Source organism: Oncorhynchus mykiss, chromosome 25 (genome assembly GCF_057628025.1).
Source record: "Oncorhynchus mykiss isolate SJ-2025 chromosome 25, ASM5762802v1, whole genome shotgun sequence".
Classification (NCBI taxonomy): domain Eukaryota; kingdom Metazoa; phylum Chordata; class Actinopteri; order Salmoniformes; family Salmonidae; genus Oncorhynchus; species Oncorhynchus mykiss.
The window spans coordinates 79,601,600-79,745,778 of record NC_143046.1 but is presented as its reverse complement, the minus strand read 5'-3'; the positions used below and the strand labels follow the sequence as shown (position 1 = coordinate 79,745,778).

The window sequence follows — 144,179 nt, the reverse complement described above, 5'->3', positions numbered from 1 at the left end:
CACACACACACACACACACACACACACACACACACACACACACACACACACACACACACACACACACACACACACACACACACACACACACACACACACACACACACACACACAGAGAGAGAACAGGGTTTAGCAGAAGGTCAACAGAACTAAACAGACTTGAGATTCGAGTGGGTCCAGAAGCAGCGTGACATAATATTTCATAATACCGCCCAACCGAAACGCTACAGTAAGGCTCTCTGCAGAGGACCTTCCTTTTTGGCCCAGAGTATGTTATTCCTAGAGCGGAGCAGTATTTTGGATCATGTACCTGGAAAATTAGATCAACAGTGAGTTATGGATGGCCATGGTTATTAAAGTTTCAGTGTGTTTTATTTCACTAGCCTGTCATGACATGGGTGTTTTCAAAAAGTGGCTAATTGACACAAATCACTGTCCTCATCAGAGAGGAGGTGTACATAATGTACTGTGTATTACTGTGAATAACACAGTGTATCACAGTGTCACACAAGCAGCTGAACAAGTATCAATTACACAGCACTTTATCTATGAGCTCGACTTGTTCTTAGGCTATGAGCTCATCATGTTCTTGGGCTATGAGCTCATCATGTTCTTGGGCTATGAGCTCATCATGTTCTTGGGCTATGAGCTCATCATGTTCTTAGGCTATGAGCAAATAGGATACAATATAATAAAACAGTCTGATAGAATGTAAACATCAGTTTATGATGATTAATAGTCTTATATGCTTAGTGTGACACTACAAACAGAAATACATGAAGAGCTCAGTGTTAATTACTAAGCTTTCTTATGTAATCTCCTGGGGGTTCTTTCCTCCTGCCTGCAACCGATTCTCTTTCCCAGAGCAAGAGCAGGAGCCTGCTTTTACTGCAGTGTGACTGTGTGTGTGTGTGTGTGTCTCCCCTTCTCTCTGTTTCTGCATGTCTCTGTCTGAACGTGTGTGTGTTGTGTCTCCGAGTGTGTCTATGTGTGTGTGTGTGTGTGTGTGTGTGTGTGTGTGTGTGTGTGTGTGTGTGTGTGTGTGTGTGTGTGTGTGTGTGTGTGTGTGTGTGTGTGTTACCGTCTGTGTGTGTATAGTGCATGTCTCTATAATGAATGGGCCATTTCCCAACGTTCCACCACTCCCAGTGCCAGCAACCAGACGGAAACCAGCCAACAACCGGCCGCAAACCAGCCAGCAACCTTAAAGACACAAAGAGCCTGGCTGGTCTGGGCCAGGGGCTAGGGCTGGTCTGGGGCTTGGCGACAGCTTGGAGCACTCAGCTGTGACAGAGAGTGAGAGAGAGTACAGAGAGTGTGTTGGGGGGAGCAGAGGCTTAGAGTGAGGCCTACTCAGGGTCCAGTGATAGCAGCAGAAGGAACCGTGTCTAAAATCCAGATGAAACTTTGTTTGGAGATTAGGACCAGCAGTACTCTGGGTCAGCTGCTTATGTTTGGCTCAATGCGGTGAAGTCGTGAAAGAGCTCTTACTTGTGTGAACAAATGCCTATTTTTACAACAAACTCACACCAGAGGAAGGAAGAGATCACCCCATGTGAGAATTGCCTGGTGGATGGCCAGGGAAAATGAGGTTGTCATGAACATAAATGGTATTTTGGGAATGAAAAAGGATGATTTCATTGGCTGCTGGCAATTTTTGGTTTGTTGATGTAGCACATTATTCTAGCCTGGGTCAGTCTGTTTCTGCTCTCTAAAACTCCTTACGGAGTTGTGTTTGGCTTGACAATGGCAGTGGAGTAGGCAGGAGCACGGACAGATCTGGGACCAGGTCTAAAGTAGTGCACTGTATAGGGAATAGGGTGCCATTTGGGACGCACTGTAGTCTAGCAGTAGAGGCTGTTGTCTTACATGAGTCGTCAGTATTGATGCTGCTAGTCTCTTCTCTTTATTCCCATTTTTCTCCACAGACACCATGTTCACTTCTTCCTCTGCATTTCTGTTGTTTTTCTATTTCAGTTGAAAGAGAGGTCGTTCAGAAGAGGACCTTCACACGATGGATGAATCTGCATTTGGAGAAGGTAAGTCAGTCTACAGATCAGGATTTGGATCAATTGCGTTTCAATTGAAACGAAAATGTCCTACAATGCTTCTTTGTGAGAAATAATTGTAATTGTAATTTCGGGTTAACTTCCTGAATTGACTGAATTGAAATGGAATTGACCCCAACCCTGCTACATGTAAAATAACCCTAGGTTCAGGAAATAGTCTGCGTACTTCAGTTTGTGGTGAGATAAACTTCATTTTAGGGATTTCTCTTTCAACAACAACGAAATCCCTATAATTAAGTATATCTCATCACAAACAGGAGTACACAGACTAATTCCTGAACCTAGGGTTATTTAAGGTGTCAGAAGCACCTCATTTGTATTTTACTGCCTTCTCTCTGACAACACTTTGAGTCTATCCCTCACACAAACAAATAGTTGTTGCCTCTCCCTCTGCCGTATAAATGATAGATGGATGCAGAGGAACTGCTAGTGCAAAGAAAGACAACATAACAAATGAATTAGTCAGTAAATGCTAATCTGATGGAACGTGTAGATGCTATCTGTCTGTAATAGAGTGGATTTACTTCCCCCTGATGCTGTACAGGTGGTACTGTGGCTGCATCTCAAAATGGCAACCTTTTCCTTATATAGGGTCCATAGGGCTCTGGTCAAAAGTAGGGCACTATAAAGGGAATAGGGTGCCGCAGACATCAGTCATCAGACATCAGTCATCAGACATCAGTCATCAGTCATCAGACATCAGTCATCAGTCATCAGACATCAGTCATCAGACATCAGTCATCATACATCAGACATCAGACATCAGTCATCAGACATCAGTCATCAGACATCAGTCATCATACATCAGACATCAGTCATCAGTCATCAGACATCAGTCATCAGACATCAGTCATCATACATCAGTCATCAGACATCAGTCATCAGACATCAGTCATCAGACATCAGTCATCAGTCATCATACATCAGTCATCAGACATCAGTCATCAGACATCAGTCATCAGACATCATACATCAGACATCAGTCATCAGTCATCAGTCATCAGACATCAGTCATCATACATCAGACATCAGTCATCAGTCATCAGACATCAGTCATCAGACATCAGTCATCAGACATCATACATCAGACATCAGTCATCAGTCATCAGACATCAGTCATCAGACATCAGTCATCATACATCAGACATCAGTCATCAGTCATCAGACATCAGTCATCAGACATCAGTCATCATACATCAGACATCAGTCATCAGTCATCAGACATCAGTCATCAGACATCAGTCATCATACATCAGTCATCAGACATCAGTCATCAGACATCAGTCATCAGACATCAGTCATCAGTCATCATACATCAGTCATCAGACATCAGTCATCAGACATCAGTCATCAGACATCATACATCAGACATCAGTCATCAGTCATCAGACATCAGTCATCAGACATCAGTCATCATACATCAGACATCAGTCATCAGTCATCAGACATCAGTCATCAGACATCAGTCATCATACATCAGACATCAGTCATCAGTCATCAGACATCATACATCAGTCATCAGTCATCATACATCAGACATCAGTCATCAGTCATCAGACATCATACATCAGTCATCAGACATTAGTCATCATACATCATACATCAGACATCAGTCAGTCATCAGACATCATACATCAGTCATCAGTCATCAGTCATCATACATCAGTCATCATACATCATACATCAGACATCAGTCATCAGTCATCAGACATCAGTCATCAGTCATCAGTCATCAGTCATCATACATCATACATCATACATCAGTCATCAGACATCATACATCAGACATCAGTCATCAGACATCAGTCATCATGCATCATACATCAGTCATCAGATATCATACATCATACATCAGTCATCAGACATCAGTCATCAGATATCATACATCATACATCAGTCATCATACATCAGACGTCAGTCATCATACATCAGTCATCAGACATCATACATCAGTCATCATACATCAGTAATCAGTCTTCATATATCATACATCAGTCGTCATACATCAGACGTCAGACATCATACATCAGCCATCATACATCATACATCAGTCATCATACATCAGTATTCATACATCAGACATCAGTCATCAGTCATCAGTCTTCATATATCATACATCAGTCGTCATACATCAGACGTCAGACATCAGACATCAGACATCAGACAAACTCACTTTAGCTGTTGAGCATCATCAAAGGAAGACTGAAATGTGTTTACATTTTTACATCATCAAGGCTGTTGAAAGATGAATCTCCTCTCCTCTCCTCAGTGCACTCCTCCAATGGAGGTGAATGACCTGTTCAGAGATATCCAGGATGGAAGGATACTCATGGCCCTGCTGGAGGAACTGTCTGGATGCAAGCTGGTGAGATTTCCCTTTTAAACAATATTACACCATCCACAGTGTATTCAGATGTTAGTGGTGGTTTGTTGATTCATGTGCATGCATTCCAAATGGCACCCTATTCCCTATGGGCACTATGTAGGGAGGTAGTGCTGATTAATGACTGGTGTGTGTCACAAATTGCACCCTATTACCCTATTACCTAACCAAAGCCCTGGGGGCCCTGGTTAAAAGTAGTGCACTATATATGGAATAGGGTGCAATTTGTGAGGCAAGCCATGGATATGCTAGATATGGAGAAGTCGTGTGTTAAAGATTGTGTTTGAGTTTGTTATCAGTAGCTAACAAGACACATGTTGATCATTGTATGGTTGATGTCCTCCACCAGCTTCATGGATGGAAGCAGTCCTCACATCGTATCTTCAGACTGAACAACATCGCTAAGGTCCTTACCTTCCTGGAGGAGAGAAATGTGAGTATCACAGCCAATCACCTATGAATATCACAAGACAATTTTTGAAATCTTGCTTAAAGCACTAGCCAGTCCCACCAGAATTTCGCAGGGATTTTTGTGATATTTGTGGGTAATAATGCTTGATATTGCTGCGGCAGTTCTGACATTTTGCATGGCAATATGAAATGGTTTTGTCCAATTTGTCGCGACAATGCGCTGACGAGTAAAAAGGTTGCGACGGTGATGGGTTAATTTTATGCGATAATATTGTGATGATTTTACTGTTTTATGCAGAAACATTGCGGTGATAGGTAAAATTTGCAGGCCCTCTCATAATATGCAGGAATTGTTGATTTTCCCCAAAAATGTGCAATCGCAAAATTGCGAAATCCCGAAAGGACTGACTAGCATACCACAACTGTCTAAACCTCCAGTTGATTGGTTGTATTGTTTACCTGGGTGTGTTTACCTGCACAGGTGAAGCTGGTCAGTATTGACGCTGCAGATGTTGCCGATGGCAACTCTTCCATCGTTCTTGGACTCATCTGGAATATCATCCTGTTTTTCCAGGTAAACTCTCTCTCTCTCTTTCCTTCTCTTTCTCTTGCTCTTCTTACCTCTTGTCTTTCCACTGCTCGCTCTCTCGCCCTCTCTCTAGAAGATATTCAAATCATGAAATAAGGGCCTCCTCTGTCTCTCAGATCAAGGAGCTGACAGGGAACATTAAGAGTCAGTTCCCCTCGTCCTCTAGCCTCTCCTCGCTCCCCACCAGCTCAGACTCCGACACCTCCCACTCCAGCACGCCCTCCTTCGAGAGACCGCGCTCCATCGCCATGAGGGATCATGGGAAGCCCATCAAGACGCTCCTGCAGTGGGTCCAGAGACGAACCCGGAAGTGAGTGGTGATTGGACAGCAATCATATATCAATTTCATAAGAGATGATCTCACAAATTGGATAGTTTATTTGATTAGCCTGAAAAGCCAGTACAGGCAACAGTAAATACAGTAATATACATACACACAAGTTTGAAAGTTTGATTGCAATGCAGTTTTTCCAGACATCGTGTTTAAGTGTTGTCAGTTGTTGCTGACTTGCTGAGTCCTCTCTCTCTGTCTGTCTGTCTGTCTGTCTGTCTGTCTGTCTGTCTGTCTGTCTGTCTGTCTGTCTGTCTGTCTGTCTGTCTGTCTGTCTGTCTGTCTGTCTGTCTGTCTGTCTGTCTGTCAGGTATGGTGTGGCGGTGCAGGACTTTGGGAAGAGCTGGACCAGTGGGCTGGCCTTCCTGGCTGTCATTAAGTCTATAGACCCCAGCCTGGTGGACATGAGGAGAGCTCTGCTGAGGACAGCCAGGGAGAACCTAGAGGAGGCCTTCAGGACAGCCCACTACAGCCTGGGCATACCCAGACTACTGGATCCAGAGGGTAAACTATTCAATTCCAACTCAGTTCAATTAAATAAGACTTTATTCATTCCCACAAGGGGCAAATATTCTAGCCTGGCCTCAGATCAGTTTGTGCTGTATAGTTAACTCCTATGGCTGTTGTCATGCCAAACTGTTTGACATGACAGTGGTCATAGATATCAGTTGACAAGACAGCACAAGCAGATCTGGATCCGGGCTACAATTATGCTGGACAAGCAGTGTACATTTTCCACTAGTCTGTTGTCCTTCTGTTATAATTCTCACTTTAATATTTGCATAGACGTGACCATCAACCCTCCAGACGAGCAGTCCATCATGACCTATGTGTCCCAGTTCCTCGAGCACTTTCCTGGGATGGAGGAGGTGAGAGAGGCTGCATAGAGTGCATAGGGGTCTGGCCAAAAGTAGTGCACCATATAGGGATATGTAGTATAAACAAACCATAGGTGACACTCTCTCTCTCTCTCTCTCTCTCTCTCTCTCTCTCTCTCTCTCTCTCTCTCTCTCTCTCTCTCTCTCTCTCTCTCTCTCTCTCTCTCTCTCTCTCTCTCTCTCTCTCTCTCTCTCTCTCTCTCTCTCTCTCTCTCTCTCTCTCTCTCTCTCTCTCTCTCTCTCTCTCTCTCTCTCTCTCTCTCTCTCTCTCTCTCTCTCTCTCTCTCTCTCTCTCTCTCTCTCTCTCTCTCTCTCTCTCTCTCTCTCTCTCAGCCCCAGGAAAATGCATCTGATGTGATACAGAGGAGTGTGTCGTCGGGCAGACTCAGCTGTCGTGTCAACGACTCCTCCCACGACCTGAGGAACGGCGTCCACCGGAGCCGGGACAGAGAGAGGCCCTACGTGGTCCGGAGAGACTGGGTCCAGCCTCCGCCCAAAATCTTAATCTCCTCCGTCTCTGAGGATCTCAAGTCTCCTACTTCCCCGGTCGCAGTGGAGCGCTCCTGGGTCAACGAGGGCTCGTCGGTTGGGTCCACCCCCAGCCCTGTCTTCACTGTCTCCACCTCCAGCTCCCCGCAGCCCTCCTTCGTCGACTCGGTCATCGGCTCTGTGTCTTGCGACTCACCAATCAGTGACTCTGTCATCAGTTCACCAGACTCCTGCTGGGAGGGCCATCCAAACGAGGCAGTGACTCCAGACAGGTTTGTGGAGAGCCGTAGCGATGGGTCGCTATGCGACAGCGGGCTATCCTGGGACATGAGCATCCCTCCCTCTACCCCCCACGGGGTCACGCCTGACCTGGAGGAACCGTTGCCCTCGGTTATGGGGCTGACAGGGAAACCCCAGGATGGGGAGATGTTTGTTGACGAGGCAAACTACTCTCTAAACTCGTTGGTGAGCGCACAGGACAGATCCAGAACACGCCCAGAGAAAGAGGAGGACGAGGGGGAGAAAGAGGAGGACGGGGGGGAGAGAGAGGAGGACGAGGGGGAGAAAGAGGAGGACAAGGGGGAGAAAGAGGAGGACAAGGGGGAGAAAGAGGAGGATGGGGGGGAGAAAGAGGAGGACGGGGGGGAGAAAGAGGAGGAGGAGTATAACTACATTCTGGACCTGAGTGAGGACAAGGCAGCCAAGCAGGAGCCTGATCAAAGAGAAGGAAATAACAAGTACAGGTCAAGTACAGGTCAGAGTAACAGCGTTAACAAGGAGCAGGGGTGGCCATCTTTAGAGCTCTCTGACGAGCCTCAGGAAACTGACTCTGACCAGAAGGGGGAGAGTGTGTGTGAGGGTGAGAGTGTGTGTGAGGGTGAGAGTGTGTGTGGGGGTGAGAGTGTGCGTGAGGGTGAGAGAGGAGGAGCTGTGTGTTCTCCACAACATGAGAAAATCAGCCAATCAAAGCAGGGCTCTGACATCACACATCAGGAGACCCCCGACCTGCATGAAGAGCCCAATCAACGGGACACTGTCCTGGAGACAACAGACAGGACATCAGAATGTGCCAAGAAGGAAACGGCGGAACCATCTAGAGATTCCAGGAAGGCTGGAAACCCTGAGGAAGAGTTAGCTAAGGAACGTTCTGATAAATCAGAGGGTCAAAGTGATGTGACTGACAGAGTGGAGACGGAATACAGACAGACTACTTCTCTGACAGAGAGGGACAGCGATGGGGAGCGGTCCCTGGAGGAGTCAGAGGAAAGGCACAAGCAGGTCACAGAAGAGTATGAAACACAAGAGAAGATAACAGATGTTCAGAACAGCCACGTAGAGTCACAGGAGAACACTACGACACAGGTTGATGATGTCACAGAGTCAACGCATCCACAACCGTATATGGAAATGGACCAGAGTCGGACCATCCTGGGGGGCACCTCAGAACAATGTCAGGACCCGGTGGAGCAGAGCCATACTGGGACAACTCCTGCCTGCACAGATGGTGGGCAGAGTTCCACACTCCTAACAGAGGCCGGTAAGGAAGGGATCCTGAGCCCAGAGATAGAAGCGGAGGCTGGGGATGAAGACATGTGTGGGCACCCTGGAGGTTGCTTGGTTGAGAGGACTGGAAAGTGTGAGAGAGCCTCTTGTGTTGGAGATGCTGACGTGAATGTAGTAGCTCCTGAGGAGAAGAGAGTCGCAGAAAAGGAACATGACTGGGTGGATGGGTCTGGGACCACAGACAACACAGAGACCGTAGTGGACGTCCCCCATCAGTGCACGCCAGTTTCCATTATACCCCTTGACATGGTGTACTACCCCCACTATGACGTCCCCATCTCCCAGGTGATTGAGGCTTTTGTGGAGCCTAACCCTGGATCGGTCATCACTGGGCTGGTTCCTCAGTCTCCTCTCTTTGACACAAACACCCAGAGCCAGGCTGTACTGCATAGCCAGGAGGAGAGAGACTCAGATAAGGACACAGGGGATCATATTGATGGCGGTCATAGTGAGACAGAGGCCTCTGCTGTTGAAGAGACAGGGGACAAAATGGCCGACACAGAACAGAGTGAAACCAAGCCTGTGAATATGACCTATACAGACACTGAGAGGAGAAGTGCTTGGGAGTCTGAAAGTGAACCAATGGACTTGTTCTATACAGACAGTGATGCTGACGACAGTTCTAGATGGGCCCTTGAGGAGCCAATGACAGTGAGCGACACTCTGGAGCCAATGGATCTGTTCTACCCGGATACAGATGATTGTGGCCCTGTAGAGGAAGCAGAGAACGACGTGGAGACCTCGCCGTGGTCCTCCTCCTTCAGCAAGTCAGTAGAGACCTGGCCCTCAACCTTCAGTGTGGCAGCGCTACAACCAGCACCGTCCTCAGAACCAGAACCACTGCTAGAGACACACACACAGACACACACAGACTCACACACACACAACACGCTGTATCAAGAGGAACTCTGCGAGGTGTCAACCACACAGGAGCAGGATAAGGTAATCCAGTTTTTATGGAAGGCAAGGACAGATCTGTGTGTGTGTGTGTGTGTGTGTGTGTGTGTGTGTGTGTGTGTGTGTGTGTGTGTGTGTGTGTGTGTGCGTGCGTGCGTGCGTGCGTGCGTGCGTGCTTGCGTCTTTGTGCAGTGACCTGACCTTGTGTATGTACATGGTGATCCAAGCAACACCAGACAACATCAAAACGCTGTGACATTTCTCACATACACAGTAGGTCAGGTCACTGTCTCCATGTAATTCCATTGTGATAGTCTGTCTCAGATTCCATATATGGTGAACTACTTCCATCTGAGACGCAGAGAGATTATGACGTATGGGGCCCGGGTCAAAAGTAGTCCACTATAAAGGGAACTGGATGCTATTTGGGATGTATCCCTGTGTCTGCACTTATTATCGTTATTACCATGTCATCTAGTTTTTCTGGGAGTTTGATAATGTATGTCGTGTTTGTTGCTGTATGTTCTGACCCAGATGACAACCACCATGAATGATTGATAGGCCAGAGGAGCAGAGGAAGATAGATGGTGTATTTAGAGAGCGCTGCGCCGTGATATACCCTCTGAATCTAGATCACACCATCTGCATACCAAGCTCATATATTTATCAGTAATTTTGTACGCTTGGGCCAGTGAATCAATCATTAGAACGTGATCAGTGAGTTAACGACTTATAGAGTAGTTAGGTGTTAGAGAATTAGTGATATTTTTATGCTACTCTACTCTACAAGTCTCCTTTATCCCAACACCATCCACATTACCAGGTGGTGAGAGGGGGCTCTGGTGGATCAGACCCCCAGGAACGGTGCTCCATGCTGGGTGAGCAGACGGCGGGAGACGGTGCTGTGGTGGAGGTGGAGACCCACCGTGGGCCTGCTGAGAGCAGTGATCTCAACATGACTGACAAGGAGAGGCCTGGCTCTGCTGGTACTGCTGCCAGAGAAAGCAACGAGACCGTGAGGTAGGAGGCTATTCTTAGCCCCCCTGGTTCAGAAGAGGCTTCGTCCCAAACGGCACCCTACTCCCTCTTATAGTGTACTACTTTTGACCAAGGCTCTGCACAAAACTAGTGCACTGTGATAAAAATACAGTAGGTTTCATTTGGGGCACAGCCTGAGAAACTCAACAAAATTACAGCAGTGAAGGACATGACTGTTAGAGCAAATTGCCTTAAAAGTACTCTGGCTGCTCATAGAAATCAGTAGAGGCTCCAAGCAATTCAAGCAATGACTGATTCTGAAATGTTTTATAATAACACTCAAGGGTCTTTTTCCTCTTGGCTTTAATGAGGGAAATGTACTGTATGTTACTTACTGCATGTCGTTGCGCAAACAATAGCTGTAGAAACATGATGTTGTCTTTGTTCTGAATGAGAGCGTTCATACATTTTTAATCTAGCAGAAACATAAACATAGAATAAACTCTCTGTCACTCTCTCTCTCTGTCACTCTCTCTCGCTCGCTCTCTTTCACTCTCTTTCTCTCACTTTCTGAACAGAAGGAACGCTGACAGTGATGGAACCCTAGATGATCAGTGTTCTATGTGTTTTACTCCTCTCCACAAGAGGAAGAACAATGGCTCCAATGAGGTTTGTGGCAAAACATCTCAGATATTTTGTAAGGTAATAGAATTGTTACCTGTATAATTATTTTACCATTCGAGGAGTTACCTGTTATTTTATCATCGTTACTCATGTGTTATGGATTGTAATACTCAACCCTCTGTCCCATAGAACGACAATCAGAAAAGTTTGGCATCCAGCCGAACTCACTGTACCAAGTCTGACACCAGGTATGAATAAGTCAGTAGGTCTCTAGCCCTGAAGGGCTGGGTGGTGCATGGCAGTTATAGGCTCTTCACTGCAAAACAGCGGTTTGTTGCACGAACCGTTGCCCTCTTCCTCTTTTGTCACTGGGTGGGGTGTGGCTCGTCATCTAGTTGTTGCCATGACAACCCTCTTGTGTGAGTGTTGAGGCATCACAGGAGTCTGAGGGTGTTTTCAAATATAGTCCTCTTTAAAATAACTGATCTCAGTCCTCTTTAAAGTGAACTCTGGGGTAAAAAAAAAGTGAAAGAACTCAGTTCTCTTTGTATTCACACTGCCCTTGAGGACTCAACTCTTTTGCCAGTTCACTTCACCTATTTTGTGATCCGAGTCATCTTTGCAATCACATTGCTATGTTTAGAAAGGAAACAAGATCTTTTCCCAACATTCACTCAGTGCACTCTGGGTTTTAACCATGTGCAGGACAAGCCATTCCATTAGAATGTGTTATCAGACAGCTAGATATACACTATATATGCAAAATGATGTGGACACCCCTTCAAATGAGTGGATTTGGCTCTTTCAGCCACACCAGCTGCCCCAGTCAACTGTAAGGGCTGTTATTTTGACGTGGAAACGTCTAAGAGCAACAACGGCTCAGCCGCAAAGTGTAAAGCCACACAAGCTCACAGAACGGGACTGCCGAGGACTGAAGAGTATAAAAATCGTCTGTCCTCAGTTGCAACACTTACTATCGACTTCCAAACTGCCTCTGGAAGCAAGGTCATCACAATAACTGTTTGTCGGGAGCTTCATGAAATGGGTTTCCATGGCCGAGCAGCCGCACACAAGCCTAAGACCACCATGCGCAATGCCAAGCTGCAGCTGGGTGACCACATACTTTTGGTCATGTAGTGTACCTACTGACATTTTGGAAGCTGATAGATTATGTTTAGTTAAAATATGAGACAATAGTTGTAATCAGAAGATACTATTAACATGTAAATATTATTGGTTACAGAATAAATAAGAATAAATAACTGCAGATTAAATAATGCTGTAATTGACAATTGTACACCGAATTTAGGCTACTGGCCCTTTAAGAGCTAGAATAGATGTTGTACCCTATGTTGTGGTTCTCACCAGATATATTGTCTTCTCACACTATTCAACCCCCAATAAAATAAACAGCTTCTGAAGTGCTCTCAGCCTATAGATCACATATTGCACACAAATAATCTGAACTAAAAACTCCACACATATTTAGGAATTTCTGTGCATCCTTGACAATCGCTAATCAATGTAAAAAAAAACAGCACACATTTTATTCTGCACATCATCTTTTCTCTTTTGTGGCACCAATGGAAACAGTGTTGCAGTAGTCTAGTGTGAGGGGTTATAGCAGGGGAAACAGTGTTGCAGTAGTCTAGTGTGAGGGGTTATGGCAGTAGTCTAGTGTGAGGGGTTATAGCAGGGGAAACAGTGTTGCAGTAGTCTAGTGTGAGGGGTTATAGCAGGGGAAACAGTGTTGCAGTAGTCTAGTGTGAGGGGTTATGGCAGTAGTCTAGTGTGAGGGGTTATAGCAGGGGAAACGGTGTTGCAGTAGTCTAGTGTGAGGGGTTATAGCAGGGGAAACAGTGTTGCAGTAGTCTAGTGTGAGGGGTTATAGCAGGGGAAACAGTGTTGCAGTAGTCTAGTGTGAGGGGTTATAGCAGGGGAAACAGTGTTGCAGTAGTCTAGTGTGAGGGGTTATAGCAGGGGAAACAGTGTTGCAGTAGTCTAGTGTGAGGGGTTATAGCAGGGGAAACGGTGTTGCAGTAGTCTAGTGTGAGGGGTTATGGCAGTAGTCTAGTGTGAGGGGTTATGACAGTAGTCTAGTGTGAGGCGTTATGTCAGTAGTCTAGTGTGAGGGGTTATAGCAGGGGAAACAGTGTTGCAGTAGTCTAGTGTGAGGGGTTATGTCAGTAGTCTAGTGTGAGGGGTTATAGCAGGGGAAACAGTGTTGCAGTAGTCTAGTGTGAGGGGTTATGACAGGGGAAACAGTGTTGCAGTAGTCTAGTGTGAGGGGTTATAGCAAGGGAAACAGTGTTGCAGTAGTCTAGTGTGAGGGGTTATGACAGGGGAAACAGTGTTACAGTAGTCTAGTGTGAGGGGTTATGACAGGGGAAACAGTGTTGCAGTAGTCTAGTGTGAGGGGTTATAGCAGGGGAAACAGTGTTGCAGTAGTCTAGTGTGAGGGGTTATAGCAGGGGAAACAGTGTTGCAGTAGTCTAGTGTGAGGGGTTATAGCAGTAGTCTAGTGTGAGGGGTTATGACAGGGGAAACAGTGTTGCAGTAGTCTAGTGTGAGGGGTTATGACAGGGGAAACAGTGTTGCAGTAGTCTAGTGTGAGGGGTTATGTCAGTAGTCTAGTGTGAGGGGTTATAGCAGGGGAAACAGTTTTGCAGTAGTCTAGTGTGAGGGGTTATAGCAAGGGAAACAGTGTTGCAGTAGTCTAGTGTGAGGGGTTATGACAGAGGAAACAGTGTTGCAGTAGTCTAGTGTGAGGGGTTATGTCAGTAGTCTAGTGTGAGGGGTTATAGCAGGGGAAACAGTGTTGCAGTAGTCTAGTGTGAGGGGTTATGACAGAGGAAACAGTGTTGCAGTAGTCTAGTGTGAAGGGTTATGTCAGTAGTCTAGTGTGAGGGGTTATAGCAGGGGAAACAGTGTTGCAGTAGTCTAGTGGGAGGGGTTATGACAGTAGTCTAGTGGGAGGGGTTATGACAGTAGTCTAGTGTGAGGGTTTATGTCAGTAGTTTAGTGTGAGGGTTTATAACAGTAGTCTAGTGTGAGGGTTTATGTCAGTAGTCTAGTGTGAGGGTTTATGACAGTAGTCTAGTGTGAGGGTTTATGACAGTAGTCTAGTGTGAGGGGTTATAGCAGGGGAAACAGTGTTGCAGTAGTCTAGTGGGAGGGGTTATGACAGTAGTCTAGTGTGAGGGTTTATGACAGTAGTCTAGTGTGAGGGGTTATGTCAGTAGTCTAGTGTGAGGGGTTATAGCAGGGGAAACAGTGTTGCAGTAGTCTAGTGGGAGGGGTTATGACAGTAGTCTAGTGTGGGGGTTTATGACAGTAGTCTAGTGTGAGGGTTTATGTCAGTAGTCTAGTGTGAGGGGTTATGTCAGTAGTCTAGTGTGAGGGGTTATAGCAGGGGAAACAGTGTTGCAGTAGTCTAGTGTGAGGGTTTATGACAGTAGTCTAGTGTGAGGGTTTATGTCAGTAGTCTAGTGTGAGGGGTTATGTCAGTAGTCTAGTGTGAGGGGTTATAGCAGGGGAAACAGTGTTGCAGTAGTCTAGTGTGAGGGTTTATGTCAGTAGTCTAGTGTGAGGGGTTATGACAGGGGAAACGGTGTTGCAGTAGTCTAGTGTGAGGGGTTATGACAGTAGTCTAGTGTGAGGGGTTATGACAGGGGAAACGGTGTTGCAGTAGTCTAGTGTGAGGGTTCATGTCAGTAGTCTAGTGTGAGGGGTTATAGCAGGGGAAACAGTGTTGCAGTAGTCTAGTGGGAGGGGTTATGACAGTAGTCTAGTGTGGGGGTTTATGACAGTAGTCTAGTGTGAGGGTTTATGTCAGTAGTCTAGTGTGAGGGGTTATGTCAGTAGTCTGGTGTGAGGGGTTATAGCAGGGGAAACAGTGTTGCAGTAGTCTAGTGTGAGGGTTTATGACAGTAGTCTAGTGTGAGGGTTTATGTCAGTAGTCTAGTGTGAGGGGTTATGTCAGTAGTCTAGTGTGAGGGGTTATAGCAGGGGAAACAGTGTTGCAGTAGTCTAGTGTGAGGGTTTATGTCAGTAGTCTAGTGTGAGGGGTTATAGCAGGGGAAACAGTGTTGCAGTAGTCTAGTGTGAGGGTTTATGACAGTAGTCTAGTATGAGTGGTTATGACAGGGGAAACAGTGTTGCAGTAGTCTAGTGTGAGGGTTTATGTCAGTAGTCTAGTGTGAGGGTTTATGACAGTAGTCTAGTGTGAGGGGTTATGGCAGTAGTCTAGTGTGAGGGGTTATAGCAGGGGAAACGGTGTTACAGTAGTCTAGTGTGAGGGGTTATAGCAGGGGAAACAGGGTTGCAGTAGTCTAGTGTGAGGGGTTATGGCAGTAGTCTAGTGTGAGGGTTTATGACAGTAGTCTAGTGTGAGGGTTTATGACAGTAGTCTAGTGTGAGGGTTTATGACAGTAGTCTAGTGTGAGGGTTTATGACAGTAGTCTAGTGTGAGGGTTTATGACAGTAGTCTAGTGTGAGGGGTTATAGCAGGGGAAACAGTGTTGCAGTAGTCTAGTGGGAGGGGTTATGACAGTAGTCTAGTGTGAGGGGTTATGACAGTAGTCTAGTGTGAGGGTTTATGACAGTAGTCTAGTGTGAGGGTTTATGACAGTAGTCTAGTGTGAGGGTTTATGACAGTAGTCTAGTGTGAGGGTTTATGACAGTAGTCTAGTGTGAGGGTTTATGACAGGGGAAACGGTGTTGCAGTAGTCTAGTGTGAGGGTTTATGTCAGTAGTCTATTGTGAGGGGTTATAGCAGGGAAACAGTGTTGCAGTAGTCTAGTGTGAGGGGTTATAGCAGGGGAAACGGTGTTACAGTAGTCTAGTGTGAGGGGTTATAGCAGTAGTCTAGTGTGAGGGGTTATAGCAGGGGAAACAGTGTTGCAGTAGTCTAGTGTGAGGGGTTATGACAGGGGAAACAGAGTTGCAGTTGTCTAGTGTGAGGGGTTATGTCAGTAGTCTAGTGTGAGGGGTTATAGCAGGGGAAACAGTGTTGCAGTAGTCTAGTGGGAGGGGTTATGACAGTAGTCTAGTGGGAGGGGTTATGACAGTAGTCTAGTGTGAGGGTTTATGTCAGTAGTTTAGTGTGAGGGTTTATGACAGTAGTCTAGTGTGAGGGTTTATGTCAGTAGTCTAGTGTGAGGGTTTATGACAGTAGTCTAGTGTGAGGGGTTATGGCAGTAGTCTAGTGTGAGGGGTTATAGCAGGGGAAACGGTGTTACAGTAGTCTAGTGTGAGGGGTTATAGAAGGGGAAACAGGGTTGCAGTAGTCTAGTGGGAGGGGTTATAGCAGGAGTCTAGTGTGAGGGTTTATGACAGTAGTCTAGTGTGAGGGTTTATGTCAGTAGTCTAGTGTGAGGGTTTATGACAGTAGTCTAGTGTGAGGGTTTATGACAGTAGTCTAGTGTGAGGGTTTATGACAGTAGTCTAGTGTGAGGGTTTATGTCAGTAGTCTAGTGTGAGGGTTTATGACAGGGGAAACGGTGTTGCAGTAGTCTAGTGTGAGGGTTCATGTCAGTAGTCTAGTGTGAGGGGTTATAGCAGGGGAAACAGTGTTGCAGTAGTCTAGTGTGAGGGGTTATAGCAGGGGAAACGGTGTTACAGTAGTCTAGTGTGAGGGGTTATAGCAGTAGTCTAGTGTGAGGGGTTATAGCAGGGGAAACAGTGTTGCAGTAGTCTAGTGTGAGGGGTTATGACAGGGGAAACAGTGTTGCAGTTGTCTAGTGTGAGGGGTTATGACAGGGGAAACAGTGTTGCAGTTGTCTAGTGTGAGGGGTTATAGCAGGGGAAACGGTGTTGCAGTAGTCTAGTGTGAGGGTTTATGTCAGTAGTCTAGTGTGAGGGGTTATGTCAGTAGTCTAGTGTGAGGGGTTATAGCAGGGGAAACAGTGTTGCAGTAGTCTAGTGTGAGGGTTTATGACAGGGGAAACGGTGTTGCAGTAGTCTAGTGTGAGGGGTTATGACAGGGGAAACAGTGTTGCAGTAGTCTAGTGTGAGGGGTTATGACAGGGGAAACAGTGTTGCAGTTGTCTAGTGTGAGGGGTTATGTCAGTAGTCTAGTGTGAGGGGTTATAGCAGGGGAAACGGTGTTGCAGTAGTCTAGTGTGAGGGTTTATGTCAGTAGTCTAGTGTGAGGGGTTATGTCAGTAGTCTAGTGTGAGGGGTTATAGCAGGGGAAACAGTGTTGCAGTAGTCTAGTGTGAGGGTTTATGACAGGGGAAACGGTGTTGCAGTAGTCTAGTGTGAGGGTTTATGACAGGGGAAACGGTGTTGCAGTAGTCTAGTGTGAGGGGTTATAGCAGGGGAAACAGTGTTGCAGTAGTCTAGTGTGAGGGGTTATAGCAGGGGAAACAGTGTTGCAGTAGTCTAGTGTGAGGGGTTATGACAGGGGAAACAGTGTTGCAGTAGTCTAGTGTGAGGGGTTATGTCAGTAGTCTAGTGTGAGGGGTTATAGCAGGGGAAACAGTGTTGCAGTAGTCTAGTGTGAGGGGTTATAGCAGGGGAAACGGTGTTACAGTAGTCTAGTGTGAGGGGTTATAGCAGGGGAAACAGTGTTGCAGTAGTCTAGTGGGAGGGGTTATGACAGTAGTCTAGTGGGAGGGGTTATGACAGTAGTCTAGTGTGAGGGGTTATAGCAGGGGAAACGGTGTTACAGTAGTCTAGTGTGAGGGGTTATAGCAGTAGTCTAGTGTGAGGGGTTATAGCAGGGGAAACAGTGTTGCAGTAGTCTAGTGTGAGGGGTTATGACAGGGGAAACAGAGTTGCAGTTGTCTAGTGTGAGGGGTTATGTCAGTAGTCTAGTGTGAGGGGTTATAGCAGGGGAAACAGTGTTGCAGTAGTCTAGTGGGAGGGGTTATGACAGTAGTCTAGTGGGAGGGGTTATGACAGTAGTCTAGTGTGAGGGTTTATGTCAGTAGTTTAGTGTGAGGGTTTATGACAGTAGTCTAGTGTGAGGGTTTATGTCAGTAGTCTAGTGTGAGGGTTTATGACAGTAGTCTAGTGTGAGGGGTTATGGCAGTAGTCTAGTGTGAGGGGTTATAGCAGGGGAAACAGGGTTGCAGTAGTCTAGTGGGAGGGGTTATAGCAGTAGTCTAGTGTGAGGGTTTATGACAGTAGTCTAGTGTGAGGGTTTATGTCAGTAGTCTAGTGTGAGGGTTTATGACAGTAGTCTAGTGTGAGGGTTTATGACAGTAGTCTAGTGTGAGGGTTTATGACAGTAGTCTAGTGTGAGGGTTTATGTCAGTAGTCTAGTGTGAGGGTTTATGACAGGGGAAACGGTGTTGCAGTAGTCTAGTGTGAGGGTTCATGTCAGTAGTCTAGTGTGAGGGGTTATAGCAGGGGAAACAGTGTTGCAGTAGTCTAGTGTGAGGGGTTATAGCAGGGGAAACGGTGTTACAGTAGTCTAGTGTGAGGGGTTATAGCAGTAGTCTAGTGTGAGGGGTTATAGCAGGGGAAACAGTGTTGCAGTAGTCTAGTGTGAGGGGTTATGACAGGGGAAACAGTGTTGCAGTTGTCTAGTGTGAGGGGTTATGACAGGGGAAACAGTGTTGCAGTTGTCTAGTGTGAGGGGTTATAGCAGGGGAAACGGTGTTGCAGTAGTCTAGTGTGAGGGTTTATGTCAGTAGTCTAGTGTGAGGGGTTATGTCAGTAGTCTAGTGTGAGGGGTTATAGCAGGGGAAACAGTGTTGCAGTAGTCTAGTGTGAGGGTTTATGACAGGGGAAACGGTGTTGCAGTAGTCTAGTGTGAGGGGTTATAGCAGTAGTCTAGTGTGAGGGGTTATAGCAGGGGAAACAGTGTTGCAGTAGTCTAGTGTGAGGGGTTATGACAGGGGAAACAGAGTTGCAGTTGTCTAGTGTGAGGGGTTATGTCAGTAGTCTAGTGTGAGGGGTTATAGCAGGGGAAACAGTGTTGCAGTAGTCTAGTGGGAGGGGTTATGACAGTAGTCTAGTGGGAGGGGTTATGACAGTAGTCTAGTGTGAGGGTTTATGTCAGTAGTTTAGTGTGAGGGTTTATGACAGTAGTCTAGTGTGAGGGTTTATGTCAGTAGTCTAGTGTGAGGGTTTATGACAGTAGTCTAGTGTGAGGGGTTATGGCAGTAGTCTAGTGTGAGGGGTTATAGCAGGGGAAACGGTGTTACAGTAGTCTAGTGTGAGGGGTTATAGAAGGGGAAACAGGGTTGCAGTAGTCTAGTGGGAGGGGTTATAGCAGGAGTCTAGTGTGAGGGTTTATGACAGTAGTCTAGTGTGAGGGTTTATGTCAGTAGTCTAGTGTGAGGGTTTATGACAGTAGTCTAGTGTGAGGGTTTATGACAGTAGTCTAGTGTGAGGGTTTATGACAGTAGTCTAGTGTGAGGGTTTATGTCAGTAGTCTAGTGTGAGGGTTTATGACAGGGGAAACGGTGTTGCAGTAGTCTAGTGTGAGGGGTTATAGCAGGGGAAACAGTGTTGCAGTAGTCTAGTGTGAGGGGTTATAGCAGGGGAAACGGTGTTACAGTAGTCTAGTGTGAGGGGTTATAGCAGTAGTCTAGTGTGAGGGGTTATAGCAGGGGAAACAGTGTTGCAGTAGTCTAGTGTGAGGGGTTATGACAGGGGAAACAGTGTTGCAGTTGTCTAGTGTGAGGGGTTATGACAGGGGAAACAGTGTTGCAGTTGTCTAGTGTGAGGGGTTATAGCAGGGGAAACGGTGTTGCAGTAGTCTAGTGTGAGGGTTTATGTCAGTAGTCTAGTGTGAGGGGTTATGTCAGTAGTCTAGTGTGAGGGGTTATAGCAGGGGAAACAGTGTTGCAGTAGTCTAGTGTGAGGGTTTATGACAGGGGAAACGGTGTTGCAGTAGTCTAGTGTGAGGGGTTATGACAGGGGAAACAGTGTTGCAGTAGTCTAGTGTGAGGGGTTATGACAGGGGAAACAGTGTTGCAGTTGTCTAGTGTGAGGGGTTATGTCAGTAGTCTAGTGTGAGGGGTTATAGCAGGGGAAACGGTGTTGCAGTAGTCTAGTGTGAGGGTTTATGTCAGTAGTCTAGTGTGAGGGGTTATGTCAGTAGTCTAGTGTGAGGGGTTATAGCAGGGGAAACAGTGTTGCAGTAGTCTAGTGTGAGGGTTTATGACAGGGGAAACGGTGTTGCAGTAGTCTAGTGTGAGGGTTTATGACAGGGGAAACGGTGTTGCAGTAGTCTAGTGTGAGGGGTTATAGCAGGGGAAACAGTGTTGCAGTAGTCTAGTGTGAGGGGTTATAGCAGGGGAAACAGTGTTGCAGTAGTCTAGTGTGAGGGGTTATGACAGGGGAAACAGTGTTGCAGTAGTCTAGTGTGAGGGGTTATGTCAGTAGTCTAGTGTGAGGGGTTATAGCAGGGGAAACAGTGTTGCAGTAGTCTAGTGTGAGGGGTTATAGCAGGGGAAACGGTGTTACAGTAGTCTAGTGTGAGGGGTTATAGCAGGGGAAACAGTGTTGCAGTAGTCTAGTGGGAGGGGTTATGACAGTAGTCTAGTGGGAGGGGTTATGACAGTAGTCTAGTGTGAGGGGTTATAGCAGGGGAAACGGTGTTACAGTAGTCTAGTGTGAGGGGTTATAGCAGTAGTCTAGTGTGAGGGGTTATAGCAGGGGAAACAGTGTTGCAGTAGTCTAGTGTGAGGGGTTATGACAGGGGAAACAGAGTTGCAGTTGTCTAGTGTGAGGGGTTATGTCAGTAGTCTAGTGTGAGGGGTTATAGCAGGGGAAACAGTGTTGCAGTAGTCTAGTGGGAGTGGTTATGACAGTAGTCTAGTGGGAGGGGTTATGACAGTAGTCTAGTGTGAGGGTTTATGTCAGTAGTTTAGTGTGAGGGTTTATGACAGTAGTCTAGTGTGAGGGTTTATGTCAGTAGTCTAGTGTGAGGGTTTATGACAGTAGTCTAGTGTGAGGGGTTATGGCAGTAGTCTAGTGTGAGGGGTTATAGCAGGGGAAACAGGGTTGCAGTAGTCTAGTGGGAGGGGTTATAGCAGTAGTCTAGTGTGAGGGTTTATGACAGTAGTCTAGTGTGAGGGTTTATGTCAGTAGTCTAGTGTGAGGGTTTATGACAGTAGTCTAGTGTGAGGGTTTATGACAGTAGTCTAGTGTGAGGGTTTATGACAGTAGTCTAGTGTGAGGGTTTATGTCAGTAGTCTAGTGTGAGGGTTTATGACAGGGGAAACGGTGTTGCAGTAGTCTAGTGTGAGGGTTCATGTCAGTAGTCTAGTGTGAGGGGTTATAGCAGGGGAAACAGTGTTGCAGTAGTCTAGTGTGAGGGGTTATAGCAGGGGAAACGGTGTTACAGTAGTCTAGTGTGAGGGGTTATAGCAGTAGTCTAGTGTGAGGGGTTATAGCAGGGGAAACAGTGTTGCAGTAGTCTAGTGTGAGGGGTTATGACAGGGGAAACAGTGTTGCAGTTGTCTAGTGTGAGGGGTTATGACAGGGGAAACAGTGTTGCAGTTGTCTAGTGTGAGGGGTTATAGCAGGGGAAACGGTGTTGCAGTAGTCTAGTGTGAGGGTTTATGTCAGTAGTCTAGTGTGAGGGGTTATGTCAGTAGTCTAGTGTGAGGGGTTATAGCAGGGGAAACAGTGTTGCAGTAGTCTAGTGTGAGGGTTTATGACAGGGGAAACGGTGTTGCAGTAGTCTAGTGTGAGGGGTTATGACAGGGGAAACAGTGTTGCAGTAGTCTAGTGTGAGGGGTTATGACAGGGGAAACAGTGTTGCAGTTGTCTAGTGTGAGGGGTTATGTCAGTAGTCTAGTGTGAGGGGTTATAGCAGGGGAAACGGTGTTGCAGTAGTCTAGTGTGAGGGTTTATGTCAGTAGTCTAGTGTGAGGGGTTATGTCAGTAGTCTAGTGTGAGGGGTTATAGCAGGGGAAACAGTGTTGCAGTAGTCTAGTGTGAGGGTTTATGACAGGGGAAACGGTGTTGCAGTAGTCTAGTGTGAGGGTTTATGACAGGGGAAACGGTGTTGCAGTAGTCTAGTGTGAGGGGTTATAGCAGGGGAAACAGTGTTGCAGTAGTCTAGTGTGAGGGGTTATAGCAGGGGAAACAGTGTTGCAGTAGTCTAGTGTGAGGGGTTATGACAGGGGAAACAGTGTTGCAGTAGTCTAGTGTGAGGGGTTATGTCAGTAGTCTAGTGTGAGGGGTTATAGCAGGGGAAACAGTGTTGCAGTAGTCTAGTGTGAGGGGTTATAGCAGGGAAAACAGTGTTGCAGTTGTCTAGTGTGTGGTGCAGGAATATTGACAAGGGAACCTGGGGAACTTTGTGTTCACATTGCCCTAACACTCCTTTGGAGTGTTCACACTGCCCTAACACTCCTTTGGAGTGTTCACACTGCCCTAACACTCCTTTGGAGTGTTCACACTGCACAAAAAAAGGTGGGAAACACTGTGATATTCGACTGATATCATCCCTCCTGTTGTAATAGTGTGAAACGTTTAAATCATTAAATAATCTACAGCCCTCTGGGGAGGGAGATGCCAGACAGATAGTTTGTGTCCCAAATGGCACCCTATTCCTTTTGTAGTGCTCTACTTTTGACCAAGGCCCATAGGGCTCAGCATAGGGAACAGGGTCCCATTTAAGATTCAGCTATAGGGGTATCTGGTATCTGGTGCTCAGGAACAAAGGTGTTATGTTAGTAGTTATTAGGAGGAGCCAGGAGTTTTTCCTTAATATGTGACCTGACTATAGAAACCATCAGGTCCTAGTTATAGCTATGTAGTTTATAACTAGGGCCCATAGTTTTTCCTAGTAATATCCAAACATCCGGACAAATGTATATTATTAATATCAGACAGCTGGGTAACATGAACAACACTTCAAGGAAAATGTTACGGACAGCTGTTCTACGGGCTGGATAAATGAAATCCATCATGGGCTTTTGTTTTGGTATCATTAAAGAAGCCGAGCAGCTTTTTATATTCTAAACCCTTTTTATTTAACCTCTGACCCCTTTTACTACCATGAATAGTAGCTCTGCTGTTGATGTTGACATAAAGAGATAAACTCTCAAGTCTGTTTAGTTCTGTTGACCTTCTGCTAAACCCTGTTCTGTGTGTGTGTGTGTGTGTGTGTGTGTGTGTGTGTGTGTGTGTGTGTGTGTGTGTGTGTGTGTGTGTGTGTGTGTGTGTGTGTGTGTGTGTGTGTGTGTGTGTGTGTGTGTGTGTGTGTGTGTAGCTGGAAGAAGATACAGATTCCAACGTCATTGACAGAGTACTACGTTCTCCTGCTGCTGTGGCTGGTCCTCTACTGTCTGTTGGTGCTGCCACAGATTCACTACAGAGACCTGCCACGCCTTCTGCTCAACCTGGGCAAATGAACACACACACACACACACACACACACAGACAGATACACATGTCATGTACATGTCACACACACGACACATACACAAGCACGTACACACATACACACACTCATTCTCACAGGCATGCATACACACACACACACTCATTCTCACAGGCATGCACACACACACACACTCATTCTCACAGGCATACACACACACACACACTCATTCTCACAGGCATACACACACACACACACTCATTCTCACAGGCATGCACACACACACACACACTTTGCTATCTTCTCCAGTCAACATTGTCCCTCATTCATATCGGCCCTAACCCTTTTCCTTTCAACACATTTCATATCGACAGCAAATTAAGGCTTTTTTTTATTCCAGAATCATTTAAAGGTTTTTAAAGATTCTGCTCTTTGGCTTTTAATGTGGCTTGAACTGATATGCTTACATTGTAAAGACAAAGCTATAACTCTGTATGTTTCTCTGAGTTTATTGATGTACAAAGAGAGAAGTCTTGTAAGAGTCTGTAGGATTGTACAGAACACATTATTTAAAATGTTTTGTTTTCTGCAAAGAGTTTGAATACAGTTTATGAAGCTTTGCAGTGGGCCCATGTATGTAAATGTTGTGGGAAAACATGTTTCAGATTCATCCCTTTATGTCATTTTAGAATTTACACACCGTTTCATAAGAAAAAGTTAGAAAATGTGTGGTATTTCACAGACGCACAAATATCACATCCAAGACATGCTAACCTCTCACCATTACAATAGCAAGGTAGGTTACGATTTTCTATCGTACCTCCAAGACATGCTAACCTCTCACCATTACAATAGCAAGGTAGGTTACAATTTTCTATCGTACCTCCAAGACATGCTAACCTCTCACCATTACAATAGCAAGGTAGGTTAGCATTTTCTATCGTACCTCCAAGACATGCTAACCTCTCACCATTACAATAGCAAGGTAGGTTAGCATTTTCTATCATACCTCCAAGACATGCTAACCTCTCACCATTTCAATAGCAAGGTAGGTTACGGTTTTCTATCGTACCTCCAAGACATGCTAACCTCTCACCATTACAATAGCAAGGTAGGTTAGCATTTTCCATCATACCTCCAAGACATGCTAACCTCTCACCATTTCAATAGCAGGGTAGGTTAGCATTTTCTATCATACCTCCAAGACATGCTAACCTCTCACCATTACAATAGCAAGGTAGGTTAACATTTTCTCATACCTCCAAGACATGCTAACCTCTCACCATTACAAAAGCAAGGTAGGTTAGCATTTTCTATCATTCCTCCAAGACATGCTAACCTCTCACCATTACAATAGCAAGGTAGGTTAGCATTTTTGGGGGGGTATGATATTTGTGCGTCTGTAACTTTCTCACTCATCATTACTCACAATTAATTCAGGACTATCTGTAATCATGGTAGCATCCACATTAATGTAGAAGTGTTTAGAAACATATTCTGTAATTATTTACAATAAAAGTGACTCCAAATGACACAACACATTATTTACCATTAATTTCTGTTGGGTGCAAAGTAATCTGAAACACAACCAAATCAAACAGAAAATGCTTGATGTAATCACTGTGTGCTAGGAAAATGGGACCAAATACTAAACTTTTGACTACTTTAATACACATATAAATCAATTTGTCCCAATACTTTTGGTCCCCTAAAATGGGGGTACTATGTAAAAAAAAAAAGTGCTGTAATTTCTAAACGGTTCACCCAGTATGGATAAAAATGCTCAAATTAAAGCTGACAGTCTGCACCTTAACCTCATAGTCAATGTATCATTTCCAATCCAAAGTGCTGGACTACAGAGCCAAAACAACATCAAAAAATGTCACTGTCCCAATACTTTTGGAGCTCACTGTATTTACACATTTGAGATAAAGCACACATTTCATTGGGCGATGAACCTCTAGAAGGTACTACTTGTCTTACAATAATCTCTCAGTGGATTCTGCAGAGGCTTGAGACGGTGTCAGTTGTGAGGCTTGGAGGGTGTCAGTTGCGAGGCTTGGAGGGTGTCAGTTGTGAGGCTTAGAGGGTGTCAGTTGTGAGGCTTGGAGGGTGTCAGTTGTGAGGCTTGGAGGTTGTCAGTTGTGAGGCTTGGAGGGTGTCAGCTGAGAGGCTTGGAGGGTGTCAGTTGTGAGGCTTGGAGGGTGTCAGTTGAGAGTCTTGGATACGTTGGAAGTACAGTATATTAAGGCATTTTTTAAGTTTAACGATTCATTCTGTTAAATAGTTATGTTTGTATGCCTGTGGGTTGTTTTTTAAACTGCTGTGATTGATTCAGCTGTGCTTGAGCTTGTAAAAGTCCTTTTAATAAAAAGAGAATGGTTTATGAAATGTTTCTTTAGAAATGTTTTTTTAACAATGTCTGTAATTAAGTAATGTACTATGATAAACATTTTATTTAAATCTGCTTTTGTTTTTACAGCCACCTGAATCTTCAAAATAATTCCTCCAACTAGCACAGAATTCCTATGAAATAAGATTGTATTTGTCACATGCGCCGAATACAACAGGTGTAGACTATACCATGAAATGCTTATTTACGATCCCTTTCCCAACAATGCAGAGTTAAAAAGTACCAAAAAATGTGCTAAATAAAAAAAGGAAATAGTAACACAATAAAATAATAATAACAAGACTATAAACAAGAACTTACCGGTACCGAGTCAATATGCAGGGATACGAGGTAATTGAGGTAATTATGCACATGTAGGTAAGGGTAAAAGTGACAAGGCAATCAGGATAGATAATAAACAGAGTAGCAGCAATGTATGCAAAGAGTGAAAGTGTGAGTGTGTGTGCGGTGTCAATATGTGTGAGTGTGTGTGCGGTGTCAGTGTGTGTGTGTGCATGCGTGCGTGCGTTGGTGTCAGTGTAGTTGTGTGAGTGTGTAGGAACTTTCACCAACAGAATGGTGAATTTATAACATGTGTGTAGGCTATGTGTAAAAGCCACATGATACATATAGGACTTCCTGTACAAAAGGGGATTTTAACAGCCTTATATGTGCATTTTGATTAAATAGGTTGCCTATACAGACATTGCATGTCTTAGTGAGATCTAGATGGGTTGTGTGGAGGTCTGCATGATCAAGGGACACAATACATGCTTCCTTGTGAATGAAGTGACCTGGGAAGAACTCAGAGAGGGCGTCGTACTTTTGTATCGGAACCCAGTCTGTCAAGTGCAATAAAGGACGTCTTGCCCTTTTGTCTGTTGTGTGATTTATTTGATCAAGATGTTTTTAATGCGTAACGCATGAGTAGAAGCCACAGCTCACAGCATTTCATTGTAGCTTATGGCGTGTATTCGCATGTTCAGATATACGTTGGAAGTGTGTTTGGGAACATTCTAGTCACTGCCCCTGAACTTAAAAAGGCCTGCAGTGCCTTTTGCCTTCCCTTGAAGCCGATTGCGAACCTCCTGCTGTCAGATAAGTCCTTTTTGTAATTCAATTTAATCAGAGTAAATCTAGGATGAGGTGTCAATAATTTTCGGTTCATACTAATGTAATAACATAAATTGCCATCGGTTGCAAGAAATTATCTGGGTTCGTGTGTATCACGTCTCATAGTAGGACTGCTGATTTATGATCAGTTTAGCCTTTTAGATCACAATGAATAGGATTACATGGACAGGGGTGAACTGATCCCAGGCCTCAGTAACCTTGTGTATTCTGCCATCTAGAGGACAGCATAATCAGATGATTTGACACAAACAGAATGCATTTCACTAAGCCTATATTTTTGGTGTACATGTACAGTGAGGTCCAAAAGTAATTTCACAGTGACACATTTGTTGTTGTTCTGGCTTGGATTGGTGCTTTAATTTGAGGGTGTTTTCATCCATTTCGGGTGAACCGTTTAGAAATTACAGCACTTTTTGTATATAGTCCGTTCATTTTAGGGAACCAAAAGTATTTGGACAATTTCACTTATATGTGAACTAAAGTAGTCAAAAGTTTAGTATTTGGTCCTATATTCCGAGCACAAAATGACTACATCAAGCTTGTGACTCTACAAACTTGTTGGATGCATTTGCAGTTTGTTTTGGTTGTGTTTCAGATTATTTTGTGCCTAATAGAAATTAATAGTAAATAATATATTGTGTCATTTTGGAGTCACTATTATTGTAAATAAGAATAGAATATACACTGTGTACCAAACATTAGGAACCCCTTGCACCCCTACAAGGTGTTCACAGGGATGCTGGCCCATGTTGACTGCAATGCTTCCCACAGTAAAGTTGGATGGATGTCCTTTGGAAAACCGGGCAGCATTGCAGTTCTTGACACAAACCGGTGTGCCCAGAACTTACTACCATACCCTGTTCAAAGGCACTTCAATATTTTGTCTTGCCCATTCACCCTCTGAATGGCACACATACACAATCCATGTCTCAATTATCTACACTGATTGAAGTGGATTTAACAAGTGACATCAATAAGGGCTCATCGCTTTCACCTGGATTCACCTGGTCAGTCTACGTCATGGAAAGACAGACTGACAGGATCGGTGGGTTCCCCGTGGTACGGTTGAGCTAAGGTAGGCTAATGCGATTAGCGTGAGGTTGTAAGTAACATGAACATTTCCTAGGACATAGACATATCTGATATTGGCAGAAAGCGTAAATTCTTGTTAATCTAACTGCACTGTCCAATTTACAGTAGCTATTACAGTGAATGAATACCATGCTATTGTATGAGGAGAGTGCACAGTAATGAACTTGAAAAGTTATTAATAAACCAATTAGGCACATTTGAGCAGTCTTGATTCAACATTTTGAACAGAAATGCAATGGTTCATTGGATCAGTCTAAAACTTTGCACATCCATCCATTATGGCCTTTCTCTTGCATTTCAAAGATGATGGTACAGAATTTTTTATTTTTTTTAATCATGTTTTTTCTTTGTATTATCTTTTACCAGATCTAATGCACTACATTCTCCTACAATAATTTCACATTTCCACAAACTTCAAAGTTTCCTTTCAAATGGTATCAATAATATGCATATCCTTGCTTCAGGTCCTGATCTACAGGCAGTTAGATTTGGGTATGTCATTTTAGGTGAAAGTTGGAAAAAAGCTTCCGGTTTAATAATGTTTTGTATATTCAGTGTATTTCTGATAATACTTCTACATTAATGTGGATGCTTCCATGATTACGGATAATCCTGAAAGAATCGTGAATCATTATGAGTGAGAAAGTTAGATGCACAAAGATCATACCTGCAAGACATGCTAACCTCTCACCATTACCAATAACATGGGAGGTTAGCGGGGTTTTTTGAGGCGGGGAGGGGGTATGATAGTTTAGTACAGAACCAAATCAACAAAACATTAGTTAATGTATAAATACTTTACTTTTGGACCTCACTGACACTTTGCTGATTACATCTTATTTTTGTATTGCTTATAGAGGCATCAGAATGTCCCTTCTGAAACCATCAGAAAGGTAGACAGGACAGGAGTCACAAATGTGGTATTTTATTAGGATCCCCATTAGCTGTTATGAAAGCCGCAGCTACTCTTCCTGGGGTCCACACAAAAGTCTTTGAATTATGCTTTACTGAAATATAAGAAGAATGCAAGGAATTCAATGTCTCTGATGACAGACTAACACATTGTGTCCAGTGGATGGTGGCATAGTCAATGTCAAAATGAACTCTCTCAAACTAAACAGATGAATTATTGTCAATCCACACTGTCACAAGAGAAAAAACAGGGTGGTCTACTGGTCACAATCTTAGTGAAAGGGGGACATATTTTCTAAATTATAAAGTACATTAGAAATAATCAAAGTTTCAATCAAATGCTTTGTCTATTTTTGTCTTCTAAGTCGTATTGTTGACAACCTTCCATTATCAACAACACCACGGGAATTAGCAATGGTAGGCTATCTTTGAAGTTGTCAATATGCAACAAGTTGAATAGTTTTTACCCTACCAGAGTTGGGTAGAGGTGCCAGTTTCATTTCCAATTTTTTCAGACATGTAATTGTATTTTTATGGTTTATAACCTTGCCTTTATTTAACTGTTTGGAATAGAAATGGGATTGACACCAATTCTGCAGAGGAAAGTTTTTCACATGAGAGGGCAGATGGAACGACCTGCGATTCCACACTGGTTGTACCTTCTAGCAATGAGGAGATAACAAAACAGACTTCAATTACAACACAATGAAGCTACCCGATAATCAGCTGAATAGTATTTGCTTGTCACTGATTTTACTTCATGGAATTTCTTGTAAAAAAATAAAACACAAATTTAACATAACGTTTCCATCATGCTATACCTGTCTCTGATACTAATGTCATGACAACAAACTTCACCCTGACAACATGACAAAACGTGTATAGAATTTGCATTAAATGATTTATGACATTTTGATGACTGACCTGTTCTTCACAATCCAGTGGTCCATGTTGCGTCTGCCATACCCAACACCCAAAGGCACACACAGTGGATGACCACATGTTGTAGTGCATGTGTCAATCTTCAATTCCCTCTCATCTTTAAAGCTAGAGCAAATAAAGGGGATGGAGTCTTGGAAGGTTACCCTTTTAAGATATATAAAGGAAGTATTGCGAGTCCGTGAAGATGAGATGAAGAAAATATGTGTTCTTCTAACCTAGTTCTTCATGTTTGTCACATATCTGTGTGTACGCCAGTCTCATGGTGATGTGACTTTGGCAGTCGCGTTCCACTCAGAGGGGGATCTCCTCAAAGCCGCGCTGATTCTCAGCCACAACAGGCAGCATGGCATTGTACTCTCTGTGTGTCTAAATGTGTGGGAGAGAAAACAAAGTACTATCAAATAATAACTATGAAATTATTATTATCCAACCAATTTTTTGCAGGAGCCTGTTTGTAATATAGCCTACAATTATGTAATAATTTCAAATAAGTCCCACTCTATATTGTGGCACTAATACATGTAATATCTGAGTATTTACATGGTAATCAATGCAGTACTTACAGTGTAACAACCTAAGTACATACAGTACCAGTCAAAAGTTTGGACACACCTACTCATTCAAGGGTTTTTCTTTATTTTTACTATTTTCTAATAATGAAGACATCAAAACTATGAAATCATGCAGTAACCAAAAAAGTCTTCAAAGTAGCCACCCTTTGCCTCGATGACAGCTTTGCACGCTCTTGGCATTCTCTCAACCAGCTTCTCCTGGAATGCTTCCCCAACAGTCTTGAAGGAGATCCCAAAAATGCTTAGCACTTTTTGGATGCTTTTCCTCAATTCTCCAAGGTCCAACTCATTCCAAACCATCTCAATTGGGTTGAGGTCAGGTGATTGTGGAGGCCAGGTCATCTGATGCAGCACTCCATCACTCTCCTTCTTGGTCAAATAGCCCTTACACAGCCTGGAGGTGTGTTGGACCATTGTCCTGTTGAAAAACAAATGATAGTCCCACTAAGTGCAAATCAGATTGGATTTTAGTATCGCTGCAGAATGCTGTGGTAGCCATGCTGGTTAAGTGTGCCTTGAATTCTAACTAAATCACAGACAGTGTCACAAGCAAGGCTCCCCCACACCATCACACCTCCTCCTCCATGCTTCACGGTGGGAACCACGCATGTGGAGATCATTCGTTCACCTACTCTGCATCTCACAAAGACACGGCAGTTGGAACTAAAAATCTCATCAGACCAACGGACAGATTTTCACTGGTCTAATGTCAATTTGTTGTGTTTCTTGGCCCAACCAAGTCTTTTCTTCTTATTGGTGTCCTTTAGTAGTGTTATTTTGCAGCAATTTGACCATGACGGATTCACGCAGTCTCCTCTGAACAGTTGATGTTGAGATGTGAGATGTGTTACTTGATGTTACGTTCCCCAATTTCTGTGATGTTTTGGGTTTGTATGTGTGTATTTCAGGAAATGGCTTCTTGGATTCTAAACAGCCGATTGGTCGGTCCCATTGCAGATTGGAGCTTTGACCCCACCCTCTCGTCAGGGATTACAGCTGTTTGCAATTACCTACTCCTTCTGCAGCTTGAAAAGCCAGTGTTCCTTTGTTAGGAGAGAGCTTCTTTGTGTGTTGGTTTGTTGTAAAGTATTTTGTAGCTAGTCCTGCAGAGGTATGTTTATTTCAGAAGGACTGTTTTTGATTATTGAAATTGTTCACTTTATGTTAGTAGTTATTCTGTTTTTGTTCCCAGGGGGGAAGGCACCTTGGGAGTGTTTAGGCAAGATACCTGTAGTATGTACTCTGCCTATGCACATTAGGTTAGACCTGGGCGGTTCACCCCCTGTACTTTGGTTGGCGCGCCAGGTAGTAAGAATAGATAAGTAGTACTCTGAAGCATTTATTTGTGCTGCAATTTGAGGTTGGTAACTAATTTATCCTCTGCAGAGGTAACTCTGGGTCTTCCTTTCTTGTGGAACACCTCATGAGAGCCAGTTACATCATAGCACTTGGTTTCTGTGACTGCACTTGAAGAAACTTTCAAAGTTCTTAATTTTCTGAATTGACTGACCTTCATGTCTTAAGTTAATGGACTGCCATTTTATCTTTCCTTATTTGAGCTTTTCTTGCCATATTATGGACTTGGTCTTTTACCAAATAGGGATATTTTCTCTACCACCCCTACCTTGTCATAACTGATTGGCTCAAATGGATAATTTGTGGCTCACCTGTCAAGGCACACCTGGTAATTGAAATGCATTCCAGGTGACTACCTCATGAAGCTGGTTGAGAGCATGTCAAGGCAAAAAGTGGGAATTTTGAAGAATCTCAAATATATTGATTTGTGGAACACTTACTACATGATTCCATATGTGATATTTCATAGCTTTGTCTTCAATAAAGAAACCCTGGAATGAGTAGCTGTTAACTTAACTGGTACTGTAAATGGTATCCTATTTCCTACGTAGTGCCCTACTTTTGACTAAGGCTCCGGTCAGTCAAACGTAGAGTACAACAAAGGAAATAAGTTGCCATAACCATGGTTACAGGACATACCATGTCTTCAAGATGGATTATTATTCTGTAGAAGCACAGTGGCTAGGAAAAACTCAATAGAAAGGCCAAATCCTAGAGAGGAACCAGGCTATGAGGGGTGGTCAGTCTTCTTCTGGCTGTGCTGGGTGGAGATTATAACATAACTTTTTTCTTATCAGGACATGTAAGGGTCTGAGTTACCTTGGCACACTGTTTGCCAAGTTGGGTTTTCCAGTCCTCCCAGACACCATTCGTCTCAGAACTCACTGGTTTGTTCAGAGCTCGATTAGGGGCTGTCAGCAACAGTCACCTTCAACATGCAGTGTGCATACAGATACATACACAGCAGTGGAGGCTATTGAGGGGAGGACAGCTTATAATAATGGCTGTAGCGACTGGAATTGCAAATGCATGGAAACCGTATGTTTGATATATTTGATACCATTCCGCTCCATCCATTATCACAAGCTCGTCTTCCCCAATGAAGATGTCATCTACCTCCTGTGATACACAGTAAATGGCTAAATAACAATGAGCATATTAATCAGGTAAGAAGAACAGCTACTAAATGGTCATTATTGTGAGTTTCTGTAAGTGAAAACAACCTGGTGAATACTTGGTGAACAAAAACTAAATATTTTAAATAAAAAAAATAATCAAGTACCTGTCTGTTTCAATAAGCCAGTCCCCGTATGCTGAGTAATGGGACAAGACCAGATCTATCAATCACACCACTCAATGAAAATATATTAAATGTGCATTGGAACTTCTGCTTTTGAGAGGTGGACCACACAGGAGGCTGTGGTTGTACTCAGGATACCTACAATCAGTAGTGCAACTTTCACTGTGGGTGGGGGGGGGACACCCCACATTCTGAAATGAGATGTTTGTCAGGTTTATACTTGGAATGTGATGCAAAACGAGGCAATGGTGTGGTTTAGGATCATGTGGACGCCTCCGAGCGGCAGGTAGGCTGTTTGGAGTGTTTGTCCGGAAAAAATAATACTTCTAATACCAACGTTGCACTCCTGTCTCCAATCAACACCTTAACACAACACAATGAGACTTGATAGATAACTGTGAATGCACACTGCTATTGGTGTGGGACTATGGAGACAGCAGGAGCTCTGTCCTGTCTCTCCATCTCCTGGCTGGAGAATTAACCACCATGGCAGTGGAAACAGGTAGATGTGTGGTGCATTATCCAGAGCGACACCTATTAATTCAAATGGACCAATCAGCTCATATTGTACAACCGCATGGCTACCATAAATAATATCATTCATTTAATAGATGCACCTTTACCCTGTTACACTACCTATTTCAGGGACTGGCATACTCATACAGTATAGGTGTAAAAATGGGGATTTATACTGATACTCAGTTGATGGATATATTTAAATTGTTTAAGAAATAACAAGTCAGTTCCTCTTCAAGCCTTGATGGTCACACATCTCATCTTGTCAAACCACTGATACAGTTATAATGTATATAGTGCTATTTCTATTGCTATTTTTTATTACTATTTTCATGATTTTATTTCACTCTGTCCTGAATTATTTTCACTGTACCATGCAATCACAACTGCAACCCTGTATATGTGACTATTAAACACTGAATCTCCAAATGTCCCTAGGTGGAACACTGCTGTTGCCCTTTTGCTTAAAAACATTTGTTTGAAGCAGGCTACAAAGTTGCGGAAACAAAATAACACGAATAAAGTTGGACAGCTCTTACAGTTTCAGTCAATGTTATAGCTATTTTCCCTGTTTCTTTGTTATGCACAAATCAGAACTTGACATTTACTTACTTTAACATGAGGGGCCAATGTTGGGAGTGGGGAGGGTCGTTTTATTTGCGTAGTTACTCTTTGGTTTTGAGGGGATTTGTATTCTCGACCACCACTCGCATGTCATCCAGGCTATGAAAAATACATTTTTTTACGTAGCTAGCTACTTTACGCAAAAGTGTTGCATTTCGAAGGCCCAGGTGGAAGGAAGTCTTGACGGTGGTGGATTAGTTCCTGACAGCAGCAGCAGGAGGGAATGGTGGAAAGGGGTATCAGACGAAATAACAGGACCATTTCCTATCAAGACGGCCCAATAAAAATATTTTATAGGTGAGGAAGTTTAACCGAAACACACTGAATGCATGCTATTCCTTACTGGTGGCTATGTGCATGCCTTGTCACATCCAACTATATTAACTAGCAAGCTAAGCTAGTCAATAATGTTAGCAAACTAGCTAGTTAGCATGGCTAACTTTGTTTCCACATGATTATTGCAACTTTGCATGTAGCCATCTCCATTAGACGTGTCAGACAAAACAATTGTATACACTTATCTGTACTGTATCTATATTGATTATATCTAGTCAATCAGACAGTTACTAGCTACTTCGCTAGCCTGTGTCAAGTTCGGTAGCAAAGTTAGCTAGCTGCACGCGTGGGATTTTGACGTTTTGTTTGACTAGAACGCCATTGCATCAGCTATCAACTCCTTTACTAGTTATCAAACGATCAAATAATAAACATATTGTATGATTTGTCATGTATTTAGACATTTCCCAATGTATACACGTGTTCTCGTGGACGTGGTTGTTTGCCACCAGCTTGTTGTAGCTAGCTAGTTAGCCAGTAGCCACCTGTGCTTAGCTAGCTTGCTAAATGCTACTGCAACAGACAGTTTTGTTATCATTCACTCGCCAGTTAGCTATTTCCTTTCAATGAAAGGCCAAGGTCGCCTTGAGGCCTAATTTAGAATAGCTCGTTCGCTAGTGTTTTTCCAAATTATTTCCCTAATTTCTAGTCGTAGTTTGGAATGTGTTGGTAGATGATTCTAAACGAAAGTCGTCAGTTGCTAGTTAATTGTGTATAAATGTAGCTAACTATGTGCTATGTACACATATGTTGATCAGTTAACTTTTGGAAAATCAGTGGACTGGTTATGATGGCTCATTCATTGATAAAAATGTCCCCAGTCATATTGCCACAGTATGACTAGCTGGGGTTGTGGCATTGAGTAACACCGAATCAAGTCGTTTCACCACAGAGCTAGTTACCAGTATATTTGGTTTCACTGTCTGATCAAAGAGTCCAGTTGCTCATGTGAATTTGACTTGTTTTTTAAAGTCAAATTTATATACCACAGGCCTATACCCACCCACCCCTGCTCAGTTTCAATATTAGCCCATGTTCCCGAATGTGAAAGCGGGTTTTGAGGTGGAGGGGGTTGTCACGTCACCATTTCCCCACATGTGCTTAGCAAATGTTTCTTCACACAAAACTGTTCTCTCTGTCACTAACCCCAAATGTGAGTTTCGGCAGAGTAAGCATTAATACATTATTTTGATGTATTTTTATTTTGTCATCCCGAGTGGCACTTTATTCCCTGCTATGTAGTGCACAACTTTTGACCAGGCCCCATTAGGTAGGGATGAGCTTTCCCAGGGTACTTAGGTACCAATACCATATGTTGGTAGTTGCCATATGGCCAAAACAAAAGTGAAAAAATAATTTCCTCTAAAATTAAAGTGAAAACACAACAAACTACATTTAGTCACAAACTGTCTAAACAATTCAAAATGTTACATGGCCACCTTCAATTTAGAATTTATATCAAATTTAATGAACCATTTCATATATTAGAGCCTTGAATTTGGCCTCTGGTGTGACACAACAATTGTTAATATCAAGTTTTAATGATTCCCAAATAGACTAGATAATTATTTTTACACATTATTTAGTTATGTCGTTTATATCATTAATTATATTCTTGCATTTAAAATGAAAAAATATTTAATTGGATAATAATGATGATAACCAAGTGTCTCACAATTACATTATGGCTAAGATTCACTGGCATTAAACTAAACCTCGATAAAAAACAATTATCATACTTGTGTATTATGTTACCTGCCCCATGCTTAACAATAATTAATGACACTTTCAGAAGTTTCTGACCACTGTAAAAATGCTTCTAAACATCTGTAATGGAGCCTCATTAAATCATTTGAAGTGTACTCATTCAAATTTAGGGCTGGCCCCGAGAAGAAGAAAAAATCAGGTCTTCTATTCTTTCGACCAATCGAAACAGGTGCTGTTAGATTACAATATAATTTTTATGACTGTTTGGGACAATGTAAACAACACCAAATCAATTATAAGTGTACCAGAGTCTGTTGTAATGTTTTTTTGTTAAGCCTTTATTACAACAAAGACTAAAAACAGTCACATTCATTTGTGAATGGAATTACATAATGGAACGGTTTATTTATTGTGTAAGCTAATTATTCAAGACTCGCTTTATTTTAAAACATAATGCTTGATTGCATTTCAAATCATGAATGACTATTAGGCTGTGTGATTACATAAACAAATGATTGATACAGTAGCCTATATAAGTATTGAAATATAGGCCTAAGTTACGGTATTAAGACTAAACAGGATGCACTCTTAGGCCTAAAGCTCAATGGTGATTATACTAGGCTGCTATACGAAGCCGATTTAATGATAATGACATGTACTATTATAATGAACAAAATAATTTATGTAATAACAATAAGTAGATCAATAAAAAGGAGGGTTATTATCATAAATATAATTCGTATATATATATTATATATTTTTAAATGACACGGAATCAGTAAGCTATTAAACACACACTCAAACAGGCCACAGAAGCGGGATCTGTCTTATGTCTGTGTAAAAATTCCCTGTCTTAGGTCAATTAGGATCACCACTTTATTTTAAGAATGTGAAATGTCAGAATAATAGTAGAGTGATTTATTTCAGCTTTTATTTCTTTCATCATATTCCCAGTGGGTCAGAAGTTTACATACACTCAATCAGTATTTGGTAGCATTGCCTTTAAATTGTTTAACTTGGGTCAAACGTGTTGGGTAGCCTTCCCACAATAAGTTGGGTGTATTGTGGCCCATTCCTCCTGACAGAGCTGGTGTAACTGAGTCAGGCCTCCTTGCTCGCACACGCTTTTTCAGTTCTGCCCACACATTTTTTCTATGGGATTGAGGTCAGGGCTTTGCGATGGCCACTCCAATACCTCGACTTTGTTGTCCTTAAGCCATTTTTCCACTACTTTGGAAGTATGCTTGGGGTCATTGTCCATTTGGAAGACCCATTTGCGACCAAGCTTTAACTTCCTGACTGATGTCTTGAGATGCTTCAATTTAGCAACATAATTTTCCTTCTCATGAAGCCATCTATTTTGTGAAGTGCACAAGTCCCTCCTGCAGCAAGGCGCTGCCACCCCCGTGCTTCACGGTTGAGATGGTGTTCTTCAGCTTGCAAGCCTCCCCCTTTTTCCTCCAAACATAACGATGGTCATTATAGCCAAACAGTTCTATTTTTGTTTCATCAGACCAGAGGATATTTCTCCAAAAAGCACAGTCTTTGTCCCCACGTGCAGTTGCAAACTGTAACCTGGCTTTTTTTATGGCAGTTTTGGAGCAGTAGCTTCTTCCTTGCTGAGCGGCCTTTCAAGTTATGTTGATATAGTAGGACTTGTTGTACCCTGGATATAGATACATTTGTACCTGTTTCCTCCATCTTCACAAGGTCCTTTGCTGTTGTTCTGGGATTAATTTGCACTTTTCACACCAATGTACACTCATTTCTAGGAGACAGAACAGATCTCCTTCCTGAGTGGTATGATTGCTGTGTGGTCCCGTGGGGTTTACACTTGCGGTGTGGTATCTTCAGGTGTTTGAAAATTGCTCCCAAGGATGAACCAGAGGAGGACTACTTTTTTTTCTTCTGAGGTCTTGGCTGATTTCTTTTGATTTTCACCTGATGTCAAGCAAAGAGGCACTGAGTTTGAAGGGAGGCCTTGAAAGACATCCACAGCTACACCTCCAATTGACTCAAATGATGTCAATTAGCCTATCAGAAGCTTCTAAAGCCATGACATAATTTTCTGGAATTTTCGACCCACTGGAATTGTGATACAGTGAATTATAAGCGAAATAATCTGCTTGTAAACAATTGTTGGAAAAATGACTTGTGTCATGCACAAAGTAGATGTCTGAACCGACTTGCCAAAACTAGAGTTTGTTAACAAGACATTTGTGGGGTGGTTGAAAAATAAGTGTTAATGACTCCAACCTAAGTGTATGTAAACTTCAGACTTCAACTATTTATGTGGTTGATTTCTAAAGCCAGATACATTTAACAGTTAGGCTATTGATTAGACTTAAGTTGGGGTTTTCTCTCCTCAATTTTCTTAGACAATAAGACAAGGTCTCCTTATTCTGCTGCTATCTCCGCCGCATTGTTCTCAACAATATGCTGGTTAACTTTGTTATTATGCACATAGCAACATGGTCTGGGAAAAGGCGTCAATTCAACAGCGCACTGATGTGTTTCAGAACCTCGGACAGTGACTGCTATCCAATGCGGGAGAAAGCGCGTTTGTTATAAAATTATTTTTTATTAGTGTTGCACCATTGTTATGTAATATTTCAGAAAGACATGTTTTAGGTTGACGGACAGTGTCACCCCCCCGGCCTCCACATTGGTTCAGTCCACTCAGACAGGCGAGAATCAGACAGGTGTCTTGTATTTTCTCTGGTGTGACACGGTCTTCAAGTCACACCAAGGGAAATAAAGCTGTCACACTGTTGGAAATCTCAGGCTGTATGGTCCAGTTTGGGCCTTATTGTTAACAGTAGGCCTTCAGTATGATTTCACCACATGTTTTTGTTGCTTTTATACTTTAATTGTCAACAAATATTGTTTTCATATATACATTCAGAAAGCATCACACCAAAGAACTAAGAAACTGACACCTTTTATGGCAGAAAAGTGCAATATTTTGGTACATGTTTCAAATACAATCTGTTCAGGCCATGTGCTCCAGCCATGTCTTCTGTACATCCTCATTGCAAGAGAACCCTCCCCAGCGCAATGGTGTCCAAATACTGCGTCGTTATCTAATCCCATAATTGTCCCACCAAGTGGACTTTGCTTTAGGGACAAAATGTAATCAATCGAAACTATTTGGAAATGTCATGAATAGACTTGGACTATTGTTTTTTTTTAAATAAACTTCTGTGTATTAACTAAAAGCATAAATAAAAGCAAGTGTTATTCATTTTTTCATGAATTTACTTAAGTTCAAAGTTCCATACCTTTACCTCAGACAGTCACACCATTGGACAATTGTCAAGTTTGGTTCAAAACTGTAAGAAAACATATAATACACTTCATGAATTTACTTGTGATCAAAGTAAAAAATCAAACCCATTTAAAAAAGATGGAGAAAAAGCTATCAAGGCTAAATACTGGAGTTTTGGTGCAGGGTACTGCCAACTAGCGCAAAAATAATTTTCATATATTGTCAAAATGATACGATACAGTCAAAAATAATATCCCGAAATGTAACTGTAGTGTTGTGTTTGAGACCACCTAAAGTGAGGCCACCTAAACCTAAAGCGAGACCAATTCAAGACCAGAGCGAATTGAGTCAGTCAAGACCAAGACCGGAGGGGAGCCGATGGGTTAGAGACCAAGAGTCATGACCAAGACCAGAAAAATGCGAGTCCAATTCAAGACCATGATTGTAATTTTGTCAAATTGCTATCATAATAATAGTTCAAAATGTCCAGTACTTCTGTGGTCATATGTCAGAAGAACATATGGATTCTTTAGACATTCAGAGAAAAATGCATGCTGAGGGCAAGTAGGCATAGATATAAGGCAATTGCCATTGAACTGTATGACAGTGGAATCAACCAATCACGTTTTGATTTGTCATTTGTGGGAATGTTTTTACAAAAAACGTATAGAAACTTCTCTTCTCGAAGGCCAACAGGTCACTGCGCAATAGCGAGCAGGAGTTTTACCACGGTTTTGCTAGCTAGCTTTTGTTGTTGTCTAGTTTGCTCCAGCTGCAGCAGGTGTTAGATGTTGTTGCCAATTTGTTAGCTTCAAGTGATCATCATCTGGTGAGTAGGACTGCTTTTTTTTTATTGCAGCTCGCTTACTGTTAGCTATCTCTTCCAAAATAACTGATGTTGGTTTAAATCACCTAAAGTTAAAATTAATGTGTGAGTTTTTTTTGTTGCAATGGGAAGTAATAGTTGTACATTTTGATTGGGAAATTCTTAGCCTAATGGTTGTGTTTTTGTGTTCTTATGATTGGGACCTGCTGGCCTTTTATGTCTGAGTGAATGGGCTGCTTATCCTTTAACATCATGCTGTGTGTGATGGCTGTCTTTCTATCAGCCCTATGTGTTTTACAAAAAGTGCAGTCTCCAACATAGAGTGCGCTGGTATTACAGTCGCTGTCCTTTCAGAGTCATAAGCTTGTCACACACATAATTTTGATGTGTCACTCATAGTGTGATGGTGATGCTCTTAGGCTACCATAGGTTGTGTGGTTGTTGTCGTTGGTAGCGTTATCTGTGTGAGTGCTATTGATGTGAGTGGCAGCCTGAAGCTCGTCTCAGTCTCAGGCCTGTTTGTTTCATTTGAGTGCATTTAAGTTATGCTATGTCATGGCGTGACATTTTTTTACCACTTGTCCTTTAGACATATAGGACTGAAAGGTCAAAAAGGAGACTGAAAATGGTGTTGTGTGATGCAAGAAATCACTTCACAAAACAACATAAATTATTATCATTGGTATTGACAAAGGATGGCTGCTGCTGTCTGATCCCATGTGTTATACAGTATCTTTTGCCTTTGTGGCCTTAAGCAAGGCACTTAAACCTCTACAAAGTAAAATATTGCACTGATAGGATACTGTATAAAACACGTGGTCCGTCAACCCTCTATCTGGAGAGCTACTGGGTGTTCAGGCTTTTGATCAAACCCTGATTGAACACACCGTAGTCAGCTTAAGGTCCGGTTGAACAGCCGATTGTAAAAAAAAATATATATATATATATATATATATATATATATAATTTTTTTTTTTATTAATGTGGTGTATTCGCGCAGGGTTGGTTGGCTACCCTGCACGCCCAGTAGCTCTACTGGAATCTCCTGGAGGGTGGTTCGCTACCCTGCACGTCCAGTAGCTCTCCTGGAATCTCCTGGAGGATGGTTGGCTAACCTGCACGCCCAGTAGCTCTCCTGGAATCTCCTGGAGGATGGTTGGCTACCCTGCACGCCCAGTAGCTCTCCTGGAATCTCCTGGAGGATGGTTGGCTACCCTGCAACATTATAATTACAACCACATGTTTTTTTTAATGTCTTTCTAAAATATATTCCCTCATTCAATGAACCAGAGATCAAATGGCTACTGTTTGCGAGGTAGTTAATCTAAGATGTTTATCTATTTTGTAAGGTTAAAATATTCAGTGTTCAGGGGAGATCTTGACAGCGTAGGAGTTACTTGTCAATTAGGCTATTCTAAGAACATATATACAGTGCCTTGCGAAAGTATTCGGCCCCCTTGAACTTTGCGACCTTTTGCCACATTTTAGGCTTCAAACATAAAGATATAAAACTGTATTTTTTTGTGAAGAATCAACAACAAGTGGGACACAATCATGAAGTGGAACGACATTTATTGGATGTTTCAAACTTTTTTAACAAATCAAAAACTGAAAAATTGGGCGTGCAAAATTATTCAGCCCCTTTACTTTCAGTGCAGCAAACTCTCTACAGAAGTTCAGTGAGGATCTCTGAATGATCCAATGTTGACCTAAATGACTAATGATGATAAAAACAATCCACCTGTGTGTAATCAAGTCTCCGTATAAATGCACCTGCACTGTGATAGTCTCAGAGGTCCGTTAAAAGCGCAGAGAGCATCATGAAGAACAAGGAACACACCAGGCAGGTCCGATATACTGTTGTGAAGAAGTTTAAAGCCGGATTTGGATACAAAAATATTTCCCAAGCTTTAAACATCCCAAGGAGCACTGTGCAAGCGATAATATTGAAATGGAAGGAGTATCAGACCACTGCAAATCTACCAAGACCTGGCCGTCACTCTAAACTTTCAGCTCATACAAGGAGAAGACTGATCAGAGATGCAGTCAAGAGGCCCATGATCACTCTGGATGAACTGCAGAGATCTACAGCTGAGGTGGGAGACTCTGTCCATAGGACAACAATCAGTCGTATATTGCACAAATCTGGCCTTTATGGAAGAGTGGCAAGAAGAAAGCCATTTCTTAAAGATATCCATAAAAAGTGTCCTTTTAAAGTTTGCCACAAGCCACCTGGGAGACACACCAAACATGTGGAAGAAGGTGCTCTGGTCAGATGAAACCAAAATTGAACTTTTTGGCAACAATGCAAAACGTTATGTTTGGCGTAAAAGCAACACAGCTTATCACCCTGAACGCACCATCCCCACTGTCAAACATGGTGATGGCAGCATCATGGTTTGGGCCTGCTTTTCTTCAGCAGGGACAGGGAAGATGGTTAAAATTGATGGGAAGATGGATGGAGCCAAATACAGGACCATTCTGGAAGAAAACCTGATGGAGTCTGCAAAAGACCTGAGACTGGGACGGAGATTTGTCTTCCAACAAGACAATGATCCAAAACATAAAGCAAAATCTACAATGGAATGGTTCAAAAATAAACATATCCAGGTGTTAGAATGGCCAAGTCAAAGTCCAGACCTGAATCCAATCGAGAATCTGTGGAAAGAACTGAAAACTGCTGTTCACAAATGCTCTCCATCCAACCTCACTGAGCTCGAGCTGTTTTGCAAGGAGGAATGGGAAAACATTTCAGTCTCTCGATGTGCAAAACTGATAGAGACATACCCCAAGCGACTTACAGCTATAATCGCAGCAAAAGGTGGCGCTACAAAGTATTAACTTAAGGGGGCTGAATAATTTTGCACGCCCAATTTTTCAGTTTTTGATTTGTTAAAAACGTTTGAAATATCCAATAAATGTTGTTCCACTTCATGATTGTGTCCCACTTGTTGTTGATTCTTCGCAAAAAAATACAGTTTTATATCTTTATGTTTGAAGCCTGAAATGTGGCAAAAGGTCGCAAAGTTCAAGGGGGCCGAATACTTTCGCAAGGCACTGTATATATTATTTTTTAACTTTGTCAGAATGTCATGGCAAGTATTGAATAGAGGAGAATCCTAGCCAATTTTGAGCGTTTTACATCCGGAGGTTTCATCAACTCTGCACCTGTATCAACTGCGTTGGCTGTTTTCCGGTTATACACGAGTACCGGTGGAAAGTTATTTTACAACATGGGGCATGACAATGACATTAATACATGCTAATAGTTAACTAGCGAGAGAACCAGCCAAACTACACTATGTTTTGAATTGGCTATCTACATTCCCCCCCCCCCCCCCCCGGGCAAGCAGACAAGCGCTGATGTCGAGCTCTTTATATTTGTTATTTTTGAGTTTGTACAGTTTTGGGGTGGCCTAGTGGTTAGAGCGTTGGACTAGTAACCGGAAGGTTGCAAGTTCAAACCCCCAAGCTGACAAGCCCCCAAGCTGTCGTTCTGCCCCACTAGGCCGTCATTGAAAATAAGAATGTGTTCTTGCCTGACTTGCCTAGTTAAATAAAGGTAAAATAAAAATAAATATGGATAGTAAAGCATTTTGAAGATATAAGCCAGCTGCATTTGTTTTTTAGGCTACTGTGCAGTCTGACAAATAAACATAGAATACAGTACCGTAATTTCCGGACTATAAGCCGCTACTTTTTCCCCACGCTTTGAGCTCGCGGTTTATACAATGACGCGGCTAATTTATGGATTTTTCCCGCTTTCACAAGATTCCTGCCGCCAAAAAACTGAGCGCCGTCACATAATGTGACGTAAATCGAGCGCGCTCAAACTTCCCATCATTCTGATTACGGTAGTCATTTTGTCACCCTCATCATGGCAAAGACACGGAGAAATGCATATGATGCAGCTTTCAAGTTGAAGGCGATCGATCTGGCTGTTGGAAAAGGAAATAGAGCTGCTGACAGCGTGGAGCATTGTAAAAAAATCCACTATCATCAACGGGTTTCGAAAGGCTGGACTGCTGCGTGTTGAAGAGGGCAGCGATCCAACATCGGATGAAGCAATTCTGAGGCTATTCAACTCCGACACCAAAGGAGATGACTTCAGTGGTTTCAGTGCACAGGAGGAGGAAGACAGGAACCAATTACTTTCTTGGTAGGCTACTGTTTACTGCTATTTTTTTTTTTTGTTGTTACAAGCCGCGTTTCGTTTAAAGGCTGTGTATAGTTAATTTGTTTCAATGTACCGGTAGGCACCTGCAGCTTATTTATTTATTTATTTATTTATTTATTTATGTGCGGCTTATTTATGTACAAAATACATATTTTTTTAAATATTCAGTGGGTGCGGTTTATATTCAGGTGCGCTTAATAGTGCAGAAATTACGGTAGCTACTGTAGTAAACATGGAAAATGCCTCATTCCTTACATAAGGGAGAGCAGGCCATGTCCAGACTTTCTCGGTGACCTCAAGTACTCATTAACTCTTGTCTTTTAATGCTTTTTCGGGTTGCATCAGTCATGGCTGGAAACTCCTGAGACACAGTATTAATGATGATCACCCGGAGGTTCACTGGTAAGCCACATTTGCCTCGAGATCCATCCGTTTGTATTCTGTGCCCAGTTGAGGTAACTCTCTTCAGTTACACATCCTTGGAATAGCAGAACAGCATAACGGTCCGGGCGGCCCTTGCTGTGCCTGGTGAGCAGTTGGTCAAGTTCTGTTGTCAGGGCTTTCAGCAGGAACGGAAAATCTACTGGAGACATTTCAAAAATACTGGTAGACTTGGGGATTTTGGTCACGGACAGTGCTATTCACAAACACTATCATCAGATGCCTGTTTTACGCCGAACTCGAAAGCCCAGGAAAATTAACAGGTACAGTAGGCTACCATATTTTAATGTAGGCCTAATAATGCTAAAAAAAGAATGCTTAAATAAATCGACTGCTGATCTTTACTGTATGCTGCACATTTTCACATTGTATTTCATTTCCAGTGAGACTATTCAAGCCATCGACTCACTGATGAATGAAAATGACGAGCGATCGGCAAAGGCCATCTGTAATCTGCTGGCATCACGGCATGACATCAACATCGCTCTAATTACAGTCAGAAGACAGTTGAAGAAACGTGGGTGGACTTACAGAAAGGCTTAGTAAGAAATGATATATATATTTTTTTTAATTATCAGAACATTAACCAGGTGTGTTCGCTTGTTTTGCACTGTTCTGTAGTTTCGACCCAATGATTTGTCTGACAAAGAACTTTGCGCTCTGCAGGCCCAGGCATGGATCAAAGCTGGCGAGACGTTCAATAATGTCATCGTCACAGACTAATCAACCGTGGCCCTTGAGCAATTTGCTCAAAATTGCTACAAAAAAAGGAAGATCAAACGAGCCGAGTCCCAAGCATCTGCTCAAATTCCATGTGTGGGGGTGCAATTTCTCGCCAGGGACCAGGCCCATATTTGACTTTTGATGGTGAGTTTGGCTATTTACAAAGCAAAAGGCACATAAAATATTGTAGGCTACAACTCAGTCTGTTATGTGTTCCACAATAATTCACCTTGCCTCCTTTTTCAGGTATGGCTCAAGATTTATTTTTCTTTTTTTAAGGAAGAAATCCTTAGGAGATATGCTGGACCTTATGTCAGAGGGGTGTTTCTGGGACCACATCGTTTCTTTCAAAGTAGGATCATAGCCAATTTTAATGACATTTAGGCCTATTTACATGTATATTTCTATTATTGTACCTAATTTTGGCTGTTAGGCTTGTCTTTTATTTCTTCTCCAAATGCAGACTACCCCACAACACACTGGGTTTGCATTGCAAATAAGGGCATAAACTGGGTCAGGACGCCAGCAGAGTACGTATACCTTTATGTAGTAAAATAAAGGTTAAATAAAAATGTAAAAATAAGACCTACAACACCTTCGGTAGGCCTACAGTATATCTAAAAATATATTTTTAATCTCTACGTGTAGGTCTCCTGATTTTTAAACCCGATCAAACTTGTTTGGCATCAACTGAAAACACTCATCCGTAACTCTGCCAAGCCGACACGCACAGATGAACTGGTCAAGGCCCTCAAGATGTTTTTGGCTAGAGAAATTGACGATACAACAATGCAACAAATACATTGATAATCTCAGCAAGGTTTTACCTGTGGTTTTGGAGCTGGGTGGAAGTGCGACTAAAATGTAGTTTATATAAACATCCGCATTTGAATGTCTTTTTCTCGTTTATTTTATTTTATTAACAAAAGCATAAAGATGTTGCTGAATAAATACTGTACTGCTGTTTGTTAGAAATGTAACACTTTAGAGTACTTAAGCATCATACGTTGATGGATTTTCACAACAGTAGCCGGGTTATACAAAAAGTCTATTGTTCTGCTAATAGGAAACATTTGCATGATGGGCTTCGCCTGCTACAGTTGTGAAAAACAAGTGTTTGTAAACCTGTTTTCAAAATGCCTCCGGTTGTCCATCACTACTGTAAATAAAAACACATTTTGTTTACATTCTTTATTGTGTCACACATAATTTGTATCTACCTTTCCAATTACTTTTAGAGGTTGGGATTTACAAATGTGCGCTTTTTAATGATTTAATTATTTCACCTTTATTTAACCAGGTAGGCTAGTTGAGAACAAGTTCTTATTTACAACTGCGACCTGTCCAAGAATAAAGCGAAGCAGTTTGACACATACCACAACACACAGTTACACATGGAATAAACTGATATAGTCAAAAAATACAGTAGAAAAAAATCTTTTTTTCTTTAAATGATTGTTTTACGTAGGATGCTACATTTTTGACCAATTGTAAGTAGGCCCAATAAAGCCTCATAGCCTCCCTCAGCCAGTTAAGTTATTTTATATAGGTCTAGGCTCCGAAGAAATAGACTCTAATTAAGCACACTTGGTGTTTGTAAAGTCAAATTAATTGATCGACTGGTGTAGGTTTTTGCCATCTGTTGGTGTGCAAAACTTGCATAACAAGCTAACTATATTTTCAGCACCAGCCTACCCCAGCACCAGCCTAACCCCGGCCAATGAAGGCCTACCCCGGCCAAACCCGCTGGGCCAATTGTGCGCTGCCCTATAGCACTCCAAATCACGGTCGGATGTGATACAGCCTGAATTCAAACTATATTTCTATAAGTCTTTTTTTTGTTCATAACAATAACCGTGTGTAGGTAGTTGTGGAAAGATGGACACTAATTATTTGTTACAAGCTGGGGGGGTTCACACCTTGCTCGGCTATTAGACAATTCTTTAGTAAAGGTTGAATAGTCTATTGTTCAGCTAATAGCCCTCCTGCTATGCTTGTGAATAACAAATGGTAATACTTTCCCCCCTTTCCACACGTTAAAGATTCCAATAGATAGTGTTTTTATCACAATCGGACCCAAACCCAGTTAATACCTTTGGGCACAGTTGATAGCGTGCTGGATTTCGGGCTTGAATGTTGAGGGTTCGAAACCTGCTCCCTGCTTGTTTCATTACATTATTATGCAGGTCTCAGAGCAAATAGCCTGGATTGTTACTCCCAACTCATTCCTCACTCTCTTCCATGTGTCATTCAGCATGCTTGTGAGCGTGCTGGCAGGATGTACTGTTTTTTTATTCTGTATATATGAATTACAAAGTCATGTTTCTAGTCTATTGCATAGCTACAATGTGTAATCATTGATGTCCCAGGAGGTGTCGCAGGAGTGGTAAACACTGTTGAAGTGTATAATTGTAGTACATAGCCCATCTGTAAATAGCCCATCCAACTACCTCATCCCCATACTGTATTTATTTATTTATCTTGCTCCTTTGCACGTTCATCTTCTGCACATCTACCATTCCCGTGTTTAATTGCTATATTGTAATTACTTTGCCACCATGGCCTATTTATTGCCTTACCTCCCTTATCCTACCGCATTTGCACACACTGTGTATAGACTTTTTCTACTGTATTATTGACTGTATGTTTGTTTACTCCATGTGTAACTCTGTGCTGTTGTATGTGTCGAACTGCTTTGCTTTATCTTGGCCAGGTCGCAGTTGTAAATGAGAACTGGTTCTCAACTAGCCTACCTGGTTAATTAAAGGTGAAATAATCAAATAAAAACACCTGGTATTGGATATGACAGAAAAAAAACTTTGCGATTTTCATAAATTAATTAATTGTTTGTCTCTACAGTACATTAACTAACATATTCGTCTCAATTGTACATTTTTTGCTTGACTCGTTATGCCGTTATAACTGCTTACATTTGCCTCCCCGTAATGTTTTGTCAGCCATCTATGCTGAAGAAAGCCCCCTGGGAGGGGTGGCTCTGTGTAAAATTTGTCATTGGAATCACTCGATATGATTGATCATATAAAAACCTTGGGACCCAAATGCATAATGAGTGCTCTAACTCCCCCTTGTGTAGGTCTGGAGCAATGAAGCAATGACGCTGGGTACCTCTTAAGTCCCGCGGCATAAGCTCGCAACTTTTTAAAGGAGAAACCACTGTATTTGTAGTTGTTCACATATTCTAAGTCAGAACCATCCAGAGTAGTGATGCTAGTCGGGCAGGCGGCAGTGATCAGTTGAAGAGCATGTATTTAGTTTTACTAGCATTTAAGAGCCGCTGGAGGCCACGGAAGGAGTGTTGTATGGCATTGAAGCTCGTTTGTAGGTTTAAAGAAGGGCCAGATGTATACAGAATGGTGTCGTCTGCATAGAGGTGAATCAGGGAATCACCAGCAGTGGTGGCGCAGTAGTTAAGGGTGCTGTACTGCAGCGCCAGCTGTGCCACCAGAGACTGGGTTCGCGCCCAGGCTCTGTCGTAACCGGCCGCAACCGGAAGGTCCGTGGGGCGACGCACAATTGGCCTAGCGTCGTCTGGGTTAGGGAGGGTTTGGGCAGTAGGGATATCCTTGTCTCATTGCGCACCAGCGACTCCTGTGGCGGGCCGGGTGCAGTGCGCGTTAGCCAAGGTTGCCAGGTGCACGGTGTTTCCTCCGACACATTGGTGCGGCTGGCTTCCGGGTTGGATGCGCGCTGTGTTAAGAAGCAGTGTGGCTTGGTTGGGTTGTGTATCGGAGTACAAGTGACTTTCAACCTTCGTCTCTCCCGAGCCCGTACGGGAGTTGTAGCGATGAGACAAGATAGTAGCTACTAACAATTGGACCCCACGAAATTGGGGAGAAAAAGGGGTAAAAATTAAACAAAACAAAAAAAAAGAGAATCACCAGCAGCAAGAGCGACGTCATTGATGTATACAGAGAAAACAGTCGGCCCGAGAATAGAACACTGTGGCACCCCCATAGAGGAACTCTATCTGAGAAGTAGTTGGTGAACCAGGCGATGCAGTCATTAGAGAAAACAAGGCTGTTGAGTCTGCCGATAAGAATGCGGTGATTGACAAAGTCGAAAGCCTTGGTCAAGTCGATGACGACCGCTGCACAGTTACTGTCTTTTACCGATGGCGGTTATGATATCGTTTAGGACCTTGAGCGTGGCTGAGGTGCACCCATGACCAGCTCAGAAACCAGATTGCATAGCGGAAAACGTACGGTGAGATTCGACATGGTCGGTGATCTGTTTGTTAACAGGGCAGGATGGATATAGGTCTGTAACAGTTTGGGTCTAGAGTGTCAGGGGTATGACCGCGGCAGCTTTCCAATCTTTAGGGATCTCAGACAATACGAAAGAAAGGTTGAACAGGCTAGTAATAGGGGTTGCAACAATTGTGGTGGATAATTTTAGAAAGAGAGGGTCCAGATTGTCTAGCCCAGCTGATTTGTAGGGGTCCAGATTTTGCAGCTCTTTCAGAACATCAGCTATCTGGATTTGGGTGATGGAGAAGCGGGGGGGTGGCTTCGGCAGGTTGCTACTGGGGGGTGCAGCGCTGTTGGCCTGGATAGGGGTAGCCAGCTGGAAAGCATGGCCGGCCATAAGAAAAATGCTTATTGAAATTCTCGATTATCGTGGATTTATCGGTGGTGACAGTGTTTCCTAGCCTCAGTGCAGTGGGCAGCTGGGAGGAGGTGCTCTTATTCTCCATGGACTTGTCCCAAAACGTTTTGGAATTAGTGCTGCAGGATTAAAATTTCTGTTTGAAAAAGCTAGCCTTAGCTTTCCTAACTGACTGTATATTGGTTCCTGACTTCCCTGAAAAGTTGCATATCGCTGGGGATATTCGACGCTGATGCAGTACACCACAGGATGCCTGGTTCTATCAGCTTACACTGTGATGAAATAACACGCATGACTCGAGGGAGCCAGAGATCTAGATAACCAGAAGAAAGAAAAAATAACGTACCCTGACCCAACCATTCTCCTCCTGCTGGCTTTCGCAGGTTCTGCCATTACTCTCCCGAAGTTGCCGGTAATAGGCTATACGGGGAGTCGGCAACCTTTGTCATGTGGAATGCCAATGTATATTAACATTTCTACCGATCTGCGTGCCAGTTCTGGTTTTCATATGCACATTTTTGTGGAACAGTTTCATTTAATTTATAATGTCTTATCTCAAAATCAATGTCACGTGGTTAATCAAATTTCTCTCCAAATCTAACTGAAAATGATAAACCTAAAAAGTAAATATGTAAAAATAGCCTACAAAAAGGCAACAAATTAAAACATTGTACAAAATATCCTGATAGTTAGTTACTTTTTAAAAATCCTATAAATAACATTGGCTACACATGGCCTGTGTGCAAGGAACTTGAAACGTTGTATCAACGATCAACTTCAGTCGGCCTCAAGCTTGCACTAGCAAACTTCCATCATTGTATAAAGTATCCTGGGCCCTCACAGTTTCCTGCTCCAGTGAGCTCGGGACAGACACAGCTGTAGGCTATTTGCGCAAGGGATAAGAAGCAGAGCTTGACATTGGCAAGGGCTCACCAGAGTGGAGCATCTCAAATGTTGTACTGTTTGAGCTCCTGTTCCTCTTAAAGAATATTAGCACAGAAGTATTGTGGAGCTCCTACACCTATATATTATCAGTACCATCACCCAAGTCGAGCACTGATAAGAAGTAATCAGGTACCTGTTTTATTACGTTTCCACTGGATCACGCTGAGTGTTTATCTAAGGGAGGGGGCTGGAAAGATTTTTCCAATAAATTGAGGTACTATTGTCATTCTCAATGGATATAAAAACATTGTTTGTTTGCTTGCTTTTTGAGGTGAAGAAAACATTACTTTGAGCTCCACTGCTTAACGTACCATTGGTGTGGTACGTTAAGCCAATCAAAAATTGACACATTTTATATGCAAAGGTGTCATCCATGGTAAAGGGTGGCTACTTTGATGAATGTCAAATATATAAAATATATTTTGATTTGTTTAACACTTTTTTTTTTTGGTTACTACATGATTCCATATGTGTTATTTCATAGTTTTGATGTCTTCACTACTCTACAATGTAGAAAATAGTAAAAATAAAGAAAAGCCCTTGAATCTCAAACTTTTGACCGGTAGTGTACTTATGCGTAATCAGGTGCGTGTCCTTACTCAACATTGACAGGAGCACTCCAAACAAAAGACAATGACTAAATTGAATTGAATTGACAAAACTCAGAAATGGACTGAAATAAACAAAAACTTGTTTCTCACAAGTTTAGCATAATTTGTGCGCTCTGCGAACAGTGTGTCAATTCCGAGAATGAGAACGGTAAGACTGGAATAATAATATATTGAAAGCATTAACATAAATAACCATAACCTTTTTCAGATGAATTCACTGAGATGGGTGCAAATATATATATATATATATATATATATATATATATATGCTACTGCTCGACTAAAAAGATCTTGGTCGACCAAACAATCGACCAGTAGACTAATTGGGGTTAGGCCTAATATAATCGTTTGTATTTTATTTATATATGCATGTATGTTCTCTCTCGGCATGGCGTCAGAGAGACTGGCACACCATCCCATTCCCTAAGTAGTGTACTACCTTTGACGAGGGCCCATGCGGGCTCTGGTCAAAAGTAGTGCACTATGTATGAAATAGAGTGCCATTTGTGATGCAGTCAGCGAGAGGCAGTCAACTGCCTTATAACCAGCAGCAAATGTGATCAGTCAATAAAAATGAGGGCTTGTGCTGGCTGAGCTGAAATGACTGCTGGTATTGGTTGCAGCTGTGTTGAGCAGCGGTAGTCGGGGCAGACGTGGGGTCTTGATTTTAGGGCGGCAACAATGTGTTGAAAAGCTAGTGGCCATCCAGAATTTAGATTACCCTCCCATTCCACCGCCCTCCCTCCTCCACTCCCCTCCGGCCCACACCAAAACTCTCCCATTTCCTCCCATCAAGATGTCTGTGCTCTCATGTATTTTCCCTTTCTGTCTGGGATTTCTTTTTAGGAAGGAAAATCTTCAGCTTCTCAAGCCCTGCCATTACAGCCAGTCAACTGCATAGAGATAAAAAATAAATTTTACCATAAGCCTGACATATGAGAGTTAGCCTTAATCTAGGAAACAACAGTTTCATTTACTTTTGTGCAATAGGTCTGTCAATGGTTTTAATGTTAAGGGGGTTGTGTTGTGTGTTTCTCTGTACAGCTCCTCTAGTTGAGATGAAGCCTAGAAGAAGTCCTGCCTGGCCCATCACAGAGTCTATGCCGCTACCTGTAAGTATACATTTCACGTGTGTGAATATCATGTTTATTATTGATCATGTCTTGTCAATAATATTAGTAATTATTGTATTACTGGTAACATCATGCTGTCTGTTGCTTCCTGAGCCAGTTAGCTTTAGAGGAGGATAAATATTCAATGATTTATTATTGGTCATGTCATCCAATAATATTAGCAATTATTGTATTAGGGCAATTCCATGGTGACAGTGATGCTGAGACTCAGCTTTTTCATTATACGATGTATGTCAAACAAAAACCATTTATTTCAAAGTTTAACAAACCATACAACTCTATGCACAAAGACCACTTTTAACAATTTTTACAAAAACACGTTTACCTGAAGAACAGTGCAGATGCAAAGTTTGCTAACAGAATGATGGCACAAACAGCACCAACCGTCATTCTGTTACCGAAGTTTGCATCTGCACTGAGTCTGCATCACTCTGTTACTGTGGAATTGCCCATAATTAGCAACATCATGCCTGCATGCTGTCTTTCTTCCTGAACCAGTTAGCTTTAGAGGGGAGATTGATTCAATTATGTATTATTGATCATGTCATTCAATAATATTAGCAATTCTTGTATTATTAGTAACATCATGTCTGCATGCTGTCCGTTTATTTCTGAACCAGTAAGCTTTAGAGGAGAGGAATGATGAAATTAGATAAAAAATAAAGTGGAAGAGTGGAGGACCGCACCCCCCAGCATCCCCCAAAAGCAGCATGGCAGGACTCCAGCTGGTCACCCCCGCCTCCAATCCCATGGGGCCTTTCTTTGGTCTCCCGTGGCAACAGGAGGCCATCCACGACAACATCTACACGCCTAGGAAATATCAGGTGAGGAATGAGCAAGTAGTCCAGCTAACAATTGAGAGAGGAGAGTGCATTGAGGAGAGTGCATTGCGTTGTATGTAGACATTGGTACATTCATCACCGTTGATCTTTCGCTCAATAAACTGCAAACATTCGTCAGTGTGCAGCATCTATCTTTTATTTCACAAGTTTATTCATTTGTAACCACCAGTGCATTTATTTGTAACCAGTTATAGTACACAACGTTTGAAACTAATGACTGTGACCTTATCTGTCCTGCCAGGTTGAACTTCTTGAAGCAGCTCTTGAACACAATACTATTGTCTGCTTAAATACTGGCTCAGGGAAGACTTTTATTGCAGTACTCCTAACTAAAGAGCTCTCCCACCAAATCCGGGGAGATTTAGTGGAACAGGGGAAGAGGACAGTTTTCCTGGTGAATGCAGGTAGCTACATTTAAAGACGCAGAGAAATGTACTATTTGGTGCATCCCATTTCTTCACACTTTTCCCAAAGTGTGCATGTGCACTCCCTGTCAGGCCTGTCATGGATTTAAAAGCGTTAGATTGGTCTAAGCATTGGTTGGAGGAAGTTTCACCATTGTTAAATCCATTTCAGGCAGAGTGGAAGTGCACACTTTAAGGGGAAGGGTGGAGAGTCACAATGCAGCCTTTTTATAAGTGTGAACTTCTAATAAGTGTACATCAATATGATTGAGACCATGATTCTTCTGTTTTCCCCTCTTCTGTTCCATGGTAAATAAAGCATCGTCTGTGATTCAGCAAGCAGCTAGTGTTAGGACCCACTCTGATCTCCAGGTTGGAGAATACATGTGTGTGGAGAAGACCTCATCATGGTCCAGGGAAAAGTGGAGCCAAGAAATGATTGAAAATCAGGTGCCGTTCATTGAACCAACTTTCTGGAAAATTACCAGTTATCAATTTTCATATAATTCTAAGCAATTGCCAGAATAAAGTACCAATTGTCATCAATTTTCATATAATCCTAAACAATTGCCAGAATAAAGTACCAATTGTTCTTTCAGAGTTCTTTCATGATAAATACCAATGGTAATTCTACAAAATAAAACATTACTCAAGTTTTCTCCCCTCAATTTCAACAACTTAGAAAAAGAACACTGATTACCCTGAGTGTTTTGTCCATAAGTTGGAGAAGTTATTAATTGTGTCCATCACAGAATACTGTCTCACAACTATAATCTATTCTTCGAGGCAATATGCCATCCTCCACTCACTCTATCCATCGTTTCTGTTCTAGGTGCTCGTTATGACGTGCCATATCTTCCTGCATGTGCTGAAGAGTGGAGTGCTGCCACTATGGAAACTCAACCTGGTGGTGTTTGATGAGTGTCACCTGGCAATCACGGACCATCCCTACCGGGAGATAATGAAGGTACATTTGCTATTTGTTCTACGTAGCTATGTATTCAACTGTCGCTTGAAAGCCAAGCACGTACTCTTCCTTCCCTGTATGGAGAAAGCCAAGGCCTTATGGAGATGGGACATTATTCATTCTATTGTTCCCCATTTTGTAGATGAGAAAAGTGTGGTCAGTCAGCCTTCATTATTGGACCCCATTGGAGGCTGGTCAATGTTTTTGGAGTTTCCTTGTTTTAGGCTGGCTCAGTCTTCCTGTCTCCCATTTCTTTGTTCCCAGTGATGTGATTGCCGTCTCTTCATCTCTGTTTCGTCTATCTCTCCTCTGTTTCAGTAATGTGTGGGCTGTGTCTATCTCCTGTTTCAGCTATGTGAGGGCTGTCCGTGCAGCCCTCGGATCCTGGGCCTCACTGCATCAATTTTGAATGGTAAATGTGACCCGTCTGAACTGGAACAGAAGATCCAGAACTTGGAGCGGATCCTGCGGAGCAATGCAGAGACAGCTACTGACCTTGTTGTCCTTGACAGGTAATTCTACACATCATGGCCTGTATTCACAAAGCGTCTCAGTGGGACTGCTGATCTGGGATCAGGTACCTCCTGTGCACATAATCTAAGGGCTCGATTCAATCCGTATCGTGTAAGTTCAGCTGTATAGCGCGATTTAAATGTTAAGGTAATTTCCGATTGAGCCGACATATGCAGCGTTTACCATGAATGCAATCTGTGCTAACGGGGGAGCATTGCCTTTAGATTTAAAATGCACTGAACTTCTGGGTACCGATTGAATCGAGCCCTTACTTATTATGATTGAAAATTGAACATTTAACTGTGTGTTGTGTGTGTCCCAGATATGCCTCCCAGCCCAGAGAGGTGGTACTGGACTGTGGACCCTACCTGGACAAGAGCGGCCTTTCAGAGCATCTACTGAGCGAGCTGGACGAGGCTCTCCACTTCCTCAACGACTGCAACATACCTGTGCCTCGAGAGGACAGAGACCCCACCTTCATATCCAAACAGGTCTGACCCCACCTTCATATCCAAACAGGTCTGACCCCACCTTCATATCCAAACAGGTCTGACCCCACCTTCATATCCAAACAGGTCTGACCCCACCTTCATATCCAAACAGGTCTGACCCCACCTTCATATCCAAACAGGTCTGACCCCACCTTCATATCCAAGCAGGTCTGCTAATGAGAATGTGTGCATAGTCCTAATCTACACCAGAGAGTATTGAATAGCAAAAGTATGTTTTAAGGGAGAAGTGAGGCTGGTCTGAAGCTTAAAAAAAGAACGGAAATTCACATGAGCACCACAAGGCCTAACTTCACCCATGCACTACAAATGTTTTCTGGCATACAGCTTTGACCTATTACAGGAGCTATGTTGGCCTACTGTTCCTCAAACAACATGTAGGCTACTACACACACGTTTTTTTAGGATTAAAACATTCTCAAAGATCCTCATTGAATGATCTCCTTCCCCAGGTGTTGAGTGACTGCCGGGCGGTGCTGCTGGTGCTGGGGCCGTGGTGTGCCGACAAGGTGGCTGGCATCATGGTGAGGGAGCTGCAGAAGTACATCAAACACGAACAGGAAGAGATCAACAGGAAGTTCCTGCTCTTCACCGACACCATCCTGAGGAAGGTATGTGTGTAACGACTTACTCTTGTGTATGTTCTTTGTGTGATTCCCATTGAGTTTGGTCTCCTGTCTTGCTATGTAGGCCTAGCTGAGTTCTGTAAAGCGCTTGCGTGACATCCATTGCTGTAATAAGGGCGTGACATCCATTGTTGTACCTACATGTTCGAAGCAGACCACCATAGTCCCTGTGCTCAAGGAAGCGAAGGTAACCTGCCTAAATGATTACCACCCCGTAGCACTCACGTTAGTAACCATGAAGTGCTTTGAAATTCTGGTCATGGCTCACATCAACAGCATCCTCCCAGATAACCTAGACCCACTCCAATTCGCACACTGCCCCAACAGATCCACAGATGACGCAATCTCAATCGCACTCCAAACTGCCCTTTCCCACCTGGACAAAAGGAAAACCTATGTCAGAATGCCGTTCATTGACTACAGCTCAGCGTTCAACACCATAGTGCCCATGAAGCCCATCACTAAGCTAAGGACCCTGGAACTAAACACCTCCCTCTGCAACTGGATCCTGGACTTCCTGACGGGCCGCCCCCAGGTGGTAAGGGTAGGCAACAACACATCCGCCACGCTGATCCTCAACACTGGGGCCCCTCAGGGGTGTGTACTTAGTCTCCTCCTGTACTCCCTGTTCACCCACGACTCCAACACCATCATTAAGTTTGCTGACGACACAACAGTGGTAGGCTTGATCACCGACAACAATGAGACAGCCTATAGGGAGGAGGTCAGAGAACTGGCAGTCTGGTGCCAGGACAACAACCTCTCCCTAAACGTGATCAAGACAAAGGAGTTGATTGTGGACTACAGGAAAAGGCAGGCCGAACAGGCCCCCATTAACATTGACGTGGCTGTAGTGGAGCTGGTCGAGAGTTTCAAGTTCCTTGGTGTCCACATCACCAACAAACTATCATGGTCCAAACTAGCGGTCAACCGATTAATCGGAATGGCTGATTAGGGCCGATTTCAAGTTTTCATAACAATTGGGAAAAAAAAAATGTACACCTTTATTTAATCTTTATTTAACTAGGCAAGTCAGTTAAGAACACATTCTTATTTTCAATGCCTAGGAACGGTGGGTTAACTGCCTCGTTCAGGGGCAGAACGACAGATTTTCACCTTGTCAGCTCGGGGGATTCAATCTTGCAACCTTACAGTTAACTAGTCCAAAGCTCTAACGACCTGCCTCTCATTGCACTCCACGGGGAGACTGCCTGTTACGTGAATGCAGTAAGCCAAGGTAAGTTGCTATCTAGCATTAAACTTATCTTGTAAAAAAAACAATCAATCATAATCACTAGTTAACTACACATGGTTGATCTAGTTTATCTAGCGTGTCCTGCGTTGCATATAATCGATGCGGTACGTATCGTTGCTCCAATGTGTACCTAACCATGAACATCAATGCCTTTCTTAAAATCAATACACAGAAGTATATATTTTTAAACCTGAATATTTAGCTAAAAGAAATCCAGGTTAGCAGGCAATATTAACCAGGTGAAATTGTGTCACTTCTCTTGCGTTCATTGCGTGCAGAGTCAGTGTATATGCAACAGTTTGGGCCGCCTAATTATGTCATTACATTGAAGGTTGTGCAATGTAACAGGAATATTTAGACTAATAGATGCCACTCCTTAGATAAAATACGGAACGGTTCCGTATTTCACTGAAACAATAAACGTCTTGTTTTCGAGATGACAGTTTCCGGATTCGACCATATTAATGACCTAAGGCTCGTATTTCTGTGGGTTATTATGTTATAACTAAGTTTATGATTTGATAGAGCAGTCTGACTGAGCGGTGGTAGGCAGCAGCAGGCTCGTAAGCATTCATGCAAACAGCACTTTCGTGCATTTTGCCAGCAGCTCTTCGTTGTGCATCAAGCATTGCGCTGCTTATGACTTCAAGCCTATCAACTCCCGAGATTAGGCTGGTGTAACCGATGTGAAATGGCTAGCTAGTTAGCGGGGTGCGCGCTAATAGCGTTTCAACCGTCACTCGCTCTGAGACTTGGAGTGGTTGTTCCCCTTGCTCTGCATGGGTAACGCTGCTTCGAGGGTGGCTGTTGTCGTTGTGTTCCTGGTTCGAGCCCAGGGAGGAGCGAGGAGAGGGACAGAAGCTATACTGTTACACTGGCAATACTAAAGTGCCTATAAGAACATCCAATAGTCAAAGGTTATTGAAATACAAATGGTATAGAGAGAAATAGTCCTATAATTCCTACAATAACTACAACCTAAAACTTCTTACCTGGGAATATTGAAGGCTCATATTAAAAGGAACCACCAGCTTTCATATGTTCTCATGTTCTGAGCAAGGAACTGAAACGTTAGCTTTCTTACATGGCACATATTGCACTTTTACTTTTGCACTTTTACTTTTTGAATTATTTAAACCAAATTGAACATGTTTCATTATTTATTTGAGGCTAAATTGATTTTATTGATGTATTATATTAAGTTAAAATAAGTGTTCATTCAGTATTGTTGTAATTGTCATAATTAAAATAAAAAAAAAAGAATTGTCCGCTTAATCGGTATCGGCTTTTTTGTTGCTCCAATAATCGGTATCGGCGTTGAAAAATCATGATCGGTCGACCTCTAGTCCAAACACACCAAGGCAGTCGTGAAGAGGGCACGACAAAAACTTTCCCCCCTCTGGAAACTGAAAATATTTGGCATGGGTCCCCAGATCCTCAAAAAGTTCTACAGTTGCACCATCGAGAGCATTCTGACCAGCTGCATCACCGCCTGGTATGGCAACTGCTCGGCATCTGACCATAAGGCGCTACAGAGGGTAGTGTGTATGGCCCAGTACATCACTGGGGCCAAGCTTCCTGCCATCCAGGACCTATATACCAGGCGGTGTCAGGGGAAAGCCCATACAATTGTCAGAGACTCCTGTCACCCAAGTCATAGACTATTTTCTGGAGTGCCAGGTCTCAGACCAAAAGGCTCCTTAACAGCTTCTACCCCCAAGCCATATGACTGCTGAACAATGAATCAAATGGCCACCGGACTATTACATTGACCCCCCCCCCCCCTCCCCCCATTTATTTTGTACACTGCTGCAGCTCACTGTTTATTATCTATGCATAGTCACTTCACCCCTACATGTACAAATGACCTCGACTAACCTGTGCCCCCGCACACTGACTCGGTACCCCCTGTATAAAGCCTCGTTATTGTGTTACTTTTGATTATTTTTTACTTTAGTTTACTTTAGTTTCCAGGTTCACTAGCAGGGTTCGTGTGTGTGTGTGTGTGTACAAGGGCAAGGGAATTTCCCCTCTTGGTACAGGATAGGTCCACAGGTTTTATTACAGTGCCTTGCGAAAGTATTCGGCCCCCTTGAACTTTGCGACCTTTTTCCACATTTCAGGCTTCAAACATAAAGATATAAAACTGTCTTTTTTTTGTGAAGAATCAACAACAAGTGGGACACAATCATGAAGTGGAATGACATTTATTGGATATTTCAAACTTTTTTAACAAATCAAAAACTGAAAAATTGGGCGTGCAAAATTATTCAGCCCCCTTAAGTTAATACTTTGTAGCGCCACCTTTTGCTGCGATTACAGCTGTAAGTCGCTTGGGGTATGTCTCTATCAGTTTTGCACATCGAGAGACTGAAATTTTTTCCCATTCCTCCTTGCAAAACAGCTCGAGCTCAATGAGGTTGGATGGAGAGCATTTGTGAACAGCAGTTTTCAGTTCTTTCCACAGATTCTCGATTGGATTCAGGTCTGGACTTTGACTTGGCCATTCTAACACCTGGATATGTTTATTTTTGAACCATTCCATTGTAGATTTTGCTTTATGTTTTGGATCATTGTCTTGTTGGAAGACAAATCTCCGTCCCAGTCTCAGGTCTTTTGCAGACTCCATCAGGGTTTCTTCCAGAATGGTCCTGTATTTGGCTCCATCCATCTTCCCATCAATTTTAACCATCTTCCCTGTCCCTGCTGAAGAAAAGCAGGCCCAAACCATGATGCTGCCACCATCATGTTTGACAGTGGGGATGGTGTGTTCAGCTGTGTTGCTTTTACGCCAAACATAACGTTTTGCATTGTTGCCAAAAAGTCCAATTTTGGTTTCATCTGACCAGAGCACCTTCTTCCACATGTTTGGTGTGTCTCCCAGGTGGCTTGTGGCAAACTTTAAACGACACTTTTTATGGATATCTTTAAGAAATGGCTTTCTTCTTGCCACTCTTCCATAAAGGCCAGATTTGTGCAATATACGACTGATTGTTGTCCTATGGACAGAGTCTCCCACCTCAGCTGTAGATCTCTGCAGTTCATCCAGAGTGATCATGGGCCTCTTGGCTGCATCTCTGATCAGTCTTCTCCTTGTATGAGCTGAAAGTTTAGAGGGACGGCCAGGTCTTGGTAGATTTGCAGTGGTCTGATACTCCTTCCATTTCAATATTATCGCTTGCACAGTGCTCCTTGGGATGTTTAAAGCTTGGGAAATCTTTTTGTATCCAAATCCGGCTTTAAACTTCTTCACAACAGTATCTCGGACCTGCCTGGTGTGTTCCTTGTTCTTCATGATGCTCTCTGCGCTTTTAACGGACCTCTGAGACTATCACAGTGCAGGTGCATTTATACGGAGACTTGATTTACACACAGGTGGATTGTATTTATCATCATTAGTCATTTAGGTCAACATTGGATCATTCAGAGATCCTCACTGAACTTCTGGAGAGTTTGCTGCAAAAAAAAAAAAAAAAAATACAGTTTTATATCTTTATGTTTGAAGCCTGAAATGTGGCAAAAGATCGCAAAGTTCAAGGGGGCCGAATACTTTCGCAAGGCACTGTATGAAGTTATTTCTTCCTGGTGTCCTAGGTCCACAGGTTTTATTATGAAGTTATTTCTTCCTGGTGTCCTAGGTCCACAGGTTTTATTATGAAGTTATTTCTTCCTGGTGTCCTAGGTCCACAGGGTTTATTATGAAGTTATTTCTTCCTGGTGTCCTAGGTCCACAGGTTTTATTATGAAGTTATTTCTTCCTGGTGTCCTAGGTCCACAGGGTTTATTATGAAGTTATTTCTTCCTGGTGTCCTAGGTCCACAGGGTTTTTATTTCTTCCTGGTGTCCTAGGTCCACAGGGTTTATTATGAAGTTATTTCTTCCTGGTGTCCTAGGTCCACAGGTTTTATTATGAAGTTATTTCTTCCTGGTGTCCTAGGTCCACAGGGTTTATTATGAAGTTATTTCTTCCTGGTGTCCTAGGTCCACAGGGTTTATTATGAAGTTATTTCTTCCTGGTGTCCTAGGTCCACAGGGTTTATTATGAAGTTATTTCTTCCTGGTGTCCTAGGTCCACAGGGTTTATTATGAAGTTATTTCTTCCTGGTGTCCTAGGTCCACAGGGTTTATTATGAAGTTATTTCTTCCTGGTGTCCTAGGTCCACAGGGTTTATTATGAAGTTATTTCTTCCTGGTGTCCTAGGTCCACAGGGTTTATTATGAAGTTATTTCTTCCTGGTGTCCTAGGTCCACAGGGTTTATTATGAAGTTATTTCTTCCTGGTGTCCTAGGTCCACAGGGTTTATTATGAAGTTATTTCTTCCTGGTGTCCTAGGTCCACAGGGTTTATTATGAAGTTATTTCTTCCTGGTGTCCTAGGTCCACAGGGTTTATTATGAAGTTATTTCTTCCTGGTGTCCTAGGTCCACAGGTTTTATTATGAAGTTATTTCTTCCTGGTGTCCAAGGTCCACAGTGTTTATTATAAAGTTATTTCTTACTGGTGTCCTAGGTCCACAGGGTTTATTATGAAGTTATTTCTTACTGGTGTCCTAGGTCCACAGGGTTTATTATGAAGTTATTTCTTCCTGGTGTCCTAGGTCCACGCCCTGTGTGAGGAACTCTTCTCCCCGGCCTCTCTGGACCTGAAGTTTGTGACCCCAAAGGTCATCCGTCTCCTGGAGATCCTCCATGAGTACAAGCCCTTTGAGAGGCAACAGTTTGAGAGTGTGGAGTGGTACAACAACCGCAACGAGGACAACTACGTGTCGTGGAGTGACTCGGAAGACGAAGACGAGGATGAGGAGGTGGAGGTGAAGGAGAAACCCGAGGCTAACTTCCCCTCGCCGTTCACCAACATCCTGTGTGGCATCATCTTCGTTGAGAGGCGCTACACGGCCGTCGTCCTCAACCGGTACGCATCTGGTGTTCAATGCCTATTTGGCTCAATTGTGTGATACTTCTGCTACACTGGCTCCTTGGATTGTTTCTCATACACTGCTCAAAAGACTAGAAGAATTCATGAATTGTATTGATCTAACTTTGTGATTTAGCAGTATATTTTGGGGGGAGGATTTCGGTTGTCTAAATACCATTTCCATGATTACTGTCCCTCTGTCAGGCTAATAAAGGAGGCAGGGAAACAGGACCCGGAGCTGGCCTACATCAGCAGTAACTTCATCACGGGACACAGCATCGGAAAGAACCAGCCACGCAACAAGCAGATGGAGGTGGAGTTCAGGAAACAGGAAGAGGTGGGAACACAACATCTTGGATTGTGACATTATCCCATCTGTTTACATTGAAAATGACCTACCCCTACATTAGTGTGTCTCTGCCTCTCTCTTTCTCTCATTCTCTCTCTCGCTCTCTCTCTCTCTCTCACTCTGCCTCTCTCTCTCACTCTGCCTCTCTCTCTCACTCTGCCTCTCTCTCTCACTCTGCCTCTCTCTCTCACTCTGCCTCTCTCTCTCACTCTGCCTCTCTCTCTCACTCTGCCTCTCTCGCTCTCTGCCTCTCTCGCTCTCTGCCTCTCTCGCTCTCTGCCTCTCTCTGCCTCTCTCGCTTTCTCTGCCTCTCTCGCTCTCTCTGCCTCTCTCGCTCTCTCTGCCTCTCTCGCTCTCTCTGCCTCTCTCGCTCTCTCTGCCTCTCTCCATTTCTGCCTCTCTCTCTCCCCTCCTTCCATTCAGACCTAACCATATTTCCTCATTATCTCTCAGGTTCTGCGTAAGTTCCGTGCCCACGAGACCAACCTGCTCATAGCGACCAGCATCGTGGAGGAAGGGGTAGATATTCCCAAGTGTAACCTGGTGGTGAGGTTTGACCTGCCCACTGAGTACAGGTACAGCACTGCTTGTCCATCCACTACCTTGTTGCTTCTTGCTCAATGGACTATTGGCTTCTCTTTTTGTTATGTTTTATATTGTTGATATTGTTCCCGTTCTACATTTTGTTCCTCTTATTTTTAAGCATATAAAGTGTGTTGTGACCCCTGGTAAATACACTTTCAATAAACTTTGACTTGACTGTAGGTCCTACGTTCAGTCTAAAGGCCGAGCCAGAGCCCCCGTCTCCAACTACATCATGCTGGCTGAAAGTGAGAGGACCAAGACCTTCGAGGAAGACCTGAAGACCTACAAGGCCATAGAGAAGGTGTGGTTTTCAGAGCCTGTCCTCAAGGCCCCATTGTGTCTGTCAGAGGAACACAGGGATTCTCAGAGATTTGTTTAAGGATGCATCCCAAATGGCACCCTGTAGCGTAGTGCACTGTACTGTATAGGGAACTATCTGCCTGTTTAATTGATTTGTGTGTCTGTCCACAAGGCCCGTCCTTGGATGATATGAGAGGTCCTTGGTGTTTCTCTGCTCGTATTGTGACAACCCTAATACTGATGACTGTAGGTCTTCTCTTGACGTCTTCAGATCCTGAGAAACAAGTGTTCCAAGGCAGCGGGGGTCGGTGACTTTGAGGTGGAACCGGTGCAGGATGATGACAACATCCTGCCTCCCTACGTGCTCCGCTCTGAGGAAGGAGGGCCCCGCGTCACCATCAACACGGCTATCGGACACATCAACAGGTAAAGAGAGAACCGCCAGCCCTGCTTTGAGTCTGTGAAAGATATCTACAGTTTTAAAATGGTTCTCATTGGAAACAAGGCTCTAAATGGACTGTGAACAAAATATGTTTGATTTTGTTTTAATTTGGCTGTGGATGGTCTGGTGTGCTAATGACCCTCTCTCCAGATACTGTGCCCGTCTGCCCAGTGACCCATTTACTCACCTGGCACCTAAGTGTAAGACCAAGGAGCTGAAGGATGGGCGCTACCAGTCAACCCTCTACTTGCCCATCAATTCCCCTCTACGGGTGCCCGTCGCTGTGAGTCTCAGGCTTTCCTCATTGATTTGATTTGTTGGTCTAATTGATTTGATTGGTAGGTCTGATTCACAAATGGCCATATTGCCTATATATTCCAGTTCTGGTCAAAAGTAGTGCACTATATAGGGAAAAGGGTGCCTTTTGGGACACTTATGCAGTGTTCCCAGGTGCACAAATGGCTGTAGTAGGCTACATGGGGGTGAAATTCACCACATCCACCGCCACTGTGTAGCATCCACTTTTTCCATTTGAGATGTCAAGATTCAGTGTGTTCTATGGATGTCTTTGAGACCTATGTACACTTTTTTTTTGTCATTGCAGGGGCCAATCATGAACTGTGCACGACTGGCAGAGAAGGCTGTGGCACTACTTTGTTGTGAAAATCTTCACAAAAAAGGTCAATAAAATGAAACTATTTGTTAGAATATCCTTCATCATGTAGTACTCTCTGCAGATAGTCCCTGATTGTATCGCTCTCTTTCTGTCACCCTCCCTCAAATCTCCCTCTCTCTCTTCAAGCTTGTGGGAATGTAACTGAATTTGCTGGGGTGTTCGTATTAAGGGGGACCTGGTATTAACTGCTGTGCAGTGACATTTAACTTTTTGGGCATATTTTTTGCTATACTTCTACGGTAGTTAAATGGTTCTGCCTCTCTCTTCTCCAGGTGAGTTGGATGACCACTTGATGCCTGTGGGGAAAGAGACCGTGAAGTATGAGGAGGAGCTGGATCTCCATGACGAGGAGGAGACCAGTGTTCCAGGCAGACCAGGATCCACCAAGAGGAGGCAATGCTACCCTAAAGCTGTGAGTTGTCACCACACTGAATTCTACCCTAAAGCTGTTAGATATCTCTTCACTGGATGCTTCCCTAAAGCTGTGAGATATCTCTACACTGGATGCGTCCCTAAAGCTGTGAGATATCTCTAGACTGGATGCTTCCCTAAAGCTGTGAGATATCTCTTCACTGGATGCTTCCCTAAAGCTGTGAGATATCTCTACACTGGATGAGTCCCTAAAGCTGTTAGATATCTCTACACTGGATGCGTCCCTAAAGCTGTGAGATATCTCTACACTGGATGCTTCCCTAAAGCTGTGAGATATCTCTAAACTGGATGAGTCCCTAAAGCTGTTAGATATCTCTACACTGGATGCGTCCCTAAAGCTGTGAGATATCTCTACACTGGATGCTTCCCTAAAGCTGTTAGATATCTCTAAACTGGATGCGTCCCTAAAGCTGTGAGATATCTCTACACTGGATGCTTCCCTAAAGCTGTGAGATATCTCTAGACTGGATGCTTCCCTAAAGCTGTGAGATATCTCTAGACTGGATGCTTCCCTAAAGCTGTGAGATATCTCTACACTGGATGCGTCCCTAAAGCTGTGAGATATCTCTAGACTGGATGCTTCCCTAAAGCTGTTAGATATCTCTTCACTGGATGCTTCCCTAAAGCTGTTAGATATCTCTTCACTGGATGCTTCCCTAAAGCTGTGAGATATCTCTACACTGGATGCGTCCCTAAAGCTGTGAGATATCTCTACACTGGATGCATCCCTAAAGCTGTTAGATATCTCTTCACTGGATGCTTCCCTAAAGCTGTTAGATATCTCTTCACTGGATGCTTCCCTAAAGCTGTTAGATATCTCTACACTGGATGCGTCCCTAAAGCTGTGAGATATCTCTAGACTGGATGCTTCCCTAAAGCTGTTAGATATCTCTACACTGGATGCGTCCCTAAAGCTGTTAGATATCTCTACACTGGATGCATCCCTAAAGCTGTGAGATATCTCTACACTGGATGCTTCCCTAAAGCTGTTAGATATCTCTACACTGGATGCGTCCCTAAAGCTGTTAGATATCTCTACACTGAATGCGTCCCTAAAGCTGTGAGATATCTCTAGACTGGATGCTTCCCTAAAGCTGTGAGATATCTCTACACTGGATGCGTCCCTAAAGCTGTGAGATATCTCTACACTGGATGCGTCCCTAAAGCTGTGAGATATCTCTACACTGGATGCATCCCTAAAGCTGTGAGATATCTCTAGACTGGATGCTTCCCTAAAGCTGTGAGATATCTCTAGACTGGATGCGTCCCTAAAGCTGTGAGATATCTCTACACTGGATGCTTCCCTAAAGCTGTGAGATATCTCTAGACTGGATGCGTCCCTAAAGCTGTGAGATATCTCTAGACTGGATGCTTCCCTAAAGCTGTGAGATATCTCTAGACTGGATGCGTCCCTAAAGCTGTGAGATATCTCTAGACTGGATGCTTCCCTAAAGCTGTGAGATATCTCTACACTGGATGCATCCCTAAAGCTGTGAGATATCTCTAGACTGGATGCTTCCCTAAAGCTGTGAGATATCTACACTGGATGCTTCCCTAAAGCTGTGAGATATCTCTACACTGGATGCATCCCTAAAGCTGTGAGATATCTCTAGACTGGATGCTTCCCTAAAGCTGTGAGATATCTCAACACTGGATGCATCCCTAAAGCTGTGAGATATCTCTACACTGGATGCTTCCCTAATGGCACCCTATTACTTTGATACAACAATGGACTACTTTGACCAGAGCCCTATGGGCCGTCAGATCTGACTGTTCCTTCTGGAGCATCTAACAGCTAGATGACCTCTGTCTCTCTCTCCTGTCCAGATACCAGAGTGTCTTCGGGACAGTTACCCTGTACCGGAGCAGTCTTACTACCTGTATGTGATTGGCATGGTCCTCACCACCCCTCTGCCTGACGAACTCAACTTCCGCCGCAGGAAGCTCTACCCTCCAGAGGACACTACCAGGTGCTTCGGCATCCTGACTGCCAAACCTATACCTCGGGTAAGGAACACACCTATTTCAGTTTCCCATTGAGGACCTGCCAGGAAACAAATCCAATATTTAGGGATGCAAACAAGCAGTTCCATTTCTATTGAAACTGATAGAGAACATATTTTTTTCTACGAGGCAACAGCTAGACAGTAGGGCCCACCTTGCTTTTCCACAGTTAGTATGCCCTTTTATTTAAGTTTACTGTGATACTCACCTAACTAGAGGTCGACCAATTATGATTGTTCAACGCCGATACCAATTATTGGAGGACCAAAATAGCCGATACCGATTAATCGGCCAATTCTTTTATTTGTAATTATTAATCCGTTATTTTACCAGGTAAGTTGACTGAGAACACGTTCTCATTTGCAGCAACGACCTGGGGAATAGTTACAGAGGAAAGGAGGGGGATGAATGAGCCAATAGTAAACTGGGGATTATTAGGTGACCGTGATGGTTTGAGGGCCAGATTGGTTTAAATAATGCAAAAACAAAGTGTTGGTGCAACATGTGCCATGTAAGAAAACTAATGTTTCAGTTCCTTGCTCAGAACATGAGAACATATGAAAGACATATGAGTCTTCAATATTCCCAGGTAAGAAGTTTTACGTTGTAGTTATTAAATCAAATCATCAAATCAAATTTTATTTGTCACATACACATGGTTAGCAGATGGTAATGCGAGTGTAGCGAAATGCTTGTGCTTCTAGTTCCGACAATGCAGTAATAACCAACAAGTAATCTAGCTAACAATTCCAAAACTACTACCTTATAGACGCAAGTGTAAAGGGATGAAGAATATGTACATAAAGATATATGAATGGGTGATGGTACAGAGCGGCATAGGCAAGATACAGTAGATGGTATTGAGTGCAGTATATACATATGAGATGAGTATGTAAACAAAGTGGCATAGTTAAAGTGGCTAGTGATACATGTATTACATAAAGATGCAGTAGATGATATAGAGTACAGTATATACATATACATATGAGATGAATAATGTAGGGTATGTAAACATTATATTAGGTAGCATTGTTTAAAGTGGCTAGTGATATATTTTACATTTCCCATCAATTCCCATTATTAAAGTGGCTGGAGTTGAGTCAGTGTGTTGGCAGCAGCCACTCAATGTTAGTGGTGGCTGTTTAACAGTCTGATGGCCTTGAGATAGAAGCTGTTTTTCAGTCTCTCGGTCCCAGCTTTGATGCACCTGTACTGACCTCGCCTTCTGGATGAAGGCTCGGGTGGTTGATGTCCTTGATGATCTTTTCTTGCCTTTCTGTAACATCGGGTGGTGTAGGTGTCCTCGAGGGCAGGTAGTTTGCCCCCGGTGATGCGTTGTGCAGACCTCACTACCCTCTGGAGAGCCTTACGGTTGTGGGCGGAGCAGTTGCCGTACCAGGCGGTGATACAGCCCGACAGGATGCTCTCGATTGTGCATCTGTAGAAGTTTGTGAGTGCTTTTGGTGACAAGTCAAATTTCTTCAGCCTCCTGAGGTTGAAGAGGCGCTGCTGCGCCTTCTTCACGATGCTGTCTGTGTGGGTGGACCAATTCAGTTTGTCTGTGATGTGTACGCCGAGGAACTTAAAACTTACTACCCTCTCCACTACTGTTCCATCGATGTGGATAGGGGGGTGTTCCCTCTGCTGTTTCCTGAAGTCCACAATCATCTCCTTAGTTTTGTTGACGTTGAGTGTGAGGTTATTTTCCTGACACCACACTCCGAGGGCTCTCACCTCCTCCCTGTAGGCCGTCTCGTCGTTGTTGGTAATCAAGCCTACCACTGTTGTGTCGTCCGCAAACTTGATGATTGAGTTGGAGGCGTGCGTGGCCACGCAGTCGTGGGTGAACAGGGAGTACAGGAGAGTGCTCAGAACGCACCCTTGTGGGGCCCCAGTGTTGAGGATCAGCGGGGTGGAAATGTTGTTGCCTACCCTCACCACCTGGGGGCGGCCCGTCGGGAAGTCCAGTACCCAGTTGCACAGGGCGGGGTCGAGACCCAGGGTCTCGAGCTTGATGACGAGCTTGGAGGGCACTATGGTGTTAAATGCCGAGCTGTAGTCGATGAACAGCATTCTCACATAGGTATTCCTCTTGTCCAGATGGGTTAGGGCAGTGTGCAGTGTGGTTGAGATTGCATCGTCTGTGGACTTTATATATGAATTATAGGACTATTTCCCTCTATACCATTTGTATTTCATTAACCTTTGACTATTGGATGTTCTTATAGGCACTTTAGTATTGCCAGTGTAACAGTATAGCTTCTGTCCCTCTCCTCGCTCCTCACTGGGCTCGAACCAGCAACACAACGGCAACAGCCACCATCGAAGCAGCGTTACCCATGCAGAGCAAGGGGAACAACTACTAGAAGGCTCAGAGCGAGTGACATTTGAAACGCTATTAGCGCGCGCTAACTAGCTAGCCATTTCACTTCGGTTACACCAGCCTCATCTCGGGAGTTGATAGGCTTGAAGTCATAAACAGCGCAACGCACAACGAAGAGCTGCTGGCAAAACGCACAAAAGTGCTGTTTGAATGAATGTTTATGCGCCTGCTTCTGCCGACCACTGCTCAGTCAGATACTTAGATACTTGTATGCTTGTATGCTCAGTCAGTTTATATGCAACGCAGGACACACTAGATAATATCTAGTAATATCATCAACCATGTGTAGTTAACTAGTGATTATGATTGATTGTTTTTTTTTATAAGATAAGTTTAATGCTAACTAGCAACTTACCTTGGCTTACTGCATTCGCGTAACAGGTAGTCAGTCTCCTTGTGGAGTGCAACGAGAGAGAGGCAGGTCGTTATTGCCCTGGACTAGTTAACTGTAAGGTTGCAGGATTGGATCCCCCGAGCTGACAAGGTGGGTTAACTGAACAGGCAGTTAACCCACCGTTCCCAGGCAGTCATTGAAAATAAGAATGTGTTCTTAACTGACTTGCCTCGTTAAATAAAGGTATATTCAAAAATATATATAAAATTCGCAAATCGGCGCCCAAAAATACCGATTTCCGATTGTTATGAAAACTTGAAACTTGAACCTCTACACCTAACCCCGTCCTCCTCGCTCTCCCCAGATCCCCCACTTTCCTGTGTACACGCGGTCTGGTGAGGTGACCATCTCCATGGAGCTCCAGAAGGCTGGGTTCACTCTGAGTGCTGTCCAGCTGGACCTGATCACCAGACTACACCAGTACATTTTCTCTCACATCCTCCGCCTGGAGAAACCTGCTTTAGAGTTCAATCCCACGCAGGCCGACTCCGCCTACTGCGTTCTACCTCTCAATGTTGGTGAGTTAGTTGACCTACTGCGTTCTACCTCTCAATGTTGGTGAGTTGGTTAACCTACTGCGTTCTACCTTTCAATGTTGGTGAGTTGGTTAACCTACTGCGTTTTACCTCTCAATGTTGGTCAGTTAGTTAACCTACTGCGCTCTACCTTAATGTTGTTGGGTGAGTTAGTTCAGCCTACTGCGTTCTACTTCTCAATGTAGGTCAGTGAGACCCCAACGTTACTCATAATACTGTAGGCCCTGTTTTTTAAGGACAAAATACACTGCAACATTGGTGATTCCGTTCCGTATGTAGAATTGTTGGTAAATTAACTAAAAGCCCATGTTGTCAGTCAATAGTACTGCTACCCGCTGTTCTTAACGTTTCGTCGGCATGGCGTGTTTTGTCCTTTAGTCCTTCATGCCGTAACTAAGATCAATAACACACTGTCTCCTCTTTCAGTTGAGGATTCCAACACTCTAGATTTGGATTTTAAATTCATGGAGGACATAGAGAAGTCCGAGGCTCGTGTTGGCATTCCTACCACCCAGTACACTAAGCAGAACCCCTTCACCTTCAAACTGGAAGACTACCAGGACGCTGTCATCATTCCACGGTACGCTGCTCACTACCCTCTCCGACGGAGGAGCCAATAACACCCTATTCCCTATATAGTGCACTTCTTTTGCCCAGGGCCCATAGGGAATAGGATGCCATTTGGGACACATCTTCACTTTCTTGAAGCAACATCCAATACATTTCATATGACCCACACGATAATAAGATTATTTCAAAAACTGAAACTAGCATGGTGCAGATTTGGATGTAAACATCTCGCAAGTTTTGAGTGGCGAATTTAAAGTATATCTTCACTGTTCCATTATGCCAAACCTTGACCCCTGTCTCTCTAACCCCTGTCTCTCTCAGGTATCGTAACTTTGACCAGCCTCACCGTTTCTACGTGGCTGACGTTTACACAGACCTCACACCTCTCAGCAGGTTCCCGTCACCGGAGTACCAGACGTTTGCTGAGTACTACAAAACCAAGTACAACCTGGACCTGTCCAACGTAAACCAGCCACTACTGGACGTAGACCATACCTCCTCACGGTGAGAAGACGAGAGAGAGAGAGAGAGAGAGAGAGGATGAGGACGAGAGAGAGAGAGAGGATGAGGACGAGAGAGGGAGAGAGGATGAGGACGAGAGAGGGAGAGAGGATGAGGACGAGAGAGGGAGAGAGGATGAGGATGAGAGAGGGAGAGAGAGGGAGGACAAGAGAGGGAGAGAGAGAGTGGATGAGAGAGGGAGGGGACGAGAGAGGGAGAGAGATGACGAGAGAGGGAGAGGAAGAGGACAAGAGAGCCTGGATGAGAGAGGGAGAGGACGGGAGAGAGGGGGAGGGAGAGAGCGGGAGAGAGAGAGGGAGAGGACGGGAGAGAGAGAGGGAGAGGACGAGAGTAGGAGAGGGAACGGACAAGAGTAGGAGAGGGAAAAGACGAGAGAGGGAGAGAGGATGAGGAAGAGAGGATGAGGAAGAGAGAGGGAGAGAGGATGAGAGTACGAGAGAGGATGAGAGTACGAGAGAGAATGAGAGTACGAGAGAGGGAGAGAGGATGATAGTACGAGAGAGGGGGAGGACGAGAGAGAGGGAGAGAGGATGAGGACGAGAGAGGGAGAGAGGATGAGGAAGAGAGAGGGAGAGAGGATGAGGACGGGAGAGGATGAGGACGAGAGAGGGAGAGAGGATGAGGACGAGAGAGGACAAGAGTAGGAGAGAGGACGAGAGTAGGAGAGAGGACGAGAGTACGAGAGAGGGGGAGGACGAGAGAGGACTAGAGTACGAGAGAGGGGGAGGATGAGAGAGGACGAGAGTACGAGAGAGGGGGAGGACGAGAGAGGACGAGAGTACGAGAGAGGGGGAGGACGAGAGAGAGAGGGAGAGAGAGAGGATGAGGAAGAGAGACAATGAGGACGAGAGGGGGAGAGGACGAGAAAGGGAGAGAGGATGAGGACGAGAGAGGATGAGAGTAGGAGAGAGGACGAGAGTACGAGAGAGAGGGAGAGAGGATGAGAACGAGAGAGGGAGAGAGGATGAGGAAGGGAGAGGACGAGAGAGGGAGAGGACGAGAGAGGGAGGGGACGAGAGAGGGAGAGAGATGACGAGAGAGGGAGAGGACGAGAAAGAGAGAGAGGGAGAGGACGAGAGAGAGAGAGAGAGAGGACGAGAGAGGGAGAGGACGAGAAAGAGGAAGAGGACAAGAGAGCCTGGATGAGAGAGGGAGAGAGGGGGAGGACACGAGGGAGAGGACGGGAGAGGGAGATAACAAGAAAGAAAGGGAGGATGAGAGAGGGAGGACGAGAGAGAGGATGAGAGAGAAAGAGAGAGAGCCTGGATGAGAGAGGGGAGGGAGAGGACGAGAGGGAGTGGAGGGTTAGGGAGAGGGGGAGGACACGAGGGAGAGCACGAGAGAGAGAGGACAAGAGGGAGGGAGAGGACCGGGAGAGAGGGAGGATGGGAGAGAGGGAGCAGACAAGAAAGGGAGGGAGATGACTAGAGATAGAGGGGTGACGAGGATGAGAGGGGGGAGAGGACGAGAAAACGGGTGAGGACTTAAGGGAGAGGACAAGAGAGGGGGGAGGACGAGAGGGAGAGTTTGGGGGGAGGGGACAAGAGGGAGAGGAGTAGAGGACAGGAGAGAGGACGAGAGAACGGGTGAGGACTTAGGGGGAGGGGAGAGGACGCGAGGGAGGGAGAAGAAAATGTATCTTAATCAACTCTGCCATCATAAGGATGACCTCTGTCTAGTGGCTAGTGTGGGGAGCACTAGTAAAGATATGGGGAGAACCCTTTGTCTGTTCCTTGACACCTATACAGGTTACTGTATCTGAGAGCTACTGTTAAACTCACCCAGTGTTTGACCTCTGACATCTCCCTGTAGCCTGAACCTGTTAACCCCTCGTCACCTGAACCAGAAGGGGAAAGCCCTGCCCCTCAGCAGTGCAGAGAAGAGGAAGGCCAAGTGGGAGAGTCTACAGAACAAACAGGTGATCTAGTGTACACACAGAGCCATGGCTCTATACCGGTTCATGGCTGAAGCTCTGAAAATGAACTAGATTAGAATATGTTGGAGAACAGCTGTACTCCTAGTGCACTGTATGGGGAAAAGGGTCTCATTTGGGACTTAACCAATGTCTAACTTTCCTCACTCTCCTCCCCTCCAGATCCTGGTCCCAGAGCTGTGTGCCATCCACCCCATCCCAGCCTCTCTGTGGAGGAAGGCTGTGTGTCTCCCCAGTATCCTGTATCGCCTTCACTGCCTGCTCACAGCCGAGGAGCTGAGGGCCCAGACAGCCAGCGACGCTGGAGTAGGAGCCCAGACCCTGCCCTCTGACTTCAGGTACGTCTCATCTCCATTTTCCTGGATTTCACTCCTTTTTTTTATGGTGTAAATAAAGTGTGTGGCAGCTCACCGTGTGAAATAAACCGGACTGGACTTGGATGAACTATCTAGGGCTGACTCTATTTAGTCGACTGGTCGGTTGTTTGGTTGATAGGCTGGTCAGATGTTGTCTATCAGTCACCAAAACATTTTTATAGGGCATTGGTGCCTGTCTCAGTCGACTGATCCATTGTGGAGGACACGGAGATGGCACAGTCCATGACTCTAAGACATGTGATACTGACATGGCGTATGATTATATTATTTAAAAATAATGAGCAATCTAATGTTTTATAACAAGGGCGCTTTCGGTCGCTGTCCTGAAACCGTAGAATTGGCACCTTTCCCTGTGTTGCTACAGTCTGTGGGGGGCTTAAGATTCTAGATTCTAAGATTCTTTCTCACTCGAAAATGGCATTCCTCACAGATGTTTCATTATTTATCCTGTACACCTGTGTTGTCCTAAAACAGTGGGTGTGCAAGAAATGTCATTAAATAATTAATGGTTCCCAAAGTTGATGAATGAATTAGGAGGTTTGAAGAGGATTGTATGGTGTTATATTTAATAGATATACAGTTGAAGTCGGAAGTTTACATACACTTATGGCACATATTGCACTTTTACTTTCTTCTCCAACACTTTGTTTTTGCATTATTTAAATCAAATTGAACAGGTTTCATTATTTATTTGAGGCTAAATTGATTTTATTGATGTATTATATTAAGTTAAAATAAGTGTTCATTCAGTATTGTTGTAATTGTTATTATTACAAATGCATAAAAAAATGGTCTGATTAATCGGTATCGGCGTTGAAAAATCATAATCGGTCGACCTCTAGTATACACGCAGCTCTCCCTCCTATACCCTCCTCTTCTTTATCTCCTTATTGTTATTATTATGATCCTCATTATAATAATAAGTCATGTCATTAGTAGTCTTAGTATAGTTTCCTTGTATAATCACCATCGCGCTGTAGACCTAAGAGCGAATCTTGTTTAGTCTTAATACCGTAACTGATTTAGGCCTATAATTCAATATATAGGCTACTGTATCTATCAATCAATCATTCATGCTTTGAAATGCAATCAAGCATTTTAGTTTTAAAATTAAATAACAAAGGGAGCTTTTGAAGTCAATGTCTTCTACACATCTGACTTCCCCGTTCCCTCCTGAGCAACCAGTAAACATTAACCCGTTTCCAGTGTCTTTTTCACATCAGTTTTACTGTCGACATTACTATGTTTGGAGTTAGTTATAACCAATTTATTGATGTGATTATGATCGGCTATAGCTCAGGCCCTATTAGTCACGCAATAGATGCTTACATGTTTTACGTAAAGAGAGTAAGGTTTCAGGGAATCAGGAATGTTTTTCCTAAACAAATTAGGGATTTCTTTAACAACTTTTCAGTCAGAAACAAGTAAGAAACTAAATTGCTGAATTTTGTTGCAGCTTCAGCACGGACAGCGCAATAAACACTTCCTGTGCTCTGGTGCCTTTTCTCTGTGTTAGGGAGGAGTGCGAGACAACGTGCGCCAGTCACACAAGGCACTCGCTGCCATTTTGTTTTAACACAGGATGACCATCGGGCTCTTTTTTGAGTAATTTCTGTTTCTTAATGTTTTTATCAAGCTGTTTGCTTAAAGCATCAGACAAGCTCAGTGCATATGTAGTTGGTTTTTATTCAAACACGGGGTCTGTCTAATATGGAAAAATAATCGATTGGTCAAAATAACAGGACAACTCTCAGTTGACAAATATTTTTTTGTCGGACAGCCCTAGAACTATCCTTTTAAATCTAATTGCTACTTGATGTTTGGCTGTTGGATAATAGCACTCCAACACTACATAATGTCCCTAAATCTCACACGGTATCGGTCTTTATAGGTATCCAAACCTGGACTTTGGATGGAAGAAGTCCATCGACAGCAAGTCATTCATCTGTCTGCGTGATGAGGATGAGGAAGAGGAGGAGGAGGAGGAAGAGGACAGCGGTGACGATAACTGTAAACAGCAGGGCCAGACTGTAGCCCCTGACCCTGGACTTGCTGCTGCTGTTTCCCAGCAACCCTGTAGTGACTGTCATGTCTCTTCTCGGCCTGAGGGGTGCGACATCCACCAACGCCCCGAAGATGACAGACCAGAGGACGAGGAGCCCCAGCAGCCAGACTCCGCCTCCTGCACTAGCATCCTCGCTAACGGCACTGCCCCCATTGCCAATGACAACGGTGACCACGGCGACCATTCACACCTTCACGACGGACGTGACAACTGCCAATGTCTCCCGGCTGGTTCTGGTTTGCCACTGGAGAACGAAAAAGAAGTATCAACAACACAAACCACTACCTCAGTTCTTCCTGTGCAGCCCTCTCTTAGCATCGAGAACCAGAATCTAACCCCAACACCCCCTCAGCCCCAGCCAGGGAACCAGCCTCCACCCTCTCAGCCCCAGCCAGGGACCCAGCCTCTACCCCCTCAGCCCAGGCCAGGTACCCAGCCTCCACCCCCTCAGCCCGGGACCCAGCCTCCACCTCCTCTACCCCCTCAGCCCCAGCCAGGGACCCAGCCTCTACCCCCTCAGCCCCAGCCAGGTACCCAGCCTCCACCCCCTCAGCCCGGGACCCAGCCTCCACCTCCTCCACCTTCTCAGCCCCAGCCAGGGACCCAGCCTCCACCCCCCCAGCCCCAGCCAGGGACCCAGCCTTCACCCCCCCAGCCCCAGCCAGGTACCCAGCTTCCACCCCCTCAGCCCCAGCCAGGCACCCAGCCTCCACCCCCTCAGCCCCAGCCAGGTACCCAGCTTCCACCCCCTCAGCCCCAGCCAGGTACCCAGCTTCCCCAGCCCCAGCCAGGGACCCAGCTTCTACCCCCCCAGCCCCAGCCTAGCGATGAATGTAGACCAGGGAGGACCTCAGAGCTCCGTGAGGGCGACGGACACCACGTGAATCAAGCTACCTCAGACTGCTGCAGCCCAGCAACGATGACGGGGCCCGCCGGCACAGCTCCCATCACCACAACACCTTTACCTGACCCCTCAGAGGCCCTAGAGACCCAGGAGATCACCACCAGCAGCTCTGTAGTGGGGGATACCCTTGGCCCCTGCTCCAAGACCCTGGGGCCCAACCCTGGGCTCATCCTTCAGGTATGGTTCAACAAGTTTTTCGGCGTTAGTTGATGTTTACTTGGGTCGATTAATTGAAGTTTTGATTGTTTTAACTAATAAATATCAGATTTTCTATCAAAATATACTTAGATATTCACATGCATACTAGACATATTCTTACTTGTCTGTTGAGGGGGAGAAAAACCACAAATATTTAGAATCAACACATTCCTCTTGTCCTCTTGTTTATTTGACTTAAATCTCTGTTCAGCAATTAAAAATATCACTTACATGTGTTTTCATTGTTTTATTCCTACCTTCAAGCCCTCAACAAAAAGTGATTCTGTCAAAAATGAAAAAAAGACCAGCAATCACCTGAATCTTTGTTTGTTTCTGCAGGCCCTGACCCTGTCCAACGCCAGTGACGGCTTCAACCTGGAGCGTCTGGAGATGCTGGGAGACTCCTTCCTGAAGCACGCCATCACCACCTACCTGTTCTGTACCTACCCCGATGCACACGAGGGACGACTCTCCTACATGAGGAGCAAGAAGGTGAGCCTAGGGGAGGGGCGAGGGGAACGACTGACTTTTTGCTTACGTCCCAAACTGTACCCTATAGCCTTTATAGTGCACTACTTTTGATCAGTGCCTACATTAGGGCTCTGGTTAAAAGTGGCGCACTATATAGGGAATAGGGTGCCATTTGGTACGCATCCCTGGGGTTGGGGTTGAATGTTTGTCAGTGGAATGCTTTGTTTGCCTATTTGTATGAGAGTTTGTTTGTGGTTCTTTGTTTTACTGTACATTTTGTCACATAGGCCTACATTTCACCTAATGCATTCTTAGAAAGATTACAAATGATGTATGTGTGGAATGGTGTGAATTGAATAGTTATTTTGTGTTTAACAGGTGAGCAACTGTAACCTGTATCGTCTGGGAAAGAAGAAAGGTCTTCCTTGCAGGATGGTGGTGTCCATCTTTGACCCACCGGTCAACTGGCTGCCTCCTGGCTACGTGGTCAACCAGGACAAGAGCAGCGAAGACAAATGGGACGAGGATGAGGTACGTGATGCAGTGTGTGTGTGTGTGTGTGTTTGTGCTCATGTTTGTGTGTGTTTGTTCATTTGCCTTGTGAAGTTTGTCTTACATGAGCCTTCCTACCCTGTTAGTCACTCACTGTCTAATCTTCACTGCTCCTTTCCTGATTTGGCCACTAGAGGGCAGTGCAGTGGTTCCCAAACTTTTTATAGTCCCGTACCCCTTCAAACATTCAACCTCCAGCTGCATACCCCCTCTAGCACCAGGGTCAGCGCACTCTCAAATGTTGTTTTTTGCCATCATTGTAGGCATGCCACATACACACTATACAATACATTTATTAAACATAAGAATGAGTGAGTTTTTGTCACAACCCGGCTCGTGGAAAGTGACAAAGAGCTCTTATAGGACCAGGGCACAAATAATAATGTAAAAATAATCTATAATTTTGCTCTTTATTTAGCCATCTTACATATAAAACTTCATTTGTTCATCAAAAATGGTGAATAACTCACCACAGGTTAATGAGAAGGGTGAGCTTGAAAGGATGCGCATCAAATCAAAGTTAATTTGTCACGTGCGCTGAAACCTTACAGTGAAATGCTTACTTACAGGCTCTAACCAATAGGGCAAAACATTTATTAGGTGAATAATAGGTAGGTAAAGAAATAAAACAACAGTAAAAAGACAGGCTATATACAGTAGCGAGGCTATAAAAGTAGTGAGGCTACACACAGACACCGGTTAGTCAGGCTGATTGAGGTAGTATGTACATGTAGATATGGTTAAAGTGACTATGCATAAATGATAAACAGAGTGGCAGTAGCGTAAAAGAGGGGTTGGTGGATGGCGGGACACAATGCAGATAGCCCGGTTAGCCAATGTGCGGGAGCGCTGGTTGGCCGGGCCAATTGAGGTAGTATGTACATGAATGTATAGTTAAAGTGACCATGCATATATGATAAACAGAGAGTAGCAGCAGCGTAAAAGAGGGGTTTTGGGGGGGGGCACACAATGCAAATAGTCTGGGTAGCCATTTCATTACCTGTTCAGGAGTCTTATGGCTTGGGTGCCAGACGTGTCCCTCTGCTTAAGCAAGTACATGTCCAGGCCTGTCTGAAGTTAGCTAGAGAGCATTTGGATGATCCAGAAGAAGATTGGGAGAATGTCATATGGTCAGATGAAACCAAAATATAACTTTTTGGTAAAAACTCAACTTTGGAGGACAAAGAATGATGAGTTGCATCCAAAGAACACCATACCTACTGTGAAGCATGGGGGTGGAAACACCATGCTTTGGGGCTGTTTTTCTGCAAAGGGACCAGGACGACTGAGCCGTGTAAAGGAAAGAATGAATGGGGCCATGTATCGTGAGATTTTGAGTGAAAACCTTCCATCAGCAAGGGCATTGAAGATGAAACGTGGCTGGGTCTTTCAGCATGACAATGATCCCAAACACACCGCCCGGGCAACGAAGGAGTGGCTTCGTAAGAAGCATTTCAAGGTCCTGGAGTGGCCTAGCCAGTCTCCAGATCTCAACCCCATAGAAAATCTTGTGATTTCTGGATTATTTTTTCTCATTTTGTCTGTCATAGTTGAAGTGTACCTATGATGAAAATTACAGGCCTCTCATCTTATTAAGTGGGAGAACTTGGACAATGGTGGCTGACTAAATACTTTTTTGCCCCACTGTACATTACTGGTATACATCAACTGGTAGACCTATACATTACTGGTAGACCTATACATTACTGGTATACATTACTGGTATACATCAACTGGTAGACCTATACATTACTGGTATACATCAACTGGTAGACCTATACATTACCGGTAGACCTATACATTACTGGTATACATTACTGGTATACATCAACTGGTAGACCTATACATTACTGGTATACATTACTGGTATACATCAACTGGTAGACCTATACATTACTGGTAGACCTATACATTACTGGTATACATTACTGGTATACATCAACTGGTAGACCTATACATTACTGGTATACATCAACTGGTAGACCTATACATTACTGGTAGGCCTATACATTACTGGTATACATCAACTGGTATACCTATACATTACTGGTAGGCCTATACATTACTGGTAGACCTATACATTACTGGTATACATCAACTGGTATACCTAGGGGCCTCCCGGGTGGCGCAGTGGTTAAGGTCGCTGTACTGCAGGCTCTGTCGTAACCGGCCGCGACCGGGAGGTCCGTGGGGCGACGCACAATTGGCCTAGCGCCGTCCGGGTTAGGGAGGTGCGCGCTAACCAAGGTTGCCAGGTGCACGGTGTTTCCTCCGACACATTGGTGCGGCTGGCTTCCGGGTTGGATGCGCACTGTGTTAAGAAGCAGTGCGAGGACGCATGACTTTCAACCTTCGTCTCTCCGGAGCCCGTACGGGAGTTGTAGCGATGAGACAAGATAGTAGCTACTAAACAATTGGATACCACGAAATTGGGGAGAAAAAGGGGTAAAATTTAAAATAATAATAATACAATGCTGGTAGACCTAAACATTACTGGTAGGCCTATACAATACTGGTATACATTACTGGTATACATTACTGGTGTGCATAAGAGAGTGAGTGGTGTGTGCAACAGAGAGTGAGTTTGTGCATATGTGCATAAGAGAGTGAGTGGTGTGTGCATAAGAGAGTGAGTGGTGTGTGCTCAGGGCCATTTTCAGCATCATGGTCTGACTATTATTATGTTACATGTCAGACAATTAGCATTTAATGAATATGCATAGAGAACTTCCCACATGGTAAACTTCATGGGTTATTAATGATTTATAAATGTACTATTCAGGTTGAAGCTTGTCAGATATTGAATTACATTAGGTCTGTAAGTCATTGAGTTGGATAGGGCTGCCTACCGTCTCACATCCAAAGCTAATCTAATGCTTGAGAGTAAAACTTTGGGACAATAATCTGTATTAATCCTATTGTGGGATTTGACCACAGCTCCAGGAGTCAACTACAGGCCTGGAGGCACTACTGGATTAAAGAGACATTGGATAATAAGACATTAAAACAATTAACATAGTAATCCATCCACTTTTTCTCCTTTCCCACTTTGTCTCTCCTCCTAACCTCTCCCTTGGCTTTCTTTCTCTCGTCACCCTCTCGCTTGCTCTCTCAGGCCAAAGAGGAGCTCCTGGCCAACGGTAGTGCTGGAGAGGAGTTGTGTGTGGAGGAACTAGGGGAGGAGGTTCTGGAGGAGGATGAAGATCTGATGTGGAAGGAGCCTAAAGACGAGGTCAACGTGGAGGACGACCTGGAGTACTACCAGGTAGGGAGGAGTTCAAGACGACCACAAATGGCACCCTATATCCTATATAGTGCACTACTTTAGACCTGGGCTCGTAGAGCTCTGGTCAAAAGTAGTGCACTACATAGGGAATATGGTGCCGTTTGGGATTGGTTGATGGTTGTTAGGGGTGATTAATCGAAAGTTGACTCTTGTGTTGTTAATATTGATATTGATTGATGTTCTGCTTTGAGGGAGCTAGCACAGCTAGCACACTGTGTATGTGACGAAATATGATTTGATTTGAGTTTTATTTTCAACAAATACTATACAGTATTCAGACACCTTGACTTTTTCCACATTCTGTTAGGTTACAGCCTCATTCTAAAATTGATAAATTCCAGGGGTCTGAATACTTTCCGAAGGCACTGTATGTGGTGTGTAGACCAATACAAGTTTCCATGTAATTACTCTATATAGTAAGAGGTATGAATGCCTGCATACCAGACACATGCTTGCTTATCAATTACAGTGGGAAATGCTGTATCAAAAGACAATGTAATTTATTTAAACACATTTTTATTTTCAGCTATGGAAAATGTAATTTAAATGTGTTAATTTCTAATCGATAAGGATGTCCTCGATCGACTAATTGATTAACTCATTCCTACTACCAGGAGCACATCAAGTTCATCGACAACATGCTCATTGGCTCCGGTGCCTTCGGCAAGAAGATTTCCCTCGGTACCTTCCCCCCTGCCCCCGCCACCCCTGGCCCAAGTCCCAGCCCCTCCGCCCGTTCCTCCTCCCCTGCAGCCGAGCCCAGCTACGGGGAGTGGAAACCCCCCAAGAAACCTGGCCCGGTCCCCACCCCCCACTACCCCTCAGAGCCTAGCGGTAGTGGCTCAGCAGATGAGTTTGACTACAGGTGAGTTTCCCCCAATCCCATGTGAAGTTGTACCTGAGCACCTAGGAGGCAAAGCGCTATATTTGAGCCGTAAGGCCCGACGGGGTGTGGTATTTTTTATTTAACCTTTATTTAACTTGGCAAGTCAGTTAAGAGCAAATTCTTATTTACAATGACGGCCTACCTAAGCCATACCAGCCCTTAGCCAATATACCATGGCTAAGGGCTGTTTTAGTAGTAAAATGGCGCCGGAGAAGAAGGCTGATGTTCTACGTGTCCCCAACCGATAGTTTTTTTTGTTTGTTTATTTGCGTTGTTTGTTTTTACTTATTTTGTACATAATGTTACCACTACCGTCTCTTATGACCGAAAATAACTTCTGGACATCAGGACTGTGATTACTCACCACAGACTAGCAGACTACTTTTTCTCCTTTAATGAGTCTGACGAGCCCGACGCAAATGATATACTGCTTTCTCGGGAACAGGCCCAGATCCCCTTGATTTACTTGAAGAGGAGAAAAAGGTGCCAGAGGGCAGGCTGCCTTATGAGAAGTCGTAGGCGATCGAATAAACCCCCATTTCCTTCCATTCTGCTAGCAAACGTGCAATCTTTGGAGAATAAAATCGATAACCTACGTGGAAGATAAAACTACCAACGGGACATTCAAAACTGTAATGTCTTATGCTTCACGGAGTTGTGTCTGAATGACAACACTATCAACATACAGCTGGCTGGTTATACGCTGTACCGGCAGGATAGAACAGCGGCGTCTGGTAAGACAAGGGACGGTGGACTATGTATTTTTGTAAATAACAGCTGGTGCACGATATCTAAGGAAGTCTCGAGCTATTGCTCGCCTGAGGTAGAGTATCTCATGATAAAATCAAATCAAATGTATTTATATAGCCCTTCGTACATCAGTTGATATCTCAAAGTGCTGTTCAGAAACCCAGCCTAAAACCCCAAACCGCAAGCAATGCAAGTGTAGTTGCACGGTGGCTAGGAAAAACTCCCTAGGAAGGCCAAAACCTAGGAAGAAACCTAGAGAGGAACCAGGCTATGTGGGGTGGCCAGTCCTCTTCTGGCTGTGCCGGGTGGAGATTATAACAGAACATGGCCAAGATGTTCAAATGTTCATAAATTACCAGCATAGTCAAATAATAATAATCACAGGCAGAACAGTTGAAACTGGAGCAGCAGCACAGCCAGGTGGACTGGGGACAGCAAGGAGTCATCATGTCAGGTAGTCCTGAGGCATGGTCCTAGGGCTCAGGTCCTCCGAGAGAGAGAAAGAAAGAGAGAATTAGAGAGAGCATACTTAAATTCACACAGGACACCGGATAGGACAGGAGAAGTACTCCAGATATAACAAACTGACCCTAGCCCCCCGACACAAACTACTGCAGCATAAATACTGGAGGCTGAGACAGGAGGGGTCAGGAGACACTGTGGCCCCATCCGATGACACCCACGGACAGGGCCAAACAGGAAGGATATAACCCCACCCACTTTTCCAAAGCACAGCCCCCACACCACCAGAGGGATATCTTCAACCACCAACTTACCATCCTGAGACAAGGCCGAGTATAGCCCACAAAGATCTCCGCCACGGCACAACCCAAGGGGGGGCGCCAACCCAGACAGGAAGATCACATCAGTGACTCAACCCACTCAAGTGACACACCCCTCCTAGGGACGGTATGAAAGAGCCCTAGTAAGCCAGTGACTCAGCCCCTGTAATAGGGTTAGAGGCAGAGAATCCCAGTGGAAAGAGGGGAACCGGCCAGGCAGAGACAGCAAGAGCAGTTCGTTGCTCCAGAGCCTTTCTGTTCACCTTCCCACTCATGGGCCAGACTACACTCAATCATATGACCCACTGAAGAGATGAGTCTTCAGTAAAGACTTAAAGGTTGAGACCGAGTTTGCGTCTCTCACATGGGTAGGCAGACCATTCCATAAAAATGGAGCTCTATAGGAGAAAGCCCTGCCTCCAGCTGTTTGCTTAGAAATTCTAGGGACAATTAGGAGGCCTGCGTCTTGTGACCGTAGCGTACGTGTGGATATGTACGCCAGGACCAAATCAGAGAGATAGGTAGGAGCAAGCCTATGTAATGCTTTGTAGGTTAGCAGTAAAACCTTGAAATCAGCCCTTGCCTTGACAGGAAGCCAGTGTAGGGAGGCTAGCGCTGGAGTAATATGATTACATTTGTTGGTTCTAGTCAGGATTTTAGCAGCCGTATTTAGCACTAACTGAAGTTTATTTAGTGCTTTATCCGGGTAGCCGGAAAGTAGAGCATCGCAGTAGTCTAACCTAAAAGTGATAAAAGCATGGATTCATTTTTCTGCATCATTTTTGGACAAAGTTTCTGATTTTTGCAATGTTACGTAGGTGAAAAAAAGCTGTCCTTGAAATGGTCTTGATATGTTCTTCAAAAGAGAGATCAGGGTCCAGCGTAACGCCGAGGTCCTTCACAGTTTTATTTGAGACGACTGTACAACCATTAAGATTAATTGTCAGATTCAACAGAAGATATCTTTGTTTCTTGGTACCTAGAACAAGCATCTCTGTTTTGTCCGAGTTTAAAAGTAGAAAGTTTGCAGCCATCCACTTCCTTATGTCTGAAACACATGCTTCTAGCGAGGGCAATTTTTGGGCTTCACCATGTTTCATTGAAATGTACAGCTGTGTGTCATCCGCATAGCAGTGAAAGTTAACATTATGTTTTCGAATGACATCCCCAAGAGGTAAAATATATAGTGAAAACAATAGTGGTCCTAAAACGGAACCTTGAGGAACACCGAAATGTACAGTTGATTTGTCAGAGGACAAACCATTCACAGAGACAAACTGATATCTTTCCGACAGATAAGATCTAAACCAGGCCAGAACTTGTCCGTGTAGACCAATTTGGGTTTCCAATCTCTCCAAAAGAATGTGGTGATCGATGGTATCAAAAGCAGCACTACGGTCTAGGAGCACGAGGACAGATGCAGAGCCTCGGTCTGATGCCATTAAAAGGTCATTTACTCAGTACTATGATGGGGTCTAAAACCAGACTGAAGAATTTCATATACATTGTTTGTCTTCAGGAAGGCAGTGAGTTGCTGCGCAACAGCCTTTTCTAAAATTTTTGAGAGGAATGGAAGATTCAATATAGGCCGATAATATAAAAAAAACTTTCTGGGTAAAGGTTTGGCTTTTTCAAGAGAGGCTTTATTACTGCCACTTTTAGTGAGTTTGGTACACATCCGGTGGATAGAGAGCTGTTTGTTATGTTCAACATAGGAGGGCCAAGCACAAGAAGCAGCTCTTTCAGTAGTTTAGTTGCATTAGGGTCCAGTATGCAGCTTGAAGGTTTAGAGGCCATGATTATTTTCATCATTGTGTCAAGAGATATAGTACTAAAACACTTGAGCGTCTCTCTTGATCCTAGGTCCTGTCAGAGTTGTGCAGACTCAGGACAACTGAGCTTTGAAGGAATACGCAGATTTAAAGAGGAGTCTGTAATTTGCTTTCTAATAATCATTATCTTTTCCTCAAAGAAGTTCATGAATTTATTACTGCTGAAGTGAAAGCCACCCTCTCTTGGGGAATGCTGCTTTTTAGTTAGCTTTGCGACAGTATCAAAAAGGAATTTCGGATTGTTCTTATTTTCCTCAATTAAGTTGGAAAAATAGGATGATCGAGCAGCAGTAAGGGCTCTTCGATACTGCACGGTACTGTCTTTCCAAGCTAGTCAGAAGACTTCCAGTTTGGTGTGGCGCCATTTCTGTTCCAATTTTCTGGAGGCTTGCTTCAGAGCTCGGGTATTTTCTGTGTACCAGGGAGCTAGTTTCTTTTGAGAAATGTTTTTAGTTTTTAGGGGTGCAACTGCATCTAGGGTATTGCACAAGGTTAAATTGAGTTCCTCTGTTAGGTGGTTAACTGATTTTTGTCCTCTGGCGTCCTTGGGTAGACAAAGGGAGTCTGGAAGGACATCAAGGAATCTTTGTGTTGTCTGTGAATTTATAGCATGACTTTTGATGTTCCTTGGTTGGGGTCTGAGCAGATTATTTGTTGCAATTGCAAACATAATAAAATGGTGGTCCGATAGTCCAGGATTATGAGGAAAAACATTAACATCCACAACATTTATTCCATGGGACAAAACTAGGTCCAGAGTATGACTGTGACAGTGAGTGGGTCCAGAGACATGTTGGACAAAACCCACTGAGTCGATGATGGCTCCGAAAGCCTTTTCCATGTGCATATTAAAGTCAGCAAAGATTAGAATATTATCTGCTACAACTACAAGGTCCGATAGGAATTCAGGTAACTCAATGAGGAATGCTGTATATGGCCTAGGAGTCCTGTAAACAGTAGCTATAAAAGGTGATTGAGTAGGCTAAGCTGTAGACCACACTCTACCTAGAGAGTTTTCATCTTTATTTTTCGTAGCTGTTTACATACCACCACAGACTGATGCTGGCACTAAGACAGCAGTAAATGAGCTTTATTTCCCCCCATAAGCAAACAAGAAAACGCTCACCCAGAGGTGGTGCTCCTTGTAGCCGGGGACTTTAATGCGGGGAAACTTAAATCCGTTTTAACAAATTTCAAAAAAGATGTTAAATGTGCAACCAGCGAGGGGAAAAAAACTCTGGACCACCTTTACTCCACACACTGAGACGCATACAAAAATCTCCCTCGCCCTCCATTTGGCAAATCTGACCATAATTCTATCCTCCTGATTCCTGCTTAGAAGCAAAAATGAAAGCAGGAAGCACCCATGACTAGATCAATAAAAAAGTGGTCAGATGAAGCAGATGCTAAGCTACAGGACTGTTTTGTTAGCACAGACTGGAATATGTTCCGGGATTCCTCCGATGACATTGAGGAGTACACCACATTAGTCATGGGCTTCATCAATAAGTGCATCGATGACGTCATCCCCACAGTGACTGTACGTACATACCCCAACCAGAAACCATGGATTACAGGCATCATCCGCACTGAGCTAAAGGCTAGAGCTACCGCTTTCAACCCGGAAGCTTATAAGAAATCCTGCTATGGCCTCCGACAAACCATCAAACAGGCAAAGTGTCAACACAGGACTAAGATAGAATCATACTACACCGGCTTTCACGCTCGTCGGATGTGGCAGGGCTTGCAAACCATTACAGACTACAAAGGGAAGCACAGCCGAGAGCTGCCCAGTGACACGAGCCTAGCAGACGAGCTGAACTACTTTTATTCTCGCTTCGAGGCAAATAACACTGAAACATGCATGAGAGCACCTGGATGTTCTGGATGACTGTGATCATGCTCTCCGCAGCTGATGTGAGTAAGACCTTTAAACAGGTTAAAATTCACAAGGCAGCAGGGCCAGATGGATTACCAGGATATGTACTGCGAGCATGCGCTGACCGACTGGCATGTGTCTTTACTGACATTTCAACTTCTCCCTGTCCGAGTCTGTAATATCAACATGTTTTAAGCAGACCACCATAGTGCCTGTGCCCAAGAACACTAAGGTAACCTGCCTAAATGACTTCCGACCCGTAGCACTCACATCTGTAGCCATGAAGTTCTTTGAAAGGCTGGTCATGGCTCACATCAACACCATTATCCCAGAAACCCTAGACCCACTCCAATTTGCATACCGTGTCCTCAAAGCTCATCGATGAGCTAAGGACCATGGGACTAAACACCTCCCTCTGCAACTGGATCCTGGACTTCCTGATGGAAGTGGTAAGGGTAGGTAACAACACATCCGCCACGCTGATCCTCAACACAGGGTTGCCCCTCGTGTGGGTGCTCAGTCCCCTACTGTACTCCCTCATGACTGCACGGCCAGGCACGACTCCAACACCATCATTAAGTTTGCTGATGACACAACAGTGGTAGTCCTGATCACCGACAACGACGAGACAGCCTATATTGAGGAGGTCAGAGACCTGGCCGTGTGGTGCCAGGACAACTACCTCTCCCTTAATGTGATCAAGACAAAGGAGATGATTGTGGACTACAGGAAAAAGAGGACCGAGCACACCCCCTTTCTCATCGACGGGGCTGTAGTAGAGCAGGTTGAGAGCTTGAAGTTCCTTGTCCACATCACCAACAATCTTACATGGTCCAAGCACACCAAGACAGCCGTGAAGAGGGCACGACAAAACCTATTCCCCCTCAGGAGACTGAAAAGATGTGGCATGGGTCCTCAGATCCTCAAAAGTTTCTACAGCTGCACCACCATGGTTGCATCACTGCCTGGTATGGCAACTGCTTGGCCTCCAACCGCAAGGCACTACAGAGGGTAGTGTGAATGGCCCCGTACATCATTGGGGCTAAGCTTCCTGCCATCCAGGACCTCTACCAGGCGGTGTCAGAGGAAGGCCCTAAAGATGGTCAAAGACTCCAGCCACCCTAGTCATAGACTGTTCTCTTTGCTACCGCATGGCAAGCGGTACCGGAGCACCAAGTATAGGTCTAAAACGCTTCTAAACAGCTTCTACCCCCAAGCCATAATACCCCTGAACATCTAATCAAATGGCTTCCCAGACTATTTGCATTGCACCCCCCCCCTTTACACCGCTTCTACTCTCTGTTGTTATCATCTATACATTGTCACTTTAATAACTCTACCTACATGTACATATTACCTCAACTAACCGGTGCCACCGTACCCCCCTGTGTATAGTCTCGCTATTGTTATTGTACTGCTGCTCTTTAATTACATGTTACTTTTATTTCTTATTCTTATCCATATTTTTTTTAACTGCGTTGTTGGTGATGGGCTCGTAAATAAGCGTTTCACTGTAAGGTGAAAACTGTTGTATTCGGCGCATGTGACTAATACAATTTATTTTATTTGTTCTTAAGCATGACACAAAGCAGAGTGCCTGGATACAGTCTTTAGCCGTGGTATATTGGCAATATACCGCAAACCCCCGAGGTGGCTTATTGCTATTATAAACTGGTTAAAATTGGCCTTACCATTAAATGCTAACTTACAAGCTCCTAAACAACAATGCATTTCAAGAAATAAAAAATAGAATAAAAATTAACACTATAACATTGTGTAACAATAACGAGGCTATATTCAGGGGGTACTGGTACCGAGTCAATGTGCAGGGAAACAGGTTAGTCGAGGTTATTTGTACATGTCGGTAGATGTAAGGTGACTATGCATAGATTACCACTGCAATTGTAGCAGTAAAAATAAATGTTTTGTCATACCCGTGGTATACGGTCTGATATACCATGGCTTTCAGCCAATCAGCATTCAGGGCTCGAACTATTATAATACAATCGATTGTTTATTTGAACAACTTGGTACATATGCAGAATCATACATAAAATGATATGTCATACAATATATAAGAAAGAGGTAAAAATATACAGTACCAGTCAAGTTTGGATACATCTACACATTCAACGCTTTTTCTTTATTTTTACTATTTTCTACATTGTAGAATAATTGTGAAGAGATCAAAACTATGAAATTACACATGGAATCATGTAGTAACCAAAAAAACTGTTAAACAAATCCAAATATATTTGAGATTCTTCAAAGTAGCCACTCTTGGCATTCTCTCAACCAGTTTCATGAGGAATGCTTTTCCAACAGTCTTGGAGTTCCTATGTTTGCTGAGCACTTCTTGGCTGCTTTTCCTTCACTCTGTGGTCCAACTCGTTGAGGTCAGGTTATTGTGGAGGCCAGGTCATCTGATGCAGCACTCAATCAATCTCCTTCTTGGTCAAATAGCCCTTACACAGCCTGGAGGTGTGTGTTGGGTCATTGTCCTGTTGAAAAACAAATGATAGCCCCACTAAGCGCAAACCCGATGGGATGGCGTATTGCTGCAGAATGCTGTGGTAGCCATGCTGGTAAAGTGTGCCTTGAATTCTAAATAAATCACAGACCATTACACTTCCTCCTCCATGCTTCACGGTGGGAACCACACAGGCGGAGATCATCTGTTCACCTACTCTGCGTCTCACAAAGACACGGCGGTTGGAACCAAAAATCTCAAATTTTGACAGATTTCCACCGGTCTAAGCAAGTCTTATCTTATTTTTGCTGTCCTTTAGTAGTGGTTTCTTTGCAGTAATTCGACCATGAAGGCCTGATTCACATAGTCTCCTCTGAACAGTTGATGTTGATATGTGTCTATTACTTGAACTCTGTGAAGCATTTCTTTGGGCTGCAATTTCTGAGGTTGGTAACTCTAATGAACCTTTCCTCTGCAGCAGAGGTAACTCTGGGTCTTCCTTTCCTGTGGCGGTCTTCATGAGAGCCAGTTTGATCATAGCGCTTGATGTTTTTTGAGACTGCACAAGTTTTCCAGATTGACTGACCTTCATGTCTTAAAGTAATGATGGACTGTCGTTTCTCTTTGCTTATTTGAGCTGTTCTTGCCATAATATGGACTTGGTATTTTACCAAATAGGGCTATCTTCTGTATACCACCCCTACCTTGTCATAACACAACTGATTGGCTCAAACGCATTAAGAAGGAAAGAAATTCCACAGGGGTGGCTACTTTGAAGAATCTTTGTTTAACACTTTTGATTACTACATGATCCCATATGTGTTATTTCATAGTTTTGGTGTTTTCACAATTATTCTACACTGTATAAAATAGTAGAAATAAATAAAAACCCTTGAATGAGTAGGTGTGTTCAAACTTTTGACTGGTACTGTATATTCTACCTAAATGTATGGACAGTGCATTAATGACTGATTTGGCATACCACTTAATTAATAAGTAGACATATCAAATGATTGTGAATTATTCCAGCTCGTGGGATGCCATGTGTTACCTGGACCCTAGCAAGGCAGGGGAGGAGGATGATTTCGTGGTGGGTTTCTGGAACCCGTCGGAGGAGAACTGTGGGGCGGAGTTGGGGAAACAGTCTATCTCCTATGACCTGCACACAGAGCAATGCATCGCTGACAAGAGCATCGCTGACTGTGTGGAGGCATTGCTGGGCTGCTACCTCACCAGCTGTGGGGAGAGGGCTGCTCAGATGTTCCTCTGCTCACTGGGACTCAAGGTATGGCCTTAGATACACCACCTCTCTCTATCGTCTACCTCTGCTGTTACCCTTGTGTTAATGTAGACTCTAATCTATTAAAGTAACTCTACTGTTGTGTTAATGTAGACTAATATATTAAACTACCTCTACTGTTGTGTTAATGTTCACTCTAGTTCTAATGTTCCTCAAGGTAAATGATGCCTGTGATAACGTTTATTATAAATAGCAGATGCTTTTATCCAAAGCAACTATGTGACCTATGGGAAAATCAAATGTACAAGTTACATTCCTGAGCCATCACATGAAGCATGACTTAATAATACAACCTATCACTATCATGAACCAGGTGTTACCGGTTGAGAGGAGGAGGCTGAAGGAGAAGGGCGGGGTCATAGAGGTCGTGAACCTTGACCTCCAGTATGGCTGGCTGAAGATCCCACCCCGCTGCATATTTGACCACCCAGACGCCGAGCTCACCCTCAACCACCTCATCTCCGGCTTTGAGAATTTTGAGAGGAAGATCAGCTACACCTTCCAGAACAAGGCCTACCTGCTGCAAGCCTTCACACACGCCTCCTACCATTACAACACCATTACTGGTAAGCATGAGTTTCCTACGGAATCTATTTCAAAATGGATGAATCCTAATGAAGGAATGCACATATTGCATAAGATTGCATTGTTTCTAAAATATTGTAGTAATTCCAGCACGTTCTGTAGTGTGCCTTTAATATAATTTTGTTCCATTGTAGAATGATTGACACTTCCTCTCCCTCATACTTCCTCTCCATTCTCCCTCCCTCGTTTTCTCTCTTTCCCAGATTGTTACCAGCGACTAGAGTTTCTTGGCGATGCAATTTTAGACTACCTCATAACGAAGCACCTTTATGAAGACCCGCGCCAACACTCTCCTGGCGTGCTCACAGACCTGCGCTCGGCGTTGGTCAACAACACTATCTTCGCCTCCCTGGCCGTCCAGTACGACTTCCACAAGTACTTCAAGGCTGTGTCGCCCGAGCTGTTTCATGTCATCGACGACTTTGTGCAATTCCAGCTGGAGAAGAACGAAATGCAAGGCATGGACTCTGAGGTGGGTTTAGGGTGGTCCCATCCTCGCAATTGTAAAGTTTGATTGTATCTCGAATGGCTCCCTGTAAGTGGTGCACTATATAAGGAACAGGGTGCCATTTGGGATGCATCCTTGTTGAAGAAGTGTGGTGTTTTGTTGTGGTAGTGTATTTACTTGTACTTTATGGATGTGGAACAAAAGTTATGTGTGTTCTGGGGTGTTTGTTTGTTTGTTGTTGTGGGTGTACATCTGTTGTACTCTTGTTCTATTGTTCCACATTTTCCCAGCATACCCCAGTGTATATTTCTACCAAGAAATCTTTGCAGAGACCTAATGATAGCTTTTGGCCTTGTTGATAATTACTAACATTTAAACATGTTTTGTGGGACATACTCATGTTTTTTTCTGCCCCTAACATAAAAGTCCCAAAACATAGGCTGTCAGTTCATATGAATCTGTTTTAGATTTAGATTTTGGAATGTTCAGTATAAAATTACATTTATATTAAATCCAGTTGGATTTAATTTATTTTTAAGTGCCTATCTTGGCAGTGAATCGGATCTCGTTTGAGCAGAGTTTGTTTTATGCCAAAGGGATAACATTAAAATATTTTAAAGAAGAAAAACTAATTTAGGAAAATGTGTAAATATTTCCCCTTAATAGCTCAACTGGACGGCGGGGTCTCTGGGTCTCCAGTGTGTGTGAGGGTACAGCTGACTTTGTATTTGCTATTAAACTTAATACAGTGATAACTTTAAAGGCACAGTGCAGTAAAAAATGTGATTTGCCTGTGTTTTATATACATTTCCACACTGAGTTTGGAACAATACTGTGAAATTGAAAATGACAATTAAGCCCTTTTAGTGTAAGAGCTGTTTGAAAAGATCATCTGAATCTCAGCGTGTTTTGGTGAGATGGAGTTTTGGCCTGTCTGGTGACATCACCCGGTGGTAAGTTAGTTAATAGACCAATAAGAAATGGTTCCAAACCTCTCTGCCAATAACAGCTAATTTTCAGATTCCCCTTTCACTCAGGCCACTCCTTTCTTGAGAAATTGCTCTTTGAAGCTAAGTTTTGTTTCATTTTCTACCATTTTATTTTAAAACATTCACTGTAAGGTACTTAATTGTTAACCAGAAACAATTTAATATTGAGGTAAAAACAGTTGCATTGGACGCTAAATACAGTTCAATACTTGTATTACTTGAATTTAACACTTGGCCTCCCAAGTGGCGCAGCGGTCTAAGGCTGCAGTGCTAGAAGCGTCACTACAGATCCGGTTTAGATCCCGGGCTGTGTCACGACCGACGACTCCTGTGGCGGGCCGGGCGCATGCACACTGACACGGTCGCCAGTTGGACTGTTTCTCCTCTGACAAATTGGCTGGCTTCCAGCAGTGTGTCAAGAAGCAGTGCGGCTTCTTCGGGGGACTGTAACTACCAATTGGATATCTCGAAAAATTATCCTCAGATATTCATTTTCCAAAGGAAAATGCTCAATTCACTCTATAGCAAACATCTACTTTTTTCTTAGCACATTTGTTATATATGAATATGATATCACATGGGAGACCATGTTCAGTCCGAGTTATTAGAAAGATGCCGTACTAGAGCACAGACCAAAAAAACAACAACATTCAATCCACTCGTGAGAACATATTTTTTTCCACCTTAACAAAAACTACTTTTACGGCATCTGTTATTCCCCCTTTCCTTCAGCTTCGTCGCTCAGAGGAAGACGAGGCGAAAGAGGAGGACATTGAGGTCCCCAAGGCAATGGGAGACATATTTGAGTCACTAGCTGGAGCAATTTACATGGATAGCAGAATGTCACTGGAGACAGTGTGGCAAGTGTATTATCCAATGATGAGGCCACTTATAGGTAAGGAGGAGAGCGAGAAACTACTTCTTCCACGTTTTGAATTTCTCTTTTCTGATTGTTTGGCAGTTCATGCAGGGAGGCTTTTAGTTTCAATTGTTTACTAACTATTAATGTTCTCATATGTCTGTCCCAGTGATCATCATATTGAGGAGTTAAAAAGATGAGGGTTCATGTTATAACGTTTTTCTTTTCCCCCGCAGAGAAATTCTCGGCTAATGTCCCTCGCTCTCCGGTGCGGGAGCTATTGGAGATGGAGCCTGAGACAGCCAAGTTCAGGTAGGAGGATTTCTGTTGTGTGTGTATACAGTGCATTCGGGAAGTATTCAGACCCCTTGGCTTTTTCCACATTTTGTTACGTTACAGCCTTAGTCTAAAATTGATAAAATTGTTAATTTTCCTCATCAATCTACACACAATACCCCATAATGACATCACAATACCCCATAATGACAATGTAAAACAGGTTTTTAGACTTTTTTGAAAATTGATCAAAATAAAAAAAACAGGTAAAATATTTACATAAGTATTCAGACCCTTTACTCAGTACTTTGTTGAAGCACCTTTTGTCAGCGATTACAGCCTCGAGTCTTCTTGAGTATGAGGCTACAAGCTTGTCACCTGTATTTGGGGAGTTTCTCCCATTCTTCTCTGCAGATCCTCTCAGGCTCTGTCAGGTTGGATGGGGAGCATCGCTGCACAGCTATTTTCAAGTCTCCCCAGAGATGTTAGATTGGGTTCAAGTCCAGACTCTGGCTGGGCCACTCACGGACATTCAGAGACTTGTCCTGAAGCCGCTCCTGTGCTGTCTTGGCTGTGTGCTTAGGGTTGTTGTCCTGTTGGAAGGTAAACCTTCGCCCCAGTCTGAGGTCCTGAGTGCTCTAGAGCAGGTTTTCATCAAGGATCGCTCTGTACTTTGCTCTGTTCATCTTTCCCTCGATCCTGTCTAACCTCCCAGTCCCTGTCGCTGAAAAACATCCTTGTAGCATGATGCTGCCACCACCATGCTTCACCGTAGAGATGGTGCCATGTTTCCTCCAGACATGACGCTTGGCATTCAGGCCAAAGAGTTATACCGTTGTTTCTTCAGACCAGAGAATCTTGTTTCTCATGGTCTGAGAGTCCTTTAGGTGCCTTTTGGCAAACTCCAAGTGGGCTGTCATGTTTATGTGATGTGCCTTTAACTGAGGAGTGGCTTCTGTCTGGCACTCTACCGTAAAGGCCTGATTGGTGGAGTGCTGCAGAGATGGTTGTCCTTCTGGAAGGTTCTCCCGTCTCCACAGAGGAACTTTGGAGCTCTGTCAGAGTGACCATTGGGTTCCTGATCATCTCCTTGAACAAGGCCCATCTCCCCCAATTCCTTAGCTCTAGGAAGAGTCTTGGTGGTTCCAAATGAATAAGGCTATAAAGTAACAAAATGTGAAAGAATCTGAATACTTTCTGTGTAGGTGTAGGTGTAGGTGTGTGTGTGTGTGTGTGTGTGTGTATGCGTGTGCGTGTGCGTGTGCGTGTGCGTGTGTGTGTGTGTGTGTGTGCATAGTACCAGTCAAAAGATTGGACACCTACTCATGCAATGGTTTTTCTTTATTTTTACTATTTTCTACATTGTAGAATAATAGTGAAGACATCAAAACTATGAAATAACACTTGGAATCATGTAGTAACCAAAAAAGTGTTAAACAAATCCTTCTTCAAAGTAGCCACCCTTTGCCTTGATGACAGCTTTGCACACTCCTGGCATTCTCTCAACCAGCGTCACCTGGAATGTTTTTCCAAAAGTTTTGAAGGAGTTCCCACATATGCTGAGCACTTCTTGGCTGCTTTTCCTTCACTCTGTGGTCCAACTCATCCCAAACCTTCTCATTTTGGTCGACGTCGGGTTATTGTGGAGGCCAGGTCATCTGATGCAGCACTCCATCACTCTCCTTCTTGGTCAAATACCCTTACACAAATGATAGTCCTGCTAAGCGCAAACCAGATTGGATGGTGTATTGCTGCAGAATGCTGCGGTAGCCATGCTGGTTAAGTGTGCCTTGAATTCTAAATAAATGCCTGACAGTGTCACCATCAAAGCACCATCACACCTCCTCCCCCATGCTTCACGGTGGGAACCACACATGCGAAGATCATCCGGTTCACCCACTCTGCTCCTCACAAAGACACACGGTTTGAACGAAAAATCTCATATTTGGTCTCATCAGAACAAAGGAGAGATTTCCACCGGTCTAATGCCCATTGCTCGTGTTTCTTGGCCCAAGCAAGTCTACTTCTTATTGGTGTCTTTAGTAGTGGTTTCTTTGCAGAAATTTGACCATGAAGGCCTGATTCACATAGTCTCCTCTGAACAGTTGATGTTGAGATGTGTCTGTTTCTTGAACTCTGTGAAGCGTTTATTTGGGCTGCAATCCGAGGTGCAGTTACAGTGCCTTGCGAAAGTATTCGGCCCCCTTGAACTTTGCGACCTTTTGCTACATTTCAGGCTTCAAACATAAAGACATAAAACTGTATTTTTTTTGTGAAGAATCAACAACAAGTGGGACACAATCATGAAGTGGAACGACATTTATTGGATATTTCAAACTTTTTTAACAAATCAAAAACTGAAAAATTGGGCGTGCAAAATTATTCAGCCCCTTTACTTTCAGTGCAGCAAACTCTCTCCAGAAGTTCAGTGAGGATCTCTGAATGATCCAATGTTGACCTAAATGACTAATGATGATAAATACAATCCACCTGTGTGTAATCAAGTCTCCGTTTAAATGCACCTGCACTGTGATAGTCTCAGAGGTCCGTCAAAAGCGCAGAGAGCATCATGAAGAACAAGGAACACACCAGGCAGGTCCGAGATACTGTTGTGAAGAAGTTTAAAGCCGGATTTGGATACAAAAAGATTTCCCAAGCTTTAAACATCCCAAGGAGCACTGTGCAAGCGATAATATTGAAATGGAAGGAGTATCAGACCACTGCAAATCTACCAAGACCTGGCCGTCCCTCTAAACTTTCAGCTCATACAAGGAGAAGACTGATCAGAGATGCAGCCAAGAGGCCCATGATCACTCTGGATGAACTGCAGAGATCTACAGCTGAGGTGGGAGACTCTGTCCATAGGACAACAATCAGTCGTATATTGCACAAATCTGGCCTTTATGGAAGAGTGGCAAGAAGAAAGCATTTTCTTAAAGATATCCATAAAAAGTGTTGTTTAAAGTTTGCCACAAGCCACCTGGGAGACACACCAAACATGTGGAAGAAGGTGCTCTGGTCAGATGAAACCAAATTTGAACTTTTTGGCAACAATGCAAAACGTTATGTTTGGCGTAAAAGCAACACAGCTCATCACCCTGAACACACCATCCCCACTGTCAAACATGGTGGTGGCAGCATCATGGTTTGGGCTTGCTTTTCTTCAGCAGGGACAGGGAAGATGGTTAAAATTGATGGGAAGATGGATGGAGCCAAATACAGGACCATTCTGGAAGAAAACCTGATGGAGTCTGCAAAAGACCTGAGACTGGGATGAAGATTTGTCTTCCAACAAGACAATGATCCAAAACATAAAGCAAAATCTACAATGGAATGGTTCAAAAATAAACATATCCAGGTGTTAGAATGGCCAAGTCAAAGTCCAGACCTGAATCCAATCGAGAATCTGTGGGAAGAACTGAAAACTGCTGTTCACAAATGCTCTCCATCCAACCTCACTGAGCTCGAGCTGTTTTGCAAGGAGGAATGGGAAAAAATGTCAGTCTCTCGATGTGCAAAACTGATAGAGACATACCCCAAGCCACTTACAGCTGTAATCGCAGCAAAAGGTGGCGCTACAAAGTATTAACTTAAGGGGGCTGAATAATTTTGCACGCCCAATTTTTCAGTTTTTGATTTGTTAAAAAAGTTTGAAATATCCAATAAATGTTGTTCCACTTCATGATTGTGTCCCACTTGTTGTTGATTCTTCACAAAAAAAGACAGTTTTATATCTTTATGTTTGAAGCCTGAAATGTGACAAAAGGTCGCAAAGTTCAAGGGGGCCGAATACTTTCGCAATGCACTGTAACTCTAATGAACTTAATGAAAGATCTTCCTTTCCTTTGGCGGTCCCCATGAGAGCCAGTTTCATCATAGCGCTTGATGGTTTTTGCAACTATACTTGAAGAAACTTTCAAATTCTTGACATTTTCTGCATTGACTGACCTTCATGTCTTAAAGTAATGATGGACTGTCGTTTCTCTTTGCTTATTTGAGCTGTTCTTGCCATAGTATGGACTTGGTCTTTTACCAAATAGGGCTATCTTCTCTATACCACCACTACCTTGTCACAACACAACTGATTGGCTCAAACGCATTAAGAAGGAAAGAAATTCCACAAATGAACTTTTAACAAGGCACACCTGTTATTTGAAATGCATTCCATGTGACTACCACATGAAGCTGGTTGAGAGAATGCCAAGAGTGTGCAAAGCTGTAATCAAGGCAAAGGGTGGCTATTTGAAAAGTCTCAAATATAAAATATAAAACACTTTTTTGGTTACAACATGATTCCTAATGTTTTATTTCGTAGTTTTGATGTCTTCACTATTATTCTACAATGTGGAAAATTTGTGAAAAATAAAGAATAACCATTGAATGACAAGGTGTCCAAACTTTTGACTGTTACTGTGTATATTTTTTTAACCGTTTTAGCTGGCTTGCTTACTTACTTGATTGCAATTATTATATTCTCTTTTCCATTAACTCACCCCCTACCCCATATATATTCTATAATTCACATATTATAGAATCTATATGCATTGTACAATATTTAATTTGTTTCTAGAATGGAAGCTTTCCTGACCATGTTGCTAGGATGCCACTTCACTTTATTGTGCTGTATGTAATTCAATGCCCCCTTCCTCAGCCCTGCAGAGCGGACGTACGACGGGAAGGTCCGTGTGACAGTGGAGGTCGTGGGCAAGGGCAAGTTCAAAGGCGTGGGCCGCAGCTACCGGATCGCCAAGTCTGCTGCCGCGCGCCGGGCCCTGCGCAGCCTCAAAGCCAACCAACCTCAGGTCCCAAACAACTGAGCTTCACACGTTAACTAGCTAGCTACTGATGCTAGCTACTGATGCTAGCAACTGACGCTATCTACCTACAACTGTCACTAGCCAGTAGCCACTGATGCTAGCTTGCTACTGATGTTAGCTAGTCGCCACTGATGCTAACTACTGACGCTAACCAGTAGCTACCAGTGCTAGCAACTGATGCTAGCTACCAACACAGTGCAGCATTAGTCCTGTATCTTCAGCCCTCAATGGCACAACCAAGGCAGCCAGGGAACGTTCTGTGGAGACATGGGGAAGTCACAACGAGAGCTGATCTCGTTGTAACGGATTTCACATTTTATTTTACATTTTTTGCAAACACAATCTTTCCTTTCCTTCTGTTCTCTGCTTTGTGTAATCACAAGAGTGCTTTATTAACGTATAGCAAAGTGTTAAAAAGAAGAAAAAAAGGTCAGGTGTTGCTTTGTTTTTTTCTCACTTTTTTTATTTTTTATTTGACTTTTTGTTTGTTTAACCTTTGCTTTGTGTCAGTGAGATGTTAGGCGTATTATGAGTAGTATTAGATTTGTACATAGTTCAAATCAAAGGTGTAAATCTAAAAACGCTATACTCCTCAGTCTGTGCACTAGTGCCAGTTTTAAAGCGGTTTTTAAAATGCTATTGCTAAGGAAATGGCAAGCAGAGGCCAGACCACCAGTGAAGACGACCAGTGTGGCCCACCTCTGTCTGAACTCTGTCTTGAGATGCTATTCTTAGGATGCGTCTAAAATGGCACCCTATCCCCTATATAGGACCCTATGGCCCAGGTCAAAAGTAGTGGACTATATAGGGAATATGGTGCCATTTGGGACGTAGCCTCAATCATTATTGCACTTATTCCATTAGGGTCTGTTATGTTCAGAATTGTGTGGTCGGATTGGACAACAAAATCCTATATGTAACAAAAATATATATATACATTTATGATGAAATATAAATATTATTTGCCTTACATACTAAGGCCCTCCCTCGTATCCTGAAAAAAAGAATAGGAATTCAACATTCCCGCTTACTGTAAATTTAAAAATAGTTTTTAAACAGCACTCGAGGATGCATGTTCGTGTAGCTTATGTATTAATAACCATGGCAACTGGATGGCTTATATAAACATTTATAAATCTATCAATATATCTAGAGGGAAAGAGATATTAAATGTTTATTATTATGACATAAGTCGACAACTTTAGTCTCAAGTAATGTCTTTTGATACCAAGATTGATCATCTTTATTTTGTTGGTCATTTTGTAAGACTCAGAGCACCTTTTGAGTACAGTCTTTAGGACACAGGTTGTTCTTCTTTTTCAACAGAATCGTGGTTCACACATCCCTTCACTTTACCAAAGCTAATACAGATGTGACTCTACAGGGTTGCACATGTGAAGTCAGTTCCTAGGGATATGCACACCAGCCTTTTTGTTGAATTATTTACTTCAAACACATTGTGACATAGCGTCCACGTTATGTGACTACATAGCCTCTTAGACTAAATGTATTTTATTTTCTCTCAATAGTATCAATAAGCCCTCTTCACTTGAATACCTCAGTTGATTGCATGCATTTGTTTTTGGTGCTATGTTTTGTTGTATTAAGCTTGAATTTCTCATCCTTTTTGCACTGTAACTATAATACCTCTTTCTTTGACCTTTTTGAAATCTGTCAGTTGGGTTGGTTGTCCTGTTCTAGCAGCCTTCAAGCTGTAGTGGTTCAGTTGCATCGGTGTTTTCTTTGATTTTCTTCTCTCCCTGCCCAATTGATTTAATGCTTGATGATTTGGTGGGGTAAATCCAGAGGGTATTCTCATTCTGCACATACATGGGCCTAAACTAATGCCTTCAGTCTCTGTTGAGCATCAGTCCTCTTCAAAGGAAGAAGACATGAATTGGCCATGATCAGATGGAGGGGGCCTCCTGTACTGTAGCTTGTTGAAGTAAACCGATTGCACTCTATATCTCTCACCGTGTGTGGCCAGCGCAGTCTTAGTGTATGTCGAAGGCCTTTGCAAGACTACTTCGGATTCAGCCTTTTACGATTGTCACATGTCACACTGTGCGATGTTACCAAATTAAAATCTTGATATCAACCTTGTCAGATTGTAAGATTTTCTTCAGTTCTGTCGTCACATTCTGCGATTTGACTTGAGGCTACGTCAACTACAGCAGTGTAAAAACTGAAAGTATGCATAGTTTTAACAAGCAACCTTTATATTTCCACTCAATCAAATCTGCTTCCCCAAAATAGCGTGGTCTCTGGTAGAACGTTTATTTTGATTTGCGATTTGGTGCATTTATCAAATTCCCATCAGGTAGCCCGATTTCAGCCTTGTCATGTAAACAAGAATATTAGGGAAATCATTCTTCTTGCACAGCATATAAATGTTTAAATGGAACTGTTATAGTAATCTGACTAGTCACAATAATCGCATTATTGTGTGCCGTGTTCCTATTGGTCAGTCACCGGAATCAGCTCGTACCACCAGCCACTCTACACCGAGCCTACGACCGTCCGCACGTAGCGGTACTTAATCGGCAGACCTGTCACACTGAACGAGCCAAGCCGTCCGACAAACGTTTACAACCTACAAATTTGCCCGCGTTGTGAAAATGTCTGGAACAGCAAAATTGTGGCTTAAAACGGCTGGATTTGTACAATCTGTGGGGGGCTTAAGATTCTAAGATTCTTTCTCACTCGAAAATGGCATTCCTCACAGATGTTTCATTATTTATCCTGTACACCTGTGTTGTCCTAAAACAGTGGGTGTGCAAGAAACGTAATTAAATAATTAATGGTTCCTAAAGTTGATGAATGAATTAGGAGGTTTGAAGAGGATTGTATGGTGTTATATTTAATAGTTAGACAGTTGATGTCGGAAGTTTACATACACTTAGGTTGGAGTCATTAAAACTTGTTTTTCAACCACTCCACACATTTCTTGTTAACAAACTATAGTTCTGGTAAGTCGGTTAGGACATCTACTTTGTGCATGACACAAGTTATTTTTCCAACAATTGTTACAGACTTATTATTTCACTTATAATTCACTGTATCACAATTCCAGTGGGTCAGAAGTTTACATACACTAAGTTGACTGTGCCTTTAAACAGCTTGGAAAATTCCAGAAAATGATATCATGGGTTTAGAAGCTTCTGATAGGCTAATTGACATAATTTGAGTTGAGCAACATCTCAAGACATCAGTCAGGAAGTTAAAGCTTGGTCGCAAATGGGTCTTCCAAATGGACAATGACCCCAAGAATACTTCCAAAGTTGTGGCAAAAAGGACAACATAGTCAAGGTATTGGAGTGGCCATCACAAAGCCCTGACCTCAATCCTATAGAAAATGTGTGGGCAGAACTGAAAAAGCATGTGTGAACAAGGAGGCCTACAAACCTGACTCAGTTACCACAGCTCTGTCAGGAGGAATGGGCCAAAATCCACCCAACTTATTGTGGGAAGCTTGTGTAAGGCTTCACCGAAACATTTGACCCAAGTTAAACAATTTAAAGGCAATGCTACCAAATACTAATTGAGTGTATGTAAACTTCTGACCCACTAAGAATGTGATGAAAGAAATAAAAGCTGATGTGAATCATTCTCTCTACTATTATTCTGACATTTCACATTCTTAAAATAAAGTGGTGATACTAAGTGATCTTAGACAGGGAATTTTTACAAGGATTAAATGTCAGGAATTGTGGAAAAACTGAGTTTAAATGTATTTGGCTAAGGTGCATGTAAACTTCCGACTTTAAATGTACATCTCATGTATGCCTCTGAGGCTTTCCGTCAGTGTGGCAACTCATAAAATCCTACCATAGGTAAACTACCTCAGAAGACACTGCACTCTGCTCATTGCCAGGCCCTATGTCTTATTTAAATATACTGTATATCAGTACAAATAAACTTTTTTTTTCTGGACAAGACCAATTTGATGAATATCTATGGCAGTGACATATATGCTTAAGTCGTTTTACTGTGACATCTGTACTTAGAACAATCTAATATACACTAGCGTTCAAAAATGTGGGATCACTTAGAAATGTCCTTGTTGTTGAAAGAAAAGCTCATTTTTTTTGCCCTTTCAAATAACATCAAATTGATCAGAAATACACTGTAGACATAGTTAATGTTGTAAATTACTATTGTAGCTGGAAATGGCAGATTTGTAATGGAATATCTACATAGACGTACAGAGGCCCATTTTCAGCAACCTTCACTCCTGTGTTCCAATGGCACTTTGTGTTAGGTAAACCAAGTTTGTCATTCTAAAATACTAATTGATCATTAGAAAACCCTTTTGCAATTGTGTTAGCACAGCTGAAAACTGTTGTACTGATAAAATAAGCAATAAAACTGGCCTTCTTTAGACTAGTTGAGTGAAGAGATGACTCCGGGATGATGGCCTTCTAGGCAGAGTTCCTCTGTCCAATGTCTGTGCTATTTTGCCCATCTTAATTTTTTTTTTTTATTGGCCAGTCTGAGATATGGCATTTTCTTTGCAACTCTGCCTAGAAGGCCAGCATCCCAGAGTCGCCTCTTCACTGTTGACGTTGAGACTGGTGTTTTGCATGTACAACTTACTGAAGCTGCCAGTTGAGGACTTATGAAGCATCTGTTTCTCAAACTAGACACTAATGTACTTGTCCTCTTGCTCAGTTGTGCACTGGGGCCTCCCTCTCCTCTTTCTATTCTGGTTAGAGACAGTTTGCGCTGTTCTGTGAAGGGAGTAGTACACCGCGTACGAGATCTTCAGTTTCAAGGCAGTTTCTCGCATGGAATAGCTTTCTTTTCTCAGAACAAGAATAGCTTGACGAGTTTCAGCAGAAAGTTCTTTGTTTCTGGCCATTTTGAGCCTGTAATTGAACCCACAAATGCTGATGCTCCAGATACTCAACTAGTCTAAAATAAGTTTTATTGCTTCTTTAATTAGCGCAACATTTTTCAGCTGTGCTAACATAAATTATTAACTTGGATTAGCTAACACAACATGCCATTGGAACACAGGAGTGATGGTTGCTGATAATGGGCCTCTGTACGCCGATGTAGATATTCCATAAAATATCTGGTGTTTCCAGCTACAATATTCATTTACAACATTAACAATGTCTACACTGTATTTTGGATCAATTTGATGTTATTTGAAAGGACAGAAAATGTGCTTTTCTTTAAAAAACAACCCCAAACTTTTGAACATAGTGTGTGTATGTGTGTATGTATATATATATATATATATATATGTATGTATGTATGTATGTATGTATGTATATATATATATATGTATGTATATATATATATATATGTATGTATATATATATATATATGTATATATATATGTATATATATATATGTATATATATATATGTATATATATATATGTATATGTATATATATATATGTATATATATATGTATATATATATATATGTATATATATATATATATATATATATATATGTATATATATGTATATATATATATATGTATATATATGTATATATATATATGTGTATATATATGTATATATATATGTGTATATATATGTGTATATATATGTGTATATATATGTGTATATATATGTGTATATATATGTGTATATATATGTATATATATATGTGTATATATATGTGTATATATATGTATATATATATATATATATATGTATATATATATATGTATATATATGTATATATGTATATATATGTATATATATGTATATATATATATATATATATATATATATATATATATATATGTGTATATATATGTATATATATATATGTGTATATATATGTATATATATATATGTGTATATATATATATATATGTGTATATATATGTATATATATATATATGTGTATATATATATATATATATATATATGTATATATATATATATATATATATGTATATATATATATATATATATATATATATATATATGTATATATATGTATATATATGTATATATGTATATATATGTATATATATGTATATATATATATATATGTATATATATATATATATATATATATATGTATATATCGTAATTATTTGCACTGATAAACAACATTCCCTCAGAGTTACTTGTATCTAATTGATGACGTATATCTTTGACAGACAAATAACGCAAACTAAAATGGTGCCTTTCAACTTATCGTATCCTAACCAAGCGAATACTGCAACTATTGTCTCGAAGGTTCAGAAAACTTGCCTACAGTAGCTGCAACGAGCCAAGCACTGTTTGTTCATAGTAGGTATGTGTATGTATGCCTTACTATTAACCTGGTGCCATACATCATTTGGTTTCTGAACTTTGGTGTAGCCATGTAAATATGTGGAAAATATACTATACTTGCTAAATGTATACTTTATTGACAACATCATTCCACTCACGTGTGACTTAAAGGGGGAGGTTTTTACTAAAACTGCAGTGGTAGATATTCTGACAGTTTTTGTTTTATATCATATAGTTTGACATCGTATAGAGTGCAATCTGGATTCACGCTCTCAAGCAACAGTTGTGTGACCCCGAACTACAACAGCAAATGTAACATTCTTCTATATATTTTTTTTTATATATCTTTTTTAAATTATTATTATTATGTGTATATTTTTAGTTTATAAAAATGTGTTCCCAAAATGTGGAATTTCAAAGTGCGCACACAATGTTTCATGTGGGGGAGATTACTTAACAAGAATGTGAAATCACTCATATGGTGCCACAACCACAGCGCTTTTTTTTTCTCACTGGTGAATTTACACCCTTGAGAAGTGCTAATTCAAGCTACATGTTGCAGCATGATGCATTGCCCCCAACCTGAGTCTTAGTAAAGGTGTTTTATGGAAGTGTAGTTATAAAATAGGCCTCAATCAATTGCAAACTGGCAACGGATAATCATTTTTTGTTTTCTTTTTCTTTTCGTACATGTAGCACAATTGAGCATTGCACTTGGGCGCCATACTTTACCTCATGTCAGAGAAAGAGTTGAAAAAATGAAAAGTGTAAGTTATATATCATGGTTGTGTGACGAGGAGGGATAACTTGTGGTTTAGGCTTTGCTGGTATTTTACAATTGTATTTGAGAGGCAATGGATGAGAATTATACAATGTGCCTACAGCAGGATACCATCTGATGAAAGCACTGTAGTAAAAGATATCTACAATAGATCAGGGGCTAAAACGTATGTGTTGTGTATACCTTAAATGTAATTATTTGAATATTGAATTGTAATGTAACCCATAAACTACCATGTCCTCTGATAGGCATGACTTGAATTATGTTTAGTCCACTATCCCCCCCCTAGCTAGATAATGTTTGACTAGATCCACATGGTTTAGTGCATGTCCAATAGAAAGGTACCCCTACTCCACATTTTATATTTTGCGTAATGTACTATTATGATTTCAATCTAAAAAAACTAACATTTTCCAGACCCTATACATTTTTAACAAGGGCTGGTATATTGGACAAGGAGTAAAGTGTTGTTGTTTTTTTGTTAAAGAAAAAAATATATAACTTCTTGGATGAAAAAATGTACATTAAATGAAATAAATCAAATGCACTCTTTATAGCAGCAAGTTGCTTGCTGGTGGATAGTCTGGACCAGGAGGGACTTTTAGGAATGAACTTGTGAGAATGTCATTGTCACCAAACAGCGGAACACCAGCAGAATGGAACGGCATGGAGTGGAACACTTGTTGATGCACTGATTTCAGTATGGGGAAATATGGGCCATTACAACCTGCAGCGGAATTTTAAGGGACATGGAAAATGAAAAAAAACTTCACTCATGCTGTAATATCATGCTGCAGTGGTTTGAGGTCTGCACCTTATGGATCACAATTACCTTTAATATTCATTTTTTGTTTTGGTTCTCTTTTGTAATAATTGTAGCTGAGTTTATCTACAATAAAGTTATGGTATGGTCGTTCATTCAGTTTTGTTGTTGTTATTAGTGAGTTTCCCTCTGTGAGGCTTTAAATGTGTGTTGTTTTTTGCATGATGTATTTTGTCCTGTGTATTTTGTCCGGTGTATTTTGTCCGGTGTATTTTGTCCGGTGTATTTTGCATCATGTTTCCGGTGACACTTTGCTTCTTGAAAGTCCAATATTTAAGTTGACTGCTGACATGCAAAATATTTGTGGATTGTATCAACCCTGGACTAATGAAAAAGTTGTGGCGTTTCCCTTTAAGTCAAGTCAGTTTCATGATTGAGATCAAATAAGTTAATTGGTCGCGTACACAGTTTTGTAGATGTTATCACAGGTGCAGCGAAATGCTTGTTTCTAGCTCCAACAATGCAGAAAAACAATAACACACCTAATCCAAAAGTTTTTAAAAAATACATGAAAAATAACAAGAAATGAAGACATTAGAACGTACAATGTCAGAGTTCGAAATGTAAATAAATATATATGTACAGTACCAGTCAAGTTTGGCCACACCTATAAGGTTTTTTCTTTATTTGAACTATTTTCTACATTTTACAATAATTGTAAAGACATCAAAACTATGAAATAACACATGGAATTATGTAGTAATCAAAAAAGTGTTAAACAAATCCTTCTTCAAAGTTGCCACCCTTTGCCTTGATGACAGCTTTGCACACTCCTGTCATTCTCTCAACCAGCTTCACCTGGAATGCTTTTCCAACAGTCTTGAAGGAGTTCCCACAAATGCTAAGCACTTGTTGGCTGCTTTTCCTTAACTCTGTGGTCCAACTCATCCCACACCATCTCAATTGGGTTGAGGTTGGCTGATTGTGGAGGCCAAGCCATCTGATGCAGCACTCCATCACTCTCCCTCTTGGCCAAATAGCCCTTACACAGCCTGGAGGTGTGTTGGGTTATTGTCCTTTTAGAAAACAAATGATAGTCCCACTAAGCGCAAACCAGATTGGATGGAGTATTGCTGCAGAATGATGTGGTAGCCGCGCTGGTTATGTGTACCTTGAATTCTAAATAAATCACATGGTGTCACCAGCAAAGCACCGTCACACCTCCTCCTCCATGCTTCACGGTGGGAACCAAAGCATTCAGCATGACAATATCCTAAAACACAAGGCCAAATTTACATTGGAGTTGCTTACCGAGACGACATTGAATGTTCCTTACAGGCCTACAGTTTTGACTTAAATAGGCTTGAAAATCTACGGCAAGACTTGTAAATGTCTGTGTCACGGTTTTCTTGGTGAGAAGGAGAGTCGGACCAAAATGCAGCGTGTAGATTGCGATCCATGTTTTAATAAACAAACGTAAAACACGAATCAATACAAATACTACAAAATAAAGAACGTAATGAACGTAACGAAAACCTAAACAGCCCTATCTGGTGAAAACACATACAGGAACAATCACCCACAAACACAGTGAAAACCAGGCTACCTAAATATGGTTCCCAATCAGAGACAATGACGAACACCTGCCTCTGATTGAGAACCATATCAGGCCGAACATAGAACTGGACAAACTAGACATGTAACATAGAATGCCCACTCAGATCACACCCTGACCAACCAAAACATAGAAACATACAAAGCAAACTATGGTCAGGGTGTGACAGTACCCCCCCCCCCCAAGGTGCGGACTCCGGCCGCAAAACCTGAACCTATAGGGGAGGGTCTGGGTGGGCATCTGGCGCTGGACGTGGACCCCACTCCATAATAGTCTTAGTCCACCTCCTTAGCGTCCCTAGATAGGTTACCCTCCTTAATGACAGCTCGGGACAGAGGGGCAGCTCGGGACAGAGGGGTAGCTCGGGACAGAGGGGTAGCTCGGGACAGAGGGGTAGCTCGGGACTGATGGGTAGCTCGGGACTGATGGGTAGCTCGGGACTGATGGGTAGCTCGGGACTGATGGGTAGCTCGGGACTGAGAGGAAGCCCAGCACTGAGAGGAAACCCAGCACTGAGAGGAAGCCCAGGCAGGTAGTTGGATCTAGCAGATCCTGGCTAACTGGCAGATCCTGGCTGACTGGCAGATCTGGCGGATCCTGGCCGACTGGCGGATCTGGCAGATCCCGGCTGACTGGCGGATCTGGAAGAGTCTGGCTGACTGGCAGATCTGGAAGAGTCTGGCTGACTGGCAGATCAGGAAGAGTCTGGCTGACTGGCAGATCAGGAAGAGTCTGGTTGACTGGCAGATCTGGGAGAGTCTGGCTGACTGGCAGATCTGGAAGAGTCTGGCTGACTGGCAGATCTGGAAAAGTCTGGCTGACTGGCAGATCTGGAAGAGTCTGGCTGACTGGCAGATCTGGAAGAGTCTGGTAGACTGGCAGATCTGGAAGAGTCTGGTAGACTGGCAGATCTGGAAGAGTCTGGTAGACTGGCAGATCTGGAAGAGTCTGGTAGACTGGCAGATCTGGAAGAGTCTGGTAGACTGGCAGATCTGGAAGAGTCTGGCTGACTGGCAGATCTGGAAGAGTCTGGTAGACTGGCAGATCTGGAAGAGTCTGGTAGACTGGCAGATCTGGAAGAGTCTGGTAGACTGGCAGATCTGGAAGAGTCTGGTAGACTGGCAGATCTGGAAGAGTCTGGTAGACTGGCAGATCTGGCTGCTCCATGCTGACTGGCTGCTCCATGCTGACTGGCAGCTCTGGCTGCTCCATGCTGACTGGCTGCTCCATGCTGACTGGCTGCTCCATGCAGACTGGCGGCTCTGGCTGCTCCATGCAGACTGGCGGCTCTGGCTGCTCCATGCAGACTGGCGGCTCTGGCTGCTCCATGCAGACTGGCGGCTCTGGCTGCTCCATGCAGACTGGCGGCTCTGGCTGCTCCATGCAGACTGGCGGCTCTGGCTGCTCCATGCAGACTGGCGGCTCTGGCTGCTCCATGCAGACTGGCGGCCCTGGCTGCTCCATGCAGACTGGCGGCCCTGGCTGCTCCATGCAGACTGGCGGCCCTGGCTGCTCCATGCAGACTGGCGGCCCTGGCTGCTCCATGCAGACTGGCGGCCCTGGCTGCTCCATGCAGACTGGCGGCCCTGGCTGCTCCATGCAGACTGGCGGCCCTGGCTGCTCCATGCAGACTGGCGGCCCTGGCTGCTCCATGCAGACTGGCGGCCCTGGCTGCTCCATGCAGACTGGCGGCCCTGGCTGCTCCATGCAGACTGGCGGCCCTGGCTGCTCCATGCAGACTGGCGGCCCTGGCTGCTCCATGCAGACTGGCGGCCCTGGCTGCTCCATGCAGACTGGCGGCCCTGGCTGCTCCATGCAGACTGGCGGCCCTGGCTGCTCCATGCAGACTGGCGTCCTTGGCTGCTCCATGCAGACTGGCGGCCCTGGCTGCTCCATGCTGACTGGCGGCCCTGGCTGCTCCATGCTGACTGGCGGCCCTGGCTGCTCCATGCTGACTGGCGGCCATGGCTGCTCCATGCTGACTGGCGGCCCTGGCTGCTCCATGCTGACTGGCGGCCCTGGCTGCTCCATGCTGACTGGCGGCCCTGGCTGCTCCATGCTGACTGGCGGCCCTGGCTGCTCCATGCTGACTGGCGGCCCTGGCTGCTCCATGCTGACTGGCGGCCCTGGCTGCTCCATGCTGACTGGCGGCCCTGGCTGCTCCATGCTGACTGGCGGCCCTGGCTGCTCCATGCTGACTGGCGGCCCTGGCTGCTCCATGCAGACTGGCGGCCCTGGCTGCTCCATGCAGACTGGCGGCTCTGGCGGCTCCTTGCAGACTGGCGGCTCTGGCGGCTCCTTGCAGACTGGCGGCTCTGGCGGCATCCTGCAGACTGGCAGCTCCTTGCTGACTGGCAGCTCCATGCAGACTGGCAGCTCCATGCAGACTGGCAGCTCCATGCAGACTGGCAGCTCCTTGCAGACTGGCAGCTCCTTGCAGACTGGCAGCTCCTTGCAGACTGGCAGCTCTGAACAGGCGGGAGACTCCGGCAGCGCTGTAGAGGCGTAAAGCTCTGACAGCGCTAAACAGGCGGGAGACTCCGACAGCGCTGGAGAGGAGGAAGGCTCCGGCAGCGCTGAACAGGCGAGGCGCACTGTAGGCCTGATGCGTGGTGCTGGCACTGGTGGTACTGGGCCGAGAACACGCACAGGAAGCCTGGTGCGGGGAGCTGCTACCGGAGGGCTGGTGCGTGGTGGTACTGGAAAGACCGGACCGTGCAGGCGCACTGGAGCTCTTGAGCATCGAGCCTGCCCAACCTTACCTTGTTGAATGCTCACGGTCGCCCTGCCAATGCGGCGAGGTGGAATAGCCCGCACTGGGCTATGCAGGCGAACCGGAGACACCGAGCGCAAGGCTGGTGCCATGAAAGCCGGCCCAAGGAGACGCACTGGAGACCAGATGCGTAGAGCCGGCTTCATGGCATTAGGCTCGACGCTCAATCTAGCCCGGCCGACACGCGGAGCTGGAATATACCGCACCGGGCTATGCACCCGCACTGGAGACACCGTGCGCACCACTGCATAACACGGTGCCTGTCCGGTCTCTCTAGCCCCCCGGTAAGCACAGGGAGTTTGCGCAGGTCTCCTTCCTGGCGTAGCCATACTCCCTGTTAGCCCCCCCCCCAAGAAATTTTTGGGGCTGACTCCCGGGCTTCCTTGCGCACCGCCGTGCTCGCTTCGCCAACTCCATTCTCCGATAACCCTCCTCGCACTGCTCCAGCGAATCCCAGGCGGGCTCCGGCACTCTCCCTGGGTCGACCGCCCACCTGTCTATCTCTTCCCAAGAAGTATAGTCCATACTGCACTCCTCTTTGGGCTGCTCCTGTTGCCTCTTCTCCTGCTGCACCTTTGGGCGGCTACACTCCCCTGGTTTAGCCCAGGGTCCTCTCCCGTCGAGGATTTCCTCCCATGTCCAGAAATCCTTATTACGCATCTCCTCTTTGGGCTGCTCCTGCCTGTTGACACGCCGCTTGGTCCAGTTGTGGTGGGTGATTCTGTCACAGTTTTCTTGGTGAGAAGGAGAGTCGGACCAAAATGCAGCGTGTAGATTGCGATCCATGTTTTAATAAACAAACGTAAAACACGAATCAATACAAATACTACAAAGTAACGTAACGAAAACCTAAACAGCCCTATCTGGTGAAAACACATAGACAGGAACAATCACCCACAAACACACAGTGAAACCCAGGCTACCTAAATATGGTTCCCAATCAGAGACAATGATGAACACCTGCCTCTGATTGAGAACCATATCAGGCCGAACATAGAACTGGACAAACTAGACATGTAACATAGAATGCCCACTCAGATCACACCCTGACCAACCAAAACATAGAAACATACAAAGCAAACTATGGTCAGGGTGTGACAGTCTGTCTAGCAATTGTCAACAATCAACTTGATAGAGCTTGAATAATTTTAAAAATAATAATGTGCAAGACACAGCTATAATCACCACTAAAGGTGCTTCTACAAAGTATTGACTCGGGTGTGAATACTTGTGTAAATCTGATTTCTGTATTTCATTTTCAATACATTTGCAAAAATGTCAACAACAAAAAAATTAACTGTCATTATGTGGTATTGTGTGTAGATAACCAATTTTGAATTCAGGCTGTAACAAAACAAGATGTGGAATAAATCAAGGGGTATGAATACTTTCTGAAGGCACTTTAGATACTTTTCTAAGCCCACCATTTCCTGTGTCTATCCCTATTGAGGGTCTTCTATTTGAGGCATGATGCAATTATGCAGGACAGAATCCAGACCTCGTTCACCTAACCTTGATGCTTTGCGTTTACAGCAGATTAAAGGAACAATCTGTTTTTTCAAACAACAAAGCCTTCTAACTGCTAAAAATGTATGAACCAATCCCAGATTGCCTCTTTTTAAAGGGCCCTCTTTATCCTGTCCTCCCTCCTCTACCTTTCCCTCTCCTTCCCTCCGGCCTGCTTGATGTGCTGACGTCACTCTCTCACACCGGCCTGAGGCTCGTCACTAGCACCCTGTATATTGTACAGTCTACCCTCCCTGGGCCGTGAGGCCTAGCTGAGGTGCCTGCTGACACTATTTACTACAGCCCTAAACCTCGGAGCAGAGGTTGAATGCAGAGGCCACAAGGTACTGAATAAGTCTCAAATTGCACCCTATTGCCTATATAGTGCACTACTTTTAACTAGGGCCCATAGGGAATAGGGTGCCATTTGAGATGCACTCACTGATCTCTGCATAAGCCTGAAGGGTGTGTACTGCAGAACGAGGTATCAGGCAAAGGAAAGGAACGAATAATATGCCTCTGTTGATGGAGTGCGCGAGGAGACTCGTCAGGAACGTTTGGGTGTCCTGGTTCATTGGAAGGGGAATTGGAGCACAGCTTTTTAAAATGTCTGAAATACTGCCGTGGATTTAACATCCATACTTGTCCTTTTGGAGTGTATATGTTGTTTATTTTCTGTGTCAGGATTGAGTCCCAAATTGCACCCTATTCCCTATATAGTGCCCTACATTTGACCAGAGCCCTATGGGTGTCATTTAAGACTCACGATAGGCTACGTCTCTATGCTGCAGTCTACTCTGTGGTGTTATCCAAGGGCAGTGTGATTTGTTGAAAGGGCTGTGTGTGGGAATGAGAGGGTTATAGAGACTTATTACCTGTGTTGACAATGTGCAGGCTCTCGCCGCGTCATCTGACCCATTTATACTTTACGATGTAAAAACAGATGAGGAATAAATATGCAGGGGGGGGTTTGGGGGTGCATTGTTTCTACGCTCGCTCCTTTGCCAAAACCTTGCTCTGACCTCTGCAACGCGGGCCCCTTGCTAGTGCTGAACTGTGTCACTCAGCGAGCACGCGCTTGCACAACTTGCCCTCCCGACCCCGGCATCTTGTTTTTCTCTCCTCGTCAAAGGCTGAGGTTGTGCTGCGACAACCCAAATTGAGAGTTGCAGGCGTTCTGCATGCAAGAACGGCTCCAACATACACACTGTACACATATACATTAAATAGATACAAATAAACACAGACAGGACAGCCTTGCTCATTTTTCTGTCTTTGTTTCCCTCTCTTTGGAGGAAAACAGTAAATCGCAGTCTGACAAATACAATGCACATACCAGCAATGGGTTGTTAATTCCTAGGCTTACTGATGGCCCTTCAGTTATAGTAGGTCTGGCCTTCCTCATTGCTAACCACATCCAGACATGTGTGTTTCTCTCTCTCTCTGTGTTTGTGTGTGTGCGTGGGTGTGTTTGCGTGGGTCTAGGGGGCAGGCAGAGATCAGCCTCTCAACAGTACTGTCATCCCACCATCTGTTCTGTGATTGGTTTAGTTTGTTATTGATCCAATCAGCCTATCAATCAACAACACACACTGTTTGTTGTCCTATAATAACAGCATGATCTATCATTAGACAACCTCATGTTGAGTGACACGTAAAGATCTACACGGGATTGGAGAACAGCGTGTTTAGCAGCTTCATACTGTGCTCTTATAACTGGTTAGAACCTCAATTAAAAAGATGCCCATGAGATGTCATTAGTTGGCCAATCAGTTCAGGGGTAGCTGTGTGAACTGTGTTTGGGGGAGGGGGAGTTACAATCTGTAGAAAATCTTGAAGCCAGCAAATAGAATTGTCTTCATTTCAATGGATGTGTTCCAAACGGCACCCTATTTTACAGTGCACTAGGGTGTCATTTGGAACACAGTAAATGTGTTTGAAGATTGGGTGTCATTGTGACTTTAGATTGTGACTGGAAGGGAGGGACTTCTACACGCTTAGAAATAAAGGGTTCTCCTTTTTCCCTCGGAACAGCCTCAGTTCGTCAGGGCATGGACTCTACAAGGTGTCAAGTATAGATAGAGGACTCATCTTAATATCTGTGACAGCATGGGCAGTGCCATTGAGGCTATCTCCATTTTAAAGTAGTTAATGTTCTTCTTCATTGGCTGTTTTCTCCCAACTTATACAAATCTCTACCCAGTTGACTACTTTAAAATGGAGGAAGCCCTCAATGGCTATGTCCATGCTAAAACAGATTATACCCATGAGGAGTCCTCTTATCTCTATGACAACAGGCACAACTCTGATATGTTTTTATGAAAACATTTTAAGTTGACGAAATGCCGCGTTCATCCACATATCAATGCATTCATAACAACATAACCGTTACAAAACTTCTATTCCATCAAATGACCAATAAAAAAACATGACCTAATTCGAGACTGTCTAATTGACCTTTACCAAAACTTCCTCACTTTGTGGGCTTCTTTTCGTGGACAGATTTTGGGCTGAGTAAAACCTCTCGCTTCATCTCTTCCTTTCTGTCTACGTCAGGGATGGTCACTGGAAGTCCGGTGACATTTTTGCCCCAGCCTCTGCTAACACACCTAAGTGATCAACTAATCATGGCCTTCAGTTTAGAATGCAATTTGTTTGGTCAGGTGTGTTCGCTAAAGGGATGGGGAAATAGTGTGATAATTAACCACGTCCCCGAGAACTGGAGTTAACCATCCCTAATCGACTGTACGCACTTACCTACAGTAATAATAATCGCCTAAGAAAAGAAAACGCTGAGGTATGAGAATAAACTATGTAACCGAAGCCTTAGTGTTACTGTAGCTAGTAAATGAGAGAATGAGGTTGTTACTGTAGCCAGTAAATGAGAGAATGGGGTTGTTACTCTAGCTAGTAAATGAGAGAATGAGGTTGTTACTGTAACTAGTAAATGAGAGAATGGGGTTGTTACTCTAGCTAGTAAATGAGAGAATGAGGTTGTTACGGTAACTAGTAAATGAGAGAATGGGGTTGTTACTCTAGCTAGTAAATGAGAGAATGAGGTTGTTACTCTAGCTAGTAAATGAGAGAATGAGGTTGTTACTGTAACTAGTAAATGAGAGAATGAGGTTGTTACTGTAACTAGTAAATGAGAGAATGGGGTTGTTACTCTAGCTAGTAAATGAGAGAATGAGGTTGTTACTCTAGCTAGTAAATGAGAGAATGAGGTTGTTACTGTAACTAGTAAATGAGAGAATGAGGTTGTTACTGTAACTAGTAAATGAGAGATTGAGGTTGTTACGGTAACTAGTAAATGAGAGAATGAGGTTGTTACTGTAGCTAGTAAATGAGAGAATGAGGTTGTTACTGTAACTAGTAAATGAGAGAATGAGGTTGTTACTGTAACTAGTAAATGAGAGATTGAGGTTGTTACGGTAACTAGTAAATGAGAGAATGGGGTTGTTACTCTAGCTAGTAAATGAGAGAATGAGGTTGTTACTGTAGCCAGTAAATGAGAGAATGAGGTTGTTACTGTAACTAGTAAATGATAGAATGAGGTTATTACTGTAACTAGTAAATGAGAGAATGAGGTTGTTACTGTAACTAGTAAATGAGAGAATGAGGTTGTTACTGTAACTAGTAAATGAGAGAATGAGGTTGTTACTGTAACTAGTAAATGAGAGAATGAAGTTGTTACTGTAACTAGTAAATGAGAGAATGAGGTTGTTACTGTAGCCAGTAAATGAGAGAATGAGGTTGTTACTGTAACTAGTAAATGAGAGAATGAGGTTGTTACTGTAACTAGTAAATGAGAGAATGCAGTCGTTACTGTAGTTAGTAAATGAGTGAATGAGGTTGCTGACTGTGTTTAGGAGATAATGTAGTCTGTTAGTGAGGCCTCAGCTGCTGGTGATTTGTTTAGTATCACAGTTGGTTTGTTTGAAGACAACCAATACCCCTTACATCTCTCCCTCATTCATCCCCTCTTCCCTCCTCGCTCCCCTCTTCCCTTCCCTCGCTGCCCCCCACCTCGCTCCCCTCTTCCCTTCCCTCGCTGCCCTGTTCCCCTCCCTCCTCGCTCCCCTCTTCCCTTCCCTCGCTGCCCTGTTCCCCCCCTCCTCGCTCCCCTCTTCCCTTCCCTCGCTGCCCTGTCCCCCCCCCTCCTCGCTCCCCTCTTCCCTTCCCTCGCTGCCCTGTTCTCCCCCCCCCCTCGCTGCCCTGTTCCCCCCCTCCTCGCTCCCCTCTTCCCTTCCCTCGCTGCCCTGTTCCCCCCTCCTCACTCCCCTCTTCCCTTCCCTCGCTGCCCTGTTCCCCTCCCCTCCTCGCTCCCCTCTTCCCTTCCCTCGCTGCCCTGTTCCCCCCCCTCCTCGCTGCCCTGTACCCCCCCCCCCTCCTCGCTCCCCTCTTCCCTTCCCTCGCTGCCCTGTTCTCCCCCCCTCGCTGCCCTGTTCCCCCCCTCCTCGCTCCCCTCTTCCCTTCCCTCGCTGCCCTGTTCCCCACCTCCTCGCTCCCCTCTTCCCTTCCCTCGCTGCCCTGTTCCCCTCCCCTCCTCGCTCCCCTCTTCCCTTCCCTCGCTGCCCTGTTCCCCCCCCTCCTCGCTCCCCTCTTCCCTTCCTCCCTTCCACATCACCCCTTTCATTCCATCTCTGATGAAGCACAAATGCAATCTGAGAAATATTGAAATTCAGTTTTGGACACAAGGGGCTTTTTGAAAAGTGGAAAGGTACGCCGACAGGTCTCTCTCATTTGACTGGCTAGTGAATAACACGGTTTAAAATGATAAAATCAGTTTGGCTGATGGAGATGGAGATTTGCATGCATATTCACTGGTGTGTGTGTGTTTTGAACCTTGCATTCCCTTCAGACATATCTTACTGTGTATGCTCAATTGTGAAAATCCAAGGACAAGGCTACACCTAACACTTGGGTACATGAATAGTTTGTAAGGTGTTTGAAACCAGTGCAGACTTTTTATTGCTTGTAGTCTGATAATTTGTGACACTGAACAGCCCACAGTTGAAAACCCAATGCCAGAAAATATAACTGACTGATTGTCTATTGTCTATAGAGAGATGCAAAGGTCTGAACAGAGCTGAACAATTAAACCTTTAGTAAATCCAGGAAGTCCAATTGAGATTAATGATGAATGGAAAGGAGTTTTTTTTCTTGAAGATGCTATCCTTTCATGTCCTCCATCCCTTCTCTCTCATAGTGTCCAGTGTTGAGAGAATATACACACACACACAGAACTACCAACCTGTGTCCTACTGTCGCTGGAATGGATCAGCATTAATGCCTAACATCAAGCCTCTGTGGTTAAGAGAGGTTCATAAAACATCTTGGATGCATCCCAAATGGCATCCTGTTCCCTACACAGTTCTCTGGTCAAAAATAGTGTATAGGGTGCAGTTTGGTATAAAGCCCAAGTCATTGTGATTGGATCTGAGAGGGGGAGGGGTACTTGGGTGTGAGGGGAAGGTCAGGGGTGGTATGATCAACCACTCAACCGCTCCTGGGAACTCTACAATATTCAGAATATCTCGAGAGGTATAGAAAGCAATTGCCAGAAGGCAGTTTTCAATTGTCATCCTCCTGTTCTGAAACCAATCCATGCAGGGATGGAACAAAACAACGTGGCCCTGCCTTGACTGTTTTATTTGACTTTGACTGGAGCTGGCAGTCCATCATTTGGGATGGTGATCAGTTAGTCTGGATGGTTCTGCCCAGGGTTTCTGGACAGTATTCCAAATGACACCCTATTCCCTAAATATGGCACTACTTTAGGAAAAGTAGTACGCTATGTATGGAATAGGGTACCATTTGGGATGGAGCCTGGGCTTCAGTGACATGGATACCACAGTGATAAGCCACAACATCTCCTCCCTGGCAAGCAGAGGGAGAAAACCACCGCTGTCTAAGTATAGTTGTTGTGATTGGTAATGCAACACAGCTGTGACCATGAAATCAGGACTTAGTGTAATTAGCTACTTTGAAGCGGCGATTTAATACCAAAATCTCAATAATAACAAAATACCAGGGGATCTGGTGCTACTTGATGTTAATCTGATATCCTAGCCTCTCGTCTATGTATTTTTCTCTTTAACAACCATGCATTTTTGTGGGAGAGAGTAGAGCGACCCAACCTGGGATAGATTTAGGAGTGTCTGTGTGCCAGCCAGACACAGATACACATTCAAGTGCCCTCACTGGGGGAGCCTAACACCACATATGCATTATTTGAAAGAAAGATATTTCCATGTATAAAATGACAGTATTATTAAAGTTACATTTTCCCTACTGTAGAGTGTTCCATGTTGGCCCGCACACACTGGGATATTGGATTGATTTGCTGTGGGTGGGTGCAGCACTTGCGTGAGGTCTCTGACTGTTGCTATGCAGGTTAGATCATCACTCAGGGTAGGAATTTGTTCCATTATTTCTGCTAATTTGATGAATCAAAATTCAGAATTACTAGAACTAAGAATGAGTCCAGCAGAAATGTTTAGTACAATAATCATAATTTTGGCAGGGATTTGAATATGAATATGAATATGAAAGAAGATACTATTCCGAGTTTACACATACATTATTACAAACATTCATTTGAAAAGGATATTGTACACTGTAACAACAAAAACATAATACCAATTTAAAGCATCTTCCCTCAAACTATAATATGTTTTTTCAATCCTCAGAGCTCAAACCAACTTTGAGTTTTCAAAACAGCAGGCCTCTTTTGGCCTTTTCAGTTAATCCCTCTAAACTCCCAATTGGTTGTTGATACAATACTCCTAAACTGTATCAAAGCTCATTTGGCTGACCGCTGCTCACCAACAACAATGTAAGCTGAGAGTGCACTAGTTGATTATCAGGCACAAACAAGCCAAATCAGACCCACTTTCAGCAAATTCACTCACCCCACTAGACTCTGGGGCCTCTCGGCTCAGCTCACGACTTCAACTGTTTAAGGCCTGTTTGGAGCGGCCATAGGGGGAATGGGGGATGCAGGGCTGACGTGGCTCAGGGAGGCATTAATGAAGTGTTTTCAGATGGGATAGCTTTGCAGCCCTGAAACTCAATGGTCCCCCTACAACACCCATACTGAACACCACCACTACCACATCTGCACTCCAAATGGCACCCAGTTATTTATTATAGTGCACTATTAGGTGAAAATATAGGGAATAGGCTGCTTTTTGGGACCAGCTCATGGCTCGCTACAACCTACTGCTCTCCAAATAAAGAATAAGAGTATTAACTAAGCCATGTGTTTCACACGCACACACACACCTTCTTTGACTTGGACTGTCTCGTCCATTGTGCTGTGTGTTATGGTACAGTGTTGTCCTCTGTGGTGTTTTAATGAAGTTGTGCGATATTAATGGCTGGCTCAACCCCAGGCTAATGCTGCCCCTGATAATTCAGCTGTGCGTTAAATTCAGTAACTGTTTTGTTAAACATGTTTCACCAGGGCTGGCGAGGAACCAACAAGGCCATCGCTCTGTGTATATTACTGAGTAATCTAATTTGCACATGCTGTATTTAATGTATACTTATAAATGGAGGGAGGTGGTTGTCTCAGGGTTAGAGGAGGTTAGGGTTCTAGGAGGTTAGGGTTCTAGGAGGTTAGGGTTCTAGGAGGTTAGGGTTAGAGGAGGTTAGGGTTAGAGGAGGTTAGGGTTAGAGGAGGTTAGGGTTAGAGGAGGTTAGGGTTAGTGGAGGTTAGGGTTAGTGGAGGTTAGGGTTAGTGGAGTTTAGGGTTCATGGAGGTTAGGGTTAGAGGAGGTTATGGACAGAGGAGATTAGTGTTAGGGTTAGAGGAGGTTAGGGTAAGGGGAGGTTAGGTTTAGAGAAGGTTAGAGTTAGGAGGAGATTAGGGATAGAGGTTACAGTTTGAGGAGATTAGAGATAGGGGTTAGTGTTATTGGAGGTTATGTTTAGGGTTTGAGGAGGTTAGGGTTGGAGGAGGTTAGGGGTAGAGGAGGTTAGGGATTGAGATTAGTGTTAGAGGAGGATAGGGATAGAGAGGTTAGGTTTAGGGATAGAGGAGGTTCATATTAAAGGAGGTTAAGGTTATAGGGGGTTAGGGTTATGGATAGAGGATGTTAGGGTTGGAGGAGGTTATGGGTACAAGAGGTTAGGGGTAGAAGAGGATAGGGGTAGAGGAGGTTAGGGATAGAGGTTAGTATTAGAGGAGGTTAGAGTTAGATGAGGATAGGGTCACGGACAGAGGATGTTAGCTTTGGAAGAGATTAGGGTTAGAGGAGGTTAGGATTAGGGTTTGAGGAGGTTAGGGTTAGGGTTTGAGGCGGTTAGGGTTAGAGGAGGTTAGGGTCAGAGTAGGTTAAAATTAAAGGAGTTTAGGGATAGTGTAGGTTAGTGTTAGGTTAAAATGAAAGGAGTTTAGGGATAGAGATTACAGTTGGAAGAGGTTAGGGTTAGAGGAGGTTAAGGATAGAGGAGGTTTAGGGATAGAGGAGGCTAATGTTATAGGGGGTTAGGGTTATGGATAGAGGACGTTAGGGTTGGAGGAGGTTAGGGATAGAGATTAGTATTAGAGGATGATAGGGATAGAGAAGGTTAGGTTTTGGGATAGAGGAGGCTAGGATTAAAAAGGTTAGGGTTAGATGAGGATAGGGTTACGGATAGAGGATATTAGGTTTGGAAGAGATTATGGTTAGAAAGGGTTAGGGTTAGAGGAGGTTAGGTTTAGAGGAGGTTAGGGTTAGAGGAGTTTAGGGATAGAGGTTAGAATTAAAGGAGGTAGGGTTAGAGGAGGTTAGAGTTAGAGGTTTAGGGATGGAGATTACAGTTTGAGGAGATTAGGGTCAGAGAAGGATATGGTTAGAGGAGTATAGTGTTAGTGTTGTAGGAGGTTATGTTTAGAGGAGATTATGGTTAGTTGAAGTTATGGACAGGGGAGGTTAGTGTTAGGTTTAGATGAGTTTAGGGTTAGAGCTGGTTAGGTTTAGAGGAGGTAAGGGGTTAGAGAAGTTTAGGGTTAGGTTTAGAAGAGGATAGGTTTAGTGGAGGTTAGGTTTAGCGGAGTTTAGGGTTAGAGGAGGTTAGGATTATGGTTTGATGAAGTTAGGGTTTGAAGAGGTTAGGGTTAGAGGAGGTTAGGGTCAGAGGAGGTTATAATTAAAAGAGGTTAGGGTTAGAGGTTAGGGATAGAGGAGGTCAGGGTTAGAGGAGGTTAAGGATAGAGGAGGTGAGGTTTAGGGATAGAGGAGGATAGTATTAAAGGAGGTTAAGGTTGTAGGGGGTTAGGGTTATGGATAGAGGATGTTAGGGTTGGAGGAGGTTAGGGGTAGAGGAGGTTAGGGATAGAGGTTAGTATTAGAGGAGGATAGGGATAGAGAAGATTAGGTTTTGGGATAGAGGAGGCTAGGATAAAGGAGGTTAGGGTTAGATGAGGATAGGGTTACGGCTAGAGGATGTTAGGTTTGGAGGAGTTTAGGGTTAGAAATGGTTAGGGTTAGAGGAGGTTAGGTTTAGAGGAGATTAGGGTTAGAGGTTTAGGGTTAGAGATTACAGTTTGAGGAGATTACGGTTAGGGTTAGAGAAGGTTATGGTTAGAGGAGTATAGTGTTAGTGTTGTACAAGGTTAGGGTTAGAGGAGATTATGGTTAGTGGAAGTTATGAACTGAGGAAGTTAGTGTTAGGTTTAGAGAAGGTTAGGTTTAGGTTTAGGGTTTAGCAGAGGTTTAGTTTAGAGGAGGTTAGGTTTAGGCGAAATTGGGGTTTGAGGAGGTTAGGGTTAGACGAGGTTAGATTTAAAGGAGATTAGGGATAGAGATTACAGTTTGAGGAGATTAGGGTCAGAGAAGGATATGGTTAGAGGAGTATAGTGTTAGTGTTGTAGGAGGTTAGGTTTAGAGGAGATTATGGTTAGCGGAAGTTATGGACAGAGGAGGTTAGTGTTAGGTTTAGATGAGTTTAGAGTTAGAGCTGGTTAGGTTTAGAGGAGGTAAGGGTTAGAGGAGGTTAGGTTTAGGCGAAGGTTAGGGTTAGAGGAGGTTTAGCTTAGAGGAGGTTAGGTTTAGGCGAAGTAAGGGTTTGAGGAGGTTAGGGTTAGATGAAGTTAGGGTTACATGACGTGAGGGTTAGACGAGGTTAGGGATAGAGATTACAGTTTGAGGAGATTAGGGATAGAGGTTAGTGTTAGAGGAAGTTATGGACAGAGGAGGATAGTGTTAAGGTAGGAGGTTAGGTTTAGAGGAAATTAGGGTTTGAGGAGGTTAGGTTTAGAGGAAATTAGGGTTTGAGGAGGTTAGGGTTTGAGGTGGATACGGATAGAGGAGGTTAGATTTAGAGGAGGTTAGGGATAGAGATTACAGTTTGAGGAGATTAAGGTTAGAGATTAGTGTTATAGGAGGTTAGGGATATAGGAGATTAGGGTTATAGGAGGTAAGGGTTAGAGGAGGTTTGGGTTAGGGTTAGAGGAGGTTAGGGTTGGAGGAGTTTAGGGTTACGGCAGGTTAGGGTTAGAGGAGGTTTGGGTTAGGGTTAGAGGAGGTAAGGTATAGGGATAGAGGAGACTAGGATTAAAGGGGGTTAGTGTTAGAGGAGGTTAGGTTTTTGTGGAGATTAGGTTAATGGTTGGATGAGGTTAAGGGATGGAGGAGGTTAGTGTTAGACGATGTTAGGGATAGAGGAGGTTAGGGATAGAGGAGGTTAGGGTTAGAGGAGGTTAGGGTTAGAAGAGGTCAGGAATAGAGGAGGTTAGGGTTATAGGTTACTGAATGAGGAGTTTAGGGACAGAGGTTAGTGTTAGAGGAGATTAGGTTAGAAGATATTAGGGTTAGAGGAGGTTAGGGTGAGAGGAGGTTAGTGTTAGAGGAAGTTATGGACAGAGATTGGTGTTAGGTTTTCAAGGAGGTTAGGGTTAGAGTAGGTTAGGGTTAGAGGAGGTTAGGGTTAGAAGGGGTTAGGGTTAGAGGAGGTTAGGGTTAGAGGAGGTTAGGGTTAGAGGAGGTTAGGGTTAGAAGAGGTTAGGTTTAGAGGAGGTTATGGTTAGAGCTGGTTAGGTTTAGAGAAGGTTAGTGTTAGGTTTAGGGTTAGAAGAGTTTAGGGTTAGAGGAGGTTAGGGTTAGAAGAGGTTAGGGTTAGAGGAGGTTAGGGTTAGAAGGGGTTAGGGTTAGAAGAGGTTAGGGTTAGAGGAGGTTAGGGTTAGAGGAGGTTAGGGTTAGAGGAGGTTAGGGTTAGAGGAGGTTAGGGTTAGAAGAGGTTAGGGTTAGAAGAGGTTAGGGTTAGAGGAGGTTAGGGTTAGAGGAGGTTAGGGTTAGAAGAGGTTAGGTTTAGAGGAGGTTATGGTTAGAGCTGGTTAGGTTTAGGGTTAGAAGAGTTTAGAGTTAGAGGAGGTTAGGGTTAGAAGAGGTTAGGGTTAGAGGAGGTTAGGGTTAGAAGGGGTTAGGGTTAGAAGAGGTTAGGGTTAGAGGAGGTTAGGGTTAGAGGAGGTTAGGGTTAGAGGAGGTTAGGGTTAGAGGAGGTTAGGGTTAGAAGAGGTTAGGTTTAGAGGAGGTTATGGTTAGAGCTGGTTAGGTTTAGAGAAGGTTAGTGTTAGGTTTATGGTTAGAAGAGTTTAGGGTTAGAGGAGGTTAGGGTTAGTGGAGGTTTGGGCTAGAGGAGTTTAGGGTTAGAGTAGGTTAGATTTATAGAAGGTTAGTGTTAGGTTTAGAAGAGTTTAGGGTTAGTGGAGGTTTGGGTTAGAGGAGTTTAGGTTTATAGAAGGTTAAAGGGAGGGTTACCTGAGATAGTTACAAGGTTTTGGGTCAGGGTCAGGGTTAGGGGGGTAGGGTTCGTTTTAAGGGATGCAGGTTTAAAGGGAGGGTTACCTGAGATAGTTACAAGGTTTTGGGTCAGGGTCAGGGTTAGGGGGGTAGGGTTAGTTTTAGGGGGTGCAGGTTTAAACGGAGGGTTGCCTAAATTAGTAAAGAGGTGTTGCTGGAGCCGTATTTTAGACGAATTACATCAGAACTCTTGAGAGCTGTTATAAACCCAATATCTCTTATAAAGCCTCATGAAACTGCATATATACACTGTCTATTACATACCCACTTTTACTGTCCTATTGGCAATGATAAGGAACATTTTAGTTGTATTCTTGCCACGCAACGCCAATCAAACAAGGAAAGCACATAATTATGTTATTGCAGTTCTTATTCCCAACTGGTAATTCGGCTACAGTAAGATTGGCCCTCCTTTAGTGTGTATAGAACTCCTCTGTTTCTGAGCTGGTGACCCAGTAGGACAGATGCTTTAAAGGTCAACTGCTCCTTAGAACCAACTTCTCTGGTTTTAAATGGCCTATGTGGCATCGATAGAAACATTGTGCTACAAAGTGTAAATAGGATCATTTTGATTTGTGAGTGAGTTCGTCACGATTTACTGGACAGTTGGGTATGGATTACGATCTTGCCCAGTGCTCACTAACACGAGAGAAGCAGCAGTGCTGATTGCGTTCTATCAACTGTGCATTCTCTATCCAATCATAGCATCCACAACCTCCCGACAGTGAGACAGACCTGCCAATTACGCAGCGCCTCAAACTAGTTCAGATAAGACAACACGTCAACAGTGTTATGTTGAATAACCCTTGGCCCATAGCCATGTGGAACTTGTTTGTGGGTGTTGCGAATTTTTCATTGACAGCTGTATTGATCCGCATATACAGGAGTAGTAAAGGCCCAGTGCACTACTTTTCCAACGCTGCAGGCGGCTGTATCGGTCCGCTAATCATTTTGTACAAATTTCTATTTATTTTATTTGTTACGGCAATCCCTTGGCCCTAAGTCCTTTATGGAGTGACAACCTACTGGTGTGTTTGATGCTGTCAATCACTCAAATCTGTCTCAATTCTCATTGTGTCTAAAAAAGTGGCAATCAGAGCGCACTTGTATCCCAACTGCAACTTGTCAATATTCCAAAACCCATTCACAAGCATCTTGTGTCCCACCCAGTGACTTGATAAGCTAATTGTGCCCTGGCTGCTCAATGTGCCTGCTAGCTAGCTTCATTGACAAACACAGAGTTGGATCTCCGCTAGCTAGCGAATGAGTTTGGGCACTGATAAACAGCGTGTAACTTCTGCTTGTTTTACGATAGTTTGACAGCTTGCAGATGATGACATAATAGACCACTCAAACTCAACTCTGGACCTTGAAGACAGTTTCCCTGCATTTTTTCATTGTTCCCATCTAATCAGGGACTGATTTAGACCTGGGATCCCAGGTGTGTGCAAGTAATTATCAGGTAGACCAGAAAACCAGCAGGCTCCAGACCTCATAGCGTAGGAGTTGAGTACTGCTGATGTAGACATTATTGTTCTCAGAAATCAGTCCTGAGCGTGCAGCCAAAATATTACAGATTTCTTGATTTATCTTAGATTCATTCTGACTTTAAGGAAGTGACTATTTTGAGGAAGTGGCTATATTGTTGCTATGGAGACTCAAGAGGGAAAAACAACAGCACCTGCCAGGGTACGATATGCGAACATAACACCCACATCAAACCACAACCCCAAGACAACTCTCTCTTCGCATAAGTCATGGCCAAATCAGGAAGTGCAGTCCCCCTTTAAAAGGCATACTTTAAAGTAACTGTCCAGTGAAGTGCAGTCCCCCTTTAAAAGGCATACTTTAAAGTAACTGTCCAGTGAAGTGCAGTCCCCCTTTAAAAGGCATACTTTAAAGTAACTGTCCAGTGAAGTGCAGTCCCCCTTTAAAAGGCATACTTTAAAGTAACTGTCCAGTGAAAACTTTTAAAAGTTCATGTTCTGTTAACATAGTAAAAATAATGTTGACACATCCTATAATCTTATTTGTGGCCAAAGCATAAATTGGAGGGGGGGGGAAACCCTTCAAAAACCCCACCTCAAACTCTGACATTTCAAAAATGCTTCCTATTTCCTCATAGAGGATATCATCCTCCTGAGGAGGATGAGCAGGCCAATCAGTGGTTGACGCACATTAATATTTGTAATGACCGGTATACGCCCCACCATTCTGTTGTTTGGGTACGCCCACATCATTCCAACACAGAAAAGCGGTGGGGGAGAGAGAGCAGATGTCTTCATGCCAAAGGGGAACCTTTAACACCTGGGCTGTCACTAGCGATGGAGGGAACATGAGAGGGAGGAGAGAGAACGGGTCTAAACTGTGTCTCTGTTGGGAGGCCTGATAATCTGCAGAGTCCGCTCTGGGATTGTTGATCCCTGCTCAGGCACATTGTTTATTTTCACCATTTCACACAAGAATTTTAATGTATTTCTTTGACCTTTTATTTTTCTGGGAGACTTTGACTGTTTAGGATACCTGCTTCTTCCCCCATAGTGTATAGCCCTGGGTCAATTAAGTTGTCATGGAGCTGGAGATTAAACATTTGTAGCTAGATCCTGAGTAGAGCCGAGGCAGTGATTTAGCTCCATCTTGAAAGATCTTCACTTTGAGAGAGTTGTGTGTTGCTCTGTGTCACAGAGCGAGGTAGTTTCTCGTCATGTCAGGACAGGAAGATGAAGGGGACAAGTTGTCCCAGTCTGGCAAAATTATGGTTCTGATTTTTGTTATTATTTAATCTATAATTTAAATAATTGTTTCACTTTGTTGATATCGGCCAAATGAAGGCCATTTTGTTTTCTTGTGTGTGTAGTTTTCATTAAATCGACTAACATGTTTTTGATTATACTAAAGACATGTTATTCCCCTCTTGTGTACTAAGATCAAAAGAAAAGTACCCGTCTCGTATTCAATGGAAAAGAACATTCAAATGTTTAAAAATTAAATAAAAAAAATACTGTTCTTTAAAATCAAAACAGATTTTGTCAAAATCAAACTAATTCCATTTGCTTTTATCTTTAAAAAAATGATGTTCCACCAGGATTGTAGGGCCTATTTTCCAAGATAAAGCTGTGTGAGGATTATGATTGTGAGCTGAGAAATACCTCTCTATTACCCTTTTACACAGTGACAATTTTAGGGGCTATGCCTTTGGAGTAGGAATTTGTTTAAGCTGTGGGCCTTCCTATAAGACCCGAGTCAGCTAAATGCACATGGGCAGTGTCAACCATAACGAGCTGTGACAGGGGCATTTAGTGGTTGTAATTCAAATCTAATTCAGAACATCTTCGCTGAAGTCTCTCAGGCCTCTGAAACGACCGCCGTCGATGGAACACTCATGGTCCCAATCAGGTCCTCCGCATAGCAGCACGCTGATGTGTCAACAAGCGTGGTTACAAAAACAGCTCTACCTTAACCAGAGAAAACACATTTACAATACACCGTCAGTCCAAGAGATAGAGACCCGAGCGGGCGGCGTTCAGGCGCAGCACCGAACCGTTCCATACGGGAGAACGTGCACTGGGCTTGTAATTGGGCTGGCGCTGTTTAAAGTCACAAAGTAACGTAACATAAATAAGTGGAAATCTGCTTCACATTTGGCCCTTGCCACCATGGTTACCGTTATGTAGGATCCCCTCATAGCATTGTACTTGACTGCGCCACCTTTTTGAACTGCTTTCCAATAGAAATAACATCACCTAGAATTGTGGGTATGACTGATGAGGGGAAAGAAAACACAGAGAACAGTTCAACGAAGAGCCAAAGGAAATCAGTGACGTTGTCCCAGAAGGTACTCTATTCCTGGGCACAGTAACTGAAAGGTCGCTGGCTCGAATCCCCTAACCGATTAGGTGTCAAATCTGTCGCGGCACTTTACCTTAATCGCTCATGTAAATCGCTCTGGATAAGAGCGCCTCCTAAATTACAAAAAAATTGGAAGGCAGAAAATGGGACCACCATTTGCCCTGGTTTTGACCATAGATGAGAGCAGAGTTAAAACCTTGAACAGCTACGATTCTCATAATTCCTTGAACTGCACACCGTTTACCTCACGTCTTTTCCCAGAGATGTACTTTCCTTCTGAATATGTTCAGCCTATTTATCTGTGTGTTTAGAAATGGCTGATGGGGCCATTTTCAATATTCAAAAAAAATCAGTACATGGCGAATTGGATGATTCTGGAGTCACCACACCACACCTCAAAAGTAGCCTACTTTTCTTCAGTCGTATCAATTTCATAACAAGCGGATCCTTACTTTTCTTCGGTTGTGTTAATTTCAATACAAATGTGGGTCCTTACTTTTCTTGCTAGCTAACGTTAGCATATTCGCTAGCTAGCACAACATAGCTAGCTACTAGGGTTTCTGTTAGGAAAATGTGGCACTAGACATTTTAATTTACCCATATGCATTGGGTGCATAACCTGATTAGGGTGTCCACCAACGGTGCTCAGAATGAAGGAAATCCCATTTCGATTATGGTAATTCATATTAACAGAACATGCAAGTCGAGGATGCAACGATGCGTGGTCCTTCTTACCGAATTCCAATGCGCACTTTGAAAATATTAGAATAACTGCCAACAATTTACTTTTCCTCAGCCAACAAGACGAGTAACAAAACCACGACCCTACAGTTTGTCAATCTACTATCCCCCATTGTTGAAAAGTTTACCTATTCTACCGGTCAGCTTGTTTGAAAAGAAATGGCCTATTCCAAACAGACTCTGGGACATGGGTTGCTAATATGACTAGGATTGTGCCTTTGGCTACTGGACAATGAAAGAAAGTCCATATAAAATAATTACCTCCCAAGGATATGGTTGTAAGAACCGACACTGGAGATTAGAAGCAGGTACAGAGAATGAACATTTAATTTACATGGACCAGCGTCAGAACTGGGTAATACAACGACACATGACGATTAATGCTGAAGCCGGAAACAGAGCTGGAGAACAGACAGATATAGGGGAGGAAATAAGACAAGTGATTGAGTCCAGGTGAGTGCAATGACTCGCTGATGCCCGTGACGAGGGAAGCAGGTGTGCGTAATGATGGTGTCAGGAGTGCATATTGCAGGGCAGCCTGGCACCCATGAGAGCCAGGTAGGGAGAGCTGGGTGACAATGGTCTGATTTTGGCTAGGCTACTTTGAAGCAAGGTAAGACATGCCTCATATATAGTAAAACGTTCAGGTTTCAAACAGCATATATGAAGTGTGACTAGCACATGACATTTAACCGTGGATTGACGGCGAAAATGCTCTCTCTTTATTCCTTTTTAGTTGTCACTCCTGTTGGCTTCCCATTTGGGGGTTCATGCTCTCTGATTGGCTCGAAGTCAGCTGACAAGCATTTCGAATCTGAACTGTAAAAAAGAAGTGTTGAATCTACTTAATAAAATTAAGGCAACAAATGTACACACAATATTATTAAGCAGATGTAATGTCCTATGTTTTTTAGCAAAATAAAACTTGAATAAGTTATTTGAATTTACGGATAATGAGTTAATGTATCACAAATATTTTTTAAAGCCAAAATAGTGTATCATGACATTGTGTAATGTATTTCATAATTGTTCATTTAAGCCCACTTTGTTGAGCACAGTGCTTAATCCACCAGCAGTAACTGGAGACAAACTGCAAGTATTGCATGGTGCTGCATTTGCCTCTGTCATTAAGAGGGGTGATGGTGGGTATGGATGGTATCATCATTGAACATAAATTTGCCTGACGATTTTGATATCTGTTCATGATCCATTACACCTCTTGGCACAACAAACTGCTTAACATTACCCACAATCCTCTAAAAAGGGAGCCATGTAGCAAGTTTTTACAATAACTTAAAATTGTAAGTAGAGAGAGAAATAATATAAAATGGAATTATACTGAATCTCTGTTACCTAGCATTTCTCCTTTTCCAATATAATCGATCCACCTGACAGATGTGACATATCAAGAAGCTGATTAAACTGCAACCCCCGTCCAGGTCTCTAACTTTTCTTTTCTGTCTCCCTTTCCTCCAACCCTCCCACTACTCTCCTCTTCTATCCGATCATCTCTCCTTTCTGCAAAATCCTTCTCCCTCCTGATTGTCTCTTCGACCCTACTCGCCTCCCTTTCTGCATCCTATGACTCACACTGTCCTCTTTCCTTCCGGCCACCTCGGCCCTCCTCTCCTGCTGCATGGCTGAGTGACTCATTGCGTGCTTACAGAACAGGGCTGCAGGCAGCTGTGTAAAAATGTAGGAAAAAATGTAATTCTGAAGGACCTATCATCCTTTCACTCCCTCCTCTCTACCTTCTCTCCCTTTGTATCAACTGCTAAAGCCATCTCCCGTCTGGACTACTGCAACTCGATGTTGGCTGGGCTCCACGCTTGTGCCATCAAACCCCTGCAACTAATCCAGAAAGCTGCAGTCTGACTGGTTTTCAACCTTCCCAAGTTCTCTCATGTCGCCCCGCTCCATCGCACACTCCACTGGCTTCCAGTCGAAGCTCATATCCACTATAAGACCATGGTGCTTATCTACGGAGCATAAAGAGGAACTGCCCCTCCCTACCTTCAGGCTATGCTCAAACCCTACACCCCAACCTGAGCACTCTGTTCTGCCACTTCCAGTCTCTTGGCCCTCCCACCCCTACATGAGGGAAGCTCCCGCTCAGCCCAGTCCAAGCTCTTTTCTGTCCTGACAATGGTGGAACCAGCTACAACCTGATGCTAGGACAGCAGAGTCCCTGCCCATCTTCCCGAACACATCTGAAACCCTACCTTCAAAAAGTATAGTAAATAATCTTCCTCCTCACCTCAACCCCCCGAAAAATAGAATAATTAACCAGCACTTGCACTTGACCTCCCCGCCATCTAATTCTGACTACTGATAGCTACGTTATTGAGGAAAAATGTATTTTCTATGCCTGTGATATGTGGCTGTAAATGACTTGCATGTACAAATGTAAACATTATGATCACTACACAGGTGCACCTTGTGCTGGGGACAATAAAATGGCACTCTAAAATGTGTAGTTTTGTCACACAACACACAGATGTCTTTCAGTTTTGAGAGAGCATGCAATTGGTATGCTAACTGCAGGAATGGTTGAATGTTAATTTCTCTACCATAAGCCTCCTCCAACGTCATTTTAGAGAATTTGGCAGTGCGTCCAACCGGCCTTACAACCGCAGACCATGTTTACCCACGCCAGCCCAGGACCTCCACATAGTCTGAGACGAGCCACCCGGACAGCTGATGAAACTGTGGGTTTGCACAACCAAAGAATTTCTGCACAAACTGTCAGAAACCATCTCCGTGAAGCTCATCCGTGTGCTCATCGTCCTCACCAGGGTCTTGACCTGACTGCAGTTTGGCGTTGTAACCAACTTCCGTGGGCAAATGCTCACCTTCGATGCTAACTGGCATGTGTGCTCTTCACGGATGAATCCTGGTTTCAACTGTACCGGGCAGATGGCAGACCACATGTATGACGTGGGTTTGCTGATGTCAGCGTTGTGAACAGAGTGCCAGGGTTATGGTATGGGCAGGCGTAAGCTATGGACAACAAACAAACTTGCATTTTAACGATGGCAATTTGAATGCACAGATACCGTGACGAGATCCTGAGGCCCATTGTTGTGCCATTTATCCGCCGCCATCACCTCATGATTCAGCATGATAATTCACAACCCCGTCACAAGGATCTGCACACAATTACAGGAAGCTGAAAATGTCCAATTTCTTCCATGGCCTGCATACTCACCAGACATGTCACCCACCCATTGAGCACGTTTGGGATGGTCTGAATCGACCTGTATGACAAGGTTGCGATATTGAAAACAGGATATTTTTTTCCCAGTTTTACACTGTAATGTAGGTGTCATATCCAGTCATAAAATAACAAAATTATATTTCACAAGTCTAAATATGTCATGGCAGTGTTATGACCATATTATAACAGGTTCGGACAACTTGTCAGCAAGTTGCTGGTTATGACCATGTCATAATGTGTAAAGTGTTACCATTGATATACAGTAGATTTTGCTCATCTTTATAAAGATGAATCATTTCACACCCCGCTGTATATATTTTTCTGCCATGGAAAACCATTGCCCAGAAATATTTGCGCATTTGTTTTATCCACTCTGCTCCTTAAACATATTGTCCAGATAGATTTTCAGATTTTTTTTTTTACTCTTAAAAAAAAAAAGAGGAAGAGCTTTGTCTAATTTGTGGACCTTCTCATACTTGTTGGCTAATCACAACATAAGCTATAAGAACCACCATAAATCAGAAGTTTTTCTTTTTTGAAACGACACTGTCCTTTTCAATTACATACGTCTGAGAACTAGCATAATAACTGTTGTGCTTGGTGCTAATAATATCCTTCATGTCTGACTGGACAAGTCATGTACCAGAGGACTACTTGTAATTGTCTTAACACTGAAAACAGTAAGCAGGGATTCAGAGCCTGTCCAACTGGATCCATTTAAAGTCGAGCATATTTTCATTACTCCCATAATATAACACTTCTGTTAAGTGACACATGATTGATGATGGGGAGCGGAGTGGCTTTTCTAACCCTTAAAGTGTTCCGAAAACAAATGAAAGCTTTCATGGTAACGGGTCCATTACAAGACAGTAGCCCCTCATTGGATGAAATTATTTGGGTCGCAAAAATAATTTAGAAAAAAGTAACTATTAATCATTCAGGACACAGGCTGACAAAATATTGTGCGTTAGGGCTGTCTTATTCATCATCTCCAGCACCAAACCAGTGTGTGTATATATACAGTATGTGAAAACAGAGCGTTTCTATGATCTGTTTTAAAAAGATAAGAAAAGTCTTTAAAAAATGCTTCTCTCGTGACATCACAGGGAGAAGCAGTGATCTTCAAAACATGCAACGAGTTTCTAACGCAAGCGAAGATATTTTGGCTTCCAACGTCATGATGAATCTCATATTATTTGAAAATCACTGTTTTTCTCATGTTATTCAACTGTAACCATGCACCTGCAAAAAAACAGCTCAGATGTGCGAGTGCCTTTTTGAATTTTCAAATCACTGTTTTTAAAATGTTTTAACTTTTGATAATGTCATCAGGTAGAACTTTTAATCTTTCTTTTTATCTCCAAAATGTAGAAATGGTCCAAAATACGGGAGAGTTGTCTAACAAGTTTGTTTTGCTTTGGGGAGGGTAGTTCATTTTTTCCCTGATTTATATTTGCCATTTTGCAGGATTAACTACACTGAACAAAATGCTACTTGCAAAGTGTTTCATGCGCTGAAATAGAAAATCCCTGAAATGTTCCATATGCACAAAAAGTTTATTTCTCTAAAATGTTCTGCACAAATTTGTTTACGTCCCTGTTAGTGAGCATTTCTCCTTTGCCAAGATAATCTATCCACCTGACAGGTGTGACATATCAAGAAGTTTATTAAACATCATGGTGATTACACAGGTGCACCTTGTGCTGGGGACAATAAAAGGCCACTTTAAAATGTGCAGTTTTTATCACACAACACAATGCCACAGATGTCTCAAGTTTTGAGGGAGCGTGCAATTGACATGCTGAATACAGGAATGTCCACCAGAGCTGTTGCCAGAGAATTGCATGTTCATTTCTCTACCATAAGCTGCCTCCAATGTTGTTTTAGAGAATTTGGCAGTACGTCCAACCGGCCTCCAACCGCAGACCATATGTAACCACGCCAGCCCAAGACCTCCACATCCTGCTTCTTCACCTGCGGGATTGTCTGAAGAGTATTTCTGTATGTAATAAAGCCCTTTTGTGGGGAAAAACTCATTCTGATTGGCTGGACCAGTGGGTGGGCTTACAGTGCGTCAGGAATGTATTCAGACCCCTTCCCCTTTTCCACATTTTGTAACGTTACAGCCTTATTCTAAAATTGATTAACAAAAAAATGTCGACATCAATCTACATATAATACCCCATAATGACAAAGCAAAAAGAGGTTTATATTTTATTTTTGCACATTTTTGGGTCCTTACTTTCTTCAGTCGTATCAATTTCATAACAAATGTTGGTCCTTTTCTTCAGTCATACTACCATGATTAGCTAGCTAACGTTAGCATATTCGCTAGTTAGCACAACATAGCTAGCTACTAGGGTTACTGTTAGGAAAATGTGGCACTAGACATTTTAATTTACCGATATGCATTGGGTGCGTAACCTGATTAGGGCATCCACCAACGGTGCTCAGAATGAAGGAAATCCCATTTCGATTATGGTAATTCATATTAACAGAACATGCAAGTCGAGGATGCAACGATGTGTGGTCCTTCTTTACCGAATTCCAATGCGCGCTTTGAAAATATGCGGAATCTTTTTATTTATACAAATTTAAAACAAAAATACCTTATTGAGATGAGTATTCATACCCTTTGCTATGAGACTCGAAATTGCAGGGAGGTGAACAAGAACCCGACGGTCACTCTGACAGAGCTCCAGAGTTCCTCTGTGGAGATGGGAGAAACTTCCAGAAGGACAACCATCTCTGTAGCACTCCACCAATCTGGACCTTATGGTAGAGTGGCCAGTCAGAAACCACTCCTCAATAAAAGGCGCATGACAGCCTGCTTGGAGTTTGACAAAAGCACCCAAAGAACTCTGACCATGTGAAACAAGTTTATATTTTCTGATGAAATCAAGATGTAACTTTTTGCCCTGAATGCCAAGTGTTCCGTCTGGAGGAAACCTGGCACCATCCCTATAGTGAAGCATGGTAGGGGCGGAATCATGTTGTGGGGATGTTTTTCAGGGACCAGGAGACTAGTCAGGATCGAGGGAAAGACGAATAGAGCAAAGTACAGAGAGATCCTTGATGAAAACCTGCTCCATAGCCCTCAGGACCTCCGACTGGGGCGAGGGTTCACCTTCCAACAGGAAAACGAGCCTAAGACGTCTGAAATTCTGAAATTCCTTGAGTGGCTCAGCCAGAGCCTGGACTTGAACCTGATCAAACGTCTCCGGAGAGACTTGAAAATAGCTGTGCAGCGATGCTCCCCATCCAACTTGACAGAGCTTGAGAGGATCTGCAGAGAAGAATGGGAGAAAATCGCCAAATACAGGTGTGCCAAGATTGTAGTGTCATACCCAAGAAGACTTGAGGCTGAAGTCACTGCCAAAGGTGCATCAACAAAGTACTGAGTAAAGGATCTGTATACTTATGTAAATTACATTTTTGTTTTTAATAAATTTGCTAACATTTCTAAAAAACTGTTTGTTTTTCATTATGGGGTATTGTGTGTAGATGAGGGGAAAACATTTTAATACACTTTAGAATAAGGCTGTAACGTAACAACAAAACAAAAAATGTCAAGGGTCTGAATACTTTCCGAATGCACTGTATGTCCTCCAAGGCCCCCACCCATGGCTGCACCCCTACCAAGTCATGTGAAACCAATAGATTAGGGCCTAATGGATTTATTTAAATTGACTGATTTTCTTCTATGAAGTGTAACTCAGTCAAATCTTTAAAATTGTTTTGTATTTTTGTTCAGTATATATGTCTTCCATATAGCCACATTTCCTCATCTGATTGCAGGCTCCTCCCCTATCAAGGTGTTTTGGTACTTCCCTTATGCACGTTTGTCCAGGTCTGCAATAGGTTAACTAGCAATCATACATACAATCATGAGAGTCCAGGTGTGTCATTACACATTAAAGAACAGTGAAGACACACAGCTCAAAAAGCTCCCCTTGTATTGTCCCCCCTTTAGGGACAATACAATTATCCTACCTAGATTAGCCTACGACACCGCAATCCAATGAATATTTGCATTATCGTTTTCAAGTACAATTGAGTACAATTCTACTCTAGGCTGTTGTGGGTGTACTCTGGACAGATTACAGAAAGGCACAGTAGCAGGCCAGTCTGGCTGTAGTTTTGCTTCTGATACTGATGCGCTGTCTGTTGATCATCATTCTCCCAAGTCGTCCTATATAGTGTGGCCACATAGGCCTGTGCTCCCAGCAGGCCCAGTTATTCAGGAAAGCTTAACACACATTCTGCCTCCTTTCCGATCAGAGCGACCATTCCTCGACCTAGAACCTAACGCTTCAATATAGCCTAAATATTTGTCATTTAAGTTTTAAAATGTATTACCTTTTATGTGTGGCATAAACACATCTAGTCACAATGTTTTAATCTGATTAGGCTCCTTCAATAGTCTCCTGTAGGCTACCTGCTGATCCGCTCCACTCTAATATACAGCAATTCCAGCATTCAAACTACGCAACTGCCATTCGATGAATGGAAAGAGACATTGTTACAAAACACTCACGTTTAATGACATTCGAATATTGTCAAACCAAGCCTTCACTACTAAATAGGGAGGGATCTATTTTCTGTTTGTTGAGATTGACATACTGTACTTGATGTGTTAAACACAAACCATGATGATAAGTGCTCAGTCAGTAATCGGTTATCAGTTGTGTGTTGCTTAATGGTTGTGTGTGGTGTATTGGTGTAGAAACCTGCTGATGGAAAATGTTGCATATATTTTATATAATTTTATAGATATAGATAGATAGATATAGCACCAAAACGTTAAATTTCCCCCTGGCTGATCATTGTCTGCAGCCGGCTCTGATTGTAGTGCAATGAGACAGGCAAGGAGAGTGAGTTTTTCCGTGGTGGTCAGTGAACCCTTAACCTTCTGGCCCGTTAGCCCTGCATGGCATCGACTGTGCCACAAAACCATGCTGAAGTGGTAAAGTCGATATCCACATTGATAAACACATGGTTGCTATAGTTATTATTATTTGTTGCTGTAGTTATCATTATTTGTGGTCACATTTTCTGAGGGGGGAGATTGTGCAACGTGAAAATGTTTTTTACTTTGGGGGAGGGTTTATAACACCTCGAGTTGGACTAGTCCCCCCCCCCCCCCAGTGAATTTAGAACTGTCTCTAAATCAAATAAAAAGTGTAAAAAATAACAATGAACATTAAAATGTTTTATCTATTTCTCCACTCTTATATAAAAAGTCTACAATTCCTCTTAGCATACTGTAACAAAATGTGTGTTTTATGAAGCTCAGATGTTCCAGCTTTGGAACATGCTTTATCCAGACAACTCAGTATTATCAGAAGTGAGGTTTTCTCTGGTGCACATGGAGCACCCAGTCAAACAGCAGGCCTGACTTGTGTTAAAACAGAATTAAAAAAAGTTCACACATGGAGCTAAGTGAAGGTGTCAGAGCACCGTGCGTTAGAACCTCTCGTTCACGGGTAAAGAGAGCTCCCTCTCCGGCCCGCCGCCCGTCTGCCCAACCTACTCTTTGTTATTAAGCAGGTCCAACCAAAACACAAAGGGATACTGTTTTTTCTGTGAGTAATGCATTAACCTGCTGGGGAAAAGTTCATGTTAAAGTATAGGTTTGGACAGCACAAGATTTATGGCGATGGCTGCAGAAATTATGCCTCTTTCCCCCCAAAGGCACTTTAATTATGTAATTACAGCCAGCTGCTTTTCATTTGCGGCCGTCGTTAATTAGGGACAGGGGTCTGCAGTTCAAGTGCTCGGACTCTGCTCTGCGATAAGTCGAGTAATGTGCGGGGGGCTGCAGCCTAGGCAGGCAGGGCCCCGCCGGGATGATTAGCCAAATCCACTGCAACACTCATTTGTTATTCAAGCTTTACCCAGGAGCCTCGCTCCAGCCTCCTCGTGGGTCTAGAGAAAGAGAGAGCTTCGAGCGAGCACCATTTCCTCCCCGTTGTAACAATTGTCCTAAAATAAGAAGCAGCGATATGTGTGTTTGTTTCCCTATTAGGGGCAAATGCAGAGTAAATATATAGTGAGTAGGGGCCCCAGCATTTTTTCATTTTAAGTCATCTCCCCATCTCAGGTTATGGATAATTCCTTCAACCGAACAGCAGGGGAAGGATGGAGGGAGGAAGAGGGGCAATGTGGATCTGCGTTCCATAGCTGTTGGATTGATATTCAAGTCAAGGGTGCGGTGCTCTCTAAAACTCAGCTGAAGACCTCTTAGGAGATGTCATTTAGGGGTAACAGTGTCTGCATGTCTGGGATGAGGCTTGTCCTGCACTGTCACAACAGAGGATGTTTGGAAAGCAAAGCCTCCAAATCAATCAGAATAAATCATATGTTCCTGATAAAGCGTGTCTCTGTGGAACTGCTATGTAACCTTAAGGGAGCGTTAACATTGAACACGCAGTAGATATGTCACTAGACTGAGAAGGTCAAAGGTCAGGGATAAGGAAATGCATGCATTACTTGTATAAGAGGCAGTCTCAGTCAGTACTACTTTGTATACTTTGGGACTAGGCCTTTGGTTTGTCTGTAACGTTTCTCAAAGATGGCAAGCAGTAGAAATGTATGCATGCACCTTGTCTGTCGACAGTGATTATGAATCAAGATCTGTTTCGGTTTGGTAGAGACAGTCAAAACATCTGGGGAAAGAAAGTTGGTATTTGCATGAGAAATTAAAAAAACATTTCAGAATTAATATCTGTCCTTTCGTGTTAAATAAATAGGTATTCTGTAAAACTATCACAGCTTGCTCTTAGATTCATTTGGTTGTGGTCAACACACACTCTGGATTAAATCCGTCTTCACACCTAGTTTTATGCATTGTACACAGATACTGATGGTCCCAAACGGCAACATATTCCCTTTATAGTGCACTACTTTTGACCAGAGCTCTATGGTCAAAAGTAGTGCACTATTTAGGGAATACGGTGCCATTTTGACTTTATAAACAGACAATCTGTAATCTGATTACATTTAATAACGGCCGAATTACCCAAACAACATGAGAAAGTCATTCAATTATTAGCTGTGTTGTCTTCAGTAAGACACTCATCTCAAACGGCACTCTATTCCTCATTTAGTGCACTACTTTTGACCAGGACCCATAGGTTATTGGGATGACTCGTGAATTTGTTTGGTAAAATCTCAAGGTCATCCTCAGAAAGAAGTGTACAGAATTAGAATTAGAACACAATGCTATGGTCATTCATTATGACACATGATAATGCTATGGTCATTCATTATGACACATGATAATGCTATGGTCATTCATTATGACACATGATAATGCTATGGTCATTCATTATCACAAGTGTCACTAATCATAGTTTAAAGATTTAACCAGGTTTAAAATTAAGTGGTGCAACAGCTCTGATTTCTTATAAACCATGTTGGTGCAACCCTATCCGTATTGATTGTATAACATTAAATCATAATCTTATCACATATTTTTTTATTTGACCTTTATTTAACTAGGCAAGTCAGTTAAGAACAAATTCTTATTTTCAATGATGGCCTAGGAGGGTGGGTTGCTGCCTGTTCAGGGGCAGAACTACAGATTTGTACCTTGTCAGCTCGGGGGTTTGAACTTGCAACCTTCTGGTTTCTAGTCCAACGCTCTAACCACTAGGCCACCCCATATCAGTAGCTTCTTCTCAGTGTTGTGGGTAGAGACTAACAGTCATTACAATGACCCACTATTTGGGATGCAGACTTTAACACGTCGCCATCAACGTCAGTAAATGGTGCCAACTGCAATCCAAATGACTTGCAGTGGAGCAAAGTGCTGCCGTTTCTCTCTTGCCCTCAGCCAGCAAGCCAGCCAGCCAGCCGAGCCTCACCTGACACTGAGTGAAGACATGTCCACTTTGCATCCCGCTGCTTCCTTGATATGTCGCAGATGTGAATAAGAGAATGCTTTCTTTCTTTCCGCTTGAGACCAACATTCTATCGCCTTTAACAGCTAGGGAGACCACCATCCTATCCCATTTAACAGCTAGGGAGACCACCATCCTATCCCCTTTAACAGCTAGGGAGACCACCATCCTATCTCATTTAACAGCTAGGGAGACCACCATCCTATCCCCTTTAACAGCTAGGGAGACCACCATCCTATCCCCTTTAACAGCTAGGGAGACCACCATCCTATCCCCTTTAACAGCTAGGGAGACCACCATCCTATCCCATTTAACAGCTAGGGAGACCACCATCCTATCCCATTTAACAGCTAGGGAGACCACCATCCTATCCCCTTTAACAGCTAGCGACACCACCATCCTATCCCCTTTAACAGCTAGGGAGACCACCATCCTATCCACTTTAACAGCTAGGGAGACCACCATCCTATCCCCTTTAACAGCTAGGGAGACCACCATCCTATCCCCTTTAACAGCTAGGGAGACCACCATCCTATCCCCTTTAACAGCTAGGGAGACCACCATCCTATCCCATTTAACAGCTAGGGAGACCACCATCCTATCCCATTTAACAGCTAGGGAGACCACCATCCTATCCCCTTTAACAGCTAGCGACACCACCATCCTATCCACTTTAACAGCTAGGGAGACCACCATCCTATCCACTTTAACAGCTGCATTTAAAAATGGAAACTTCTAGAATACTTGGAGACATGGGCAACTCTGAGCCTTTCCACCATGCTGTGTGTGTGTGTGTGTGTGTGTATTTGCGTCTGTGTTTGTATAGGCTGACAGGTCTGACAGGAGGCTTGATATTTTAGTCATGGAAATGATTCCCTCAGCTCACCGTCACAGTATCTCCCTGTGTCTGTCATAAGCCTCCTTTCACAGTGCAGCTTGCTGAGAGGAACAAAACACAATTTTGTAAAAGGGATGGTTTGGAGTCGACAGGCGATTGGGCTGTGTCACTGTGTCAGTATCTCTCTCTGGGTTTTGTCTATCCTCTTAACGGTAAAGCTTTACAACAAGCTAAAGCTACTGCTAATGGACAGTACATCATACCCACTCTGTGTCCCAAAACACACCCTATTCCCTTTATAGTGCACTACTTTTGACCCATAGGGGCTCTGGTCAAAAGTAGTTTACTACATAGGGAATAGGAAGCCATTTGGGACATAACCCATGCATTGTTTGGTGAACCTGAGCTTTGGAAGGGGAAAATCATTAACCCCCTGCATTAATCATATAAATGTAGACATGTTCTTCATGGCTATTTCCAAATACCTCATTGAAATTCTTGGTTTCTAGAATAATTTGACTTGTTTCATATGTTTTTGCAAATTAGTTTTGTTCCCTGCGACTTTCCCCTGAAACCACAGTTCTTGTCACAGTTTTTCTAATTACATTTTTGTAAAATGAGAAGTACTGTTTGAAACAGACATTGTACTTTATATCTGTGAAGAAGCAAACTCTGTGTGCGTGTGTGTGTGTGAGCAGTCTCATTCAGGTTTATGTACTGTTATTTTATACTGTGGCCTATACTGGAATGAGCCAACTTGTGTGACATTTTAGCATTAACACTTACATAAGACATTCAGTTCAGTCACTCAGGCAGACCCAGACCCAAGGCTGAAGTGCTTTTAGTCAAGACGTTTCCCTAGCAGACCCAAGGCTGTAGTGCTTTTAGTCAAGACGTTTCCCTAGCAGACCCAAGGCTGTAGTGCTTTTAGTCAAGACGTTTCCCTTCCAGACCCAAGGCTGTAGTGCTTTTAGTCAAGACATTTCCCTAGCAGACCCAAGGCTGTAGTGCTTTTAGTCAAGACGTTTCCCTAGCAGACCCAAGGCTGTAGTGCTTTTAGTCAAGACGTTTCCCTTCCAGACCCAAGGCTGTAGTGCTTTTAGTCAAGACGTTTCCCTAGCAGACCCATTGGCCAGGTCATCAGTGGATCCCTCGCAGAAAAAATACTTAGCAAAGTCATTCCCCACCACGTGCTGAGTGAGCCTTGCCTTGCTCTGCTCTCACTCACATGAAAAGTACCACTGTTGAGAGAGAGGAAAGAAAAGAAAAAAGTAGGAACCAGATCTTGATTTTTACAAAATCCAGAGGTGGGAGAAATACCCTTGATACTTCATTTTCTGAGGTTTTGAAGTCCCTCAGTCGTCTGTAGGGGAGCCATGGCCATGACCCAGGCATTTACAGACAGGCATCAACAGAGCCTTCCTTTAAGTCAGGGCCTGTCTGAATTCTCCTGACAGAGCATATTACTCCGCTGTTAAGCCAGGGCAACCACTGGCTTTGGGGCCAAAGCCTATAACTTGCTAATGCTTGGCTCTTTAGGAAACTGCAGAACCTTTTAAATCTAATATGCAGAAACACCTCAGCTTTAAATTGTGGCTTGTCCCTTCATATACACATACAGCACCGACGTCCATTTAGTGTGGAGTCAGGGGTTGTGTCCCAAATGGCACCCTTTGGGCCCTGGTAAAAAGTAGTACACTATATAGAGGATAGGATGCCATTTGGGATGACGGCAGGATTAGGGCTGGAGGGAGAAGCCAGGGGTGTCAGCGTTGCAAATCTGACAGATTGTTCAGTTTGTTTGTACTGTACGCATGTCTCTCGTTTTCTATTCAATTAGTTAATTCAGCTAACACGCTCATGAAGCCATGATTTATACCAAGATAGTTGTTTGCCAAGTTAGATGGTTTTAGTATTTGGCTTGGACTTTTCATGCGAGTAACTGGTTAGATCCTTGACGTGATGCATACCAAATTGAGTCCTATTCCCTATATAGTGCACTACTGCACGTTAAATGGCGTCATTAGGGATGCGTACATGGACTTATTGACTGATGGAAACACTTATTTTCAGATCAGGGGTCAGAGGCCATTCTAAAAACCCATGTTGGGTCTGTCAGCTTCTCTGTGTGG

The 144,179-nt window shown here is 43.4% G+C and overlaps 2 protein-coding genes across 3 annotated transcripts in view; both read left to right on the top strand.

Moving 5' to 3' along the window:
- LOC110505812 (uncharacterized) overlaps positions 1–25,898 on the top strand; it is a 52,468-nt gene extending 26,570 nt beyond the window's left edge. The window contains exons 2-13 of one of the 2 annotated variants that reach the window (XM_090219353.1): positions 1,978–2,039; positions 4,339–4,434; positions 4,802–4,885; positions 5,345–5,437; positions 5,569–5,762; positions 6,094–6,287; positions 6,570–6,652; positions 6,995–9,655; positions 10,434–10,630; positions 11,170–11,257; positions 11,402–11,460; positions 23,397–25,898. In XM_090219353.1, the coding sequence (XP_090075479.1) occupies positions 1,978–2,039; positions 4,339–4,434; positions 4,802–4,885; positions 5,345–5,437; positions 5,569–5,762; positions 6,094–6,287; positions 6,570–6,652; positions 6,995–9,655; positions 10,434–10,630; positions 11,170–11,257; positions 11,402–11,460; positions 23,397–23,538 (3,953 nt within the window). In that variant the 3' untranslated portion in view covers positions 23,539–25,898. Of the gene's footprint in view, positions 1–1,977; positions 2,040–4,338; positions 4,435–4,801; positions 4,886–5,344; positions 5,438–5,568; positions 5,763–6,093; positions 6,288–6,569; positions 6,653–6,994; positions 9,656–10,433; positions 10,631–11,166; positions 11,258–11,401; positions 11,461–23,396 lie in introns of both variants that reach the window. The other variant, XM_090219352.1, reaches the window with a different exon arrangement.
- Positions 25,899–34,329: 8,431 nt separating this feature from the next.
- On the top strand, positions 34,330–102,125 carry LOC100136218 (endoribonuclease Dicer). The gene is made up of 34 exons (XM_090219354.1): positions 34,330–34,644; positions 53,052–53,119; positions 53,761–53,964; positions 54,224–54,386; positions 54,706–54,836; positions 55,219–55,353; positions 55,705–55,865; positions 56,189–56,357; positions 56,828–56,986; positions 62,854–63,167; positions 63,375–63,507; positions 63,973–64,094; positions 64,285–64,405; positions 64,676–64,830; positions 64,997–65,129; positions 65,451–65,526; positions 65,795–65,934; positions 67,782–67,961; positions 71,040–71,253; positions 71,698–71,851; positions 72,163–72,345; positions 74,176–74,281; positions 74,459–74,634; positions 76,565–77,819; positions 78,180–78,332; positions 78,690–78,842; positions 81,979–82,128; positions 82,764–83,014; positions 91,778–92,033; positions 92,362–92,614; positions 92,837–93,105; positions 94,803–94,965; positions 95,166–95,241; positions 99,857–102,125. The coding sequence occupies exons 3-34, from the start codon at positions 53,851–53,853 to the stop codon at positions 100,020–100,022; spliced, it is 6,384 nt and encodes a 2,127-aa protein (XP_090075480.1). The 5' UTR covers positions 34,330–34,644; positions 53,052–53,119; positions 53,761–53,850; the 3' UTR covers positions 100,023–102,125.
- The last annotated feature ends 42,054 nt before the right edge of the window (positions 102,126–144,179 follow it).

What these genes read in the sequence shown, in the direction of transcription:
- LOC100136218 (XM_090219354.1), top strand. Translation starts at nt 53,851, where the DNA reads ATGGCAGGACTCCAGCTGGTCACCCCCGCCTCCAATCCCATGGGGCCT. An exon ending in CCTACCGGGAGATAATGAAG is followed by an intron (nt 55,354 to 55,704) that starts GTACATTTGCTA and finishes CTCCTGTTTCAG; the next exon opens with CTATGTGAGGGCTGTCCGTG. An exon ending in TGCAAGGCATGGACTCTGAG is followed by an intron (nt 93,106 to 94,802) that starts GTGGGTTTAGGG and finishes CCTTTCCTTCAG; the next exon opens with CTTCGTCGCTCAGAGGAAGA.